The sequence below is a fragment of the Haliotis rubra genome, unplaced genomic scaffold (assembly GCF_003918875.1).
Source record: "Haliotis rubra isolate DU_JTF1 unplaced genomic scaffold, ASM391887v1 Scf792, whole genome shotgun sequence".
Classification (NCBI taxonomy): Eukaryota; Metazoa; Mollusca; class Gastropoda; order Lepetellida; family Haliotidae; genus Haliotis; species Haliotis rubra.
The window spans coordinates 6,173-132,805 of record NW_025767515.1 but is presented as its reverse complement, the minus strand read 5'-3'; the positions used below and the strand labels follow the sequence as shown (position 1 = coordinate 132,805).

At 41.0% G+C, this 126,633-nt stretch overlaps 5 protein-coding genes across 7 annotated transcripts; 2 read left to right on the top strand and 3 right to left on the bottom strand.

The window, feature by feature from the left end:
- Nucleotides 1-15,358: 15,358 nt before the first annotated feature.
- Nucleotides 15,359-32,902, bottom strand: LOC124261262 (sugar transporter SWEET1-like). 2 transcript variants are annotated; one of them, XM_046695572.1, is made up of 7 exons: nucleotides 32,705-32,791; nucleotides 31,887-31,956; nucleotides 26,002-26,079; nucleotides 25,395-25,518; nucleotides 21,823-21,984; nucleotides 18,096-18,215; nucleotides 15,359-16,153 (listed from the first exon to the last, which is right to left on the bottom strand). In XM_046695572.1, the coding sequence occupies exons 3-7, from the start codon at nucleotides 26,061-26,063 to the stop codon at nucleotides 16,064-16,066; spliced, it is 558 nt and encodes a 185-aa protein (XP_046551528.1). In that variant the 5' UTR covers nucleotides 26,064-26,079; nucleotides 31,887-31,956; nucleotides 32,705-32,791; the 3' UTR covers nucleotides 15,359-16,063. The 2 variants fall into 2 exon arrangements, with proteins under 2 accessions (XP_046551528.1, XP_046551527.1); XM_046695571.1 differs by lacking the exon at nucleotides 31,887-31,956 and having other exon boundaries at nucleotides 32,705-32,902.
- Nucleotides 32,903-33,220: 318 nt separating this feature from the next.
- Nucleotides 33,221-43,909, top strand: LOC124261254 (DNA-directed RNA polymerase II subunit GRINL1A-like). The gene is made up of 6 exons (XM_046695559.1): nucleotides 33,221-33,298; nucleotides 34,577-34,692; nucleotides 40,460-40,918; nucleotides 41,428-41,686; nucleotides 42,354-42,442; nucleotides 42,709-43,909. Exons 2-6 carry the CDS (start codon nucleotides 34,577-34,579, stop codon nucleotides 42,776-42,778), a joined length of 993 nt encoding a protein of 330 aa, XP_046551515.1. The 5' UTR covers nucleotides 33,221-33,298; the 3' UTR covers nucleotides 42,779-43,909.
- Nucleotides 43,910-45,056: 1,147 nt separating this feature from the next.
- On the bottom strand, nucleotides 45,057-47,304 carry LOC124261253. The gene is made up of 2 exons (XM_046695558.1): nucleotides 46,446-47,304; nucleotides 45,057-45,920 (listed from the first exon to the last, which is right to left on the bottom strand). Exons 1-2 carry the CDS (start codon nucleotides 47,231-47,233, stop codon nucleotides 45,674-45,676), a joined length of 1,035 nt encoding a protein of 344 aa, XP_046551514.1. The 5' UTR covers nucleotides 47,234-47,304; the 3' UTR covers nucleotides 45,057-45,673.
- Nucleotides 47,305-50,678: 3,374 nt separating this feature from the next.
- On the bottom strand, nucleotides 50,679-54,076 carry LOC124261255 (phosphopantothenoylcysteine decarboxylase-like). 2 transcript variants are annotated; one of them, XM_046695560.1, is made up of 5 exons: nucleotides 53,930-54,076; nucleotides 53,659-53,754; nucleotides 52,923-53,051; nucleotides 52,084-52,252; nucleotides 50,679-51,169 (listed from the first exon to the last, which is right to left on the bottom strand). In XM_046695560.1, the coding sequence occupies exons 1-5, from the start codon at nucleotides 54,023-54,025 to the stop codon at nucleotides 51,066-51,068; spliced, it is 594 nt and encodes a 197-aa protein (XP_046551516.1). In that variant the 5' UTR covers nucleotides 54,026-54,076; the 3' UTR covers nucleotides 50,679-51,065. The 2 variants fall into 2 exon arrangements, with proteins under 2 accessions (XP_046551516.1, XP_046551517.1); XM_046695561.1 differs by lacking the exon at nucleotides 53,659-53,754.
- A 425-nt stretch (nucleotides 54,077-54,501) lies between these two features.
- Nucleotides 54,502-108,536, top strand: LOC124261267 (neuroblastoma-amplified sequence-like). The gene is given in 54 exon segments (XM_046695581.1): nucleotides 54,502-54,597; nucleotides 56,504-56,567; nucleotides 58,298-58,340; nucleotides 66,161-66,241; nucleotides 66,822-66,869; nucleotides 67,731-67,908; nucleotides 68,237-68,322; nucleotides 68,613-68,910; nucleotides 69,159-69,230; nucleotides 69,485-69,613; nucleotides 69,770-69,833; nucleotides 70,205-70,254; nucleotides 71,892-72,035; nucleotides 73,526-73,695; nucleotides 74,142-74,190; nucleotides 74,192-74,212; nucleotides 74,696-74,821; nucleotides 75,615-75,766; nucleotides 76,054-76,191; nucleotides 76,478-76,556; nucleotides 76,932-77,036; nucleotides 77,440-77,504; nucleotides 77,597-77,668; nucleotides 78,605-78,682; nucleotides 78,915-78,989; nucleotides 79,109-79,238; nucleotides 79,460-79,594; nucleotides 79,989-80,162; nucleotides 80,737-80,810; nucleotides 81,094-81,153; nucleotides 81,318-81,382; nucleotides 87,009-87,532; nucleotides 89,019-89,114; nucleotides 89,434-89,555; nucleotides 90,121-90,208; nucleotides 90,441-90,743; nucleotides 90,957-91,086; nucleotides 91,616-91,692; nucleotides 92,313-92,613; nucleotides 92,911-92,977; nucleotides 93,396-93,506; nucleotides 94,481-94,725; nucleotides 96,284-96,402; nucleotides 96,534-96,629; nucleotides 97,100-97,213; nucleotides 97,387-97,647; nucleotides 97,782-97,924; nucleotides 98,207-98,302; nucleotides 98,815-98,923; nucleotides 99,250-99,336; nucleotides 100,188-100,330; nucleotides 102,922-103,051; nucleotides 103,885-104,013; nucleotides 104,483-108,536. Coding segments are annotated over 54 exon segments (6,900 nt in total). The 3' UTR covers nucleotides 104,771-108,536.
- The last annotated feature ends 18,097 nt before the right edge of the window (nucleotides 108,537-126,633 follow it).

The following is a 126,633-nucleotide window of genomic DNA, read 5'->3' as shown; positions in this document are numbered from 1 at the left end:
TGTGTGTCTATTTTTCTCTTAAATTCAGAGACCGCTACGTATCAGTCCTTTTACCCACTTTCCTTATATTTGTCTTAATACTAGACTCTATGTGTAAACGTTTTGCCGTGCATGGCGAAATACAACGGCTGAGTTGCATCAGGAATTCCACATGAGTCGATGTCTAGAGTGAGTGAGTGAGTAAGCGTGTTTACGCGGCCTCCGCAGTATGCTTGCTATGTAGCTATTAGGCCCTGACGTCTGGGAGATGCAGGTAGTCACATTCTATTGTATGTGAAGTATTTTTGAACATTTGTTTTTATATTTTTCCAGACGCCAACTAATGCTATTGAAAGCATTTTTAAATAAAACCCATAGCAACATATAAAAGTTGAGGCTCACAATGATGCACAGCGTCCTCTTGGTGATTTACAATGTAGATTATGAAAGTCCTTCACAGAAACGACGTCACCGTCATTTGCAATACACTTGACGGTTCTTCTTCAAGTTTGTCAAGCTGTGGAAATCTGACGGTGCCAATTCCGATGAGTAAACAGGACGTACAATGAGTAGTACTAGCCATGCATTCCATGGCCTCAAGAGGTCTGTGCACTCGCGCACTGCTCACTGTTGGCACACTACATTTAGTGAGGTTTCCACGACGATTAACCTTGATCTTCTAACGCAGTTTCTAGAAGACATTAGTATAATAATGGTCCTTATTGATCTCATTGCTATCAGATCGATTAGACATTGCCTTTATCAGATTCAAAAGGCTCACCCCAGCTACAAGTATAGTTAAAGAAAACACCTGGATCTACTTCACAAAACGGTCTAACTTCTCACGAGAGATGATGAGCGTTTCTGGAACTTGAGTCAGAAGCCTTGGAACCATCTAGCGGAAACCTTTGTCGTGTTCAGCTAATACCTTCTAATGTTCTGCCTACTGCCTATGTGATCATCCATTATCCAATCACGCATTTTATCAACATTTTCTGTAGTGGTATCAGTTGAAGTTCTTCCTGACTTGAACCATCTTCGAGGCCCAGTCTTAACCTCTTGAACTCCGCTTATGATCCTTCAACGTGGACACAATGTCTGCGTGGATAGCTGATGGAGTCAGCCCTTCCAGCTGGAAATATTTCATGACAACTTGCTATCCAGTTGTGTCCATTTTCATCAGCAGAGACCGCCTAGTCACGTTCATGTCTGCAGAAATACCGTGATGCCTGTGGGTGTGTATATAACTCCCATGCAGCCTGTAAGCATGGAGAGTATTGTACTGTACTAAGAGTAACGGGTGCACTATACCCGTGACTGTAACCTTGTACTACTGAAACTAAAATCTGTAAACATCATGTAACACTCCATATACATGCTTAGTTCGACCATTTTCCACATATTTGGGAATATGTAGCATGATATGGGACAATACGATCAAGTGAAACACTGTACTGTGTACGATCTAGGAGGCCACTTGCACTGTACATTGTACTACTGAGGTAAAATCTGTTTAACATGTAACACTCCATATACATGCTTGAGTTCGACCATTTTACATATTTGGGAATATGTCAGCATGATATGGGACAATATGATCAAGGAAACACTGTACTTGTGTACTATGGAGGCCACTTGTACTGTACTGTACTGTACTGTACTGTACTACTGAGGTAAAATCTGTTAACATGTAACACTCGTATACATGCTTAGTGTCGACCATTTTACATATTTGGGAATATGCATGATATGGGACAATACGATCAAGGAAACACTGTACTTGTGTACTAGGAGGCCACTTGTACTGTACTGTACTACTGAGGTAAAATCTGTAAACATGTAACACTCCATATACATGCTTAGTTCGACCATTTTACATATTTGGGAATATGTAGCATGATATGGGACAATATGATCAAGGAAACACTGTACTTGTGTACTAGGAGGCCACTTGTACTGTACTGTACTGTACTGTACTGTACTACTGAGGTAAAATCTGTTAACATGTAACACTCGTATACATGCTTAGTGTGACCATTTTACATATTTGGGAATAGCATGTTATGGGACAATATGATCAAGGAAACACTGTACTTGTGTACTATGAGGCCACTTGTACTGTACTGTACTACTGAGGTAAAATCTGTAAACATGTAACACTCGATATACATGCTTAGTTTGACCATTTTACATATTTGGGAATAGCATGTTATGGGACAATATGATTAAGGAAACACTGTACTTGTGTACTAGGAGGCCACTTGTACTGTACTGTACTACTGAGGTAAAATCTGTTAACATGTAACACTCGTATACATGCTTAGTGTGACCATTTTACATATTTGGGAATAGCATGTTATGGGACAATATGATCAAGGAAACACTGTACTTGTGTACTAGGAGGCCACTTGTACTGTACTGTACTACTGAGGTAAAATCTGTAAACATGTAACACTCATATACATGCTTAGTTTGACCATTTTACATATTTATGTACTATGAGGTTACCTGTATTGTACTGTACTGTACTACTGAGATAAAGTCTGTAAACATGTAATACTTCACGTACATGCTTAGTTAGACCATTTTGCATATTTGTGAACAGCATGATGTTACAGTGAGTGACAAAGGAAACACTGTACTTGTGTACAATGAAACTATTTGTACTGTACTGTGTACTACCGAGGTAAAATCTGTAAACATGTAACACTTCATATACATGCTTAGTTTTTGACCGTTTTTTACATATATGTGAACAGCATGTTATTTGACAATGAGATCAAAGAAACACTGTACTTGCATACTAAGAAGCTACCTGTACTGTACTACTGAGGTAAAGTCTGTAAACATAATTCTGGGAATAAAAACATGAAAAAAATAAAAATAATAATGGTCCTTAATAGATTGATATTTTTATATTCTTGTCTTAACAGCAAACTGTTAGAAATAGAAATATTAGATTGGGTTACGAAATTCCTCATTCATCGGTTTCAGATTACCAGGTTTACGACCTTGTTTTACGGTTGTATCACAGACACCATTCGTAGTTCAGAACGTTCCAGCGACCCTTCAAATCTTGTGTATACAACTTGTCGTAATTACATAAGAATATATGTATTGTAATTCAGTCACTTTGCCTACATATACTTCATGTGCACCGAGTGTAATACCAGGTCTGTCTGTATATTTAACCAAGAATTCTTCGACGCTGCCAATAAACAAAACTGTAGAGGATGTGGAATAGTGAGTGAGTGAGTATGGCTTAACGCCGCTTTTAGCAACATTCCAACAATATCAGGGCGGGGGACAGCAGAAATGGGCTTCACACGGTGTACCCATGTGGGGAATCGAACCCGGGTCTTTATTGGCGTCACGAGCGAACTCTTTAACCACTAAGCTACCCCACCCCCAAGGAGGTGGAATATGCTGCGGGGTGAGCAGCGATGTTGGTCAAAGGTTGCCTCACTGTAGTTTGTCTTTGGTAATTGTTGAAGTCTATTCATGTATTATGCGCGTATTTAACAAGCAAGAACAAAACTATCTTCTGAACTATACTTGTTTGTTTAAATTTGCCTGTGTATGTTTTATGTGTTAAATATAGCGAGGATGTTTTAATCATTTGCGAGAGGTTTACCTATATATGAAGAACCAATTTTTAATATCGGTTCATATATAGAAAGCTATGACATTTAACCCTCAAGCACTATACAGATAAAAGTACAAACTGGGAGTAAATTAATCCATGTATTGGCGAGAGCTTTTAGCTCCATTATGTACAGGCTGAAGAGGCTGGTTGGCGCCTATAAAAACATTAATGTACAAGGACACGGCAATATGACACAGATTACACCGATTCGTGAATGTCACAGGGTACATGTCAGTGTGTCAGCGGCAGTGTGTCGGCAGGTAATCAATACACCATCCTTTCTCAGGTCTACATCATCAACACAGGCGGTCAGTACTATCCCGCGCTCCTACATTAATATTCAATTTGATTGATTTGTAATAATCAGTCATTGATTTTTGATCAGTAGGTGTGATTAATTAGAAATAATCAGTTTGAGTATATTGGAAATGTTACCGGTTTCAACGATGCAGCAGTTCGTTTGCAACTGACGAGGTATCAGCGTGGTAATTTACAATTCATTAATAACCGGTACCAGAAACAGATAAATCTTTGATCCAGTTACTCAACAAAGGTAGGTAATGAGATCCTATGCACTTGAAAGACCCACTAATGTAGGCAACTGTGTCGGAACCCTGTATGTGGTGAACTTAAGTAAATGAAAATAAATAAACATGAAAAAAAGCTGTTTTATCCCCCAAAAGAACTTATTATCCAACAAACATAAGCTGACGGACTAAAGAAACGTTACCACTTTGAAACTGAAATTATTCAGCTGCAATCAGCTGCAATCACCATCACATGAAAACACATCGCCCCAACGCAAAAATGAGTTTTTCTCTTGGAAATAAGGCATGCAAGGTATGCTTTTTAACCATTTTGTCCAAATATGGTTTGCATGTTTTTCACGCAAAAAATAAATGCGAAACAGATATTAAACCAATGCAAACGGGTTGTCAGACATCCATTCTGTGAAAAAATCACCAAAAGAATGGCTCGATTAACTTTGCGACAACGAGAACGGGCGATCGGAAGGATCGAAATGGGAGCCTCCCACACCTACGTTGCAAGAACCCTTGACTGTCTACGCGTCACCGTCACCGGACTCATGCAGCGATACCGTCAGACCAGAGACCATATAATAGATTATATAATATTATATGGTCTCTGGTCAGACAGGACTGACCTCAGACAGTCCACACCTCCAGGGGGGACCAGTATCTGCGCACGCTGCATCTAAGAAACCGCTTCCTGACGGTGACGTCATCAGCGGCGCCTGACTTGGGTCACCGTGCTAGCAGATCATACACTGTAGCCAGACGACTGAGGTCCTATGGAATCCGGGCTTACCACTATGGTTCAATCACAACTTCAAAAACTCTACATATTTTATAAAGAATTGGGCAGAGAAAGGGATTATGAATATTAGGGATATATGTGATGAGAATGGATTACTATCAATAGAATCTTTAAAAGAAAATTATCATATCAAAGGCACTTTTTTAGATTTCAGATATTTACTGAACATATTACCTGAATTTTGGAAATATACTTTAAAGCACTGTCTCTCTATGCCAGTCAGTAATTTGAATGTTAACCAATGCCAGATACATTTAGTAAAAGCATCCAAAGGCTGCAGAACTTTTTACGATAAACTTATTTGTAATGATAAATATCCAAACATTTGTAATAAATGGCAGCTTTTATTTCCTGAAACTGACTTTGATTGGAAAAATATATTTACTGTATATAGAAAGGGGTTGCAAGATACAAAGCTTATAGACTTTCAATATAGATTTCTACAAGGTATTATTTACACAAAAAAGGAATTGGTCAAAATGAAAAAACTTGACAATAGTTTGTGTTGTTTGTGCAAGGATGTAAATGAGAGTGTGTGTCATGTGTACTGGGAATGTCAGGAGACTCAAACATTTTGGATAAACCTACAAATTTGGCTTAACAATTATTACCCACATCCATTGAAATTATCAAAAAACATGATTTGGTTTGGTACTCAACATGAAAATAGATTACTAAATCACATCATTATTGCTGCAAAGAGACATATTCACTTATGCAGTATTAAAAATATGCTTCCAAATCTAACTTTCTATATAAAAACTCTAAAAGAAATATTCTTTGTGGAAAAACATATATCAGCAAAAAATAATAAAATAAATAATTTCCATCATAAATGGAGCCTTCTCTCCCCAGTACTTAGATGATTCAAACTGTATTGACTTGTACCTGACATTATCTGTACATTATCTATTTAATGAATTATGCATGTTTATAAATATATTAATACAAAAATATCTCACCTGTACATCTGTACATTATCTATTTAATGATTTATGCATGTTGATAAATATATTAATACAAAAATATCTCACCTAGCTGTACATCTGCACAATATCTATCTAATGAATTATGCATGTTTATAAATATATTAATACAAAAATATATCACCTGTACATCATGTAGCCATATTACTTTAAGCCGTACGCATCACGGCTTGGTATATCTGCAATATTGTAATCTTGGGAACCAATAAAAAAAAACAAAAAAACAAAACAAACAAACTTTGCGACAACGAGAACGGGCGGTCGGAATGATCGAAATGGGAGCCTCCCACACCTACGTTGCAAGAACCCTTGACTGTCTACGCGTCACCGTCACCGGACTCACCGTCAGACAGGACTGACCTCAGACAGTCCACACCTCCAGGGGGACCAGTATCTGCGCACGCTGCATCTAAGAAACCGCTTCCTGACGTCATCAGCGGCGCCTGACTTGGGTCACCGTGCTAGCAGATCATACACTGTAGCCAGACGACTGAGGTCCTATGGAATCCGGGCTTACAGACCTTTCCGGGAACAGCAGTTGACAACCGAACATCGTCGACGGAGACTTAGATGACCCCGGACGGTTCGACGTTGACAGCGACGTGACTGGCAGAGGGTGCTATTCTCGGATGAAAGCCGCTTCTCTCTGTTCATTTTGTTTTATGGATCTATCTTTTGCAGTTATTTCATAATAGGAATTTTTATCTTTGGTAGCGTTTCTTTAGCCCATCAGTTTAGTATATGGTACTGCCTAGCGTCTGCGATTTTGTAGAAAACGTCAGGATCCACTATATAAAAGCAGTCAAGAAATGCGATGTTATTTATGTTATAACTGTTTGTGATTGTTTCCATCAGAGGAGAAAAAATGTTTTGAATTAATACTCCCCGAAAACAAATGATATTCTCTCTGTAGTAAGTTCTGTGTGGTGTTATACCATCAGGGGATTACTTAAAGGCCAAAATTGCGCTGAATTTGGAAGAAATTCAATTTCTACATCAGTAGATTATAGATATTACAAGAAAAGCGTTGTTTTGCTGACAGATACCTGCATCATACCTGGGACAATTCACAATGGCTCTAGTACACACACTGGTTGCAAAATCAGTGCAACTTCATGATGTATCGTTTTCCCTCGATTATTCGCCAGGTAGGTTTTATTTCAAGGTCATTTTACTCATTATTATCTTTGCGATTAAAGGTCGAGGTAAAGGGTACATGAGGGAAAAACCCACCAGGGCGTCCAATAGAGGAAATACTGTATGTATGGTTCTCACTTGACTGGGCGCCAGCGATAGGGCGTTCCAAAATCAGGTTTATAAGCAGACAAAAATCGTCTATATTCATATTTAGTTGCAAATATTGTGATCAACTTGTATCAACAAGTATATAGTATGGAACTTGTTTTCTCAAATGATGTTGATATTATTACAAGTTGATCTCAGACATTTCAACTGCACATGTCAAAGTTAGATTAAGGAAATACTAACACTCAATAAATACTAATATTATTTAGAATGATCCGATGTATTTTCACTGATGTTGATCACATGACCAGGCCAGGAGTTATCGTTCATATCTTATCATCCAGAAAACGAATCAGGTTCGACACGTGCGTGTGTAGACTGAGGTGAGTGTTTTATATTAACACGAAATATATAGCTGTTAATGAGTTGTTTGATTTAAAACTCTGCAAGCAACTTTCCTGCTGCTTTTAGGATGGTCTGTTAGGAATCGTGTCTGGGCTAGACAATCCAGTGATAGACATCACGAGCAAAACTCTATGCAATTAAACCAGTCAGCGAACTCGATCACCTGACCCATTCTGTCGCCTCTTACGACAGGTTGGTAGGTACCTGGTTGTACTTACCTGGCAAATCGTATACTTACCAAAGTGATACAGCGTTCAACTCGGCGTCCACAATCTAACGTCTAACGCCCTTTGTCAACACAACACCTTATTATATCGTATAATATCGGTGTTTTCTCAAACTATGGATACCCCTCAGTGGTGTATACACAGCAAATGTAACATTGTAACATTGAATGAGACATGTAATCGAAAAGGTTGACCTGCGTTCTTCTGGAACAACAGCTGGTGTGATATTCCATGCAAGATGGTGAGGATATCTTTGGTGGCATTTGGTGCTGTATGAAAGTGGAAAGTAAATGTTCCTGTCAAGTAGATCGCGTTCCATGTTACGTACATATTCGGACATCGATATAAATAGGCTTCTTCTTGAGAAAGCGTTTATTTGAAATAAACAGTGAGGCAACAATTATTTATGTCATTTTACATTCGGCTTTCATATGTTGTGGCACACATGTTAAGCCCCACATCATGAAACGAATCTATCTCCGCCATGAGATGACAGTTCAGGCACCATGGCGGAGGGAGACATGGAACCAGCTGGTTACCCATTGTTGGTATGCCAAAAATATCGTATATTGAACTTCCATAATTTCAGAAATATTTCATTGTTTGGTGTACTATTGATTTGCTGATTTTCGGTTTAGGTTTATATACGGGTCTGCTTTGAACTTCAACCACGCGGAAAGGGAGGGGAATACCTTAGTTTACTTCTCTTGGTATCCCGCTGACAGCAGGCTGGCATGATGTTTGCTCCACACAGATGTGCTTCACGGGTTCCTTCAAGACCACAGAGACACACTATAGACATGTGTCATCAGATCAAGCAAGCTTTTCGACAAATGTCTGGGATTTTCTTACGTTGTCAACTGTTGGAAGTTCCCATGAAGGAAAATCAAATTATAGGTGAAGTCGGCAGTGTAAACCACCTGTTTATCTGCTCAGTCGTCCGTGAGCCTACTAAAGCGTTTGCGCAGAAGGCCCTCTCCGATTCCCAAACCCTGTGCGTGCGAGGCCCAGTTCTTGTGGTGCCTGTGGTCACGCTGGAACATTCCAAGAAGCGGCGTAAAACCACACTCATTCAGTCAAGCAGAGGTTTATGTTATCGATGAACCAAATAAAGTATATAATATATGGCTACCAGGGTAACACGGCGCATTAGTTAATAGTTTAGTGTAATCACGGAGTTGAAAGCATGTCGTTAGGTCTTGTCTGAATACCAATCTGATGTCAGTAAACAGGTGATCCTGTAAATTACCTATTCATGTCACTCTGTACGGTATGTATCCCATACTAACCAGTTGTATGCACACGGGTTGTATAACTGACGACAGTACATCATGAAGCGATTGCATGTACAATAAGCTGATTCCAGGACCAGCTTCCAGATCTCGTGTGTTGAGTCACCCACGGCAGCAGATTATGCAATTGCTGCAGGTACCAATCGAACCGATTCTAGTCACCAGAGCGTGTGTGTTCAATAACTCATGACAATAGATTTTGCATTTGTTGGATCTACAAATCACGCTGTTTTCAGGACAAGCCATCAGAGCTTGTGGAATTTTTTAGCTCTGTTTTCGAGATTGGCAGAGTTATTCCCATTAGGTTAAGATCCTGGTTTATTCATGACCGGGAGATAACGATCCCGATACACCTATACATGTAGTAGTAGCAGTAGTAGGGAACTGGGGCATGTCCGTCAAACAACATCTGATCACACCCTGTTGCCACTGTGGTGTTAATTCAAGGAGAGCAACACATGTGATGGACCTGTTTGGGAATGCCTCCATGATTCTGCTGCATGGTTTGACGCAGGTGATTGGTCAGGTCACAGGGCATCAGGGTCAATCAGTGCACATTGTGGTCAGATGAGTGCACCAGCACTCAGTACACTTAATGGCAGTTCCGCACAACATGTTGAATGTAGATCACTTGAAGATTTAGCTATTCCTTTCAGTAGATGAGTTATCCTATTCCTCCCAACAAGAGGTTTGGTATTAGTACCTATGATTTGACCTATGATCAACATGTCTAAGGAGAAAGTCTACTGTAGATGGTGGATAGGGGCTGACTTCACCATTGATCGATTGGGTTCTATGTTGCTCTACTGTAGGTAGATGGTGGATAGGGGCTGACTTCACCATTGATCGATTGGGTTCTATGTTGCTCTACTGTAGGTAGATGGTGGATAGGGGCTCACTTCACCATTGATCGATTGGGTTCTATGTTGCTCTACTGTAGGTAGATGGTGGATAGGGGCTGACTTCACCATTGATCGATTGGGTTCTATGTTGCTCTACTGTAGGTAGATTGTGGATAGGGGCTCACTTCACCATTGATCGATTGGGTTCTATGTTGCTCTACTGTAGGTAGATGGTGGATAGGGGCTGACTTCACCATTGATCGATTGGGTTCTATGTTGCTCTACTGTAGGTAGATGGTGGATAGGGCTCACTTCACCATTGATCGATTGGGTTATATGTTGCTCTACTGTAGGTAGATTGTGGATAGGGGCTGACTTCACCATTGATCGATTGGGTTCTATGTTGCTCTACTGTAGGTAGATGGTGGATAGGGGCTCACTTCACCATTGATCGATTGGGTTATATGTTGCTTTACTGTAGGTAGATTGTGGATAGGGGCTCACTTCACCATTGATCGATTGGGTTCTATGTTGCTCTACTGTAGGTAGATTGTGGATAGGGGCTGACTTCACCATTGATCGATTGGGTTCTATGTTGCTCTACTGTAGGTAGATGGTGGATAGGGGCTGACTTCACCATTGATCGATTGGGTTCTATGTTGCTCTACTGTAGGTAGATGGTGGATAGGGGCTCACTTCACCATTGATCGATTGGGTTCTATGTTGCTCTACTGTAGGTAGATGGTGGATAGGGGCTGACTTCACCATTGATCGATTGGGTTCTATGTTGCTCTACTGTAGGTAGATGGTGGATAGGGGCTGACTTCACCATTGATCGATTGGGTTCTATGTTGCTCTACTGTAGGTAGATGGTGGATAGGGCTGACTTCACCATTGATCGATTGGGTTCTATGTTGCTCTACTGTAGGTAGATGGTGGATAGGGGCTGACTTCACCATTGATCGATTGGGTTCTATGTTGCTCTACTGTAGGTAGATGGTGGATAGGGGCTCACTTCACCATTGATCGATTGGGTTCTATGTTGCTCTACTGTAGGTAGATGGTGGATAGGGGCCCACTTCACCATCAGTCTACTTGGTTCTTAGGAGAAGGTCTACTGCAGGGAGATGCAAGATAGGGGCCCACTTCACCATTGGTCGATTGGATTCTAAGGAGAAGGTCTACTTTAGGTAGATGCTAGACAGAAGTCCACTTCACCATTGGTCTACTGGGTTCTAAGGACATGGTCTGCTGCAGGTAGATGCTGGATAGGGGCTCAATTCACCATTGGTGGACAGGGTTCTATGTTGCTCTACTGTAGGTAGATGGTGGATAGGGCTCACTTCACCATTGATCGATTGGGTTCTATGTTGCTCTACTGTAGGTAGATGGTGGATAGGGAGCTCACTTCACCATTGATCGATTGGGTTATATGTTGCTCTACTGTAGGTAGATTGTGGATAGGGGCTGACTTCACCATTGATCGATTGGGTTCTATGTTGCTCTACTGTAGGTAGATGGTGGATAGGGGCTCACTTCACCATTGATCGATTGGGTTATATGTTGCTTTACTGTAGGTAGATTGTGGATAGGGGCTCACTTCACCATTGATCGATTGGGTTCTATGTTGCTCTACTGTAGGTAGATTGTGGATAGGGGGCTGACTTCACCATTGATCGATTGGGTTCTATGTTGCTCTACTGTAGGTAGATGGTGGATAGGGGCTGACTTCACCATTGATCGATTGGGTTCTATGTTGCTCTACTGTAGGTAGATGGTGGATAGGGCTGACTTCACCATTGATCGATTGGGTTCTATGTTGCTCTACTGTAGGTAGATGGTGGATAGGGGCTGACTTCACAATTGATCGATTGGGTTCTATGTTGCTCTACTGTAGGTAGATGGTGGATAGGGCTGACTTCACCATTGATCGATTGGGTTCTATGTTGCTCTACTGTAGGTAGATGGTGGATAGGGCTGACTTCACCATTGATCGATTGGGTTCTATGTTGCTCTACTGTAGGTAGATGGTGGATAGGGCTGACTTCACCATTGATCGATTGGGTTCTATGTTGCTCTACTGTAGGTAGATGGTGGATAGGGAGCTCACTTCACCATTGATCGATTGGGTTCTATGTTGCTCTACTGTAGGTAGATGGTGGATAGGGGCCCACTTCACCATCAGTCTACTTGGTTCTTAGGAGAAGGTCTACTGCAGGGAGATGCAAGATAGGGGCCCACTTCACCATTGGTCGATTGGATTCTAAGGAGAAGGTCTACTTTAGGTAGATGCTAGACAGAAGTCCACTTCACCATTGGTCTACTGGGTTCTAAGGACATGGTCTGCTGCAGGTAGATGCTGGATAGGGGCTCAATTCACCATTGGTGGACAGGGTTCTATGTTGCTCTACTGTAGGTAGATGGTGGATAGGGGCTCACTTCACCATTGATCGATTGGGTTCTATGTTGCTCTACTGTAGGTAGATGGTGGATAGGGGCTCACTTCACCATTGATCGATTGGGTTATATGTTGCTCTACTGTAGGTAGATTGTGGATAGGGGCTGACTTCACCATTGATCGATTGGGTTCTATGTTGCTCTACTGTAGGTAGATGGTGGATAGGGGCTCACTTCACCATTGATCGATTGGGTTATATGTTGCTTTACTGTAGGTAGATTGTGGATAGGGGCTCACTTCACCATTGATCGATTGGGTTCTATGTTGCTCTACTGTAGGTAGATTGGTGGATAGGGGCTGACTTCACCATTGATCGATTGGGTTCTATGTTGCTCTACTGTAGGTAGATGGTGGATAGGGGGCTGACTTCACCATTGATCGATTGGGTTCTATGTTGCTCTACTGTAGGTAGATGGTGGATAGGGCTGACTTCACCATTGATCGATTGGGTTCTATGTTGCTCTACTGTAGGTAGATGGTGGATAGGGGCTGACTTCACAATTGATCGATTGGGTTCTATGTTGCTCTACTGTAGGTAGATGGTGGATAGGGCTGACTTCACCATTGATCGATTGGGTTCTATGTTGCTCTACTGTAGGTAGATGGTGGATAGGGGCTCACTTCACCATTGATCGATTGGGTTCTATGTTGCTCTACTGTAGGTAGATGGTGGATAGGGGCTGACTTCACCATTGATCGATTGGGTTCTATGTTGCTTTACTGTAGGTAGATGGTGGATAGGGGCTCACTTCACCATTGATCGATTGGGTTCTATGTTGCTCTACTGTAGGTAGATGGTGGATAGGGGCCCACTTCACCATCAGTCTACTTGGTTCTTAGGAGAAGGTCTACTGCAGGGAGATGCAAGATAGGGGCCCACTTCACCATTGGTCGATTGGATTCTAAGGAGAAGGTCTACTTTAGGTAGATGCTAGACAGAAGTCCACTTCACCATTGGTCTACTGGGTTCTAAGGACATGGTCTGCTGCAGGTAGATGCTGGATAGGGGCTCAATTCACCATTGGTGGACAGGGCTCTAGGTAGGTCTACTGTAGGTAGATGCTAGATACGTCCCACTTCTCCACTGGTCGATTGGGTTGAAAGGAGAAGGTCTACTGTAGGTAGACGCTAGAAAGGGGCCAATTTCACCATTGGTCGATTGGGTTCTAGGTTGGTCTACTGTAGGTAGATGCTGGATAGGGCCCACTTGGCTATTGTCCAAAAGGTCGAATTGTTTATGCTTACAATAAAAGCTTAATAAGATATACAACAAAATTACACTTTGACATGAACATATAAATATCAAAGAAATAAAAACTGCTTCAAGTGTTTAATACAAAATAAATGGATTCTCTGAGTAACAAATGTCAGACATACTGGTACAATTCTGTTTGAACATGCGTGATTCAGACACATATACACCACACACTGGAATCTGAGGCACTGTGTCAGAGGTTTACTAAAATAACAAGTATAAGAACATATGTTACAAGTTTTTTTATGGCGGTGTGATTTATTGTTAAAAATTCTAGTTTGTTTTACATTGTTCTGTTTCTGTCAATAACTGACTTTAGAGCTAGTAGCACTGCTATAGTATTTTATACTGCTATTGTAATCGTACTGTTACTAAATTTTGTATTGGCACTCCATTGTTTACTGACATTGAAAAACTTTAGTAATTTGTACTGACTAGTAAATCTGGTAAATTCTCTAATAAAATTGTTAATTTATAACATTGCTTTGTTATTTGTTGGTTTCACACTGATTTCTTTTGCATATAGATTTCAGGCTTGACATATTGTTTCAATCTGCAAGTCATGTAACAAACTTCATATGACACTTTGGCACAAATATAGATGGAGGTAACAGCAATAATGTTTGGTTAAATAATATTTGTTCTTGCAACAAAACAAACAAATATATTGATCATTTTCAAAGAATACACAACAATAACAAAGACTATCACATTAATGTGGCCCTAGTATTGAAATATGACAGACTGACAAAACTATTTCCCCAATGAAGGGATAAACCTCTCACCTGACAAGAAACAGGTGCCCTCTCCTTAACACAGATCTAAAACACTGTCATCAACCTGGGAACATCCAGCTACAACAATCTGTGTATATATGAGGATTTCTAAGATGCCTAAGATTATCAGACAATAAAGGTATAGTTTTTTGATGACGTAACAATTGAATGGCGTTATCCCGTCACTGCGTCATTCTAGTGTGCCCCCTCGTAATCGAACCATTTTACATTATGTCACAATGTAAGCGACGTCACGATGCATGTCAGTTGTCATCGCCTCATATGGCCTCCTACAGTAAACTACTCCGTTGCATCCCGTTTCTTGGTTTGCAGTTGCTTCACGCAGCTAACATCACTGGTGGAAACATTACGTTTATGTTTTACGACAGTTAAAATGTGTCAATTCGACTCACAAGTTTTCAGCGACACGGTAACGCTCGCAATGTTTACATTCCCACAATGCAATCGTGGAATTTCACTAGACTACTCAGCTTCGTCTGGATGAACTGATCTAAACTTACGCTGGTAGTAGAAATGCGACGTTCATATTGCCCCATATGGTTTACGTTAATGACAGATGTAATTAAAATAATTCAGAGAAGATATTTAATCCGAATGTAAACCGTCATCAAACTGTTATCATTTGTTTTTTCCTGGTAACGTTCGTCTTAAGGTAGGGGGGGCATACACATCAATAGAACAGCGAGCCAGTTAGCCCTGTGCGAGGATTCTTAATTTAGGTCACCCACACCATCGTTTGTGTTCTGCCTTAAATTAATTATCGTCATTATCCTTAGAAAGTATTAAATTTGGCATCTTAGAAAAGAAATACAGTTCGCTCTACCACTATGTATAGTGTAATAAAGCACACTTTCGCCCTGAACTATTATAACGTTAAAGCACTCGGATGCAAGCGTCCTCGTACTTTAACTATAATAGTTCAGGGGGAAAGTGTGTTTTATTACACTATACATGGTGGTAGAGCGAACTCTATTTCTTAAATAAAGAGAGACATAATGAGGTAAAACCAGTCACAACTATCATATCAATAAAGTTGTTAATACATATGTCTGCTTGGATATTTTATCACCGATTGCTGTTATATTCGAATTCTTGGGTTAACCAAAGACATCTAAAACAAATATGGAATTAAAATATCGAACACATATATGTGTATAAAAAACAATATTTGATTACCAGTGTATAAAAAAAGATTTCATCGAAAAGATTGATGAAACTTGAAAGTGTTAAAAATGGAAAAACAGACAGTTAAAACCAACTTCAATATTCATGGATCATCCTGGGTTATTTTAAAATTCACTAGAGTATTGATGAATGTATCTACAAATCTCATTCTTTCATAAAGAGTCTCATATACCTCACTGGTAAATGAACATCTGTAGCAAGTCGGTGTGAGCAGTAATCAGTGCAAACGTACATCGCCATGCATTTCATACTCAGACACGCATTCACGTTCTGTCCACACTTAATGATGCACCATACCATATGGGTATTCATACATACATTATGAAATGGTTTAAACTTTGTTGCATGGATAGCCACATATTATGCACTTCTGTATTATGCAGAAGATGGAGGGTGATGGGGAGGCTGTTACTCCACCTTGGCCTTGCCTCCACCTCGGTATGCTATCAACAAGACGAGGCGGGTGACGTTGATAATTACCCCGGGGATGTTGGGCGCCTGAAACACATCGCAACATGTCAGACACGGTACATGAAGCCACACTATGATGATACACCCAGCTACATCATAATGAGACACCCAGCTACACCATAATGAGACTCTCAGCTACACCATGATGACACACTCAGCTACATCATGAGACACCCAGCTACACCATGATGAGACACCCAGCTACACCATGATTACAAACCCAGCTACACCATGAGACACCCAGCTACACCATGATGAGACACTCAGCTGCACCATGATGAGACACCCAGCTACACCATGATGAGACACCCAGCTACAATATGACGAGACACTCAGCTACACCATGATGAGACACCCAAGCCACCATGAGACACCCAGCTACACCATGAGACACCCAGCTACACCATGATGAGACACCCAGCTACACCATGATGAGACACCCAACTACACCATGAGACACCCAGCTACACCATGAGACACCCAGCTACACCATGATGAGACACCCAGCTACACCATGACGAAACACCCACCTACACCACCATGAGACACCCAGCTACACCATGATGAGACACAGAGCTACACCATGATGAGACGCCCAGCTACACCATGATGAGACACCCAGCTACATCATAATGAGACGCTCAGCTACACCATGATGAGACACTCAGCTACTTCATAATGAGACACCCAGCTACACCATGAGACAACCAGCTACACCATGACGAGACACCCAGCTACACCATGATGAGACACCCAGCTACACCATGATGAGACACCTAGCTACAACATGAGACACCCAGCTACACCATGATGAGACACCTAGCTACACCATGATGCAACACCCAGCTACACCATGATTAGACACCCAGCTATACCATGAGACACCCAGCTACACCATGACGAGACAACCAGCTACACCATGATGAGACACCCAGCTACACCATGACGAGACACCCAGCTATACCATGATGAGACACCCAGCCACACCATGATGAGACAACCAGCTACACCATGATTAGACACCTAGCTACACCATGACTAGACACCCAGCTACACCATGACGAGACACCCAGCTATACCATGATGAGACACCCAGCTACACCATGATGAGACAACCAGCTACACCATGACGAGACACCCAGCTACACCATGACGAGACACCCAGCTATACCATGATGAGACACCCAGCTAAACCATGATGAGACACCCAGCTACACCATGATGAGACGCTCAGCTACACCATGATGAGACAACCAGCTACACCATGATGAGACACCCAGCTACACCATGATGAGACGCCTCAGCTACACCATGACAAGAGCTACCCATGATATAGCTACACCATGATGAGACACCCAGCTACACCATGAGCTACACCATGATGAGACACCCAGCTACACCATGAGACGCTCAGCTACACCATGATGAGACGCCAGCTACCATGATGAGACAACCAGCTACACCATGATGAGACAACCAGCTACACCATGATGAGACGCTCAGCTACACCATGATGAGACGCTCAGCTACACCATGATGAGACGCTCAGCTACACCATGATGAGACAACCAGCTACACCATGATGAGACAACCAGCTACACCATGATGAGACGCTCAGCTACACCATGATGAGATGCTCAGCTACACCATGATGAGACGCTCAGCTACACCATGATGAGATGCTCAGCTACACCATGATGAGACGCTCAGCTACACCATGATGAGACACCCATCTGGCTTCATCATCATGAGACATCAGGCTATCATCATGAGACATCAGGCTATCATCATGAGACATCAGGCTATCATCATGAGACATCAGGCTATCATCATGAGACATCAGGCTATCATCATGCTGACTTTAGGTGATGTGTCTGGTTCAGACTTGACTATTTACATATACTTACTCCACTTAATTTCAACCTTTCTTTGGACTACAAACATCTCCCTGTCCCTTGCAAGTACTCACATAGATGTTGAAGTCATTCAGCAGATACCCATAGAGGAGCCAGACGAAGGAGCACATGAGGCCCCCCATCAGCACTGAGACAGACACACCTTCTGAGCTCTTTCTCCTCACAACTTCCACCTGAAACAACACATTATTCATCATACATACATACATACATACATAATAACATTTGTATAGCGCCGATATCCAGCTCAGCTCAGCTGCTCAAAGGCGCTTTGCTTTTCCCTTGTTCACTGGATGTCAATCTCAACAGCACATCGTATTGTCAATCTCAACTCCCTGGGGAGCATAAAACTCTTGCAGCCACTAGGTGCACCGAGTTATTGTGGCATTCCCATCCTTACGAGGTACCCATTCACAGCTTGGTGGACTGGGACACATAGTCACAGTACTTTGTCCAAGTTTACTGCACGTTGCTGTACCCGCAACTTGGTGTTTGCACATATTCATGTGGCCACCATCTGGTCATATACCAACGGATTCGTGGGTTCTTTTAAGTGCACAGGGTTGTGTACTGTACACTAGGGGTTGTGACAACACTGAAAGAGTCTGCACACAAAGTTGACTCCAAGGTTTTTACACCCCGTCACAGGTGGGCTCGATCCCGTCACCTCAAGCTTGCTAGATCACTAGCCTGGCGCTTTAGCCAGTTCGCCCACCATGCCCCCTCATCAAGCAGACATCGCAGACCGTTCAAGTCAAGTCTTCGTTTTCTGTAGACGGTCATGTTTTCAAGTTATTAGATCATCTGCCTGGAGACCACCCCTATGGACTAGTGGATCTGAGAACATCTGCCTAGAGACCGCTTCTGTGATCTACAGATAGATCTCCTGCCTGGAGACTAGGTCTAGTGGATAGAACATCTGTCTGGAGATGATCATCTACCTGCAGACCACCTAGATAGTTTAAACATGGACCATCTCCATGCAGAACACTTCCATTGTCTACTTTAGTTGATGAAAATGTTTGTTCACCATTGGCTGCATCATAGCAAGAGACTTTGAAAGATGATTGTTGTCACCCTGCCTGGTGCTTGGCATTAAGGGGATGAATAAGGGCTGGCTGGCTGGGAGCCAGTATAATGTACCCCAGTTGGGTAATTCTTCTACAAACTGTTGTAAATGTAGTTTATATCCCAGTAGTCTGTCATACAGACCCAGAAACAAATATACCCAATGCAGCCCAAGTAAGTCTATAATGTGTGGCAAGTCTACATTACCGCAGTTTCTGAAAATGAAGAAAGTCTCTGGGCTACTTTTTAATGTATTTATAATTTTAATTTAAGAACTTCTATTTTCTGTAAAATATGTTCATTTCAGAAACTAGCCATTAGTCTAATATCCCAGCTAAATTCAGTCAATCAAAAATATCAGTGAAGACCATAACCTTTCCCCTAAAAACAAAGATTATTTGTATTGTGTACAACCTGCTGAATACCCTTCTACCTATAACGCCTGTTAAACCCTCATCAGGTTCTAGTGGATACAACATCGACTCGGAGAGCTGATGGTCAATGGTTCAATACCGTCATGTAATACAACATGGCGTCTGATGCTTGGAATTAAGGGGACGAAACAGGGACTGGACAGCTATGATTCCATGTTAAACAGAGGCCTGGTATCTCAGTGGGAGAACACCCCACTGGAGAACATCCCACCCCACCCCTGGAGAACTGTAGTCCTCACTAAAGTACTGTCGGAAATAGAAATAAACTGTTTTTTCGCATTGATATCTACAATTTATGTAGTTGATATGTGTAAGTGTGAAATATCTGTTAAACTAAGTTTGGCCTAACTACAGTCTAAATGACTTTACTGAGGAGAGATTAGTGCAATGCGGGGTTTTTCTAAGCCAAAGGGACTTATTTGGAACAGACCATGTCTTTACGCAAATTAGTGTGCGATGATATTATATTACAAAGGACAATTTTTATATGTCCATTTTGAAATTAAACTTAGCTTTATCATAAACGATAGCTGACGTAAAAAATAAAAACTATAAAACTGAAACTATGAAGGATGCAGCTACTATGGAGTCTCACTATCACTATAAGAAGAAACAGGTAGGAGGGGTCGTCTCAAAAGCAAATACAGGATGGGTGTCGCAGACGGTGGTTGGGGTCAGCATTGGGGATAGAGATACAAGCTGAGATAAGAAATTCCTTTAGGGGAATTAAACTGGGAAGCAAACGGCATGTCATGCGATGGAGTCTCACTATCACTATAAGAAGAAACAGGTAGGAGGGGTCGTCTCAAAAGCAAATACAGGATGGGTGTCGCAGACGGTGGTTGGGGTCAGCATTGGGGATAGAGATACAAGCTGAGATAAGAAATTCCTTTAGGGGAATTAAACTGGGAAGCAAACGGCATGTCATGCGATGGAGTCTCACTATCACTATAAGAAGAAACAGGTAGGAGGGGTCGTCTCAAAAGCAAATCCAGGATGGGTGTCGCAGACGGTGGTTGGGGTCAGCATTGGGGATAGAGATACAAGCTGAGATAAGAAATTCCTTTAGGGGAATTAAACTGGGAAGCAAACGGCATGTCATGCGATGGAGTCTCACTATCACTATAAGAAGAAACAGGTAGGAGGGGTCGTCTCAAAAGCAAATCCAGGATGGGTGTCGCAGATGGTGGTTGGGGTCAGCATTGGGGATAGAGATACAAGATGAGATAAGAAATTCCTTTAGGGGAATTAAACTGGGAAGCAAACGGCATGTCATGCGATGGAGTCTCACTATCACTATACAAAGAAACAGGTAGGAGGGGTCATCTCAAAAGCAAATCCAAGACGGGTGTCGCAGACGGTGGTTGGGGTCGGGATGGGGGATAGAGATACAAGCTGAGATAAGAAATTCCTTTAGGGGAATTATACTGGGAAGCAAACGGCATGTGATAACAATTTACAAATAATATCCAGTCCTGTCGATCTTTGGGTGGTCATGCCACCTATATATTTTGAGACATTTAATACGATGGCTGATTTAAGCTTTTCCATGGGTATCATACCCTTTTACATATGTCAACATAAACGTTACGAAAGAAAGACACGTTAGATATTAATCAATAGATGAGACATATTCAACACACATGAAAAAGCATAAAATATCTTTGACTGACTGACTGACTGAGTTTGGTTTTACGCTGCTTTTAGCAATATTCCAGCAACATCACGGCGGGGAACACCAGAAATGGGCTTCACACATTGTACCCATGTGGGGATTCTAACCCGGGTCTTCGGCGTGACGAGCCAACGCTTTAACCACTTGGCTACCCCACCGCCCAAATATCTTTGAGATGACCCCTTGTGCTTGTAGGTAGGACGTGCATTTCATGCCAGGTGAGTCGACGGTCCGTCGTCATACCTAGCTGTGCGACCTAATTGCCATCTATAGTCCGATCTATTGTTTTGAGCAGGTATTCGTATTTTCTAAGTTTTGCCCGATTTTATGAGTAAACATGCTTTTCTGGATATCGTATTACGCATCCCACTGAACGCCAGTTAGGCCGATGTGGGTTATTTCAATATATGCCTTTTGTAAATTTGTCAATTTTAGGGATACAGAGTAACAGCCTAAAAACAGTTTTTTTCTATTTCCGACAGTACTTCAATACAAGCAGCTTCACACACACTTATTTGTATGTATGTTGCTACATAAGGCAGCAACCATTAGAGCAACATCACGTCAGTTCCCTAGAATCATTGACTCATTCTCCCAACTCACTATGTCCCACGCTGGTACAATCACCAGCACATTGGTCCACACGAACAGCATGCTGCCCAGCCAGGCCACCATCTCGTCATGTCGCTGTACAATGTAGACAAGATATACCACGTGGGACAGGAACAGGGCAAACATTCCTGTTACCTTGGATACAGCATCACTCTGGAATATAAACGAATCAAATGTCAGTTAGCATGAACGTGTTTAGCACAACAGTTAAGATTCTTCATTCATACCTCTGATGATAGTTTTAGCCGATCATTCTCAAGGTATATGGATCTTCAAATCTGTACATAATTCAGATAGAACATTCCTATGCTTTTCTAAACATGTGTCCTGTGTAAAAGCAAGAATAACTTTTTTCTTCCAGTTCCACGACCCCCTTACTACATTCAACTACCCCCTGACCTCATTCAACTACCCCCTAACCTTATTCAACTACTCCCTAACCTTATTCAACTACTCTCTAACCTCATTCAACTACCCCTTAACCTTGTTCAACTACCTGCTAACCTCATTCAACTACTCCCTAACCTTATTCAACTACTCCCTAACCTTATTCAACTACTCCCTAACCTTATTCAACTACTCCCTAACCTCATTCAACTACCCCTTAACCTTGTTCAACTACCCCTAACCTTATTCAACTACACCCTAACCTTATTCAACTACTCCCTAACCTTATTCAACTACTCCCTAACCTCATTCAACTACCCCTTAACCTTGTTCAACTACCTGCTAACCTCCTTAACTACTCCCTAACCTTATTCAACTACTCCTTAACCTTATTCAACTACCAACTACTCCCAAACCTTATTCAACTACTCCCTAACCTTATTCAACTACCCCTTAACCTCATTCAACTACCCCTTAACCTTGTTCAACTACCCGCTAACCTCATACAACTCTCCTTTACCCTTGTTCAACTACCCCTTATTCTCATTCAACTACCCCTTAACCTTGTTCAACTACTCCCTAACCTCATTCAACTACCCTCTAACCTCATTCAACTTCCCGCTAACCTCATTCAACTACCCCTTAACCTTGTTCAACTACCCTTTAACCTTGTTCAACTACCCCTTAACCTCATTCAACTACCCCTTAACCTCATTCAACCTCATTCAACTACCCTTAACCTCATTCAACTACCCTAACCTCATTCAACTACCCTTAACTCTCTCAACTAACTACCTTAAACCTTGTTCAACTACCCTTTAACCTTGTTCAACTACCTTTAACCTCATTCAACTACCCTTAACCTCATTCAACTACCCTTAACCTTGTTCAACTACTCCCTAACCTCATTCAACTACCCCCTAACCTCATTCAACTTCCTGCTAACCTCATTCAACTACCCCTTACCCTTGTTCAACTACCCTTTAATCTTGTTCAACTACCCCTTAACCTCATTCAACTACTCCCTGACCTCATTCAACTACTCCCTAACCTCATTCAACTACCCCTTAACCTCATTCAACTACCCTTAACCTTGTTCAACTATCCCTTAACCTTGTTCAACTACCCCTTAACCTTGTTCAACTACCCCTTAACCTTGTTCAACTACCCCTTAACCTTGTTCATCTACCCGCTAACCTCATTCAACTACCCTTAACCTTGTTCAACTACCCCTTAACCTCGTTCAACTACCCCTTAACCTCATTCAACTACCCCTTAACCTCATTCAACTACCCCTTAACCTTTGTTCAACTACCCGCTAACCTCATACAACTCTCCTTTAACCTTGTTCAACTACCCCTTATTCTCATGTTCAACTACCCCTTAACCTTGTTCAACTACTCCCTAACCTCATTCAACTACCCCCTAACCTCAACTTCAACTATCCCGCTAACCTCATTCAACTACCCCTTACCCTTGTTCAACTACCCTTTAACCTTGTTCAACTACCCCTTAACCTCATTCAACTATTCCCTGACCTCATTCAACTACTCCCTAACCTCATTCAACTACCCCTTAACCTCATTCAACTACCCTTAACCTTGTTCAACTACCCCCTTAACCTTGTTCAACTACCCTTAACCTTGTTCAACTACCCCTTAACCTTGTTCATCTGCCCGCTAACCTCATTCAACTACCCTTAACCTTGTTCAACTACCCCTTAACCTCGTTCAACTACCCCTTAACCTCGTTCAACTACCCCTTAACCTCATTCAACTACCCCTTAACCTCATTCAACTACCCCTTAACCTCGTTCAACTACCCTGTAACCTTGTTCAACTACCCTCTAACCTTGTTCAACTACCCTGTAACCTTATTCAACTACCCCTTAACCTCATTCAACTTCCCCTTAACCTTGTTCAACTACCTGCTAACCTCATTAAGCTACCCCTTAACCTCATTAAACCACCCCTAACCTCATTCAACTACCCTCTAATCTTGTTCATCTACCCTCTAATCTTGTTCAACTACCTACTCACCTCATTCAACTACCCTCTAACCTTGTTCAACCACCCCTAACCTCATTCAACTACCCTCTAATCTTGTTCAACTACCCTCTAACCTTGTTCAACTACCTACTAACCTCATTCAACTACCCTCTAACCTTGTTCAACCACCCTAACCTCATTCAACTACCCTCTAATCTTGTTCAACTACCCTCTAACCTTGTTCAACTACCTACTAACCTCATTCAACTACCCCTTAACCTTGTTCAACTACCCCTTAACCTCATTCAACTACCCCTTAACCTTGTTCAACTACCCCTTAACCTCATTCAACTACCCCTAACCTCATTCAACTACCCCTTAACCTCATTCAACTACCCCTTAACCTTGTTCAACTACCCCTTAACCTTGTTCAACTAACCCCTAACCTTGTTCAACTACCCCCTAACCTCATTCAACTACCCTCTAACCTTGTTCAACTACCTACTAACCTCATTCAACTACCCTGTAATCTTGTTCAACTACCCTCTAACCTTGTTCAACTACCCCTTAACCTTGTTCAACTAACCCCTAACCTTGTTCAACTACCCCCTGACCTCATTCAACTACCCTCTAACCTTGTTCAACTACCCCTTAACCTCATTCAACTACCCCCTGACCTCATTCAACTACCCCCTAACCTAGTCACCCTTAATGAGCTGGTCAGCCTTGAACTGGACTGATGCATGTCATTCTATCCCGACTGCATTGATTAATGTTCGTGAAATCCCAGTCTAGTTTACTTATTCCAGGCGTGTCCACTGACAGGACTCAAAAGGTCTTAAATTGGATGCCAGAAGAAATTAAGTGGTACAACCTAGGTTGGCAGCCTCACTGTGCAGAAGTACTAGTTAATACTAGTTCGACAACAAACATGGACAATCAAACATCACAAAATGTTTGCTAATGTCATAATGTGTTTATTGCAAACTTTTGGCTAAAAATAATAACATTCCATGTAAGGCTGTGTAATGATTTATGTATTTGATTTATGAGACAGTAACCTCTGAATCTAACATATACACATTTTCACTCTACAGCAGAGAAACAACAATTTGATTGTGTAAAAGATCTGTACAACAATTTACAACAAACATGTGGCAAGAGACCACTGTCATAGGAAGGCAGTACCTTGACTTGTGCCACCAAGATGTATACAAATATGTAGATGCCCCACAATGCCGTGCCTAAAATGTTGAGCATCTTCAGCATGCCATTGTCGATGAGCACGCCATAGTAGAGTCCGATCATGCTACTGCAACACAATACATCACAGGGGATACAGCTGGGGGCACAACACAACTGTCACGGGAAATACATCCCAGTGGTCACAAATCTTGATACATATGTTGAAACAACAATACTAGATTATCAGAAGGAGTGTTTAGTTGTCAACCTCCATTATCTCTGACCATTTGGCCACCAAAGAAAGCCTTTGCTTCACCAGGGACCTAACCCACCTGCTAAATAGGTCCGACTGAATAGACCTTTTCTTCCATGCACCCTTTAATCAGCCTGTCTGTCATGTCTCTGACATTGCTCCGCCAACACTCAACTTGTTTTATTAAACTGTGTATTTCATGGTCCTGTAATATGTTTAAAGAGTGTAAAAAAATAAAATGCTGAATATGATTTGCATGTTAGAAAAAAAAGACATATAAGAATATAGCAAACTATGCACTGTATGTAGGTGGAGTACGAAATGAATGGATTCTCATGTTGAGACCGATTGACTTACTTCATAAGGCAGATGAGGAAGAAGAAGAATGGTATATTCTTAGTCTCCTGAGTCTTGTACATAGATACACATGGTGGTCTGAAACCAAGAGAATGGTCAGTCAGAACATGTCCAGTAAACGTGTTTGGGACCAGTTCAAAGTTATACTGGAAGTTATATCTTAATCCCAGTGTTTCCGCTGACTTCATTATTTATCGGACACTGTGTCTGGTGACCTAAACTTTTACCGGTCATGAATGAAATTTGCCGGTCATATCCTATTACCATACTGTAAGTACTCATTTTAAAGTTATTTTTAGCCTGGATATTTCCAAAGCATAACAGTTTTTGTGACCATGAAAGCACAGCCAAGACTGTCATTTCGCTTACCCATGATGTTTTTATTTTCATACATGATTATTCACCGGACACGGTATACTGCTGGCTTTCAATTTACCGGTCCCCAACAAATTTTACCGGCGATTTTCAGGTATATACCGGATAACGGAAACACTGTTAATCCCCTATGTTTTTGGGTGGGTGGAGTGGTAGAGGCATAAAATAGATCCACTTATTTTTTCACATCATTTACTAAAATAAGAACAAAACTTCCATCGCATTTCACAGATCCTAAAGTTACCACCAGATTCTTATCTAAACTGTGAACATTTCAATTTCATTTGTCATTTTTCATAACAGTATGTCTTTGAGCCATACAAGGATTCATTGCATTCTAAGAATTAAGTTTTTGGGGGGTATGTCTCAAAACTTGAGGTAATATGTTTTTCATCCTACACTGAGCTTTTGAACTGTTCTCTTAATGGTTCACCTACCGAACACTTGAACTCACGGCTTTCTTCATAATCATAATCGTGTATTACATATTTTATTGAAATCAATGGACTCTGTAACTATAATAATGAATACTACTGATTTCAAAACCCTGGAAATCAATACTTTGTCAGTGTGCTTATATCTTGTTATACATACCCACTCATATCATCCTGAACATTGTTGAGACATTGGGTCAACAAGATATATCAATATTTTAATACTGAAGTCCTTGATAAGATAATCAATACAAGGCCAGCATCCTCAACATCTGGTGGACATCTCCTTGATCTATACAGCACAATGTCTAGGGCTCCATCAATACTAAAGCACTTTCTCTGTCCTGTCCAACATTCTGTTGTCACCAGGACAGTTACTGAGCGTCTACACAAATAGCACATGTTGTGGAAACCATGTTGTCAAGGTGGACAGATTGGCTGCTGGGCATGCATGTGTGAATAGTTCCAGTAGATAATGATTCCATGTAGCTCTGCACATTTCTCTGCTACTGATTGATAAAGCATCATGTAGAGATTACTGTATAAGTGATTGAGTAACACAATGTAATACAAGATTGTTGTGTGTGCACACATCAGTATTAATGTATCATGTTTAAATATATTTAAACTGGGATGAATTGTTTGCAATACACTGATAAGACCTTTTGTTTCAACAGCATTGCTATGTCATGGTCCTCTGTGATAAAGTACACATGGACCAGATGGTAAAGAAGTGAATGAAAACATGTGTCAATCTAAGGACTTAAATCTTATCATCCACAAATTATTACTTAAAAGATAACATTGAAAGAAAAAAAAGTAAATGGCAACATTTATCATTCTCTGCAAATGAATTCTTATTGTCCATTATTTATTACGTAAAACACTGTTTCAGAATAAAAAGTGAATGGATATATCCCCTTCTACATGAAACAGTCAGTTTTTAAGTCCCACAAAAGTATCTAAGACAAATTCTTTCAACAGAAAGAGGACAATTCTATTGTTAAAATCAAAATAGTCAATTTATTTATTGGAAGCATTCACCTTATTAAATAAATCTCATACTGTTAATTTCCAAGTTTTACAGTTTTATGATGTTTCTGTAAAATCAAATATTCCAATCAAAATTTACATTTAACCTTTCAGCAAGTAGAAATCCTTACAACATTCAGTCATTCATATTGACGTCATTCAGTTCTCCATGTCAGGCAATCAATATCATCGCTGATCAGCTGCCCTGTTGCAGAAATGGAACCCTTTCTGTGATCTTAAGTGAGATTCAATGTTCTCTCCTGAGGTACTGTGCATGTCACACTCACATCACATATTTGTATATACACTACAGCAATACAGCATTATTGATTAGGAGCACGGGACACATCACTTGATAGCCTATCAACACTGTCCCTCACACCGTCAGCCAGATAAAGGTGGCCTTGCACAATGTGTTATACTATCAATTAATCCTGGAACAATCGGCCTTATTGATTATTTGTGATAATGACAATAAAGAAAGGACTATCACATACATCTGTCTATAATGGCACCAGCAGTCAATATGTCAATGTACAACAATATCAAAACAATACATCACTTTCATATTGAACATAGGTGTCTTGGTATTGTCCTAAATATCTACAAGTACATGCACTGTTATTTCTCCAATGCTAAGCTTACATAGTAAGGTAACAGTAGGCAACTCTCTCATGTACCTGTGATAATTGACGACATTGATCTTACATTTTCAAAAAGTTTTATTAAGGTTTCTACAGGAAATGGATCAATTGATCAATAATCCATTACTGAATGTATCAAGGTGGTGTTTCATGGCAAGAAGAACCAGCAGTGTCAGTGGTGAAATCACATTATTGATATTGCTGGGATGGAGGTCTGGGAGGATGTTTTATAATGCAAGTCCCACTCTATGTTTATTGTTACAGTGGAATGAATGCTGAAAATGTTCAATATGTTTCGTTAAGGGTGACTAGGCTTTGCCTGACCAGCTGTCCTGGCAAGTTGATTCACATCCTCAGTTTTAACTTGGCTAACAAGGAATACCTTGATAAGACTATCTGCATTTCACACAAGACAGTCTTGTCCACTTCTTCACCCAAGCTGCCAAATGTCCAGACAGTGGAACATGCACTACCTTTAAATGACTGTGGACCATGCACTACCTTTAAATGACTGTGGAACATGCACTACCTTTAAATGACTGTGGAGCATGCACTACCTTTAAATGACTGTGAAACATGCACTACCTTTAAATGACTGTGGAACATGCACTACCTTTAAATGACTGTGGAACATGCACTTCCTTTAAATGACTGTGGAACATGCACTACCTTTAAATGACTGTGGAACATGCACTACCTTTAAATGACTGTGGAACATGCACTACCTTTAAATGACTGTGGAACATGCACTACCTTTAAATGACTGTGGAACATGCACTACCTTTAAATGACTGTGGAACATACACTACCTGTAAATGACTGTGGAACATGCACTACCTTTAAATGACTGTGAAACATGCACTACCTTTAAATGACTGTGGAACATGCACTACCTTTAAATGACTGTGGAACATGCACTACCTTTAAATGACTGTGGAACATGCACTACCTTTAAATGACTGTGGAACATGACTGTGGAAATGCACTGTGACTGAGGAACACATGCACTACCTTTAAATGATGCACTACCTTTAAATGACTGTGGAACATGCACTACCCTTAAATGACTGGGGAACATGCACTACCTTTAAATGACTGTGGAACATGCACTACCTTTAAATGACTGGGGAACACATACTACCTTCAAATGACCGTGAACATGCACTACCTTCAAATGGTTATGATATACACACTACCTTTCAGTGATTGTGAATATTGCAGTACATCTACATGACTGTGGAACACAGGTATACTTATTTAAATGACTACTTTTAATGAGGATCTGTGTTACACGGGATTGTTTATGTAAATATAAGATTTGTGTTGTTTCACACAAAAGGGATGATGTTCAGATTTTGCAGTGTATTTGCCAGCCAAACACTTCCTCAATTTTAACTGAACTTGTTTCTTGCTAGCCTGTTATTTCATTTATCTGTTTGATAAGACACTAAGTATGCCCTGTGCTTATTACTGTAAACTACTTGTCATCTCATAACAACAGTTTCTGTTGCACTTTGTGAACACAGGTTATTCCTGTGCCAGGGTGATGTATACTTAACTATATAACCCACATTAACCAATAGGTACATTTTCAGTCAATTATGTAAGGAGCTCAAGAGATGATCTATGTATTAAAAGGTTAATCTGCCATGTTATTATCTAAGATAAAAACATGTTTTCGACCTTCACATTTCACAATCAGTAATATATTTCGAGTTATTAAATCAACTTTTTAATGTTTAGTTTCATTTTGCACATAAGAACTTTCATAAGGATAAAGTAAGCAGTATACCTCTCTCTGAATTGACAGCTGCAGCAACACACCAGACACATAATCAGCATTCTTGTCGTGATTTTACAATATACAGGGTATTGGTTTAAACAAGTGTGCAAGAACAATCCATCAGCTCTGTACATTTCATCAGTGAGGATCTCACCACTCCAAGCTGTATCTTCACAGGTATCTAAACACTTACCAAACATTAACAAAGGAAATGTTACCAGAGACAAGAGGCCATATATTTTTCCGTATAAATAACAATTTTGAAATCTAAGGACCAAGTTCACTTGCCAAACTTTTCTACAAAGGGCACCTAAATTCTGGCTTCCATTGGTACTCATCCTAATATTATTTATATTTCTAAAATATTTCTTTCGTCCATATCACAGATCAAGTTGACTTTCTGGAGTACAAGTCTCCATGAAGAATTATGATACCCAAACAGCATAGCATGCAGAAACAGGCACCTAGAGTACCTTTTCTCAGATAATAGCCACTGCTCCTCTTTCCACTACAGAGATGTGTATGAACTCTACTGTGGTGAACAATGCACAGATGTGCAACATCTGACTGATTGTGACACAGATATCTGTTACCTATTATTCAAAATGAAACTCATTTGAGCCAACACACAAGGTTATGCCAATTGGAAATAACACAAACAGCATATAAGCAGAAGACTTAGTCATCAGTTATAAACCACAATAAACGAGACCCTGAGTTGAACTTAGTATAAATATATTGGATACATAAAGAAACCCATCAAAAGCCCATGTGAATGATAACGTGTGAGCAAATACTCAATGCCTACATTAAATATGAACCCCAACGTATTCGTAAATTGTAAATATGATTATCTACGTGATGTAGAGTTGTCGGTGTCAGACTTCCATTCTTGTTGATGGTGCCTAAGTGGGTTACATCACTGGCTTTGCATGCTGGTGATTTGGTGACACACTCTAAGAGTGTGGATTCAAATCCAGGATGGGACTCAATCTTTAAAATTCAAAAACTTAAGATTTTGTAAAATAGAAAGTGTATACCCAAGAAAATGCTGAAAGTATTGTAAAGAGGCCTGTTGTACAGCATCTTAACACATCAGGCAATTTAATCTGTGTTGCAAAATCAAAGACTGGTTTATAGATTTAGTATTTATCAAATCCAGCATCCTGGACCAATTTGTTTACTGAAAGAAGAGATGACAAACAAGAGTTGAATTTATGCCCTTTTACACATGTAAATACATGGCATGGAAGAGATACCTGTATACAGCATCACAGAGCAATTTTATCAGCTTTGTGCTGACCTCATCCTTAACTAGGCCAATTGTATTTGCCAAGTGATACATTCCTCTTGAAAACTACAACTATACTGGCCTGTTTTCAAGAGGAATAACAGCAATTGTGGATGTGCTTTATTTGGTGAAACATCCAGACCAATCATAACCCAAATGAAAGGGTATCATTAGAATTCAGTGTATCTAAACTTGACTCTAAATCATCCTTACCAGACAATATCTAATAGACAATCCCGACCACAGCATATTGTGGGACAAAGCCCAAGCTTTAAAAACCAACCTGAAAGACTTCAAAATCTGGAAACTCAAAGAAGCTATCTCACCTGATCCAATCAACTATAAAACCATTTCCTCACAATCCATACTCTGTTCTTCACTTGCTTGATAATGGTGCTGGAATACAAACCAAAATGTCGCTCCTATTTAAATAAAGTTGTTCACCCGTGTATTGTTCTCCTTCCTTAGTGTTCCAACTTTTACATACTTTTCATACACTGAGTCAAAATGGCTGAAAACAACCTAAAACAAACATTGATGACTATATGTACAACAATATACTATGTGCACCAAATATATATATAGTGTCATCAAAAATGAAACATAGTCCTTGCAAAGTTCAGCTTGACGATCTCTATGTGCTTTGCACTACATCTAAATATCCACATGGCTGATACTGAATATTGATTGTGATTGATATCAGATACTTGTATTGTTTTATCATGGATGATTAACAAAGTCCATGGTTTGATACATTTCTAGACAGATTTAGTCTAACCACAGTGTCATTGTCATGTATGAACAAATATACCAAGACAATGACTGGAGAATTTAATCATTGCTTTCCCATTGGATGTCATAACTGTAGCTGAGTGTGCATAACTAAATATAACAAATTACCACACTTTCAAACAGGTTCACTCTTAAATCTACAGACATAAATGTTTACATCCCTTAAGAAGGCCAGTAACTAGGACTCTTATATAAACATTATTGTCAGGCTGGTAGAACCTTCAGAGAGGTTTTTGGGTCAATATAAAACCCATACCCTATAGTAAACAGTATTACCCCATGCATAATGCCTTGGGTAACGGTTAACAGGAGATTACTTAGGCATAAACTTCATAAAAAGTTTCAAACTTACATTCCTGACATCATCATGAGAATGGTGAAGATGATTGTCGACCACTCCACTATATGAAAAAAATCCATTTTGTTGTAAGTTGTAGAAAGCAAGGCGCGACTTGGGTTACAACAGCTACGTTGTCAACTCTACAACTTCTTGTTTGACAGATGTGGGACGGATAGAGACTATTTATAGCGGACTGGGACATCGTCTACACAGATCAACGCAAAGGCCGGTGGGCGTATCAAAGGAGAACCAGTCACCAGCAGCTGATATTCATATACCATTTCAGTACTGGATGTAGGGGTGCACTTGAAATATTATTTTTACATTGAAAGAAAACCCCGTGCACGAGTGTTGCTTGTTACTTGTTCTTAGAATATTCAAGACGATGTTGTTCTTTTATGTTCCATTTAAATATTTGAGTCTTACCATTAAAAACATCTCCATGAAAACAACCCACCTATCCCCTGCAATGGAATGGAATAGTTCAACCGGTAGATGGCGTAGTTTCCAGAAGGCTATATAACGAGCACAGTTGCGGTACTCCAGAGTAAGATATGGCTTTGTAAATTGTCTGAACACAAGGCGATAAGTAGCAAAGTGGGAAAGGTAGATACAACTTTTCTTCGCCTAGCTGTGCGTGAGACAGTCATGCTTGTCATTTCAACACACATTAATTTTACTAGCAACTTTAAAACTTGTCTAACGGCTATTATTGCAAGACGTCACCCGTTTTCGTTAGGATGACAGGCGAAAATTCGCTTCAAAGACCTTTAAGTTGTGGAATAAAACGAGAAGTTGAGATATATATGTACTGTAGAGGTGCAAATAAAACAATATACATACTACTTAAGCTGTCCTTGATAGACGTCTGCTGTAGATACCATACATTGTACGAGATATATTCACTTCTGTATACTGCATTTCCAACAAACGTAGGAATATGATTAAAAAAAGATGATTGAGATTAACTCAGGTTAATTCATGTGAAATATAAGTTGAAACAGGTCTTGGTAAACACACACACACATATATATTATAATATAAATATAGATTTATCTATGAAAGAAAAAATCCACAAAATAATCACACCACACAATTTTCCCTCATATGCATTTCAGCTTTATCTTCATGGAGTGATTACAGATTATACTGTGACTAACTTAAAGATGATATCACAATGTAACATTCACAAACACTGACACAGCATTGCCATGATGTCACATTAGTAGCTTACAATGACAATGGCAAATACAATATTAAAATACATGTTTCTATTCAATGATAGATAAAAATATTTAATAAATAAGTTTTCCTAAGCTTTATGCTGCATTGTATCAGCTGTATTAATTTTGAAGGAAGGAAATATCTTGAATTTTATTTCCATTCCTGTTGTGCATTTATCAATGTGAGCAATTAAGGGTATGCAACCTGTCTTGGAGCCCTGTTGTTTATGGATGGGCATTCTGTTTGTCTAATATATTCCTCACGACACCCTTGGCATATTATAACATAAATAATATTTTTAGCAGAGCAGTCCAGGTTAGAGTGTACATGGAACAGTTCATTCCTGTTTTTGAATTTTAAACATGGATGTGAGTGCGTGCATGCTTACGTGCTCTGGTGTGTGTGACTGGCTCTTTGTGTCTGTGTGAATGTTTTTTCACAAAGTATTCAATATTACCCTCAGTAAAATATGTGTTGGGTTGTCAGTCAGTACAGTCTCTTGAAAATAAGATTATTTATTCTGTCATCCTGCTTTATCAGAAGACTTATGAAACATCTAAAGCATGTAGTTTAGAATTGGACTTAGAGTTGTTAAGAGATGTAAAATAATTGGACTGTCTGTCACATCTCTGCTTCATAGTAATGTCAATGTGTCTACAGATGGGGTCCATGTCGATACCCTCGGAGAAGCAGGGGCAGCTAGGGGACCTGACCAAGAAGACTCTGCCAGAACTCAGGGAGCTGCTTGACAGACAGGACAAGCTGCTGAAGAAAGAGTAGGTTTGCTCAATCCTAGCAAGATAGAATAATCACATAGTTGCTTGCAAAACAGACCCTTGATTACATCATACTTTTATATATATTTAGGATTACACTTTCTCAGTAAAAGTAAAGATTCTTCTACTTTCTTTTTGTTGAGTCCAATCCAGGATTTTAATTAAACCACACCCTGATGAAACTCAACCCTCCAAAAGTGAGAAAAATATAATTCCAAATATACATGTTGCATTTGACCACTTTCTAACAGGTATTGTGTATTCATAGCTTTGGGATGATTCATATCCCTGTTATGAATGACCATGTAATGACCATTTATGTACCTCAATCATTACATTAGGACAATCAAGCTGAAAGCCAGAACTGTAGCCAGGGATTGTTATAGGTTGTCAAACTAAGTGCCTTTGTGAATAGAAAATGACATTTAGAAAGTGGTTAAATGTAACATATGTTACACATTCTCAGTAAAGTACAGATTCTAGTACTTTTGTTGGGTTGAGTCCCATAGTGGATTCGAACCCACACCCTCAAATCAGGCACCTAATTGCGAGCACATTTTTAAGTGCCTTTGACAGGCAAACAGGGAAGAATATTGTGATAGTATTTCAAACTGGACTGTTTTAATGTTCTTTTACTTAGTAAATTCTGCGAAATTAAGAAATATTAGATTTAAATTGAAATTTTTACAGTCATGTGGCTGACCTTTAGCTGAATATTGGCCTCTGAGCAGGTCCAGATAAATCCCTAGTGACAATACTACTCAACACGTTACAGGGATTTTCCAGGTATTTCTTTGTTAACAGATCTGTCCTGTTCATAATGTTTGTATGGTATTGATGGTCATGATGTCATAGTTACATGTGATTATGATGATCAGCTGTGACAGCTGGGTGGGTAATGCTGACTGTCTTTGTATTGGGTTAAGCATGACTAGCATGCATGCTCTGTTTCAGATGAGAATATAACAGATGATGCATAGTTATAAGTTTTATGTGTGTTTTGAATTTCAGTACCTTTACACAGGCCTGCTATGAAGGTTACCGAGTGTAAAAATGTCAAGTCTTGTTGAAATGTTTCTGATGGTACCAATTTGAAGGCAGTCATACAATAAAACATTAACTGTGATAGACATTGCTTTGCTGTTGAAGTGAGTTAGAGTTTAACTGAAAGCATGTCTGTATTCGCATATATGTAGACATAACTACAATCAGAAATATGTGTTCCAAATATATATAGCATATTTGTACCATGCATATATCCATAGTGGGGTAGCCTAGTGGTTAAAGCGTTGGCTTGTCACGCTAAAGACCCGGGTTCGATTTCCCACATGGGTACAATATGTGAAGCCCATTTCTGGTGTCCCCTGAGGTGATATTGCTGGAATATTGCTAAAAGCGGCGTAAAACCATCACTCACTCACTCACTCATATATCCATACCTGAGCATGCTCAAAGCACACAATCACAATATGACTATTATTACCTCAGATAACCCAAGCTGCCTGTGAAGCGCTAGAAGGTTATGGTCACATGACTTATCCCACTGGGTACCCATTTTCTGCAGGATGAACAGAGGCAATTTTGATCAAACTCAATTGTTTAAGATGAGACCGCATGTATCACATGTGTTTTGTTGAGGGGCAGGACTGAAGTCTTAGAATCTCTCAGGAGTCAAGCTGCCAAACACAGTCACCCATCCAAGGCCTCTCCGCGCTCAACGTTGCTTACCTTCAACTGATTCGTGACCTGAGCTCTAGACACAGGACCACACAAATGAAATTTAAACATTATAAACAAAGCAAACTTGTACCACAAAAAACTCCAAATATGTAAGTTGTATCAGTTCTAACAATTCAATCTTAACTACATTACCACCTAGGTTTTCCTTTGGAGACTTTCATCTATGATTTGAAAGTAAAATGATTTATCAGACCATAACAAATCTTATGCATTACTGTTGCCAAATGATGGCACAAGTGTTCTTCATCAGCACAGTACAACAATGTGTCCAGTTAGTCCCGTCCAGTTGAATGACACCTATATCAAGTATACATCTACAAGAACTCCCTGTGCTGGGGATCAGGTGTTATGTGTCATTACCAACGAGCAATCATTGAAAAAAAAGGTTTGCATCATTTTTTTAGATTTTCCTGTTCAGGTTGTTATTGCAGATAAATATAAAGAAAAAACATGGTTCTCTGTTATTTTTTGTTTTACTTAGAAACTGCGCAAATTGCATTCCCAATCCAAATTTCACATCCAATGTAACATGATGCAACTTGCAACAGTGAAGTGATGACTAATATATCATGAACATAAACTTCCTGGAGTCTTCAAGAAATATTCAGTCATGACATTTCAGTAAGGGAAGCGATTTTTCAAAGAATTAAACACGTTTGCAGACACTGACAACTTCTAAGATATGATCCAGCGTGAAGTGTTTCAAACACTAAAACAGTAGTTCCAAAATCGTTTGTGTTCGATTATGAGAAAATGTGATCGGTTGCTTGGTTGTTTGGTTACTGCGACCAATCTTCAATTAATCGGAACACCACTAGCTTGTGGCAAGGAATGTAACAAGTGACTTTATTGGGTAGTGTGGTGAGGCATGCTGACTGGGTGGATTGTGTGTCATCAGACCCTGGGGGCTCATGTCAACCACAGGGTTACTTACATAGACAATGGTTCATGAGACGTTTGGTTGCTACATGGCTGGAAATCTGCTCATTGAGACATAAAACTACAGACATGCAAAGAATCATTCTCTTCCCACAGAGGTTACTTGTCATATCTTCCTATGAACCTCTGTTCTATTACGTCCCTTTCATGGTGCGAGTGTTCAGGATTCGTGATTGGTTGCAATCAGATTTAGTTAAATAATAATAAATAATAAAATGCAGATTTCTTCATGCGCCTTTTCCACGTCAGCAGATATGCTCAAGGCGCAACAATGACAGATTAAAAGAGTCTCCCACATTTATACAGCAATATGTACACGTCCAAAATAGAGTTCCTAATAATACATTGAAAACAGGTATGTTTTGAGTCCTGACTTGAATGTGGCAATACTATCAGAAACTTTCAGATTGTATGGGAGTGAATTCCACAAGGTTGGGGCTGCATATGAAAAAGTCCGGTTTCCAAAAGTTTTAAGCTTGAAGTTTGGCACGAACAGAAACTCTTGATTGGATGATCGAAGGCAGCGCTTGTTTGAGTAAGGAGTAAGCAGGTCAGAGAGATATGGGGGAGCAAGTCCGTGACGGGCCATGTAGGTCAAGCAGAGGATTTTGTAGTCGCTTCTTGCCTTGATGGGGAGCCAGTGCAACTGTTTAAGAACAGGTGTGATGTGGCCATGTTTGGGAATGCGACTGATAATAAGTGCGGCCGTGTTCTGCACCTTCTGTAACTTATCCAATAGCCAATAGTTGTTCAACTTAATCAACGACGTTGTTTCAAATGTGATCATTCGCAAGGCCTCAGTAATTTACGTATGCTTCGGGAAAACTAGAACCTCTTCCCCTGCTCAATGCGCAAAGATTTCTTCTATACAGAACTCAAGTCATGTAATGTCGGATCAATGGCGTCTCCATCGCTCTCATTGACAACGGACATTCTAGCCATTAAATGTCTTGTGTGTCACATCAACACAAGTCCCCGGCAGAGGAGGGATACTTGTGGCCCCATTTTTGCTTGCATTAGTCAAGCTGGATCTAATCTGATGTAACGTGTTCTGATGGGATAGAAAGAAGGGAGTTAATTTATGTTGCGATTTTTTGCCGCTAGGGGATTTTACGAGAACTGGGAAATATGGCAGTATCAGAACAGAGGTTCATAGGAAGATATGACAAGTAACCTCTGTGGGAAGAGAATGGCAAAGAATATATTTATTGGTTTTGAATGTTATGGGATTATTATTCCACTATTGTACAGAGCTGTAAATTATAGACAGTATGCAATAGTATGTTTCATACTGAATTAGTTTCACCACAGAGGATACATGTCATCCTTGCAACTGGTGGAAATATGATTGCCATTTTAATTAGGCCAAGCTGTTATCATCATTGTGCTGTCATTGTGTAGGGTATGCACTGTTTGTATAGATTGTAAATAATCTCACATACCGAACACTGAGGAATGGTCGGGAATACTTCATTAAACTGGTAGTGTTCTCTGTATGCAGAGCTATCTCTTTATTCTGAGGTAATTTGAAATTCATAAAGACTTGCTAAAATTCTGTTGGATATTCGGATTGTCAAGGCGATATTTCATATCACCAACGTGGTTGTTTCCCATTTCCACGTGTTTGCACTTTTTTATGTGCACCTATGAAAATCAGCTAGGGTCAACAACTTTGTCATGTTCAAATGAATATGCTTGCTGAAAATCCCTTTAGAACACATTTTAGCTTTATCTGAGTATTTTCTGTTGTAAGTACAAGACATTCAATTGTTTCGTTATCTTTGTTAAGATTTTGCTGATTATTTAATTATGCAGATCCTGAAGGTCAAAAAGGGCCCTTCACCTTCCTCGTCCCTTTTACTGATATCTTAACAGAATATTTGATAAACCAACACTGTTATCATGGTGGATATTTTATAACCAGAGTTGGCATAGTGAATGTTTGAAAATATCCTGTCAACAAAGTGGATACTTGATAAACATTGTTATCCCCTGCAACGCTGTTGCGGGGGGTATTAAAATGGACTCTGTCCGTCCATCCTTGCACATTTGTGTTTTCCGGAGCAGAACTCTAAAATCGTTCAATATTTCTTCACCAAACTTGGCACATACATAGATCTGGTGGTGTACTGGTGCCTTTTGGTAGTTTTGGAATTCTGAATATAATATTTTTGGCATTTCCATGGCAACAAGTTTGACTAAAACTGAAATTGGTGGTAGAGCTCTTTTCCGGAGCTGAACTCTAAAACCGTTTAATGTTTCTTCACCAAACTTGGCACATACATACATCTAGTGGTGTACTGGTGCTTTTTGGTAGTTTTGGATTTCTGAATAAAATATTTTTGGCATATCCATGGCAACAAGTTTGACTTAGACTGAAATTGGTGGTAGTGCTCCTTTCTGGAGCAGAACTTTAAGAACCTTTCAATACTCTCCTTCCACTTTTCTATATACACATCTAAACATTTGACATAATCATAACTCGTAGACATAATCATGAAGAGTATTTTGCCATTGCGGGGGATATTGATGACTTTGTCTTCTTGTTGACATTGTGATTATGGGATAAACAAACACTGTTGACATGGTGACAATTTGATAAATATTGTCAACAAAGTGAATACATTGTTGACATTGTGATTGTGTGTTAACCACTGTTGCCATGGGGACCATTTTATTAACACTGTTGACATAGTGTATATTGATAAACAAACACTGTCAATTTAGTGTTTATTTGATAAGCAAACAAATTCAAAGTTATATAAAATGCAAACAAATGTCTGGGTTCCAATGTTTATTTTGCTGTAGATTCATGCATAAGAGGCGACTAATGGGATCGGGTGGTCATGCTCGCTGACTTGGTTGACACATGTAATCGGTTCCCAATTGGACAGATCAATGCTCATGCTGTTGATCACTGGATTGTCTGGTCCAGACTTGATTATTTACAGACCTCTTCCATATAACTCGAATATTGTTGAGTATGGCGTAAAACTAAACTCACTCACTCACTGTAGATTCGTGTGTTCATGTGAAAAAGGTTTGGTTCCAGTGATTTTTTCTCACAAATATTATGTTTGATCTACAGGAAATTTCTTCAAACTTTACCTGACAAGGGAGTCAAAGTGAAAATGTTTGCCGAAACTTTGAGAACACTCATTACTCAGAGGGAAGAAGTGGATCAGGCAGCTTCAAAGTTAGAAGGTGTGAAAATATCAGATCTTGTACAGAAACAAACCACAAACACACATAGCGACAAGAAAGTGCAAACTTTTGGGACGAATCAAGTGCATCAAAAGGGAGACATCTCCAAAACTGAAGCTGATTTGTGTGAAGTGTTGGTCACAAGGAAGAACATTGAATTGACGGGAGATAATTCCAGTGCTATGGATGTTAGTGAGAGACTGAGTGAGGTGTTGGAGAGAGTGACTATATCTACTGATCAGCCTGTATCTGGCAGAGAGGATGTATACGTCAACAGTTATGAACGTGTCATCAAAAAGGCAAATGAACAAACTCCACACAAGAAAACTTTCAAACCAAACAGGTAAATCTGTATTCAGATAATGAATTATACCTCAGATGAAAAATTATGTAAATTGTCTTTGTTCAGGTAAAGTTATGTAAATTCTTTGTTTAGGTTCTCATTTATTCCTCCTATGTAATGATACTGGTTCAGATGTTGAGTCATGTCTCTGATGTACAGTTCAGTAAATTATCCTTTTGTCTGTTGAAAAGTTATCTGAATGATGGACCTGATTTTTGTATAAGGCCTTTAAACATTACCTGATACACGAGACATGTTAGATATTATTGTGAATAATTTTGTCAGACATGACTGTATTTGTATTATCTTCAAGTTTAATATTTTGAAAGGGATTGTTCAGGCATATATTTCAGATTCTGTTTGTATATGCTGTAAGCATGTCATGTGGTATTGATGTACTTGTCATTGTTTCATACTGTGAAGTACACATCATACAGACAAAATAATTTGTTAAAAAAGATATTTTGTGTCAATATTTGAAGAGCTAATTTGGTCACCCTTACCTTCAGCACTTTGAAAATATCAAAGGTTGAAGATTTACCAGAAGTGTACAAGTTCAGATCAAAACAGGGCAACGTAAAGGACAGTCCTACACCAGGAGGGTTAGCTAGGACTGAGAGGAAGACGGAGAGTGCAATGGACTCCTCAAATCCCAAGCCCAAGGAAGAGTCTGCAGTGGTACTGCCCGACTACAAGCATGACAAGAGTGTGCTGATATCCGTGGAGGAGTCCCTGCAACTCGTCACACAGCAGAGGGAGCAGCATGGGGTAGGGCGGCTCACAGGGGGTTGAAGCATGGGATTGGTGGGCACACAGGGTAGGTAGGTGGGGTCACACAGGGTAGGTAGGTGGGGTCACACAGGGTAGGTAGGTGGGGGCACACAAGGGGTAAAGGCTACACACACAGGGTAGGATGATAGGGGTGGGGGAAACATTGCATTATGGGGACATCCACAGAATAGGAGTGATGCACATAGGGGTGGAATGGGATACACAGGATATGGAGACAGACACCCATGGGGATTGTGGGACACACCTGCACAGGTTATTGGGACACATGTACAGGTTACCACTTTGTTAAGTCTGATACAATTCACCTATACATGTCTGCAACTGATGCTCATGTGATGAGGCATCTACTGATATTTATGTTAGAGCAGAGACCATATATGGTCTCTGGTTAGAGGCATTCTACTGATATTATGTTAGAGGCATTCTACTGATATTTATGTTAGAGGCATTCTACTGATATTTATGTTAGAGGCATTCTACTGATATTTATGTTAGAGGCATTCTACTGATATTTATGTTAGAGGCATTCTACTAATGGTTATATTGGAGCAGATACCATATATGGTCTCTGATTGGAGGCAGTCTACTGTTTATGTACAGAGGCATACAACTGATGTTTATGAATAATGTTCCTGTCCTCCAGGAGCTGATGATGAGGCAGGCAACGGAGAGGCTGGCAGGCCGACTCCACATCCGCCTGGATGACTACAACCCAGAGGGAACCAACATGAAGTATCCTTTCTATCAGTGCCCAGTCCTTTGTCCTGGTAGGATTAGACCCCCAGCAACATATTTGGGTTATAAGAGGGCAAGGTGTTGCTTAACGGATTGGCTGACCAGACTCATATGGTTCACTGCATGTTTTCATAACAGACAGCAGATATTCTAGACTTAACTTTGCACTTAACTTAAGAATAAACTTCTATATTTTGAATGAAAGTAATATATTTCAGTTGTCAAGTATATTTTAGCAAATAGCATTTCCTCAACACTGCCAGTTACCGTGTACCAGCCACTGACACAGACAGTGATGATGAACCAGAAATCGATGGGTACAATGAGGACTGAAAGATGGACAGATCTGAAAGTGTAAACAACATTTGCACCTGGACAAGCTGGTCATCATGCAACAGTCACAATGCGTACTTTGTATTGAGAGGCTTGTTAGTAACAATGTTGTGTCGGGAGGGACGTTATTGACAAACGTCTCTGCATCATCCAGAGTTTTTGCAACCCCCTGGGCACATGAAACGTCATTTGGAGGTCGTGTCAGGTGAATTTTCGACTCAGCAAATCTGTATGGAGGTTTGAGAGTGAAGGAAGCATATATAATCTGTATATATATTGAACTATAAACAAATGTTCGGCATGTATGTAAGTACGGCCTCACAACTATGTTGTTGTGGATATTTTAAATGCTTTGTTTCTGAACATGATGGCATGTACACTCAAGAGGGAATGCCATCAAAGGAGTTGCTGTGTCCACTGTGGCTTTTCATTTTTTATTACTTTGGGATTTATGGTAGTTAAGTATTGAAGCCGAAATACTTTAGAAAGCTGACAATTTGATAGGCTCAAGAATCCACATCGTTCATTTATACGACTGAAAAACAGCAAAGTATGAGCCAGATCTTCGTATAACTATAGGTAATATTGTCTTGGCATATAGGATGCAGTGATATCTTCACCTCGGGTTGTCCTGACTGGATCGTTGAGGAAGGTGTCATCAGATCTACATGTGGAGAACCACATGGAAACAGACTTGTATTTATGTGTGATGAGGATGTCATTGTATTACCAGGAGTTTCATGGGTGACACAACCCAAAATACAGAACTGGTTGCTTATTGTCACTTGATGATGCTCACTGTGATTCTGGTCCTGCTTCATCTTCTCATAAGCATCGCCATAGTGATCAGAAACCCATCCTAAAAGCAGGGACCATTATAAGATTCCAACTAAGTCATAAGCATGTGTTTGTCAGTTGCTTTGTAATAGTAAAGATTCCATGGTTCACAGGCACAAAGCTATAAAAGCACTGCAGTCCCATGATCTATAGGCTTGTGATTAATGTAGCACTCAGATTGATTTGTAAAGTGTTTGAGACAAAAGGTGAACATATCTTTCCCCAGGATACCACAGTCCGAGGGACAAGTGCTACTATATTTTGAACACAAATAAAGCAGTATGTTTTTATGTTGGTCACGTTGTTTTGTTGTTGATTTGACACTTTACAATCCTGTGGTATGGCATGATTTTACTCTACAACCGTGTAGGTGGTTAAATTTCTTTCAACTACTGGACATTTGATGACAAGACCAAGCACCTGATGTACAGCTGTCTTTACACATATGCACCCATGAAGACCCGGGTTAGAATTGGTCTTCAGCAACACATTCTCGCTGCTAATGCGACTAATGAGATTGGGTGGTCAGACTCGCTGACTTGGTTGATCATGTCATCATATCCCAATGCTCATGGTGTTGATCACTGGATTGTCTGGTCCAGATTCGATTATTTACAGACCTCCGCCATATAGCTGGAATATTCGATTATTTACAGACCTCTGCCATATAGCTGGAATATTCGATTATTTACAGACCTCCGCCATATAGCTGGAATATTCGATTATTTACAGACCTCTGCCATATAGCTGGAATATTCAATTATTTACAGACCTCCGCCATATAGCTGGAATATTCGATTATTTACAGACCTCTGCCATATAGCTGGAATATTGCTGAGTGCAGCTTTAAACATCAAACAAACTTTGTACACATGTGGCATGTAGTAGTTAAACTATTCTTCCTACTGAGATGTTTACTGATGGAGATTCCCCGTGAGTAAGTATGGGAAAGTATGTTTGCTGCTTCTACAAGTATTAAATCACAGGTGGTGTGGAGGATGCATGGAGGGGAATGGGCTGCAGGAACTGATAGCTGAAACCGATGGTAAATTGTTCAAGAAGGGTATGAGTATGATTAATCCCACTGCAGGCGAATAGTCTGGTTTTAACCCTGTTACATTAACGTAATGTTCACAACTGAAAATTCTGGTTTCCCCACCGTGATATTGCTGGAATATTGCTAAAAGCAGCTTCAAACCATACTCACTCACTCACAACTGAAAAAGTGTTTGAAACAGACGTAAAATATTTACCAATCCAAATGCTGACACCAATCAACATTCTTGTGTGATTGGTCAGTTTCCTGTTGTATCATACAAATTGTTATGGTATGAACTTTACTTTCACTTATAAACACAGAAACAGTAACTATCTTATGGGATTCCCGACCCTTTACATCTGATAATCTAACAGGGAAAAAGATAAAGGACAACAGATTCAATATGGTTTCATATTTTATATAAAAATATTATGTTGATGTTTGAACCATTACATTGATAAAGTGCTATTTAAAATATTGCAAGAAGTTTAAATCTAGTGGGCAAACATTGTCACTGGCACTCTTAACTAGAATGTGCTTTTCATGTATGCGCTCTGCTGGTGCTTAACTGCTTCGTGTAGTTGAGTAGTACATATTTTGCGGTAATATTCTTTTCGGGAATTGTAAATGTTGAAATACAAACATGCCCAAAAAGGTATATGACTGATTCAGGAAAAATGTCTCATACTGGGCATTCGTGTTACAATTACTGTTCAATTCTTTCTTTCACCGATTTAAACATTTAGCAGTATGGAACAAACATAAGGAAAAGGACAACAATGAAATAAAGAAAAACAATACAAAATTAACCAGTAACGTGTAGCAACATAGACTGAATCTATTAACTTAATGATATATTTTCAAATACAAATATGTTGCAATACACCTGAACCATTTTCTTAAAAAGTGGTGAGAGTATTTTTGAATTTACCGTAATCGCTGTGCTTTTGGTTTGTGTGCGTGTTTTAGAACATTCACTGTTATTCAGTTTCAATTACATCAATTAGATAGCACATTGCCTAGTTGTTGGTGTTGAAGTTTCGCCAGTGTAATTCTGAATTGCTGTCCTCGGAGAAGGCAGCTTCTACTTCCACGTCCATCTCCCCACATTGCTCTTGCCAGGGACTTCCGGGGGGTGTTATCGGGGGGTCGTACCTCGACTCCTCTACTATGAAATGCAGTGACACCTGGTCGTCCATCAGATCCCCTCGTGACGTGTCTGAATTTGGCGCGGAATCATGGCATTGCTCATTGATCAAGCGGGTGCTGAAAATAATAACGTAAATATTCTCTATAGTGTTAAGATTGTTTTTTCCTTTTGGTCTCTATGGTCTATGGCCATACTAAAGAATAAGAGATCTTTACAGCGTTTGGGGTCAATTCCAACAGTCTTTTAACTAGCCAAAAATCACAATGTGTATGGACTAAGAAACACAACTCAATTGGCTGGCCCCTTCAGAAACATCTATATCAAGCTTACCCCCAGAAAACCAGCAGGGGTCCAGCTACTCAAGATCGAATATGTAACACTTTAAATAGAAATAGGCACACAAATTACAAACAGACACGCTTTATGATTAACTTTGTTTGGTTCCTAAGAAAATATTGCGGTTGATATCACAAGAGTTTCAACAACGGTCACTTAATAGGGGTGTGTGTGTGTGTGTTAATGAGATTCCACCACAGGTCGGACAATGCCCAGGCATAAATCCATCATGAAGAGAAATTAATGTGAGGTATATATGTTTCGTATTTCTTAAAAATGCGTTCACAAACTACAGAAGGTGTCACCTTCCATCCGACGAAGCTGGCGAGTGGTCACCGTCCAGCTTGTTGGAGGACGTGTTATCAGACATGGCTTGAAAGTCTGGCCATGGTGACTTCTGCTGGACTTCATCCGATGAGCTGCCATAAACTGTCTCAGTTGAGGCGGTACGGAGGAGGCCAATTGCATCGCCATCCATCCTGTTAACACATCTTGTAATTCCCACATCCCTGTCCAGACTGCGTGACAGCGTAGCAAGATTAGATTCGGTTTTCTTTGCAGGGGAGGACGGGGCAGACGACATAAATTCTCCTCTCTTCCGTTTACGGCCGCATCCAGCATCTCTCAACTTTTCACAGAGCTGGTCAGGAACTTTCATACTACAATTTAGAAATATTGGGTTTGTAGTGGTGACCTTGTTCCTAAGGGTTACCCTTTTGTCAACGTTGGTACGGGGAACGCCGTTGCAGTTGCAGTTCTTCTGTAACTGGCTTGTTATGTACGCTCTGTCGGATGACTTGTGAAGCCACACACGGGAATCTTTCTTGAAGCGCCTTCCACTCTTGCCAATGACAGAGAAGACTTGGTCGTATGTGAGCTCGCCATCGTCACTGTATTTCTGCTGTGATCGTCTGTTCCTGTTCTTGTGCAGCCAGTACCGAGAGTCCTTTTTGAATTCTTTCTGCGGTGGCGCAGGGCTATGAGCAACTCGTTTATAAAGCTGATCACATCTCTGGCAGAATTCCTCGAATGCTTCAGACATGGCCACTTCACAGTCCTCATCAATATGGATGTCTGGAATAGTTCCGGCCATCAGGGCAGCTCTGGGTGGTGGAGTAGACGGAGAAGGTACACCTATGTCATCACAACCCCAGAACTGGGCTGAACACTACCACAATGGGGTGACGTCACAGACGAAAAACATGCTGTCATCATGACGTAAGAAGTATTGTGACGTCACACTTTCGCGTGATCATTTATGGTGCACGTTGTCACCAGCCGGTACTCCGCTTACTGTTGTTAACTAGCGCGTATGGACAACAGGGGCCATATTTTGCGGCCAGGAATCCATTCGAATGATTTACAAGACAACATGGTACATATCTGTCATATAATGTAGAGACCACACTCGCAGAAGTATTTTCTTGACTAGTTGTTATAGTAAGCTGAACTTTATAAGTTCCGTTCCAAACTTTTATTTACATGTTCAGGGAGTAAATAGTATGGGAGTAGAGCCGATCAGCTTGGAAGGGATGGGGAGGGTGCCCAGAGATGCAGCTCAATGAAACTTAGTACACTGTGGTGCTGATAGAGCTACAAATCATAACCAGCCTAGACTAATCTTGGACCCGAAGCCTTGATATCATAGCATCCTGGCACCACCAAGAAACATAACTGCTTGCAGTGCTTTGGCCACCGTGTATCCTTTAAGTTGATGTCAGAGAATGTAAGGAGAAGCCTCGGTGTATTCAGAAAGGCTTTGTCGCTTTTTTGTCTTTGATCATTTTTCAATTTGAGTTTTCTCTTCAAATGTCTGTCGCACATTTCGTACACAGCAGCGAAGTGTTATCACACATAGGTACAATAATACATTGAAGACACTCGTCATGCCATTCAATCACCTTCATCCGACAACATATCAGCGACATTTGTCCTGACATACGGAAATCTATTTTAATCGGGGAAAAAAACAACAAGCTTCGGATAAATTACAAATTAAATATGAAACGATATCAAACAGCATATCGGCTGAATTATCTGCTTGTCAGTAAACACCTGATATTATCGTCTAGAAAATCTTGTATTTGAGTTTGGATGGGTTTATATTTGAAAATGGATTTATATTTGTCGTTTTTCCGGAGTTGTGGGTGTAAGTTAACGATGTTCATTTGGTCCAGAATTTCGGAATATGGCTACCCAAAGATTGACTTACTAATCTATTCATCCCGAGGTCAACAGCTGGTAGTCATTGACAAGCACATATGTAATCTGAGCACGGATGAAAGCGAATTATTTTTTGGTTTACATATTGTGCAGGAGTCCGTTTTACTGATTAGTGAAATTGTACGTCTTTCTTAACCCACACTCTCTCTCTAAATTCAAGTATATATCGAGGGTGTGCCTATTAATTTAAAAAGGAGACGTGCGATTTTATTATTTCACTCTTAACTTTGGATATTTGCTCATGTAGGAAGCTGGTGTATGTTACAACATTTTAAGCACTTTAGTGTTGCTTTGTCACAGGAATACCGAATTTTGAAATAAATTAACACCCCTCCGACTTCATCATTGTCATGTTCCGTGGTCTGTTAAAGAATCAGACAATTCTCACAAATTATAATAGTAATACGTCAGATAACACATACCTTTACACTTTCCATTCGCCATTGTAATCGCCTAACTATAGTCCGTTTGGCTCAAAATCGGACCGTCCGTTCCTGGCTCAAATAAACTGTATCGGATAGCGTTAAACAACTGGCATACATTCCTCACAGAGTTGGTCTGATGTTTTTATTATGATCAGTGTTTCAATGAGTACTATATGGTTAGAAGTTTTCGAGTTAGATTGCAATTCATCGGTCCGATTTTGAGCCAAACGGACTATGGTAATTGTACTGACATTCTCATGAGTCTAGTTATTTAACAGGACTCCCTTCTTTGCTAATTTGTTTTGCCAGCTATGCAGCAAATAATTATAAGGATAGTGCTGCTGCTTTAAGCACTCTCTCTGTAACCAGATCAGTATAGCTCTCTGTTGTTCCGTGAACCCTCTATAAAGGGAAACAGCCTGCTGTATTTGCAGATGAGTGAACTTTGCGCTCCAGAAGCTCTTTCAACAAACCACAGACAAAGCTACAGAGACTGAAGTAATGTATATGTTGATTTAGGAGAGGAAGTGCAGTAAAGTGGAATAATACAATATTTAATATGTTTGTGTGAATGCTGATAACATGGACGATAGCTGCCTGGCGTCATACCATCACGTTATTCAACCAAGAGGAATGCATTGCCTGTGTCTAGCAACTAATCCTGAAAGAGGCCGTTGTTGAAATATGGTGTATAGCTGTGTATGGGAATATAGTCAGTCCAACAGGCATCCTCTTAATTTCAATAATCGTTAATCTGAGATTCCTTAACCCTGGGGGCCGCTTCCGTGGTGTAGTGGTTAGAACGTCCGCCCGGAGAGCGGAAGGTCGCGGGTTCGATCCCCGACCGCGTCATACCAAAAGACGTTAAAGTATGGTACTTGTTGGTCTCTGCCTGGCGCACGGCATTAATGGGTACAACAAGGACTGGTCGGCTCGAATATATACTTTAATTTTACACTAGGAGTCAGTATACTGTGTCTGAGGCTGGGGTATTCATGCTTCACTGCGGCATGGTATCTCAGTGGGCTAGCACTATAAAACCAGCTTAAGTCTGGGCTAGTACAAGCAGCCGTACATACACATACACACGCATGCACGTCGTCATATGAGCGAAATATTCTCAAGCACGACGTTAAACCCAATTTCACCTCACCTCACCTCCATGGTAGCTACTCCATCCCGCCTCCGTGGTGTAGTGGTTATAGTTTCCCGACCGCGTATACCAAAAGACGTACTTCGGCATGGTATCTCAGTGAGCTAGCACTATAAAACCAGCTTAAGTCTGGGCTAGTACAAGCAGCCGCACATACACACACACACGTTAAAGCACGACGTTAAACCCATTTTTAAAGTCAGCTATCGTTTGTAATGAAGCTAAGTCTAGTTTCAAAATAGGCATTTAAAAGTGTCCTTTGAAATACAACATCATCGCACACTAATTTGCATAAAGCCATGGTCTGTTCTAAATAAGTCTCTTCGAACTCAGAAAAAAACCTGCATTGCTCATATCAGCACTAATCTCTCTCCAGTAAAGTCCTTTTGTTACGTTTCCTATCTCCCTACCACTGAGACTGTAGTTATGCTGAACTTAGTTAAACAGATATTTCACACTTTCATACATTAACTACATAAAATTGTACATATAAATGTGAATTTTTTTTATATTTCCGACAGTGCTTTAGTGCCTACATGGGCTATGAGGCGTCACACAGACATTGTAAATTCTTGAATGATGGTTTCTTCAGGATAAAGTTATCTTTTATAAGTTAGTGAGATGTTTTATAGCTGTTCATGTGATAAGAAACAAAACCACAAATGTTTCTTAAGTGTCGGAAAACCCATCATAATACCAGGATACAAATAACGTCAAATAATACTCAAAGCATAAAATTAAAAAAGAAGAAATAGACTTTATTTCCAAAGTAACAATATTGCAAAACTAAAACAACAGTATCCCACCACAGGTGCACATCAAACAGATACTCTTAGACTCCTAGTATCTGTATAATATACTCTGATTACATGCCTGATGGTGCGAGACCAATATACGTTCAAACAGCATGTGAGATGTACCATACCAAGTATCTAGTGATACACATGTGTAGAGAGTGTGTTCCGCACTATGGTATCTCTGGAACACTTGCTAAATGGATGTAAAACCCCAATGACTCACTCATTCATAAGATATATGATACCCCAACCAGCATAATTGTATTCTTTATAGATAGGGAATCCCTGATACCAGGAACTGATGTAAAGATGGCGGTATTTTGGTCATCATTTTGATTCATGTTGACTTGATGAGGGGTGTTGTTGCTGAGGCAGTAGAGCTGCCATAACTTGTGCTGCAATTGTCTCCACCTCTGCCATTGCTCCAAACCCTGAAACACACAGACCTAAACTGCACAACAGTCTAACAACAACTGGCATTTTCATGATAGCAGATATACATGCATGAAAAAACATTTTGGTTAACATTTTCCAACTAAAAGCCTACACTACAGCTGATCTGTCAACACTAACAGCCTACTCTACAGCTGATCTGTCAACAGTGCATAACCTTCCCAACCACCTTCCCCTCACCCACCAATGCATGCTGACCTTCTGTCTCAGGTTTACATTAGTGATCCGCTGTGATGTTGCTGGAATATTGCTAAAAGCGGCGTAAAACCAAACTCAGTCAGTCACTTACAGCCTACTCTACAGCTGATCTGTCAACATGGTGCACTAACAGCCTACTCTACAGCTCATCTGTCAACACGGTGCACTAACAGCCTACTCTACAGCTGATCTGTCAACATGGTGCACTAACAGCCTACTCTACAGCTGATCTGTCAACACGGTGCACTAACAGCCTACTCTACAGCTGATCTGTCAACACGGTGCACTAACAGCCTACTCTACAGCTGATCTGTCAACATGGTGCACTAACAGGTTACACTACAGCTGATCTGTCAACAGTGCATAACCTTCCCAACCACCTTCCCCACACCCACCAAAGTATGCTGACCTTCTGTCTCAGGTTTACATTAGTTATCAGTTTTATGTAATTATTTAAAAAAAAAGAAGATATTTAATTGTTTAGTAATATTGGTAAAAGGAATACTTCTTCAAGGGTTAAAAATATTAAACAATTGATTGGCTTGATGCCCTGAAATACCTCTGTTGCATGTCTCCCATAAATGTTTCTGGCTTCTCTTTCTGAGAAAATATTTATTTCTTCAACAATTGTCAAATAAGTGGCCCAGTATATGTTCTTTGTCCCCATTTCACCTTCCCAAATTATCAACTCAACCTGTATCTCCACATGCCAGTGTCTTCTTGATGCAGGGGATCTCCCTATAGCCCAGGCCCCTCAGTGTTGAGAGGTGTTGAGCTGTCAGTGGGTGCTCCCACATGTGGGTATTCATTGCAGGAGCAAACAGTAGAGGGCTCTTCATGTCCCATGCCCGGACAATGCATGTCTAACAGTAGAAACACTTCCATCATTATAATACAAGAGATTATTATTGTGTTGCTCAAAGTGGGAACAGATAACAGCAAACCAACACACGTCATGAATCCACCAATACCACCAGATACAAGTATTGTATGATATATAGGATAATATTTTAATTATCAACATATATCATCTGATCATATTTATTATATATGCAATTACTCAATACCAACATCTTATCACATGAGAAATATTCTGCTGACATTATAGATATAAGTTCAAAATTTAAGTTTTTTCAAGTCTTTGTTATTAGTTTGTATAACATGTTTGTACATATTCAACATGACAGCCTGTAAATACGTGAGACACACCAGTTATTGATGTTAGGAGCATGAACCATGCCTTTGTGTACAATGACGCATCAACCAAATCAATGAATCTTATTATCTTATTTATCAAATCAATTCTTGTGACAAACACACATGTTTCTGATGATTGTACATGTGATAAGAAACACAAGAACAATTTTTTTAGTGAGTGCTTGACATTGGTGCTTTCGATTCTGACCCAGTGAAAGAAAACTGTTGCTTATTAAAACATGCCAGGGTGTGTAAACAACTGGATATTGTGCCGCTTGATGGAGTAGACTCTTTGTTTCTCACTTGTTCCTACATAACAAGTAACAATCAACTTACCAACAAATTGTCACAAATGCCATTTGAGATCTTTGCCATGGTGTTTGCATCTAGAGGTGCAATGACCATTAAGTCGGCCCATCTCCTCAGTTCAATGTGGAGAACTGGGTCTCCAATTCTTTTCCAACTCTGGAAACATTGAAACAATACAAGACAGCTGATCCACTGAAACTGTGGCAATATCAAACAGAGTATTATTATTAGATACTTGATTTACACATATGCAAGAAACATAGTAAGTTTGGACTTTGATTATAATGATCCTACAAGTTTCTAGTTAGACCACAGTAAAAACAAAATGTCATCATTTTTGTCAAGTGAGTTTTGTTTTATGCCGCTTTTAGCAATATTCCAGCAATTTCACAGTGGGGGCCACCAGAAAAGGGCTTCATATACTAGTATTGAACCATAGTGGGGGATTGAACCCTGGTCTTTGGTGTGATGAGCGAACGTTTTAACCACTAGGCTACCCCTCCTCCTCTTTTGTCAAGTGAGGATAACCTGTTTTTAAGAGAAATTCTTTCTATTTCTTTCTGGCATCTGTCAATATTTCACCAACTGATAGAATCAGAGATCATTAATTAATATTGACTAGTTATAACTTAATAAGAAAAGCAATCTGTTTGTGTGTAATTATCACCTATATATATTCATATTTCCTTATAAAGTTTAATGCTGCAACCTTGCAACCAACATTCAGCTCCAAAAATGTTCTAATGTTTTTAGGGTCATATACCTCCCATTCCTCAGCATCTGTATGAACTTTAACAGTCAGTTCTCCTGGGTTGAAGAAATGTTGAGCATTTTGTGTTGTCACTAACTTGACTTCAATCTGGAGAGAGCAAAAAATCACGCTTATTTAGTGTAACAACAGGTTCTAATACCATGGAATTTGCAACAATTCATATATTGTAAAAACAACAGAACAACCATCTGATTTTACCAGAGACAACAGTAATAATATCATGGATAAATCTGGCTTAAATTACAAACGATGAAACAAATACCTTCGCATCTGAATTTGTTATGTGTTCTATCAGTTTTGGTATTTTGATAGACGCTACGCTGCCCGTACAGGCAACCAAAACGTTGCTTTCTCCCATCCAGATCAAATCACATTGACGAGGGAATCCCACTTCTGATGAGAAGTGAAATGTGTACCGTGTTTGGGATTTCCCCGGATTGGCTCATTTGTCATAGGGGGGATTTTATACTTATATCAACAGAATATAGGTATCATAATCCACAAAACATAAAGGAAATAAGGGATATACTTTACTGTGTAATTCCTATAGCTTTCCTCTTTTACTTATTCTTTGAATAAATCAAATATGCGTCATATACTTTGTATTTACAACCTGTTTCCTCCACATAATTAATAGTACACGCCACAGCTTTAGCCTCTAACCGACGTCGCTGTTCGCTTATGTCATGATCAGAAGTTTGTCCAAGATCATAATGTTCAACATTACTTTTATTAAGATAAATGAAAATACAATTTACATGAATTCTGACTTGGAATAGATATTGACGACGTATTGTGCAATTTATACATGAAACACTTTATGAGGGTTTAAACATGGCGGCAGAAGTAGACGACGTGGATGTAGCAGAAGAGAATATTTTATATGATTTGTCTGTTCAGACTGAATGGCGCCTTGACAACGAACTATTTGTACGTTCAACATTCCATTACATTCATGCAATAGGATTCTAAATCCAATGAAACCGTTTTTTACAATAACATCCTCACAAAATGCCACACTAGCCCATTCGTGTTCTCACAGTGTCCAGATCACCTCTCCCAAACACAACTTCTTGGATTTTGAAACTTCTGTCTATTATATCTAACTTAATTTCGCAGGTTTAAGAATTCAATATGGAGAGAAAAGAATGTCCAGTGACTACGAACTGGCGCTGATTCTGTTGTATTGTTTGTCATTGCCACCTGTTGTAACTATAGGTTTTACTCTTGTTAAGCATCACACTACTTATAATCATTTCAGTCTGCTATCTGATAACAGTTGTTATGATTATCTGAGGGTGTACTAACCTGTGGTGATAATGTTCACAAAGTTGAACTGATCTGATATCAGTACATCCCACATTGTTGGCAGTTTGCCTATCACTCTAATTGTTTCAAGTGCCAAGCTTCAGCAGTCACATGTATCAGCCTTCCTTCCTTCCTCATCCAAGCCAAAGGTCAACCATTACATATTGTAAGAGCATGAACTGACCTCTTAAATGTGATAATAGCTTACTACGACTCTGGCAAGTAGCCACACGTGTTGCCATCACCAAGCATGGGCGTACAGTGGAATTTTAAAATGAGCTTTCATGAGAGTGATTTTTTCATGTCTAGTACAGATATTTGTGAAAATGATGAGCTCAAAGTATGTGAAATCAATTCATTCACTGTCATCTGTTATAACTGGATTGCCAGGAATTCGCTTTTCTAAGGTAAAGCACCAGGTGTTTATTTTTGTTTTATCACTTTTGTTGCTCTAGCTTCTTTTTACTTATCATCTGTATGGTTCTAACTCACCAAATTCAAATGCTGTATATAAATTTTTAGAGCACAGGGATACACATTGTTGTTGCATTCATGAGTGCCTGTCATCATACCTTCAAGGTGTGGGATGTTCCAGAACATTCAGTTCTTTGTTTGCCTGGTCCAGAGTGGTTATTTGCAGATTGTCATGAAATAACTGTAATATCTGGCTGCTGTGTTAAACAACTAGCAAACAAACATAAGCTTGATGAAAACATTATTCAATGCCAATTTACAGTTGATATAATATTATTCAATGCCATTTTAGTACTTTGTACAGGCAACATATCATTATTCCTCACAATTTTAAGTTCATGTAATGTTATTCCACTCCATTTTACAGTTAATATAACATTGTTCAATGCCATTTTACAGTTACTGACCATTGCTGAGTTGGGAATTATTGCTCTCTTCTTGCATATTCGTCAGATTCCAGGGAGAAATCTTTTGAACGGACTGTGTATTTTTGAAGAGACAAGATGTATCATTTTGGCAGTAGCACATTCATTTTCAGGTTCATAATTTCTCGCTAGATGATTTTCCTAGCATGTATTCATTTCATCTGCCACCAGATGAATCTCAAACATCAGTATGTAATATTGTTAGTATATATTATCATTATATCAATATTAGCAATTGCTGGATGTACAAATCTGCAAGTTCTGGTTGTTAAGTCGGTGTGTGCTTTGTGAACAATGATAATTCTATTGGAGTATTTCTATTTATCAAAAGCTTCTTAACTGTTCTTATATTCTTTGATTTCAGAGGTCTTTCCCCCTCCAAATCTCCTGCTTATAATACCGCACATGAAACATACATATATACATGATATGTTCTATATCATATATGCACAATTGTACTGTCTTTTTTTTTCCAGCCCATTTTTTTAGCACCAAGTATATAATTTACCAGTGCTAACCTTTTTGACTTTTTTGACTAATTGACTAAGTAAGATGATGACACAGATGGGATGTGGTATTGAGTTGTGTTACTAACCTTGATGACCTTTTGTTCACTGTTACATTTCCAGACCAGAAGTCCAAGGGACAAAGACAAGGTTTCTATTGTTGGACGGTTAGCATCAGCATCTCTAAGTGAGTTGGATTGTTTACAAGTATTAACTTTCATGCATTAAGGAGATAGTCATCAAGAATTTTCCCATTTGTTGTTTGATAATCGCAGAAAAATTGATAGAACATTAATGGAAAATATTTTTAGTCAGCAGTGACAACAGAAGCTTATGAAACTAATGCCACAGTTAACATGATAACAGACTTGGGATCATGATGTAAGTAGTTTGTGGCAGAGAAAGTCGGTTACCAAATGTTTGTTGATAGGGGCAACTAAGATGGGTCATGTGACCTCAGTGTTTGCAGCATACCAGTATGTGTAACACTTGACCAACTTACAACTGTGATCTGGCTGGTCTTAAAGAGGCACTATGCTTCATGGTCTGCTTCCCTTCAAACATCTCAGTCTACACTTAGTATTTATTGCTACATGTACAAAATGGCTATTTCACTGTATCAGTAGGGTAACCGTTAACTGCTTTATATCTTAGTATTGATGATTGATTGATTCAAGCTGGTGTTGAAATAACTTGCATAAACATTTTACTAGGACTGACGAGAGTCCGTTCATTAGTGGTACTTGATAGATGAGATCTGACTCACACAGGCTAATGTTATATCAGGCCAAGGAGTATTGTGCTTACATGTTGGTTGTTTCTCCTAGATGGTGATTACTCAGACTGAACATGGCTTGTCTGTACACTACAGTTCTGACTAGTAGGGGAGCAGTGGGGTAGCCTAGTGGTTAGAGCGTTCACTCTGAAGACATGGGTTCAATTCCCCATGTGGGTACAATGTGTGAAGCCCATTTCTGGTGTCCCCTGGCATGATGTTGCTGGAATATCGGCAAAAGCGGTTTAAAACTAAACTCACTCACTTACTCTGTGTTGTAGGATGTTGTGGAAAGTAACTTTAAAAAACATGTTTGGTGTGTTGTGACAGTCTATGACTTGTTGGAACTACCAATCTAGTGGCTAACTTTAACTTGATGGTACTCAATGCATTCATTATATCTGACTGAAGATTAAGTGTTGTTTCGCATTGGTTTGGACTAGAGAGTGAATTTACAGACTGACATGACTTTACTATTTAGTATGATAGGATTCTCTGGAGAAATAACTTGAAAAAACATTTCTTGTGGTCTTGGCTAGGGAAGCAGTTTGTTTCATTATTCACATGTTAGTCAGTCTGTGGTATTAACTGTTGCTGATGGATTAACAATGCAGTAAACCTTTAGTACAGACAAACACCACTGTGTCCAACTTTGATTTGTTGAACTTACAGTTATCTTGAAGTAAAAGCATGGTCCCTGCATATTCCTAATTTAGTCATCCTTTGGCGTTGGATAACACGAAGTATCTTCATAGGTCCCTTCAACTTCAACCCAACATTGTTGACCTTACAAACTGAATATACCATGGTAAGGGCGTAGCATTTCTTCAGGCAATAACAACATGGTCTAATACCATGAATAGTGATATGCTGCTTGAAACAGTGGATATCATAACTTTGGTTGTGATGATTCCCAGGATTTTTGGGATAAGGATATTTTTAGTGTTATGTAATCATCAGGATTATAGATTATCAGGATTATCTATCTATATGCTGGAAAATACAGAAATGAAATTATGGAACCGTATGTTTTACTGTGTGTGTATAATCCTTATGTATTGTATATTTATGGCCATTAATAGTATTGTCTGTGTATATTTTTTTTTGTATTACTCAGTGGCTCTATTTTGCATGTTTTCTAGGATCTGTGTGGACGTTTCTACGGACTGTTGGGGTTCCTTTGCAGTAAGTTGTTATAGTATTTATTATGCTGTACATTCTATATCTACATATATCATGTTTATGACACATTGTTACTGTTGTCATGGTTATGTGCATGTATAATACTGTAGTCATTGTAATATGAAGCATAAGTCGCTGTTAACAGCGATGAAAGTATCTCTAAGTATGATTCATGTACACCTATCTTCACAGTTGTTTGTATGGTATAATTGACTTTCTATGGTCACTTTATCAGTGGAAGTTATATTTTTTATAACGTCATCAATGTGATATATGTAATGACATGAGGTGGAAGGAAACGCCTGCAAATAATTATGATAATGGAAGACAGATTCTGTTACATTCTAACTATATTCTACACGACTTTTGATGATGACAATCAGAACTGTCAGCCTATACAGATCTTCATGATACATGTTATGGGAATCAGTTTTGTGTATGATGGATAGATCCAAATATCCCTTGAAAGTGTGATAGTAAAGATTGGTTCGACTGAAATGATGGTACATGGGTTATAAGGGTTATCCAAGCATTATGATTCACTTTGTACAACATGGTGTACGGGGAGCTATCTATACTCTGTATCTACCGGGTATAACAAAACCACAAGTGTAGCCATTTGCCATGGTAACCAGATACTGGGTTACATGCAGCTACAGGAGTTTCTATTTTTACATTCCTCATCTGTTGATGTAGAATCAACAAAAACAAATTGGCATAATGCCCAAATTAATCTGGCAGTCTGCAGCAGAAACTTCTTCTGCCTCATACCAAACAGAAAACTGTGTCTTGAGGACATACTTTATGTGGGACCTCTGTATACTGGAGTGGACATGATATTATGGAATATTATAAACATTTCTCCTGGACACTGATAGTTGAACTCAGTGTCTGAAAGCAGTTTAAGTACCTGGTCAACAGTTTGATTGTTTTTACCCCCAAACCTAGAAAGGTTATACCAACTAAATTCCACCTGTCCATCTGTCTGTCCAAAGACATTTTTGTTCAACTAATAACTGGAAAACTCTTGTTTGGATTGTTTTCACATTTGGGGACCACCTTCTTTGTCTACTGGTAGAGGTGTATTTTGATATTATATTGTTTTCAAGAATTACAGCAATTTACAAATATGAACTTAGAAATGTTTGTTCAATTAATAACTTTTTCAAATTAATGTTTTGAAGTTTGGAAAAGGCCTCTTTGTCTAAAGAATGGGGCTTTGCAAAGTTTGGTTTTGAGTTTCTAGTTTTTGCATCATATTGTAAACTTTGAAAAATATGAAAACTTTAATTGAGGTTGGTAGGGACACTTTCATTGAGCTTGGCAAAAATACTCTCACTGAGCTTGGTTGGATCACTTTCACTGAGGTTGGTAGGAACACTTTTACTGAGGTTGGTAGGAACACTTTTACTGAGGTTGGCAATAACACTTTCATTGAGCTTGGCAGGAACACTTTCATTAAGTTTAGTAGGAACACTTTCATGGAACTTGGCAGGAACACTTTCACTGAGGTCGGTAGGAACACTTTCATTGAGCTTGGCAAGAACTTTCATTGAGCTTGGCATGAACACTTTCATTGAGCTTAGTAGGAACACTTTCATTGAGCTTGGTAGGAACACTTTCACTGAGGTCGGTAGGAACACTTTCATTGAGCTTGGTAGGACCACTTTCACTGAGGTTGGTAGGAACACTTTCATTGAGCTTGGTAGGACCGCTTTCACTGAGGTCGGTAGGAACAATTTCATTGAGCTTGTCAAAAACACTTTGATTGATCTTGGTTGGAACACTTTTACTGAGGTTGGTAAGACCACTTTCATTGAGCTTGGCAAAAACACTTTCATTGAGCTTGGCAGGAACACTTTCACTGAGGTAGGTAGGAACACTTTCATTGAGCTTGGTAGGACCACTTTCACTGAGGTCGGTAGGAACACTTTCATTGAGCTTGGTAGGACCACTTTCACTGAGGTCGGTAGGAACAATTTCATTGAGCTTGTCAAAAACACTTTGATTGATCTTGGTTGGAACACTTTTACTGAGGTTGGTAAGACCACTTTCATTGAGCTTGGCAAAAACACTTTCATTGAGCTTGGTTGGAACACTTTCATTGAGCTTGGCAGGAATACTTTCATAGTGCTTGGTAAGACCACTTTCATTGAGCTTGGTTGGAACACTTTCATTGAGCTTGGTTGGAACACTTTCATTGAGCTTGGAAAGACCACTTTCATTGAGCTTGGTTGGAACACTTTTAGTGAGGTTGGTAGAAACACTTTCATTGAGCTTGGTTGGAACACTTTCATTGAGCTTGGTTGGAACACTTTCATAGTGCTTAATAGCAGCAACACTTTTACTGAGGTTGGCAAGAACACTTTCACTGAGCTTAGTAGGAATACTTTCACTGAGGTTGGTAGGACCACTTACTGAGGTTGGTAGCACCACTTTTACTGAGGTTGGTAGGAACACTTTCATTGAGCTTGGTTGGAACACTTTTACTGAGGTTGGTTGGAACACTTTCATTGAGCTTGGTTGGAACACTTTCATTGAGCTTAGCAGGAACACTTTCATAGTGCTTGGTAAGACCACTTTCATTGAGCTTGGTTGGAACACTTTCATTGAGCTTGGTTGGAACACTTTCATTGAGCTTGGTTGGGACACTTTCATTGAGCTTGGTTGGAACACTTTCATTGAGCTTGGTAAGACCACTTTCATTGAGCTTGGTTGGAACACTTTTAGTGAGGTTGGTAGGAACACTTTCATTGAGCTTGGTAAGACCACTTTCATTGAGCTTGGTTGGAACACTTTCACTGAGGTCGGTAGGAACACTTTCATTGAGCTTGGTAGGACCACTTTCATTAAGTTTAGTAGGAACACTTTCATGGAACTTGGCAGGAACACTTTCACTGAGGTCGGTAGGAACACTTTCATTGAGCTTGGCAAGAACTTTCATTGAGCTTGGCATGAACACTTTCATTAAGTTTAGTAGGAACACTTTCATGGAACTTGGCAGGAACACTTTCACTGAGGTCGGTAGGAACACTTTCATTGAGCTTGGTAGGACCACTTTCACTGAGGTCGATAGGAACACTTTCATTGAGCTTGGTAGGACCACTTTCACTGAGGTCGGTAGGAACACTTTCATTGAACTTGGCAAAAACACTTTGATTGATCTTGGTTGGAACACTTTTACTGAGGTTGGTAAGACCACTTTCATTGAGCTTGGCAAAAACACTTTCATTGAGCTTGGCAGGAATACTTTCATAGTGCTTAATAGCAGCAACACTTTTACTGAGGTTGGCAAGAACACTTTCACTGAGCTTAGTAGGAATACTTTCACTGAGGTTGGTAGGACCACTTACTGAGGTTGGTAGCACCACTTTTACTGAGGTTGGTAGGAACACTTTCATTGAGCTTGGTTGGAACACTTTTACTGAGGTTGGTTGGAACACTTTCATTGAGCTTGGTTGGAACACTTTCATTGAGCTTGGCAGGAACACTTTCATAGTGCTTGGCAAGACCACTTTCATTGAGCTTGGTTGGAACACTTTCATTGAGCTTGGTTGGAACACTTTCATTGAGCTTGGAAAGACCACTTTCATTGAGCTTGGTTGGAACACTTTTAGTGAGGTTGGTAGAAACACTTTCATTGAGCTTGGTAGGAACACTTTCATTGAGCTTGGTTGGAACACTTTCATTGAGCTTGGTAAGACCACTTTCATTGAGCTTGGTTGGAACACTTTTAGTGAGGTTGGTAGGAACACTTTCATTGAGCTTGGTAGGAACACTTTCGAGCTTGGTTGGAACACTTTCATTGAGCTTGGTTGGGACACTTTCATTGAGCTTGGTTGGAACACTTTCATTGAGCTTGGTAAGACCACTTTCATTGAGCTTGGTTGGAACACTTTTAGTGAGGTTGGTAGGAACACTTTCATTGAGCTTGGTAAGACCACTTTCATTGAGCTTGGTTGGAACACTTTCACTGAGGTCGGTAGGAACACTTTCATTGAGCTTGGTAGGACCACTTTCACTGAGGTCGGTAGGAACACTTTCATTGAGCTTGGTAGGACCACTTTCACTGAGGTCGGTAGGAACAATTTCATTGAGCTTGTCAAAAACACTTTGATTGATCTTGGTTGGAACACTTTTACTGAGGTTGGCAGGAACACTTTCATAGTGCTTGGCAAGACCACTTTCATTGAGCTTGGTTGGAACACTTTCATTGAGCTTGGTTGGAACACTTTCATTGAGCTTGGAAAGACCACTTTCATTGAGCTTGGTTGGAACACTTTTAGTGAGGTTGGTAGGAACACTTTCATTGAGCTTGGTAGGAACACTTTCATTGAGCTTGGTTGGAACACTTTCATTGAGCTTGGTAAGACCACTTTCATTGAGCTTTGGTTGGAACACTTTTAGTGAGGTTGGTAGGAACACTTTCATTGAGGTCTCAGAGGAACACTTCTCGAGCTTGGCTGGAACACTCTCATTGAGCTTGGCTGGGACACTTTCATTGAGCTTGGTTGGAACACTTTCATTGAGCTTGGTAAGACCACTTTCATTGAGCTTGGTTGGAACACTTTTAGTGAGGTTGGTAGGAACACTTTCATTGAGGTTGGTAGGAACACTTTCAGCTTGGTTGGAACACTTTCATTGAGCTTGGTTGGGACACTTTCATTGAGCTTGGTTGAACACTTTCATTGAGCTTGGTAAGACCACTTTCATTGAGCTTGGTTGGAACACTTTTAGTGAGGTTGATAGGAACACTTTCATTGAGCTTGGTAAGACCACTTTCATTGAGCTTGGTAGGACCACTTTCACTGAGGTCGTAGGAACACTTCTACTTGAGCTTGGTTGGGACACTTTCACTGAGGTCGGTAGGAACAATTTCATTGAGCTTGTCAAAAAACACTTTGATTGATCTTGGTTGGAACACTTTTACTGAGGTTGGTAAGACCACTTTCATTGAGCTTGGCAAAACACTTTCATTGAGCTTGGCAGGAACACTTTCAAAGTGCTTAATAGCAGCAACACTTTTACTGAGGTTGGCAAGAACACTTTCACTGAGCTTAGTAGGAACACTTTCACTGAGCTTAGTAGGAATACTTTCACTGAGGTTGGTAGGACCATTTACTGAGGTTGGTAGCACCACTTTTACTGAGGTTGGTAGGAACACTTTCATTGAGCTTGGTTGGAACACTTTTACTGAGGTTGGTTGGAACACTTTCATTGAGCTTGGTTGGAACACTTTCATTGAGCTTGGCAGGAACACTTTCATAGTGCTTGGCAAGACCACTTTCATTGAGCTTGGTTGGAACACTTTCATTGAGCTTGGTTGGAACACTTTCATTGAGCTTGGTAAGACCACTTTCATTGAGCTTGGTTGGAACACTTTTAGTGAGGTTGGTAGGAACACTTTCATTGAGCTTTGTAGGAACACTTTCATTGAGCTTGGTTGGAACACTTTCATTGAGCTTGGTAAGACCACTTTCATTGAGCTTGGTTGGAACACTTTTACTGAGGTTGGTAGGAACACTTTCATTGAGCTTGGTAAGACCACTTTCATTGAGCTTGGTTGGAACACTTTTACTGAGGTTGGTTGGGACACTTTCATTGAGCTTGGTTGGAACACTTTTAGTGAGGCTCTGTAGGAACACTTTCATTGAGCTTGGTTGGAACACTTTTAGTGAGGTTGGTAGGAACACTTTCATTGAGCTTGGTTGGAACACTTTCATTGAGCTTGGTTGGAACACTTTCATTGAGCTTGGTAAGACCACTTTCATTGAGCTTGGTTGGGACACTTTTAGTGAAGTTGGTAGGAACACTTTTAGTGAGGTCGGTAGGAACACTTTCATTGAGCTTGGTTGGAACACTTTTAGTGAGGTTGGTAGGAACACTTTCATTGAGCTTGGTTGGAACACTTTCATTGAGCTTGGTAAGACCACTTTCATTGAGCTTGGTTGGGACACTTTCATTGAGCTTGGTTGGAACACTTTCATTGAGCTTGGTAAGACCACTTTCATTGAGCTTGGTTGGAACACTTTTAGTGAGGTTGGTAGGAACACTTTCATTGAGGTTGGTAGGAACACTTTCGAGCTTGGTTGGAACACTTTCATTGAGCTTGGTTGGGACACTTTCATTGAGCTTGGTTGGAACACTTTCATTGAGCTTGGTAAGACCACTTTCATTGAGCTTGGTTGGAACACTTTTAGTGAGGTTGATAGGAACACTTTCATTGAGCTTGGTAAGACCACTTTCATTGAGCTTGGTAGGACCACTTTCACTGAGGTCGGTAGGAACACTTTCATTGAGCTTGGTTGGGACACTTTCACTGAGGTCGGTAGGAACAATTTCATTGAGCTTGTCAAAAACACTTTGATTGATCTTGGTTGGAACACTTTTACTGAGGTTGGTAAGACCACTTTCATTGAGCTTGGCAAAAACACTTTCATTGAGCTTGGCAGGAACACTTTCAAAGTGCTTAATAGCAGCAACACTTTTACTGAGGTTGGCAAGAACACTTTCACTGAGCTTAGTAGGAACACTTTCACTGAGCTTAGTAGGAATACTTTCACTGAGGTTGGTAGGACCATTTACTGAGGTTGGTAGCACCACTTTTACTGAGGTTGGTAGGAACACTTTCATTGAGCTTGGTTGGAACACTTTTACTGAGCTTGGTTGGAACACTTTCATTGAGCTTGGTTGGAACACTTTCATTGAGCTTGGCAGGAACACTTTCATAGTGCTTGGCAAGACCACTTTCATTGAGCTTGGTTGGAACACTTTCATTGAGCTTGGTTGGAACACTTTCATTGAGCTTGGTAAGACCACTTTCATTGAGCTTGGTTGGAACACTTTTAGTGAGGTTGGTAGGAACACTTTCATTGAGCTTTGTAGGAACACTTTCATTGAGCTTGGTTGGAACACTTTCATTGAGCTTGGTAAGACCACTTTCATTGAGCTTGGTTGGAACACTTTTACTGAGGTTGGTAGGAACACTTTCATTGAGCTTGGTAAGACCACTTTCATTGAGCTTGGTTGGAACACTTTTACTGAGGTTGGTTGGGACACTTTCATTGAGCTTGGTTGGAACACTTTTAGTGAGGTCGGTAGGAACACTTTCATTGAGCTTGGTTGGAACACTTTTAGTGAGGTTGGTAGGAACACTTTCATTGAGCTTGGTTGGAACACTTTCATTGAGCTTGGTTGGAACACTTTCATTGAGCTTGGTAAGACCACTTTCATTGAGCTTGGTTGGGACACTTTTAGTGAAGTTGGTAGGAACACTTTTAGTGAGGTCGGTAGGAACACTTTCATTGAGCTTGGTTGGAACACTTTTAGTGAGGTTGGTAGGAACACTTTCATTGAGCTTGGTTGGAACACTTTCATTGAGCTTGGTAAGACCACTTTCATTGAGCTTGGTTGGAACACTTTTAGTGAAGTTGGTAGGAACACTTTCATTGAGCTTGGTTGGAACACTTTCATTGAGCTTGGTTGGAACACTTTTAGTGAGGTTGGTAGGAACACTTTCATTGAGCTTGGTAAGACTACTTTTAGTGAGGTCGGTAGGAACACTTTCATTGAGCTTGGTTGGGACACTTTCATTGAGCTTGGTTGGGACACTTTCATTGAGCTTGGTTGGAACACTTTCATTGAGCTTGGTAGGAACACTTCAATTGTGCTTGGTAGGAACGAAACAACCAAGCATATATAGGAGTTGTCAGGGAGAATAGGAAGAAATCAGATTGGCTTAACATTAGTGAATGAAACTTCTGGGAATTCCCATCCTATTTTAAGTGGGAAATATGTTCTATTTGATGATCTTCCTCTTCCAGGACAGCCACTCCATGTTTGTTGCCAGAAGCTTTGGTGAAGCTAGTCAACAGTCAGATAAACTGGCACATTGCTGTCGGAGGGTAGGTCACCATGGAAACATACAGATCATCATGACCTTTTGCAACTTTGGTTGGGGATAGTTTCAAGATGTAGAATCAAGCGTTTAATAACGACAATTACATTAAATCAATAAAGAATGCTGTTTGGAAACAATCTGCATCAGAACCTAATTATGAGTCAGAAAAATGAAAAATATTATAGTCATTAACCAGTGAAATAAAGTTCAAAGTTAATGATAAAACAACTGTTGAAGATGTAAATTATTATGTATACAATTGTTTGATATCTCTTCTAAAGGCTGGTTTGTAGTGTATTGGTGTCCTTAGTCACATCCCCCATGCTTGTAGTTTATCAGTGGGCATGAGCAGTCGAGTCATTTAAGGCTTTGCTTTATGCTGTGCAGTGTTGTGACCTTTGGGACAAATCCAGAATTCACTCTAATTATGTTTGTTGGCATCACTTTAAACTTTCCTGTCATATCAAGCTGACTCCAAACTCACTTGTTGACTCACTCTATATTATTACTTTATTATATTTTTACCTGGGAGTGTCACTTGATCTCCACTTGTTACATGTGTTGCCTGAATATATCTGTTCCAGGGAAGGAAAGGTGGTTGCCATCCTCCAGGAGCAGTGTGTGGATATCAGGTAGGTTGGGATGTACCAACTTGCTCAAGTCGTCACACAAAGATGAACACTAACAAAAATTGGCATGACACCATGATGAACACTGACAAACATTGACATGACACCATGATGAACACTGACACACATTGACATGACACCATGATGAACTGACAAACATTGACATGACACCATGAACACTGACAAACATTGACATGACACCATGATGAACACTGACATTGACACCATGGTGAACACTGACAACATTGACATGACACCATGATAAACACAGACAAACATTGACATGACACTATGATGGACACTGACATGACACCATGGTGAACACTGACAAACATTGACATGACACTATGATGGACACTGACATGACACCATGATGAACACTGACAAACATTGACATGACACTATGATGGACACTGACATGACACCATGATGAACACTGACAAACATTGACATGACACTATGATGAACACTGACAAACATTGACATGACACTATGATGGACACTGACAAACATTGACATGACACCATGATGACCAAACACTGACATGAATCTGTGACATGACACAATGATGAACACTTGACATGGCTAATGTACATGTGGTTTTCATTCAGTGATTATTCTCATGATGTGAACATGCATTAGTAATATTGTCTTTTGCGAATCAAAACTGAAACTAAAATGATTTTAGTATTGGTATCGTTTTTTGGGGATATAGTATTAGGCTCCATCCGTCCATCCGCTGATTTAGCTCTCTGATATTGTTAGCTTTATGTGATGTTAATGTGACAAAATATGCTTTAAAGGATGAGTCCAAAACAATGTTTCAGCCTCATTAGTAGTCATGACAACAACCTCTGTTGTCAGATCACACCGAGATGGATATGAGTCCACAGTGGGGCGTGGCTCCTTCCAGCGTGACCCGTGCCCCCAGTGGCGCTGTGTGGTATGGAGCCCGGACAACACCATGCTGGCCTGCTCGCGGAGCTGTGGAGCCGTTGATGTGTTTGATATCATGGGGTCACTGCTTTTCACCATCCCTGGGGTGAGAATCTCTAGACACACCTTCACGTGTACCCTTATATCTTTTGTAGGGAGTATTTTTAGAGACAAATTTTCTATTTACTCACTAGGAAAGACAGTAGAATAATTTAAATCAATGAAGATGAATCAACTGAAACAATCTGGCACAATATTCCTCATTTCATCTTGAAATGTAGTTCATTCCAATAAAATTGAGTGAAAACCATGTCTCACATTTACTAGAAGGAGACTGTTGCATGAAGTTTAATCCCGAGTAATCTAAATAACCATCATGAAGGACATGCTGCAGTGAAACATCTGTAAAATGATCGGTGCCTATGTCCTTACAGGAAACGACAGAGAACACCCCCCATGACCTGAGCTGTGCCGTGGCTGCCCTCATCTTCACGGATCACCAACACCCAGACAACAAATGGTAACATATCCAACATTAGACACAGATGATAAAATACCATTATCACACTGTTTTGATGGTGGTGTGTGGAGTTTGTGAGACAGGCATAGAGGACAGGGAAGCCAAGACTCCTCACCTGATCATAGGCTGTGGTGACTCTGGGGACCTATAATCTTACCCAGAATGCCCACTGGTATCGCTTCAAGTGATCGTTAGTTAAAGTTTGATGTTTGCAGGTACTACCTATATCCTGTGTCCAGATGTCAGGTGGAGACAACTCTGTCCATGTAGACTATACTGTTCTCTTCCAGGTCAGCAGAACTACTGGTCATCAACTACCATGGTCGTCTGAAGAGCTACTATGTCAGCCGAGACAAGGGCTATAAATCTCGCCACAGCTTCGTCTTCAGTGGACATTACCCTCTTGGCATCAGCTCAGCCGTCTATCTCTCCGAACATAAGATGTTGTTGGTTGGTGGGTGTGGCCAGGGCGGGGAGCCGTCGTCAGCGGCAACTGAGGCAACCAGTGAGGGAATCACAGCGTGGCGGTTGCTGTCAGACATACCTCATTACAAACTGATCACGGACTATGATACAGGGATGACACAGGTACGAGCAGCGAGTGTAGGTGAAGTAGAGACGGTTTACTCTTTGTTACGCTTAATTGGCTAAACAGTCTAATCCAAATTGTGAAAAATTATTTATACAGTCTCCCCTTAAATAAGCTTTGCCCCTTTTGTTAAAAGTAGCTTGTGATTGTAAGAATCAACCTATCGTTTGTCTGCAGTGTGTGGAATAGAATATTGCTAACCTGTCCAGGTTTTGTTCATTGCTACCATTTTGACAACTTATTTCAGGCCAACAAGGGAATGTCAATACTGAGCATGCTGCGTGTGCCTCAACTGTCCGCCTGGAAGGGAGGGTTTGTGGTGAGACATTGTCTGTCTGTGTCCTGTATCCAGGCTTGGATGCAGTACAGCAAGTGATGTGGATGACGAACGAACTCATTAACTGTGTAGCAGTCATTGTAACATAAAGAACAGTTACTTGTCCGACAACACTAATGATAAAATGAATGAATCACTGCACTATAAATCACAGCAAATATGATCATAGATACCCATTGTTTTTAACACTGATTAACATGAACAGATATGGAGATGTGTCAGTTTCTGCTTTCCAGGATGGCGTGTACAAGATGTGCGTGTCGCCTGCGGGGGACACACTGGTTGCGCTGCACCTGTCGGGCAAGCTGTCCGTGTGGCACCTGCCATCTCTCCGCCACAAGGTCGCCTGGACACTGGAGGACCAGGTCAGATACTGGGGATGTGGAACAGTCCTACTTATGAAAGGAATATCAGTCATGAATACCTTGATTTGACTTCTGAACATTGAATGTCTTTGTGAACAATGAAATAGTTGTGTGTTGTGATGGTTTTGTGAATTGAATATTGACATTTCATTGCAGCCTGGGTATGATGAGGTCTGCCCCAAACTTGCTGAAAATCCTCAAAAGAGGAAAAGAATTAAAGGTATGACACATTTTAATGGCTGTATCTCTCTGCACATGACTATCAATATGTTAAACACATGTCCTGAATGCTTATTGGTGGATGTCTGACTGTGTGAACAGTGACATGGCTAGACTAGTTTACTCTGGCATGGAAACCAAATGTCATGTAACCATGTATTGTAAGAATTAGCTATATTCCTGTACCAAGTCCCTTATTAGGTATTAGTGAAGACACTGAAGCATTTAACAAATGTTATTGGCATTGTGTCAGATTAGTATGATTAACATTGTGGATGTGTCAACCCTGAGACACAGACAATAATCTGACATCTGATGGAAAAACTGTTCAATGTTAGATCCCCCTGCTCACAACTGTACTCTCTGATACAGATCTGATACCTCACAAGAAACTACTTGATGTCAACTTCTGGTCAAATGAGGTAAGAATCTGTCTGTTACCTTTGTGCTACATGAAAGTCAGATATGATGATGTACTTTCAATCCATTCCTCTGAGACCCGTGAAGATACAGGTTAGAATATGTCTTCAGCAACCCATCCCTGTCATAAGAGGCCACTTGAGGGATCGGGTGGTCAGGCTCACTGACGTGGTTGACACATGTCATTGTATCCAGATTACGTAGATCAATGCTCATGATGTTGATCACTGGATTGTCTGGTCCAGACAGATTATTTACATATGGCTGTTATGTTGTTACAGTTATGTTGTTACAGTTATAATTATGTTGTTACAGTTATGTTGCTACAGTTATAGTTATGTTGTTAGTTATGTTGTTACAGTTATGTTGTTGCAGTTATAGTTATGTTACAGTTATGTTGTTGCAGTTATAGTTATGTTGTTACAGTTATGTTGTTGCAGTTATAGTTATGTTGTTACAGTTATGTTGTTACAGTTATGTTGTTGCAGTTATAGTTATGTTGTTACAGTTATGTTGTTGCAGTTATGTTATGCAGTTACATGTTGTTGTTATGTTGTTTACAGTTATGTTGTTGCAGTTATAGTTATGTTGTTACAGTTATGTTGTTGCAGTTATAGTTATGTTGTTACAGTTATGTTGTTTCAGTTATAGTTATGTTTACAGTTATGTTGTTGCAGTTATAGTTATGTTGTTACAGTTATGTTGTTGCAGTTATAGTTATGTTGTTGCAGTTATGTTGTTATGTTATAGTTATGTTGTTACAGTTATGTTGTTGCAGTTATAGTTATGTTGTTACAGTTATGTTGTTGCAGTTATAGTTATGTTGTTACAGTTATGTTGTTTCAGTTATGTTGTTTCAGTTATAGTTATGTTGTTTCAGTTATGTTGCTTCAGTTATAGTTATGTTGTTTCAGTTATGTTGTTGCAGTTATAGTTATGTTGTTTCAGTTATGTTGCTTCAGTTATAGTTATGTTGTTTCAGTTATGTTGTTGCAGTTATAGTTATGTTGTTTCAGTTATGTTGCTGCAGTTATAGTTATGTTGTTTCAGTTATGTTGTTACAGTTATGTTGTTGCAGTTATAGTTATGTTGTTACAGTTATGTTTTTACAGTTATGTTGTTGCAGTTATAGTTATGTTGTTACAGTTATGTTGCTACAGTTATGTTGTTACAGTCATAATTATGTTGTTACAGTTATGTTGCTACAGTTGTGCTGTTACAGTTATGTTGCTACAGTTATGTTGTCACAGTTATGTTGCTACAGTTATGTTGTTACAGTTATAGTTGCTACAGTTATGTTGTTACAGTTATAGTTATGTTGTTACAGTTATGTTGCTACAGTTGTGCTGTTACAGTTATGTTGCTACAGTTATAGTTATGTTGTTACAGTTATGTTGTTGAAGTTATTTTGTTACAGTTATAGTTATGTTGTTACAGTTATGTTGCTACAGTTATGTTGCTACAGTTATAGTTATGTTGTTACAATTATGTTGTTGAAGTTATTTTGTTACAGTTATGTTGTTACAGTTATAATTATGTTGTTACAGTTATGTTGTTGCAGTTATAGTTATGTTGCTACAGTTATTTTGTTACAGTTATGAAACTAGGATAGATACAATCTGATTCTGTTGTTGTGAAGGCGCTGATCTTGGCGAGATGTACTGGCGCTGTCATGGTGTGTGCAGTGAACACCTTACACAACTACCTGGGCAAGTCCCCTGAGTGGTTCGAGCCGTCCCCCCGTGTCAGTGAGAGTTACCAGGGAGGATTCCTCGGCATCGAGGTAAGGAGCCGGAGTGCTCTCTGACTCTCCCAGTCATGTAATTAGTTCAAGTAAAGTTGAGGCCATAGTGAGGGAGGATAACAAAATAAGGAGTGAGACATCCCATTGTCACAATAGAGAATACTACACGAGGTCTCATTACATACGAATTATACAAAACGAGTGTCCTTCCTATGGTATCTGACCGAGCGAAAGCGATCTCAGAAACCATAGGAAGGCCACGAGTTTTGTATAATTCGTATGTTATGAGACCGTATGTGGTATTTTATTTATTACCCACGTCTTACATGCTTTTAATTGACGAAATATTGTATTTTTGTAATTTTTATGGTTTCAAACCGAAACCAGTTTCATAAAGAGGTTGCGGAAGAATGTTGTTCTGTAGTACACTTTTTGCATGACGTCACACTGTAATGATGTCACTACGCCTTGCTCGTCTGCCCCTTGGTAACCGACGTCACGATGCATGTCAGTTGTCATCGCCTCATACAGCCTCCTCCATTAAACTACTCCGTAGCACCCCGTTTCTTAGTTTGCAATTGCTTCACTTGGCTAACATCACTGGTTGAAACTTTGCTTTTATGTTTTTCGACGCATACAATGTCTCAGTTCAACTCACAATTAAACAGTGATACGGCAACGTTCGCTATGTTTATATTCCCACAATGCATATAAGTTGTAGAATGAATGAATTCACGGGTTTGTTATAAATGAAAAAGTAGTTCTGTCACATCATGACCTAATTGAGAGGTCATCGGTTATCCAATCAAATCGTTAGAATCTCAGGTCTAGTCGTTACGACACAGGTGAACGCGATACAACACTTGTGTGACGTACGAGATTAGTATGCAACTACCCATGCGTTGACCACGTGGGCAATAAAAGAAGTTATTCTTCAATATATTGTCATCCTTCCTTAGTGCTCCAATGTTCACTTAACAGTGGTTTAGGCAGGATGGTTTCAACGTATGACATTTTATCAAACCAGTAGTATTTCCAGAACAACTTCGTTTCTGAAAAACAGGGACTTCCTGTCATCCTATCCTAGCTTCAGGATGTCTATAACACTTCATTACTGTGTAGCCATGGAATATTAATGTTACCATGGAAATCCAAGATAAGAAATAACTCTCCTATTCTCCCATGTTTTGGTTGCTGGACAGGTGGTTCTGTGGGTTACCACAGATTCCACAAGAAAAAGGCATTAGCATTTCTCGTTCAAAAGTTCCTTAATGTACATTTGAATGTTACATTTGTGTGAACAGGTGAGCCCAGTCTTAAATGATGTTGCAGAAAGCCATGGATTGAAAGTAATCAAGAATGTCTACAAGCCTGAATATTGATAACGTAATGTTTGTAGCTGTACAAGCCCCTAGTATACCTAAACAAAACTGGTCTGACAGGCCAATGCCTGGCAGATGCCAACCTCCATCCCTGTAATCATGACTGGAGAATATATAAACCTGTCAACCCTGCTCTGTTGTACCTAGTGTGAGCATCGCTTCCCGAGGAAGAAGTTGATCGCTGATGAAGGTGACGAAGGTGATGACAGTGACGATGAAGATTCCACCTGGTATAACAGGTCAACCCGCGTCACAAAGCAGGTGCTGTACTACCTCACCGACAGCGAGAGGTTTCAGCCACCAAGGAAGAAGCCCAAGTCAGTTAACTTCATGATTTTAAGTTTTTGAATGTGGCACGACTTTGGTGTGCCACTAGTTGGTGAACCATTAGCTATGAAGATATTAGTTGTAATCTAACTCATTGGATGTATTTTAATTGAGATGGAAATCATGAAATTAGTTGTCACGAGTACTATCTCATTCATCCCCTCAGGGGATTAAGCCCTGACAAGCATTCATTGTGTGGAATCGGACAGAGGACACCAGATATTTCATCCGAACAGGAAAGTTGTAACAGATCCTCAACCTCTAATGCATCATTTCCATAAAGCCTGTATTTTCAACAGAAGTGCTCTTCACTGATATCAAGATAATATTACCACCAATTTACCACTAAGGTCTTCTTTTTGTCCTGTGGCATCATCACTTGGGCATTTAAATACTTTTTATTAAAATTATTTGAGTGACCTGTTTCTTGTTTCAGGTTGGTCACTCGCATTTACAAACTGATCTGTTTGAAATCTACGACCCCTCGAGGAACTGTATGCTCACAAGGTATAACAACATCAGCCAAGTACCGCAACATGTTCATAACAATATCATTATTGCTGTAACAAAACTCCCTAGTCACAGTGACTACTGAGGTTGATTATATAGGGAATTGTCTGTACAGTCTAGTCGATATTCTAATTAGTAGTAGATGTCTAATATTGGTTTAGAAATGCATATCTTTTCAATGAGTCCACATTTTCCCCTGCCTGTCCAAGCATGGCTGGGTACTTAAAGTGGGATGTATTCAGAGATATAATCTGTAGTCAAAGACTTAACGACAATGTCTTTGTGGACTGTGACCTGAAAAAAACCCTATCTCTTTGTCCTTAACTCACAATCATGCTGACATATGCAGATATAGAACTAAGGTAATGAACACCCTTATGTTGTGATATGAGATGCAGTAGTATGTTATCCCATTTACGTTGATGACTTGATGTATCCTACTCATGTGTCAGTGCTGAGGAACTATTCATGTGTGTCCAGATTGATGCGGAGGAATATGGTGAAGCTCTGGCGCTGGCGAGGACGTATGGGTTGGACTGTGACCTGGTGTATCAGAGGCAGTGGAGGAAGTCCCCGGTGTCCGTCGCTTCCATACAGGATTATCTGGTAAGTGGTGCAGCAGTTTGTGCTCACATAACATGCAAAGTGTTTCTACCTTCACCTAACTCACAGGATGCCATGAACACAGAGGCCTGTACTGACGAATGGTTAGAACTGATCCCCAGTGACCTATGTTGGTCAGAAGAAATAACCAGATGGATGTGAATATCAGGCTCAGTGATTTGTTTGGAAGCATGTCAACATATCCAACAACATATGATCAGTGCTCATAATATGAACAATTGATTGTATAACCCAGACTGTATTATTTACAGGGATCGGTTGTAACCCATGCTTGTCGTACATGGCGACTAACGGGATCGGGTGGTCAGGCTCGTTGGCTTGGTTGACACATCTCATCGGTTCCCAATTACGCAGATTGATGCTCGTGCTATTGATCACTGGATTGTCTTGTCCAGACTCGATTATTTACAGACAGCCACGATATAGCTGGAATATTGCTGAGTGTGGCGTAACACTAAACTCACTCACTCACTACAGGGATAGGTTGTAGTTTGAATTTTGCTGAGTGTATTAACAGTCAACACATACCATTACCATAGAATGTGTTGCTGAAAAACCATGATGCATGTCTGACGACTACTGTCATTTGCCTGACTAATTTCAGTGAACCTCAGATGATTTTGAACTTGATTAATGTTATCCCAGTGGCTATAACTATTCATGTCATGAATCTATTCCTTGACTGAGATGCCTGGTTGAAGGATACTGTCTCATTCCTTGAATTCAAAGAAGAAGAAAAACGTATTCATGTAATAGATGTTATACAATATTTCAGAGTAAAATTAGCAAGAGGTCGTGGGTGTTGCATGAGTGCTTGGAGCGAGTCCCAGACAACATTGATGCCATGTGGGAGCTCCTGCAATATGGGCTGCGCGGCACTGACCTTCCCGCTCTCATCACCATCGGCAACGGGGAGGATGGCGGCAGGTAGTGTCAGTCTAATACCATTTAATTAAGATATTTACAGGTAGCCATAAAGCTTCATGGAATGGAGGATTATATGTCCTCCATTGATGAATCAAGTGTTGAGTGCCAGGGAGTTAATTCTATATCAAATTTGTAATTTCACAAACAATGTTTGACATAATGGTATGATTATCATCCATTATTTCAAGTGACCAACTTTTGGATGAACATTAGTGATTATTCATGAGGAACACATTATGACTACTCATGTTGTTCTGTTAATGTATGGGAGATAACTCTATTGTTAGGTTCATCCTGTGTGACCCCGAGGAAGGCTTGTACGACGACATGAGTTTTGATGAATTTAACCCTGATGATCAGAGACAGAAGGAGGAAATGAGGCTCCAGAGGATGAAGGAGATGCTGGACCAGGTCCACTTTGACAGGTGAATCTTGTTAGTTGTCAGACGCCTTGTTAGTCATACGAGGATCCAAACATCCAAAACTAATGTTTCATAAGGCCACACTTGTTGTAGATGCTTTGTTTGGTTTATATTTTCTTAATCAATATATCAACATAAAGAAGGCAGTTTTAGAAAAGTCATTACCTGTGAACCATTTGTTTTATTTTCAAAGCCTCAGCTATCCTAAAAGCTAAATATGATGGCACAAACCTTTCAAGGATGAGTCTGTTTGACAATGTTAAGTAAGGATAAGTTGTGTTGCATACAGCATGAACCTGGAACAGAAGGAACTGTGCAGGGCCAGGGTGAAACTTCTCCAGTACATCGACAGACTGAGAACATACGAGGTGAGTTGGCTTCATGGTTAGAGTTAAAGGATGTACTTGTTGACTGTGATCCAAATAGGCAATTTGTCAGTTCAGAGACAGTTGTAAAATAGATCAAATCTGGTGAACTCACAAACATACAGTTTTCATGGAGTTGGAGATATCATATATAATGAGTATGTGTGCTTTTAAATATACAACCCAAATGAAATTAAGGACATCCACTGCCTTCCTATACCAGCAGTTACTGTGTCATGGTATGACAGATTAACTTCAGTAATATGAAAACAATCTGGGCTTCTCTTACTTCGTTTGTGTAGTATACATTTTCATAGAATCCTGACCAAATAAAGTGATTGAACTTGACCATTATGTTAACATGTGCCTGTGTTGCAGCATGTCATGGGAGGTAGAAGTGCTGCAGCTGAACGGTTCAACTCCAAGTTCTTCAAAGAATTCAGATCCCAAAATATAGTGGAAACTGCTGTTAATTATGCACAGGTAAATCAAATGTTTTATCATAGCATGTAGGACCAGTGCCTGTGCTTTGCTGCATGGGGCATCTTCATAATTGGAAGGAAACTACTAGAACCGAATAGAGTCACAACTAGCTCCTAGCCAAAGAGATATTCCCAGAGTCCCGTAGTGTTCCCTCTTATACGAAGATATTTACATGGAGAAAGTTGCCTGGTTAACATGTGCCCCTAGCTTATCAGAACTCACAACATTTATAATTCATCTAAGCTACAAGAATTCTGAGAATATTCAGGGAAATGTGAAATATGTTTCTACAACTTGCAGTGTACCATGTACTCTTAATGTTATTTTGTAGCGCCTTGAGCAGGCTTTATGTCTGGATTGTGCGCATTACAAATGCACTTTATTATTATTCCATGTGTTTCAGATGTCCAACTGTGAGGCCCTGGAGGCAATGTTCACCTACCATGGGGCGTCCACCCTCAAACACAGGTACGTCACAACTTGTCCCCAGACAATTACTGCCACTGCTATTGGTTGTTGTAGTAGGACTTTTTATGAGGTTGTCATGTTTCTGATTACAGACTTGTAATCCTGTCGCACTTCCCGGAGACGACGACGCCAGTGGAGTACAAGACCCTGCTGCCAGAGATGGCGTAAGTAGCTCAGGTGTTTACATTGTCAGCAGGTGAAACGTTCGCAGGAAACTGTAGTGTAATGGAATATGTTGAGAGGCAGTGTATAGTATCAGTGTTTGCCCCAAGTGACAACATGGGTCTGGTTCTCTGACCTGGCTGATTCCATGTTATCGGACCCTGATGGAGTAGCATTTGCTCGTTATGTCTACCTAGTATCCGTTCTTTCTTTTTCAAGTGGCATTTTAGGAAGACAAACAGGTTTTATGGATAGACAGCTTCTTCATTGCAATAGATGCGACATAACCTGCAGTCTCCTGGTGTACACATTGTCCAGGTTGTAATATCTGGTGCCCTTACTGGTGACACCAGCGTTCAAAATGTTGTCCGGAATATTGCCCGAAGTTGACTGAAAACCACGCAGACCCACAGTTCTGTTTTCTGCAGGTCCTTATAGCAGACAGCTTTTCCACCCCCAATAACTAAGAGTATTATTTCCATGTTAAAATATAGGGCCTGATCAGGACCCAAAACTTTTTATGGTTTCTGGGTCCTTAGGGTCTGCAGCTTATCAGGGTTAAGGGCAAACACTGGGTGACACATGTAATACATTCATCATTACTAGTTCCCAAGTGACAATGTGCTGTTTCTGATGAAATGTGACAGTTACGTCTCCTGTCTTATTACTACTGTTGACCTTTCAGTATGCTAATACATAAGTGTGAACAGAATCAGTTAAGGTGTGACCGGCCTGGCAAGTGATATCCCTTAAACAATATGACGTCCATGGGCTAACTGAGCTGTATGTGCTTTTACAAGAGTTAGACTTGCCAAGCAGACAGTTAAGACATTGTCAATACCCATGTAGTATCCTGCTATCAGATGGTAGGAAACAATTGATATAAACATGACATGTGATGTAACCTGACTGGGGTGATTGATGCGTGTGCTTTACAGGAACACAGAGGATGCACAGAAGTGGGAGCAGATCAGCTGGCGTGGCGAGCCAGACTGGAGCGAGGGAGATGAGTGCAGGTAAGGACCTCTCCTCAATATCATACACAGATTGTACAGTAGAGCACCTGCTCCTTGTGTCAGGACAGGTATAATATCTGATAGGTCTGTAAGAGTTTTACAGCTGTCAATTCTGTGGTCTACATGTTTCTGACAGTTTCAGCCATGCAGGTGTTTTGCATGGAGTCTTTTATCGATTAGTTTAATACTAGCTGAAGAAACAAACTTCTTGTCATTTCACCATCTTTTGCAGAGCTGCCATTGACCCGTCACCGGTTGACTTGGGAGTATTCCTATATGAAGACAAACCTGAGCTGGAGAAATACAGGTAACATGACATGTCACATGTTTATGTAATGCAGAGAAAGGTAGTTGAATAAATGGGATATTGCTGTCAGCTGTAATTACCCTGTATCCATGGTGATGACCTGGTAACATGATTTGCAGAACTGATGAGCCAAGCAAGTCCCTGCTGTGTGACTGGTACATTGACCGTGCCTGTGAAATAGAGCGCATGTCACGGCTGGTGGACAATGCACTTGACCTTGTCAAACTGGCCATACAGAACAGGGTTGAGGTAAGTGTTCTTCTTCATCATCATCATCATCATCATCATCATCATCATCATTGCTTGGAATTTTGGCATACAGATTCTTGTACCGTTGTCAAGCAAGAGTGAGCAAGCTTGGAAGTTTGGCATGCAATGATACATTATGGAGGTGTTCATCGTAAACTTACCTGAGTGATCTTGTATTTCGCACAACCACATTACTGAGTGACGTGACATGCTACTTGCAGGGACTGTATGACTTGCTTGACGATCTTCTTACTATGGAGATGTTGGTGTACGAGTGTGGCGTGGATGACAACCTCACTTTCAAGGATCTGCAGCAAATGGCCGACTACGACAAACTAGAGCTGATCATGTCCAAGGTAAGGTTAGACATACAGAGATTAAACTGGGGATGAACTGACCATATGGCTGAATTTTACTCAGGAATATTCAACTGCTTCAGAGAGTGATTGAGTAGGTTTTTGTTGTGAATATTAGATGCTGATGTTATCCTCCACTGGTTTCAGGCTGCATCAACATGGCAGAGTTGCTCTTGACTGGCATAATTACCATTATACCTTGAAAGTTTGACAACACAATTGTTTACAGACTCCATGGGAGATCCCAAACTTCTATAGGGGAGGCACCTTGCGATTGTTTGTTTCTGTTTATTGGATTTTGAGAATGAGGGAAGATTTTCATTGGTTATAAATCCCTCTAACCTGTGTTGATAGTTTTTGAGGTCCATCTTATGCTTGTTTCTCATGTTTGCAGTCTTCAGAAGAGATGTATGTGAAGAACCTGCGTCGTTGGATGGTGCCGTTCCTGAAGCAGTGTGAACGTCGTGAAGCTGGCTCGTACAACACTCTGCTGCACGACTACATCATTACCAAGGCCAAGACAGACCTGTCCCTCGTGGTCAAGATCTTCGAAACATCCAAGGCAGGGGTGAGGCAGCTACAGGCACAGAAATGTTTTTGTCTACAAGGAACTTCCATTCTTCACCAATTAGATCTAGAAGTACCTGTCTTGTATTCTGTGTCATTTTGTTGTTTAATGGTGGTCAGAAATTTCATTGAAACGATTCAAGTACGCTCTTCTGAATTCAAATAGATTACTTATTGATGCATCAAGTGTCCAAAGAAAGCCTGCATGCTCTATCTACCACTGTTCATATGTCTGTTGAAATATATTCCAGCCTCCCATACTGATTGTGACTTTTGATCAGACAAATACATATCACTGTGTATATTATGGATAAACCTGTGAAGGTCCGTGTTAGAATAGGTCTTCAGCAACCCATTTGGTAAGAAGCAACTAACGGGATCGTGTGGTTGAACCAACAAATACTATGGATAACTGCCTGATGTGCACTGCAGATGTTTACCAATCAAGTGAAATCCGCTAGCATGTGTAAGGTGTCTAGAATTACAATCTTGTTGAATCAGGGATCTATACCCAGTACAAGTAGTCCCTATGCCTCATTAATGACTTGGCCACTAATTGTGTGATTCTGTTTCAGGTGAGTCAGCCTGTTATTCAGAAGCCCAAGGATCTCATGTCTCTGGCCCTTGAAGCTGTCTATGTTTGTGAGAGGTGAACAAATTATTATCGTCTTTGAATAAACTTATCTGTTTTAGCTTAGTGTTACACAAAATAACTTGATACATTTAGCTACTGCCATGTGTAGCAAACTATTGATTATAGTTTCATGTAAATGTCACACATTGCAATTGTCATCACTTGTGACTAAGTACAGGTGACAAGGAGCATGACTCTCAGCATGGCTTCGTCCTGTGGACTACAGTTAATATTATGTTTAAGAATAAATTCAAATTTCGTATATTTTGTAAATTGTTTCCCACAATTAATATTGTAGAGACGACCAACTGAATCTGGCCTTTGACATCACCCAGTGTCTTCCCCAGAAGGATTCACAGTAAGTAAAGACATTGCAGTGTTTTTGTCTGTCTATCTGTTTGTCTGTGTATCTCTCTGTCTGTCTTTGTAGCTCTCTGTCTGTCATAATATCTGTTTTTCACTTTATAGCAACTGTTGGGAGATTGATATCCTGCTCTATGCTCTCATGTATCTCTGTTTCAGGAGAGATCCTGCCGACATGATCAAACTGCACAAACAAGTTGACAGACTGGAGAACCATCTTCAGTAGGTAGTCCTTATTTCCTGTAGGGAGCATATATTTTATATATAGGGAGCACCTGTTGTATATAAACAGCAGCTGTTATATATAAAGGGAACAACTGTTGTATATGAGGAGAGCACCAGTTATCTCACATGTGACCATTACGCAGATCTGCAGACAATTCATTAACGAAATTGAACAGCAGCCTTGTTACAGCGGTATAACTCATAATCGCCAACGATTTCTGAGAAGAAATATGTACAACAAGTTCAACTTTAATTCTACAATTATGATGATACATTCATGTTTACAGTCTACAAGCTGACAACTTGCAAGTTTTATTGAACCTTTATATAAGGAAGTCGGAATTATCTTCAAGACTAAAGTTACTTTCATGACAGCCAGGAAAATAACCTACCCAGCATTAATATTACAGAGCCAGGTATTTCATCGCTTACCATTAACCCTCAAACACGCGTGGTCACTCGGGTAACTTCGGAAGCTACGGTGAAGACTGGCGATTGTTCTAATATCAACGACGGCACTATATTATACAAAGGTTCCTTTTCCTGCTACACCGGTGACATCACAGCGGGTACTCTACAGAATCAAAATGCCATGTTCTGATTGGACCGGCTGATGGACAACGCCTCTACGCAGAGATCGATCATAGTTTACAGTTCAAGACTTAGGTTGCAAGTGACAACAATATATCAGTGAACGAGCAAGCCTCCTTACAGTCCAGCTAATCTGAACCTTCATGATTGGGCTGCCTTTTTTTGAGGTTAGAGACCTCCCCTGTCAAGTAAGGACGAGGCACGGCAGTCAGGCGATTTTACATAAAGTTCAACGATGGCAGTCACACCTGGTTGTGCACCTACATCGTCAAAGACTTCGCATAGCGAATTTACCTAGACGACCGGGATACAAGTGGATCCAAATCCACAGCCGTCTCAGACTACAGTTGAATTTCATCATCAAGCTACTAACACAACTAGATGGTTAGTAAACCTACCTAAGTTGGACCTAGAACCTTCCATGAAGATCTGCTAATTCTAGGTTTTTGATTTGTAACGGCAGAAATCGTGATAATTGTACCGAGGACCATGGATCAAGATCCAACAGTCATTTCCACAAGCCTTACTCTCTCGCTACCACTCTTACAGTGGCAGAGCCTGTTGGGGTTCACGCACTTCAGCTCAAGACATGACAGGCAGAGGCAGACTACAATTACATCCGTTACAAGTCATCATCAATTCGCATCTAGACGAATCTCTACCGCTCAATTACGGTTCAGGTCAAACCTCATTACTATGGTGGACCAAGAGATCGAATGTTTGAATAGGCGTCCTCGCTAATAGAGCTGGAATCGATAACACTTCTCTTCAGTAGATGTGTCACTACAAGGTTGGGGAGCCCATCTTGCCAACAGGACGACATCAGGGCTATGAGCAATCAAGAGAGCAAATTACACATAAATCTGCTAGAGATGCAAGCAGTGTTAACGCTTTAATGCACTGGAGCAACTTACTACAGTATACCCAGTGGATGATTCACACAGTCAATTCGACAGTGGCGCTTTTATGTGAACAAACTAAGCTCAACCAGGTCCCCGAACCTATCGACTCTATGTTTTCAATTGTTCGATTTAATCGACAATCTCAACATACATGTCAGAGCATATCACATTCCAGGAGCAAAGAATGTGATAGCAGGCGCTCTCTCTCGCCACACATACCATCGCCGGGACAGAATGAATGCTCCATACAGAGATATTCATTCAAATTATCAAAGAAATAGGAACTCCACTAATAGACCTATTTGCCACTCGATTCAACAAACAACTGACACATTCGTATACGCCAGTTCCAGACCCACTAGCATTGGCAACAGGCGCACTAAGCATATCGTGGAAGGACTCAACGGCGTGCGGCTTTTCCGCCACCAGCGTTAATCTCACAAGTTTACTCAAAAATCAGTCAAGCGCCAGAGCCTCCATCTGAATTTGGTCGCGGCCTACTGACCAGCGAGAACGTGGTTTCCAACTCTTATTCAAGAAATCGGACAACCAATACTACATCTTACAGAGTGCTCGAATCTGTTAATACATCCGCCATCGGAAAGCCAGAAATATTCCAACTTCCGCATTATGGATTGTATCAAAGCGTGTCTGAATAACAGGTTATTCAGCCAGAACGGCAAAGCAGTCTAGCTTGCCCTGCGTATCAACTTGCAACTTATCACGATGACAAATGGCACAGTTTTGTCAATTATGCTGCAAAGAAAGGATTTACAGCTAGATATGCTACTCATCCTCAAGTGGCTGACTACTTATGTTATCTACGTCAGACTAAGATTTTAAAAGGCTCAACTTGTCCACCTATCTTGCAGCAATAGCTCTGTCATAACTGAGAATGGGCGTCAAGTTAACCTTAACCCAGTTACTTTAAGCCTTGCTCACGAGGCTTTCCGATTGGAGGATTAAAACAGAAGTTTCAAGCTCCAACTTGGGATCTGAATATAGTGCTCCAACACCTCACAAGTGAGGTTTATGAACAAGCTTTGATGATATACTTGGACCCCATGATACGATGAATCTATCACGATGGCCAGTAAGAGCACTGAAAATATATCTCCACCGAGCCAAACAGGAGGGAAAAATTCAAGAGATTTATTTCCTCTATCAACAAGCTCACATGAGACTGAAGTCTCGCGTGCTACTATCTCCTTTGGATCAGAACTGTCATACTACGTGCCTACAAGACTGCAGGACTTCGACCCTCCAAGAGCTTCTAATCCTCATGATATTAGAGCTAACTTCTACACTTGATCTACAAGGCAAGTGCTATTGAAATACCATAATGGAGGTTATTTCTGGAGATCCGATATGGTGTTTGCCAACCACTATCTGAGAGATATCACCACGAGGAGGACGTCTCAGGTATCCACCAATTCGGTCCCATGGTCCTCGCACAACAGTTGACAGTTCCTCGGAGAAGATAAGTCAATCTTACAGGTTTCTACTTATCTTATAACAGTACTAAATAGCTACATGCTATATATATTTTTGCTTAAGTTCTTTATTATCTTAAGCTCAGTACTATGGTTATTATATCATACAATATATAAGCTAACAACTCTACGGAGTTTGTTATTATATATTTAGCTTAAGTTAATCACATCTTAAGCTCAGTACTATGGTTACATTATAAATGTATTAGCTAACAAACTCTACAGAGTTTTTGCTATTATATATGTAGCTTAAGTTAATTATATCTTAAGCACAGTACTACACTCATATCATAAAAATATATTAGCTAACAAACTCTGGAGTTTTTGCTATTATATATGTAGCTTAAGTTTATTCATATCTTAAGCTCAGTACTATGTTTATATCATATAAGTATATTAGCTAACAAACTCTAAAGAGTTTTTGCTATTATATATTTAGCTTAAGTTTCATCATATCTTAAGCATTATGGTTACATTATAACATGTATGCTTAAGTTTATTCATATCTTAAGCTCAGTACTATGTTTATATCATATAAGTATATTAGCTAACAAACTCTAAAGAGTTTTTGCTATTATATATTTAGCTTAAGTTTCATCATATCTTAAGCATTATGGTTACATTATAAAATGTATTAGCTAACAAACTCTACGGAGTTTTGCTATTATATACATAGCTTAAGTTTAACCATATCTTAAGCTCAGTACTATGTTTATATCATATAAAGTATATTAGCTAACAAACTCTAAAGAGTTTTGCTATTATATATTTAGCTTAAGTTTCATCATATCTTAAGCATTATGGTTACATTATAACATGTATGCTTAAGTTTATTCATATCTTAAGCTCAGTACTATGTTTATATCATATAAGTATATTAGCTAACAAACTCTAAAGAGTTTTTGCTATTATATATTTAGCTTAAGTTTCATCATATCTTAAGCATTATGGTTACATTATAAAATGTATTAGCTAACAAACTCTACGGAGTTTTGCTATTATATACATAGCTTAAGTTTAATCATATCTTAAGCTCAGTACTATGTTTATATCATATAAGTATATTAGCTAACAAACTCTAAAGAGTTTTTTGCTATTATATATTTAGCTTAAGTTTCATCATATCTTAAGCATTATGGTTACATTATAAAATGTATTAGCTAACAAACTCTACGGAGTTTTGCTATTATATATATAGCTTAAGTTTAATCATATCTTAAGCTCAGTACTATGTTTATATCATAAAAGTATATTAGCTAATAAACTCTAAGGAGTTTTTGCTATTTTATATTTAGCTTAAGTTTAATCATATCTTAAGCTCAGTACTATGTTTATATCATAAAAGTATTTTAGCTAATAAACTCTAAGGATTTTATGCTATCATATTAACAAGCTTAAGTCTATTAGTCTTAAGCATTGTATTAATGTTATATATACTTTTATCATAATAAGTAAATTGTAATAACCTTTATATGGCAGCTGATAAGTTAGCAGCAGGAATTCATCAGTTCAGTGCCTTTATGAAGTTCCCATAGGGTTATTACAATCATCACAGTTCAAATCACTAATTATTAAAATCCAAAGTATTATATATTCCCACCTCCTTTTCCGTTCAGATTCTACAAGCAATAAGCATGAGTCAGGATAAGGAAAAATATGTAATTTTAGAGTAAAATTGATATTTTATACTTATCCTGACTCATGAGGTAAGCTCCTCCCATCCTCCCCATCCTCGCTCAGCTCAGCTTGTGGAAGGGAGGTAACTTCGTGGTGAGTTCTAATTAGTGATTTTTATTGAAGGGAACTTCAATAGGGAAATACACGTGTTCCACTATGTTCAAGAAAGAAGAAGACAAGCAATAAGCATGAGTCAGGATAAGTATAAAATATCAATTTTACTCTAAAAATTACATTTTTTCAGAAGAAGCCCTCCTTGGGGTACATATAAACATTAAAATGTCCATTTTAAAACCTACGACAGTTGTATAACTATATTTTGATAAAAATATTTACAAAACAAAAAACACGTTTTTGTCTTGTGAGACCACCCCTACAGGGCCCCTCAGGGCCCCCTACAGTCAAGAGCAGGTAACTCTAGCCGTCAACCTTGCACCTCACTTTTCATGTATTCGTTCACTGAGGAGGACGTCTGTGTGTTTCATTGCGAAGTATAGAATTTCTACCTACCGAAGTGAGTGAGAAAGAGTCAACTACTGTTTTTATGGTTCCTTTTCTTCCGCACAGGCGCTAGATGGAATTTATAGGTTGATTTTTTCATTCATAAATTGTTGTAACTTTGCCATGTGGCAGACAAGATGGTGGACCATGTGGCTTACATTCGTCTCTTGTTTGTGTGGCGCTTTGCCTTCACAAGGCTTGGATGGCTGTATATATATGTTTATCATATGCTAGGCTTGCCTTATCGATTTTGCTTTCAGTGAATTTACAGTAAGTCTGGGTTGGTAATTTCGCTTGTACGTTTGTACATGGATGAGGACAGGGGTCGGGAGCAGGCTAAGGGCAAGAAGCGGGCCAAGACGGTGGAAAAAAACCCTTCTTCCCCTACCCCCTCTACATCTGCACAATCCAATTCTGCATCTGCACCTATAACGTTCACAGATTTGTCCTCAAATTTGCAGCAGCAGATGACTTCAGTTCGGTCACTTATCTCGGACGCAGGGCGCAATGTCCGGCCTCTGGCAGGAGATCGGTATCCATTCGGGGGTTAGTGGGGTCATCTGCCGGAGGCACCCCTACCTCGGGCTTAGGCTCCGAGATGGATTCTGCCTCCGGGAGTGTGCTTAATCCGAGCCTCGGCTCTGGTGACGGCCTCTCCACCGGTGCAGTTGTGTCTGACCCGGAGCCTTGGCCCGTGCAGTCCAGCTCACCGCGCCCGTGCCGGGCCACGCACCGCTGGCATCCAGCTGTGTGTCCAAGCTCGGTGCCTTCCAGCTTCCGGGATATCCTATTTCGCAGGCTCTTCCCGGGGCCTTGGCGACTAGGTTCGGCCTTGAGCCTAGGGTCGGTCGAGCCAGGCACCTCAGCTCTCCTTGATCCGTTGCCGTTGTTCGTGGACCCTTCTTCCGTGACTTCGGAGGTGACTCTCGACACCGAGAGCTCACTCCTGGAGGAGCGGGAGGAGGAAGCCATGGATGAGGACAGGGTTGGGAGGAGTCGGGGAAGCTAGCTTCTAGCTTGGTTCGGCCCTGTGGCAGGTACGCGATCGTATCGCTACTGTTTTGCTGCAGGTGGTCGTCCCTTTGGACAGCCCCGCCCCCGCGGAGTTTCGCCTCCCCGGCAAAGCGTCCGCGCCGTGTCGGGTTGCTGAGACCCATTTGCGCATTTTACCTTTGCTCGTTAGCGAGGTAATCAATCCTCTCCTGTCGGGTAGCCGGTCACGGTTTGATCTCCCTGAGCTAAACTGTCGCTACTTGATGGGAGAGGAGGCTTTGTTTGACCCCCCGGTGATTGACGAGTGCATTTAATATTTATGCCTTGATCGCCCTAGGGGGGTCATTTGGCCACAGCCAGGCGTTGGCTCAGCAGGGCTGGCGATTGCCTCCCTTTACCTTGAGTAACCAGGTGTTGAAGTCAGTATATTGCTCCTTTGAGGAGCAATACCGCAACACCGTGCAGCAGCTTAAGGTTACTGTCCACTTGGCATACCTCTCTGCCCTGCAGAGGCAGCTAGTGGATCATGGGGGCGTGGACGATGCCCCGCCGCCGCCACGCTTTACTGAAGCAGCTCATGGAGGTCCACTCGGTTGAGTGCGGTTATGGGCCTCCGTCGGCTATGGCTGTCAATCGCCTGGTACTCACCGGCTACGCAGCAGGCACTGTTGTTTCTGCCCTTCAGGATGGGTTCAACCCTATACCCAGGGGCTTTGACAGTAGTCTGGGAGGCCGCAGAGGCGGTTAGCCAATTTAAGGACTCCAAGCCCTTACTTAAACAACCCCTCACCGCTCGTGCCCGGCCTTCCGTCTTTGCCAGTGCATATCCTTCCTCTTAGGGGGAGGAGGCGCCTAAGTGGACCTTCACTTAATTTTCAAAGACACTTTGAAGATTTCAGCATGCTAAATTGCATGTTAACATAGTCAGCAAGATATCGCAAAAATCATTCACTGGATCATTTTCATATTTGACACCAAGCTTCATCTAATGAAGGCGCAGGGCCCAGTCAATTTCGGGGACCTTCACATAATTTTCAAGGTCACTGCAAAACTTCTAAGATTTCAACACGTTAACCTGAATTCACTGGATTTTCTTCATAGACTTTTAAGACTTCCCTTGAATGTTTTTCAATAAGCAATTACTTTAGTACCACTTTTGCATATTTCACACATTATGGCATTCATGTCATGGTCAACGTCAGTCTTGAAAATACTTGTGTGTTTGAACAACTAAAAAGCAAGATATCAAGAGAGGTTGACTGGTCATGTTTTTGTTGACATTTAACTTCATCTTAAACTTTCATGACTTTTTAAGTTTGATATGATCATTTGCGGCGGGGGATAATGTCACCTTAGTGACAATGCTTGTTCTATTATTGGTTGTCATTAACATTGTGGGAAATGTATTTTATTGATGGGCTTAATTTGGATGTGAGAGAAAGGCGAGAAAGTTCACCTGAACCTCTGCGACGTTTCAGTTGCTGAGACTCGGCCACTTGCTGCGAATCCCAGGAGACACTCGAGCTGAGAGGGATGGGAAAGTGTGGAAGCTGATTGGTGAAGCTGCTGTCAAGGTAAGTTGTTGCATGTACACCCATATGCTGCAGTTTAAACTTTCTTCCTGGATGTCTTGATTGTTTAAAAAACGTTTGCCCGGGTTCGATTTCCCCACATGGGTACAAAGCGTGAAGCCCATTTCTGTTGTTCCTTGCCATGATATTGCTGGAATATTGCTAAAAGCAGTGAAAACCATACTCACTCACTCTTGTTTAAGCTGGACAGTTTGAGATTTATGTCAAAGACTTGAATTTCATGTTATTTGGAAACCTCAAGACTATGTTCCAGACTATTTGTTGTGTGTTACAGACATGAAACTATAAGTTCATGTTACAGGCTCGAGACTACGAATTTGCCGAAGACTGTTGTAACCAGCTGATGTCTGTTGGGAGCCCAGAGGCGTGGACGCTGTGTGTTGACCTGGCAGAGCAGGAGGACTTCAGCAACATCAAGGCCAAGTAGGCATACAACATGTAGTCTATATGGGGTGTGAAGGCATCTGTGTTCTGATGTATTGAAAGGCTGTGTACTGGCGATTAGGTGCCTGACTCTAGGAGTGTGGGTTCACATCCCAGACTCGATCTAACAAAAGTACTAGAATTTGTACTTACTGATTAAGTGTAATCCCAAATATAACTTATTGCATTTGACCTCTTTCTAAATGGCATTGTGTATTTATGGATAAGCATCTGGCATGGTTAGTTTTCACCTGTAAGAGGATCAGTTTGAAATGATAATTTGGCCTAGGAAGTTTCTGGGTTGAATATGGTCCCCAGCTTGAAGTGGAATGGGCTGTTAGGCTGTGTGACATGGACAATTGCAGCTGATCTTGTCTTGCTGGCATGGATTGTTGCTCATTTAAGTCACTAGTTTAGACAAGGCCACTCATATATTTACAGGCCATCATAATGTCGCCAAGATACTGCTGTAACCAAAATTCACTCAACTTCCTGTAGGAGTAGTTTGTTTGGCATGGTAGATTTGTTGTACAAACTGTCTCATACTTTAAATATCCCATTTCAGAGTAAACCTGCTGTCCTTTGCTATGACGTTTTGTACTGCGGATATGATCGAACCAATTCTTCAGGCAAAGTGTCTGCTAGAAACTCAGGTATGTAACATGGATGTGACTCATGAATATCTTTTGAAGGTGGACAAGTCTGAGAATAGATGCCATAGAACTGATGGCATAGAAAACGGCAATATGTATTAAAAAATTCATTTACATTTTATAGGCAGTGACCTGTGCCTATTGGTTTCTGATGTTACCTGCGGGGTATACTTATTTCATTGAAGTGTGGGAAGTAGTAGTGTCAGACAAATGATAGACTCAACTCTTTCAGCTTCTGATTGAGAGAGTGAGCACAGACATGTCTGAGGAGGCAGTCGCTGTGACTAGCAGCCCGTTCTCTGCCAAGGCCGCCATCAAGCAGACTCAGCACATCCTCTCCTCCACATCAAAGACAACGAAGGCGATGTTGTCAACTGTGACGGACGGCAGCTGGTGGAAGGGAGCGATTCACACCTTAAAACAGCCCACACAGAGGCAGACATCGATGGACTATGATGACGGCAATGTCATCTTCACCAGACAGGGATGTCACCCCTTCTATGAGAGCATCATCGAAGACTGCTACTCCAATGTGGTGAGTTCAGCTTTGTGTGAGTTGTTGTATTCTGTTCCCTATGTCAGTGAAATTGTATCATAGTACATTCAGTCTTAGTGGTTGAAGCGTTGGCTTGTCAGTGTTTGCTTGTACAATGTATGAAGCCCAATTCTGGTGTCCCCCACTGTGATATTGCTTGAATATTGCTAAAAGTGGTGTAAAACCATACTCAATCACTCACATTGTTTGCAGAGCTCCATCAACTATCAGACAGGGGAGACAATCATGTCCCCTGAAGTGGAAATGAGTGAAAAGGTGTTGCGGGCAGCCAAACTGGAGGAGATGCTGACTGAGGGGGAGAAGTCCCAGCCAGCAACAGAAGGTATGTATTGACAGTAGCATAGTGTCTTGATGGTGTTTGTAGAAAGCAGGCTGATGTTGGGAGGTGCAATTTAATCCTTTATCCAGAAGCTTTGATAATTCAAGTATGATCATGAGGGCGAACAAACCACACTTGAGAGTAGTGTTCAATTGATCGTGGTAGTGGATTTCTGGACTAGCAGACTCTATACTTACCTTGATACACCTTGAAACATGAGTGTACTTATCATCAGTGCCGTATCAAACAGGGCAATTGGTGGCAAAGTTTACTGTGCAGTGTTGCCTCCCTTTGTTGCTAGGATCCACTGACTATTGGTTCAAATCCCAAGTTTTCGTTTGCATTGACCCTTGGTTTGTCAGCACCTCATGCTGATCTATATTACTTTGGACTTTCCTTCACCTATATCACTTTGCTGTTACGCAGTCATCATAACTGAAATAGGACTGAAACCCTTATTCAGTTTTATTAAGTTTCTCTGCACTTGAAATCATTGTCAGTTGCAAGTACCATGTGATCTGTTTTGTTTCAGTACTACTTGAGCTCGCCAAGTCTTCCCTGGCCAGGGACAGCTCATTGGGCCTGGCCTATCTTTTAGCACTGACAAAGGTATGTTGATAAGTAGGGAACCAAGATGGCTGTTTCTCAGGCTGGTCTTAATTGTCCCCAGCTGCAATGCGGAACGGGGACTATGTATTCAGCAGTGTCCGTCCATCCGTCCGTACATCCCGATTCTTGTTAACATGATATCTCATGAACTCTTGTACCAAATGTTTTCAAATTTGGTGACAGCCTACATTGGGGGATTATGCAAACACCAGTTGATTTTGGTGACCTTGACCTTATTTTCAAACACTTGTTCAGCCAGTGTTTACCTTGTACTTGACTGCTACATCACTTGTCTCCTGATGATAAAGCAGTTGTCCTGATATTTGTTGCCTCCTTGTGATTATATTCATGCACCCTGTGAAGATCTGGGTCAGAACTGATCTCAAGCAACCTGTGTTTGACTTACAGGACTTGATGGTCAGGCTTGATGACTTAGTTGGTGCATGTCATTGGTTCCCAATCACACAGATGTTATAAATCACTGGATTGTCTTGTTCTGAATCAGTTATTTACAGATAGCCCCCATGTGGCTGGGATATTGCAGAGAGCAGTATCAAAGACAAACCTCCAAAAACAACAAATAATATATTCATGCCCCCAACTCTTTGCTTCCACCATAGGCCTCAGATGCTGAAAAGTGTTTTGAGGAATTCCCCAGCACAGATGTGTCGATCCAACTTGCGCTGTATTACTACGCACTCCAAATCTACACCAGTCTGAAGCCTAGTACTAAGCCCTTGCCGTTTGCCTTGTACCGACAAGACCCCACCAAAGTCATCCGCAAGGTCATCAATCATGTGACCAACAGACCCAACAGTGATTGGCCGGAGGAGGTGGTTGAACTGATCCCGAAGCTGGAGAAGTACCGAGAGATGCTGGAGGATTACAACCAGGCCGTCACCTTGAAGAAGCTGGGCCGAGGTGAGAGGTCACAGCCAAGGCTGCGGCCATACAATTTGTCCTAATCTGATCTTAATACGATATATTACCAGTGTCTGCTGTGGATAGGACTAAATAGAGGTCTTAATGAAGAGCACCTGATAGGGGACTAAAATAAAGAGTGGACTACCCCAAAAATATTAAGCAAATGACTGACTTGAGTATAGTTGACATGTCATGGATGAGGAGTTCTGACAATATTTGTTGTTTCTTTACTGATATAAACTTCAGTTGATGAGTGTTGTCTTGTTTGGATTTTATGTTTGAAATATTTTTCAGGTGTGGACATTGTCAGATTTGCAGACGACTTAGAATACAAACAAGAGACAATCCTTGGACTTGCCATGTGAGTTTCTTTGCTATATTTATGGGTTTGTCTCAAACAAGCTACTAAAACCATCTATTCATTTACGGTATGTTAACCCATTTATTTAATTTCGACCCAACTGGGGTATTTCCTATTTTATGTACCAGGTAATAGTAAATAATACTTGACCAAGTCTCACATTGTTGACACTCATGTTTTATTTGAAATAAAGTATTGATTGAATGAGTTTCTATGTATTTAATTTTGTAACCAGATACTCAAGAAGTTTCAAGCCCTTCTTTTAGCGATGATGCCCCTAGAAATATAAACATTGACGCAAAATATGGGTTAAAGAGTGAAATGTGTAGCCCCAGTTGGTAAGATATTGCCTGCCCTGTATGATTCAGTATGAGGTTGTTGAGACACATTGTACTTACTTGTGATGTACTCCATGCAGGAGTGTGGATGACGATGTCTACAAGATTGCCGTGTCGCTGGCCGAGCGGTACGACCTGTCTGTGTGGGAGGTGTACATGTCACATCTGGAGTTTGTCTTCACGGACAGCGGGTCAGTACAACCTTGATATACTGCTGCTGTCATACAGTTGTCCGAACATCAACAGAACATTGATAGTTTCCTGTATCAGTTTGTACTGGCAGACATAGACACATATTACTAACACTTGTAATACATTATGAAAGGTTTGAAAATCAGGAGATATTTATCAATTTACAATACATGTTACTGCATATTGGAAGAAATCTAAAATCAAAGTTAGATGAGGACATGAATTCCTTGAGACCATCTTGTCTAGCTGTCGAAGTCTATAGCTGACAATTGAGTACAGAGGTTTCCTTTGTAACCATTACGATGATAAGGGACCTTAAGAAAGACCCCCATTAAAAACTATTACAATGTTAGGAAATGTACAACAAGCTACACAGCTCTGTCCCTACATCTCGGACCCTCAAGGGGGTTTGAAGTATTGTAAAATTATTGTCCTCCTGAGAGGGTATGTAAGACCCCAAAAACGTAGTATTCTCGTTGTTTTAATTTTGGCTAACATTTCTTACGGTCGCCAGCAGCAGAAGGGATGGTGTAAATGCAATGGATTGGTGGTTTCGATGTATCCCAGCAGTGCAGATCTTTGCTCATGATATCAGTCTCTGCATTGTCTAGCCTAGAGTCAGTTATTTACATGATGGTTGCATAAAGCTTGAATATCTCAGGACTTGTATTTCAGTGACATCATTTCAAATGTCAATATTATGCATGATGTGGAATAATATGTGCAGGTGAAACCAGAGAGTCATCAGCAGGTGCAAGTTCTTGCTTGAGTCTGCTTGTTGTACTTCCAGCCTCAGGCTCTGCTCCATCTTACTGTCTGTCTTGAAAGGTTCCAATATCTACAAAAGTCTGATGTTTTCAGCCATTATCCTTGGTGATATCCATGGATGATATTTGTTTGTTTTTATGGTATTGTTTCTCTCTGGATTGTTTTTGAGAAGGACTAACAGTTACCATGGCTACTGTGTCCCCAGTCTCACCACGGAGAAGGTGGAGGAACGAGTGACAAGGCTGAAGATTCTTCCAGAACTCACCGCACAACCACTCAAGTTCTGTGAGCGGATGTACAAGTATGTCTTCCCCACCATTGAGGGGATGGACCACGACCGTCTTATGTACTTCTTCCAGCTTCTAGATGGCCATGACACTGGCCAGATACAGGGGCAGACACCTGATGCTCATGTCAAGCTGCTCAAGAAAATCAAGCCTGTTGCACCAGGTGTGTGTTCTGATGGGGAGAAGTGTGTTGTACAGATGTGTGTTTGGGAGAATTCTGTTGTACAGATGTGTGTTTGGGAGAATTCTGTTGTACAGATGTGTGTTTGGGGAATTCTGTTGTACAGATGTGTGTTTGGGAGAATTCTGTTGTACAGATGTGTGTTTGGGAGAATTCTGTTGTACAGATGTGTGTTTGGGAGAATTCTGTTATACAGATGTGTGTTTGGGGAATTCTGTTGTACAGATGTGTGTTTGGGAGAATTCTGTTGTACAGATGTGTGTTTGGGAGAATTCTGTTGTACAGATGTGTGTTTGGGAGAATTCTGTTGTACAGATGTGTGTTTGGGAGAATTCTGTTGTACAGATGTGTGTTTGGGAGAATTCTGTTGTACAGATGTGTGTTTGGGAGAATTCTGTTGTACAGATGTGTGTTTGGGAGAATTCTGTTGTACAGATGTGTGTTTGGGAGAATTCTGTTATACAGATGTGTGTTTGGGAGAATTCTGTTGTACAGATGTGTGTTTGGGAGAATTCTGTTGTACAGATGTGTGTTTGGGGAATTCTGTTGTACAGATGTGTGTTTGGGAGAAATTCTGTTGTACAGATGTGTGTTTGGGAGAATTCTGTTGTACAGATGTGTGTTTGGGAGAATTCTGTTGTACAGATGTGTGTTTGGGAGAATTCTGTTGTACAGATGTGTGTTTGGGAGAATTCTGTTGTACAGATGTGTGTTTGGGAGAATTCTGTTGTACAGATGTGTGTTTGGGAGAATTCTGTTGTACAGATGTGTGTTTGGGGAATTCTGTTATACAGATGTGTGTTTGGGGAATTCTGTTGTACAGATGTGTGTTTGGGAGAATTCTGTTGTACAGATGTGTGTTTTGGGGAGAATTCTGTTGTACAGATGTGTGTGTTTGGGAGAATTCTGTTGTACAGATGTGTGTTTGGGGAATTCTGTTATACAGATGTGTGTTTGGGGAATTCTGTTGTACAGATGTGTGTTTGGGAGAATTCTGTTGTACAGATGTGTGTTTGGGAGAATTCTGTTGTACAGATGTGTGTTTGGGAGAATTCTGTTGTACAGATGTGTGTTTGGGAGAATTCTGTTGTACAGATGTGTGTTTGGGAGAATTCTGTTGTACAGATGTGTGTTTGGGAGAATTCTGTTGTACAGATGTGTGTTTGGGAGAATTCTGTTGTACAGATGTGTGTTTGGGGAATTCTGTTATACAGATGTGTGTTTGGGAGAATTCTGTTGTACAGATGTGTGTTTGGGAGAATTCTGTTGTACAGATGTGTGTTTGGGAGAATTCTGTTGTACAGATGTGTGTTTGGGAGAATTCTGTTATACATTAGTTGTGTGTTTAGGAGAAGTGTGCTCAGGGCAAGTGTGTTGTACAATAGTTGTGTGTTCAGGAGAAGCGTGTTGTATAGATGTTTAGGGAAAGTCGGTTGGTAAATTTGTTTTCAGGGGAATGAAATTGGCCAAAGTATGTGTACACTGTAATAGAAGTGAAACTTGTCAGTATCCATATAAACATGTCGATGTCTGTGTGCAGGCTTAGACTACCACAAGCTGATGGATGGCAAGACTGCACCTCTGGGGGTACTGCAGCCAGTTCTTGATGGCGGAAACATCAATACTCTCGCCAAACTTGCAACCAAGATACCTGATGGGGTGAGACTTTGTGGACTTAAATATTTAAAAGATATGAAAGTAATGATATTGATAGCACTGAGAATGAATTTGAGAAACAGAAAGCGCATGGTTGCTCCCTGATAATGACATTGTTACCTTGCTGGTTGTAGAGCGGTGGGTTCCTGCATTCAAGTGTAGTGTATTCTGCCTGGGCTGTCACTAACTTCTGGAAGTCGGACCAGACCAGGAAACAACCTGATACACCAGTAAGTTGACTCAGTCTAACTTTGTTCTTGTTAGACACTTTTCATTATGCAGTGTTTTGGTTCAATTGCTGTAGATTTATCCCAAGCAAAAGGCAATGATTCAAAATGATGTCTTGGTTTGCAAAAAAACATTGTATTTGTAGTTCCCCTGAACTGAAAGTCCATATGAGCTTTTGGCATTGCACATTGCCAGTTGCTCATCCGTCCATTGTAAACCTTTCAACAGTTCTGCGATCATATGGACTGACATGGTGAAAGACTTCATATAAGTTTCCTCAGCATTAGCTGAATTCCATTCCAACACTGAGTTATACAAAGCTGCTGACTAAGCTCTGTTGGAGAGGTAAGGGATGCTTATGCCTTTCATCAGATGAGAATAATTGAGGAATAGGAAAAGAGTGAGTTGTAAGTTGATCATTAGCAGTACTATGATCTGCTCTAACAGCTAAACCTGTGTCCCGTGTTTCCAGTCAGGTTGGATCCACAGGTACGAGAGCTGTGGAGAATTCCTACAGAAACTCCTCCCCCAGGACATCGTCAACTTCATCGACAGCATCGCTTTCAGCAGTGACAGTCGCAGGCTGGTGTGTAGAAATATATGCATACATTTGTGGACCTTTTGCCATTTTTATTTTAAATTGTTATAAAACAATATTGATGTAAATAATCACCTTATAGTTCTTGTGTCTAGCTAAGTCCTGTTCTTTTTGTGCCCTATTTTTGTGTGAAGGGTATAAATATTCCTTCATGTCTACAGTTGGAAATCAGCTGTCGTCAGGAGATAGTGAAGCGGGCACTGCGGTTCTGTCGCCAACAAGGAGGTGGGGGTGGGAAGAAGAAGAAGCAAGAGGATTCTGGGAAGATGAGCTGGGATGAGGCTGCCAGTCAATTACAGCAGAGGGTCACTCATCTTGAGAATGTCAACAGTGACACCATCCGGTCATTCAGCCAGGCTGAGAAGCCACAGTATCTGAAGTATGCCGAGATGTACGACAAGAGTTGCGGCAACGACAAGATGGTGAGGCTGCAGGAACTATTGATGACTGCATTTGCAGAGAAACAAATCTCACAATTGTCGAGAAACTCAGTTTATAATTGTGATTATAAAATCCTTGAAAATAAGTTAACAATACCTTTTCTCTGTTACTTCAGATACAGCAGCTTCTGGTTACCATAGTTACTGATGGAGAGATCCCAGACCTTGTAGATGATGTGATACAGGTGGCGCCACGAGGAGCTTGGACGGTTCGCACAGCAGTACAGGAGTCTGTCAGACTCGTGGCACAGAAGCTGAGGTACGTTTCACTACAGCATATACTTACTGTAGGTGAAAAATGAGAAATGCTTTATGTACAACTCCACTGATTAACTTTCTAGCAAGTTCCACACAGTTACTGTCCACTTGTAATGTCCTGCATATATCATGATGTAATCTGCCTTGCAAATGATGATGAAATTAGGATCTCTGTTTCACGTATTGCACAATATCTATAACTGCAGTGGCCTCCAACCATAGACTGTTGTCCTTATAGGATAGGTAATTTCAGAGTAATACCTTGTTATTGTTTGTTTTCCAGATGCCCTGACAGTCCTTGTGAGATATTAGGAGACCGTGAGGTGTTGGATGTCTTGGAGAAGCTGGTTGTGAATGTTAAGGAGCACGAAGAGGCAGGGTAGGCACTATGTTCTGGAGGGAATTCTTAATGCCAGTGTTGAGAGTGTTAGAGAAGCTGATTGTGCACGAAGAGGACTGGTGGCTACTATGTTCTGGAGGGGATTCCTTAATGCCAGTGTTGAGGGTGTTAGAGAAGCTGATTGTGCACGAAGAGGCAGTCTAGGTTCTTTGTTCTGGGTTGGAATTGGATACCTTGATGTCATCGTTGAGGGAGTGGGATAAGCTATTGTGAATATAAAGGAGCATAAAGAGGCAGGGTGGTTCTTTGTTCTGGGTGGGTGGCGCAAGGTGTTGGTGAAATTTGTTAGGGATGCACAGTAGGGTGAGGAAACAAGGTGGGTATTTGGTCTGGCTGGGGTGGGGATATTTTGACACCTATGTCAGTGGTGTTAGAATCAATGGTTGTGCATGTTCAGATAGCTAGCTTAATACTGGGTCAAGCCATGCTGCCGAATTCTGTGACTGACCTGGCCAAATCTCCGTAATTTATGACTGGCTTTGTTGTTTCAGGGGTGACCTGGTTGTGTCTGAGGATGTCATGTCTCTTCTCCGTCCATTTTGCTCAGACAGCAGTGTGGCTGTAAAACCCCGCCTTGATGTCCTGCACATCCTTGAGAAGGTTTGTGATTTGTTTTCTGCGTGAAGATAAGCTCGGACAGAATGTGTTACAGCAGAAAAGGGGTTAGATTAGGCGCCAAGCACACCTTTGATGGCCATTAGAGACAATTATATTGGATCTGATGGTCTTGCTCTACCACTGCTCATGTTTCAGTCATTGGTTTCACTGGTTTTGACTCCATTGTTTAGGACTGTCGTCTGAACTGGTAGAAATATTACTCTCTGTAGCATGGCGCATTCCCTCTGAAATGAAGAACATCTTTCGAACTTGTGTTTGAGACTGTTAGTTGTTTCAGTGTCTGATGTTAACATTATTGTATATTTCAGAGTTTCAATCTGTCCCAGCAGGACACAGCTCTGCTAACTTTCTACAGGACAGAAGCTCTGGTGTCGTCCTCGTGGAAGGGGCAAGAGGTAGGAATAGGAATTTTGGATCTGAAAGATGTAGAGATTTTAGCAGAAGTAGGGTAAGAGGAGGGCTGGGAGCAAGCTAGAGGTTGGGGCAGAAGTAGGGTAAGAGGAGGGCTGGGAGCATGCTAGAGGATGGGGCAGAAGTAGGGTAAGAGGAGGGCTGGGAGCATGCTAGAGGTTGGGGCAGAAGTAGGGTAAGAGGAGGGCTGGGAGCAAGCTAGAGGTTGGGGCAGAAGTAGGGTAAGAGGAGGGCTGGGAGCAAGCTAGAGGTTGGGGCAGAAGTAGGGTAAGAGGAGGGCTGGGAGCATGCTAGAGGTTGGGGCAGAAGTGGGGTAAGAGGAGGGCTGGGAGCATGTTAGAGGATGGGGCAGAAGTAGGGTAAGAGGAGGGCTGGGAGCATGCTAGAGGTTGGGGCAGAAGGAGGTGTAAGAGGAGGGCTGGGAGCAAGCTAGAGGATGGGGCAGAAGTAGGGTAAGAGGAGGGCTGGGAGCATGCTAGAGGATGGGGCAGAAGTAGGGTAAGAGGAGGGCTGGGAGCAAGCTAGAGGATGGGGCAGAAGTGGTTCAGGAATGGAGCAGGAGATGTTAGGGGAGCAGAAGACAGGATGAGGGTGGGTGAGAATTGGGAAGATGGAGGGGCAAGGGATTGATAAGAAGATGGGTTTCAGTGAATAAATGATTCCTGTAATTGCATGCTAAATCAAGTGGCAAAGTAAACTGATGGTGTTCATAATGCTGAAAGAGTTGGAGCAGGAGTTAGGTAGGGGGAATGGGGCAGGAGATAGGAATGGGGAGGGAGGGGTGAGTCTGCAGATGTGGCAGAAGGGTGATGTTGATGCTATTCCTGTGTTGCAGTTGTCTGAGGCTGACATCCAGACTGCTGACAGCAGACAGAATCTGTTCTGCCGTCTTCTGGAAACAAGCTCAAACAAAGAGCAGTTCATGTCTCTGTGTCGTCTGCTCAAGCTCTGGCCCCCATTGCCACAAGGAGGAGACAGGTAAGGGAGAATAACCCTATTTGGAGACTTGGAGAATGAACACATTTTTTCTTATCCTGACTCATGATCGTTTGCTTATCTCCCTTTCCCTTGCGAATGGTAGTGGAATACTTGAATCCCTTGAAGTTCCTGAAGCAGACATAAAAATACACTCACCCATGAGTTACCTCCCTATTCCCGCGTAAACAGTCATGTGACCAGCCTTACTTGTCACTCTCTCCCTTTTCTGGACTTTTTTCTGGAGTCCCGTATACGGCATTATATCCTTTTCATTTAGATCCTATTCTTAAAAAATTACGCTGTGTATGGATTTGGCTATAATTACTTTGATTTCTATGTAAAAATATTGTAACAATTATTTGTATTTGTGTCATAATTTCATCGTAATGTAACTTGTTTACATTTCATGAAATCTTGCAGTGTTTGCAGGCACAGGTTATCCGTGGCTGATCCTCACCCCCAATGCCCTTTGTGCATCAAACCATGTTCTTCCAGCTTGCACTGTACTTATTGTGTTGATTTATCAAATCTACAATTTAATCAATATTTGTCTTATATCTATAGACGTGCCATGGATCGGGTGAGGAAGTCATCACAGAAGTCCAACAATCAAGTTACCAGATTGGCCGAACCTACTCATACATCTGCGCACCAAGCAAGTCCACGGGAACCCAGTACTGTTCCAGCTACACGTGTGGACCGTATCAAAACATGTTTGAAGAAGAGAGGATGCTCCGCCATGGCAGCCAAGGCAGTAACCTTAGCGTTAAGCAGATCCACTCGTAACCTGTATGATGATAAGTGGCTGAAGTTTGAGACTTATGCAAGGCGGAAAGGCTTCATTGCTATGAAAGCTACTCATCCTCAAGTGGCGGAATACCTATGTCATCTTATACATACTAGACATCTGAAAGGTTCGACATTATCTAGATACCTCGCTGCCATCAGTACAGTGATCACCATCAATACAGGCATCAAGTTGATGAAAGTACCAGAATTACTTGCTCTGCTGCGATCTTTTAAACTGGAGGACCAGCAAAAGAAATTCAGAGCTCCAGCCTGGGATCTGAATGTAATTCTACGTCATCTCACAAGTGATGCCTACGAACCTCTAGATCAGACTACCTTCGAGCTGCTAACACAGAAGACTCTGTTCCTGCTTGCGCTAGCCACGGCAGCTCGAATATCAGAGATACATGTGCAGGACTTAGATGGGACTTCATTGCCAAGAACCAACTACCGGGACAACCAGATAGACAGTTCCACGTACCAGCGCTATCCACAATCCTCGGACTAGAGGATATGGAGGACCTATCCTTGTGTCCGGTCAGAGCCCTGAAGATATATCTTCAAAAGACTAAAACAAGGAGACAAAAATTCAAACGCCTGTTCATCCCATTATCTACAGAGACGTCAGCAGAAGTCTCAAGAACGACAATATCGTTCTGGATGAGAGCCGTCATATTCAGAGCCTATAAAGCAGCAGGACTAGAACCTCCTAGAGCTTCCAACCCACACGAAGTCAGAGCACTGGCGTCAACATAAGCTCTGCACAGAAATTGCTCTATATCAGCAATTATGGAGGGCTGCTTTTGGAAGTCGGATACGGTGTTTGCCAACCACTACCTCTGAGACATAGCCACCGAAGACATCTCAGGCATTCACCAATTTGGGTTGGAAAATCTCACCCTTTATCACGTTGACTTGTTGATCACATTTACTAAGGAAAAGTGTTAGTTTGCAAGTCCATGCGCACAGTCTAGGACAGACTAGCATGAGTGATTAAAGACCCTGTACGGGTAAAGATCTTACCTGTACATGAAGGGGTCGCAACTCATTTATGATAAAGATCTTATCATAAGCTATGGGTTGTTATAGATATCTAGTAATAAGAAGATACTAGTATATCTGAAGCCACATGAATCAACATGATTCAACTTGTGTGAGATTGAAGTAAGACAAGAAAGTGGTCCCCCCGATTCATAACAGAAGTTGGAAGAATAGGATCCCGGAAATGCCGTTTCGCAGTTCCCATGGGGGGGATACAGGACGTATTTAAGGACAGCTGATGAATCCAGGAAGTGGCCTGACCCACCACCAATCTGAAGGATTCTATAAGCAAAAGATCATGAGTCAGGATAAGAAAAAATATGTAATTTTTCAAGTAAAATTGATATTTTATACTTATCCTGACTCATGAGGTCAAGCCCTCCCAACCTCCCTGCGGGAAACACTTCGGATTTCACAGCAGATCCAAGTGCATGGGTAGAAAAGTAACAAGTAAGGCTGGTCACATGACTGTTTACGTGGGAAAATGGAAGTAACTCGTGGGTGAGTGTATTTTTACGTCCGCTTCGGGAACTTCAAGGGATTCAAGTATTCCACTACCATTCGCAAGGGAAAGGGAGATAAGCAAAAGATCATGAGTCAGGATAAATATAAAATATCAATTGTACTTGAAAACTTACATTTTTGTGGTACAATTTCAAATTTGACTGTCACTGGCTACTCTTCCAGGGATGCAGACTAAACCAGTAATGTTAAATTCAGCGTATTTTTACAAGTACATGATGTGTCTCTGTCATTCCCAGTGTCACTCCCCGTGACAACACGTGGGTGCAGGTGTTTACCGCCATGGTCAGATCCCTGGGCTCGGGGGGAGCAACACTAGTCAACACCATCATTGCAGACTTGTGTGAAGGAAACCCCATTAATCTAGAGGTGAGCAATTCAACTAGTGGTTCAGTTAGACCATCTGTTCATGGAAGGGAGTTATTTTTTTTCAAACCACAGAACTGGTAACGTAACTGTTATTTACACTATGGCTTCTCTGTCTCTGACATTCCACAATGAACTGTGAGCAGCATTTGGCAGAGATGAAATTTCTTTCATAAGTAACATGTTACATTTCCTTGTATGACTACAAACATTTTCGGAGACACGTAGGCCTCCATGCATGTACACATACGGAGACACGTAGGCCTCCATGCATGTACACATACGGAGACACGTAGGCCTCCATGCATGTACACATACGGAGACACGTAGGCCTCTATGCATGTACACATACGGAGACACGTAGGCCTCCTATGCATGTACACATACAGGGGACCGTGTGGGCCTCCCTGCATGTACACATACGGAGACACGTAGGCCTCTATGCATGTACACATACGGGGACACGTAGGCCTCCATGCATGTACACATACGGAGACACGTAGGCCTCCATGCATGTACACATACGGGGACACGTAGGCCTCCATGCATGTACACATACGGAGACACGTAGGCCTTCGTGCATGTACACATACGGGGACACGTAGGCCTCCATGTATGTACACATACGGAGACACGTAGGCCTTCATGCATGTACACATACGGAGACACGTAGGCCTCCATGCATGTACACATACGGAGACACGTAGGCCTCCATGCATGTACACATACGGAGACACGTAGGCCTTCATGCATGTACATCAATGCACTCACAGATAAAATCAAAATAACAAACACTACACTTGTACAGGGAGTGAATCGTATGGTTTTCCATGCAGTGTACCCGTGCAGTGTTTGACATGATGGTGGAACACACACAGGAGACGGAGGCAGTCAAGTTCATTCTCCGCTCCGGTCACATCACGCTCTTCCCTGCTGCCATGGAAACACTTGCTGGTCAATCAGAGGTAAGCCTATCTTCTATAGTTGCTACTGCATCTGAGGGTTAAATCTGCTACATGTTGACAGCGAGGGAAGTATTTATAGTGAATATTAGCATTGTTTATTACACCTTATAGACCTCTTATGGATGTGTAGCCATATGGCTAACTGACATGTGTATGATGAAATGAGTGGTGGTGAGTTGTGATGTCTTGTTCACGAGTATTGCACATATTTAGCAACGTGCATTGGGGGTGTGTCTGTGGACTAATGCCATTGTTTAAGTGCTGGCCCATATTCAATGCCCCATAGTTAACCTGCATTCCCTGCTCATGGTATTCTGACTCCGAGTCAGCCAGTTCTTGTATTATCTTGTAACTGGAGAGCAGAAGGTAGGGTTCAACAAGTATCATCTTGTAACGTGTATTGGTATCACACTGTCAGCCACTGTACACACTAGCCCATGGAACCAATACTATCATCTTCTTGTTGCAGGCTGTTAAGGATGAGGATTTGCTCAACATCATCTTGCAGCTTCGGCTAGTCACATCCGTTGTCAAGACAACACACTACACTACTCTCATTGAATACCTCCTGGAGAAACAGGGCTCAGATAATCGTCCTGATTGGTTGGAGCCATTGGTGGTAGCCAATCAGCTGTCGGAGGCCGGTTTTAAAGCTGAGGCGGGTTCCGTGTTACTTCAAGCACGATCAAGCCACCCTGGGCTGCACACATTCGGCACAGCTCTCAGCATGATCGGCAAATGGTTTAAACAATCTTGATGATGTCTTTAGTGTGGTGGAAGTTGTGGTGTTTATTTAATATTTTGACTTCCATGGTGCTTTCTACCAAGTGTTAATTGCTTTGGACATGGGTGTTAAATATTTCACCAACCTTTGATTTAATATTTGCTTTGGAAGTTCAAAATATTAAAATACACCTGGAATTGCAAACCTTGTTTGTTATGTTTTTTGCTTCAGCAGGTTTCTCAATAATGAGTAAACAATGTATAACATAGAAGTAGATGTTCCTCCCCAACTGCCCTGTACCAAGCACCCACCTCACGTGTAGCTGACCTGCACTACCTGGACAGGTGTGCTCCTTCTTCCTTTACTTAATGAAACATACTACATACAAACTACTACCAAACATTCGTCTTCCATGTCAATTGACAGTTAATCTAATCATAAGACTTTATCAATTTTTTCTAAAAAAATAAAGTATGATGAACATTTGGTATGAAAATCTAATGATTTGTTGTGAGGTGATGATGATCAGTTGCTTTTTCCAGTACGTTCTGTATCAAGTATATCAAGTAGAACAAGTCAGTACCAGTATTATAGACGGATGCTTTTGAAAAGTTGTATGTAAATGCAAGCTTCATAGTAAATCCCTCACCACAAGTTCAAGAACACCCCATTCTTTCATACTGTGGTTAATCTCTCCGGTAATCAGGAGTTTATAAACTTCTTTTAAGTAATATGAATGATCAAACAAAACCATTTATCATTCTGTTTAAAAAACGAGTTCTACAAAGATTACATTTCGCCAAAATTCATATGAAAACTGTCCATGGTTCATGTTTTGGAATTATCTAGATCTTCTTCATGCCCATAGGTCATACTGTAAGAATGGATGGTATATATGGATATGTACTGTCTAGCAGTACCAGTGAAATTACCCTACCCTAGCAACAGGTTGAAAGCTACGCCCAGTGGGAAGGTTTGTCTACAGTTGTTGGGCATGTTGGAGGAATATGTTGTATTACATGCTTATAGATTATCTGTTAATAATCTAATACAAATCAGGTCTTAGTTCTTGTTACCATGGATACAAGATCTGAGGACCTCTCATTAGGTCACACCAACTGTGTGTATGTTTGTTCTATGTAGACTTCATGTACATAGTCACAGCTTACCTTTGATCCTTATATCCTTTGATCATATGCTTGTTCTATTTAAACACCATTTGCGATCATCTTTAACCGACTAATTATATAAACAATATCAGGGGCGTTTTTTTTTAACTAGTCGGTAACTCTCTACTTAGTTTGTGTAGTGAAAATGTGGCTTTGCCGGCAATTCCCCTTCAAAATGAAATTTGGCTTTGCTGGCAAAATGAATTTTTAAAATGTGGCTTTCCCGGGCGGACAACACTGTGACCAACCACTGAAATGACGTTTAAGAAGTTGACATTAGCCTGCTGGAAAGCCTACCCTTCCTAAGTGTGGTCACTTCCTGAAATCTGGGTTAGCTATGCTTTGAAAGGTCATTCTTACATGACCCGTAATTTGATGTCCTCAAATCTTTGTTGAAAGTTAGCAAAATCTAAGGTCTGGTTTTAACAAGACTGCTGTTAAGATTGTGTAAAACACTACTAAGATAAATCGTGATGAGAGTGATGACCACATAAAGGCTGTGCTGCGGGATGTGTGTCAGGTATATGAGGTGAGATTGCAAGTGTACATAGGATGACAGATGCAGGTTGGTCAGTGGGAAAGGGTATTTCTTGAACGTATTTGTAGTGAGAGCTGAAAGATTTGTACATCCAGAAGACTATCTTAGTGCTAAGACAGCACTGCCTGAGCTTACTGGTAGTTTACTTGGTGGATTGATTGAGTGGTTTGATTGAGTGGTTTGATTCACTAAGACATATTTACATGTGCTACTCAAAACAAGTTACAAAACACCTGACATTTTCATATGGCCTTAGTAACTCTGTTGTGCCAAGAAAAGGTCAACGCCACCCACAAGTAGAAGGGTTCGTGTTTCCTTGAATAGTTAAGAACACCCACAATTAGAAGTCTGTGTCTCTTGCTATACATGAAAACATGAGAAAGTTGGGTGTTGTGTAACTTCTTTTGATTAGTATACCAGAGAGAAGTGACTTGATGTATATGGTGCCAAATGTTCCTACCCAATCAGTTGAAGGTGATATATGTATATATGGTTGCTATAGACTGAGAATGGTTGTAGAGTGTTGAAGAAGTGTTATCCGCCATTATGATCATACAGTCATACCTCATTTTGTTAAGCATGTTGAAGCTGTCAGTCTGTATTTATTTATTAACTTCTGAATCTCTGTTGCTCAGGTGATATTTGTTACACGTGTGAAACTTTAAGTGTTTTGTTGGCGGCTGAAGCAGTGTGTCCCGCTGATGCAGCAGCGTGTGGGTGTACAGGGGACACTAAAAGCTTCATCTGATGAACATATCCACATTTCCTTTGCCTCTGTACTCATCAATGTTTAGCTCAAAACTCAGACAAATTTAGGAAAAACCTTATTCTGATGTCAACAGTTCAAATGATGTTAAAGCAATCCTGCTGCTGTTTGTGGTATCAGAACACCTGGTGTTATGTAGCCCTCTCTAAGCAGACCTTATAAAGCTGGAGAACATTGATCTATTCTCCCACAGTTGATTCTGCACCTCCACAAGTAGTGCTGTGCAGGGGACATAACTCTTGCATTCATTTTACTCCATTTCCCTGTTCACAGACTTCACTTAGCCTGTATGGTACATTCAGGATTTCATCAATCTTTATGTCGGTTTGTTAATTTTATCAGTTTGATATTTATGAACACAGTGCTTTGATATATTGTCCTGAAATTACAGAATCGTGTGTGTATGCGTGGACTAAACCCTGCCATTTGTCATTTCTCCAGGAATAGTGTAGGCTTAAGAAGTTCCAACTATTTATGATGCAGAGGTTGGTGGAGCCACAGCATGGTCAGGGGTCATGCAGTTTGTGTCAGTCACACACACAGACCTCAGTTGTTTATGATATGTGGATAGGTTGGACCCCAGTAAATGAATATTGTTTTATGCCATGGTACGCAATATTCCATCTGTATTCAGGACAAGACACACCAGAGTGTTGGGGTGCAGCCACAGACAGGTCACACACTGTATCTTAATACTTGATGCCTGGTATGACGAGTATGGGTAAGGGGCTGTAGTCATCTTGGAATACACTGGAGCTTTATTGCTTTGTTAGGTAGATACATTGATTATCAAGACAGTAAAGGCTTTTCATTACACAATAAACAAACCTTTCCATAACCATTGTTTTCATTTTTAAAAGGACAGTGGCATTTTTGTGTTGATAAGGAAAGTTAAAAAACTAACAAATGGTTTCAAACTAATATTTTTGATTGATTTAGATAAATAACCTGTGTGAATATTAGATCTTGTTTAATGCAGTTCATGTACACACCTCTATGCAAACTGTTCTAGTAGGTATCAAGATTTGGGCTTCAAGTTTAATATGGGCATTACACAGGCATACTTTTATGAATTTAAATACCTATTCAGTGTATTAATTCAAGTTGTGGATTATCTGATAACAGAAATAATTTAAGAGAAATGTCAAGAAGTGTAACTGTTGATCTGTTTTGGGAGTTGGAAGATTTAGTAACTAGTATATCACATTAGATATATATATATATATATATATATATGTTTATTCTATACTGCTGGTGACTCAAGCCAGTGTACCTAAAGTCTCTGTATCAAAACAGAAGTTACACAAATAAAGTGCTTTAAATATTTGCATGACCTATGTTTCTCCATATATTTTGTTAATGAATATGGAATAAGTCACACTGACAGATCCTGGTTACTGTGTTGTGGTACAAGAGGAATCCTAGTTTCCGGATGCTTTCTGGAGAGTGTGTGAAGCCTGAGGCCATGTAAAATCTTGTACTCCCCTTTTTGTGGATTCCGTTTTCAATTTTAAAGAACTGTCCCAGAGATGAGACCTTCATGAATGGTAGGAGATTGCGCATTGAATTTTTTCCTGGGTTTGGTTCCGAATTACGTGGGCCATACAGGCTGATCACGACCATCCACCCCAAACAGCTAGACGCCGAGTTGCCGTTCGAAGTATCGGCCATCGGCAATTATCTCCATTTTGTCCATCCATTCACCACTGTAATAGATGCAAGCCTTTACTTCACTACCGCCATCACCTCGCCGTTCAGCTATTTGTATCATAACGGTTTACTGTTTGGTAATAACAGTATACGCAATATTTCATAAGTACGAAAAAAACCTTATCGGATCATTTCTATTTCCCGAGAAACCTAGGCAGTAAGTCTATATCATGTGCACACAGAAAATTCCAATTTCCTAAATGGGTTTTTGGGTAACCGCGTTCCCTGTCGTTGTATCGGCACTCTCCGTTTTTGTGGTCTCAAATCTTAATACCCCCAGGGTTCCTGTATCTACTCACATCTAATGTCGCTGTTAAGGATGGAGTTTTGTCGGTTTTGATAAAAAAACATCGTCTTGAAGAGCTTCAGGACTCGCCCCATCCTCAAGTCCTATCACTTCTCAGCAGGCGAGGCGCAAGTCTAATGGCCATGAGAGATGTTATGTCGTAACGAGATGGCCCGATGATTGCCGAATGAGGCGGCGCGTGGAGGCTTCAAAAAGACGTCAGCGTCTCAGCTGTTTTATATGCCGTGGTGAGGCTCAATATTTATGTTTCTGTAGGAATATATATTTGTATGTTGATCTGAGAGAGGGAGACTCAGGTTGGAGTGACGTATCACAGGAATGGCCCAGATTAATTACCTCCTGCCTGGATAAGACTAAGCCGGCATGTTAGTTTATTCCTTCCTGCGTTGATAGAATGTACTTACTGAGTGTACAAACAATCACAAAATTACGAACTATTTCCTTTAAAGTAAGGAATATATACATGTTGCTTACATATCATTAAAATACACGTTCAGCTGAACGAGTGCGGCGTTACGTGGCCTTTAGGTAGTATTCCACATCGCGGCGATGGATTCACAGATGCTGCTGGGAATCACGGACCTTTGGCGTGAAGAGCGAGGGCATTATCCACTGGGCTACCATAGCAGGTCGGACAGTCGTAGACTAGAGTTGCTTCTCTTCGTTTAAGGACAGTTGCTCGAGCGGACACTGATGAATTGCTGAAAAGAGCACCTGGAACAATATTTGAAGGCAATATTTGTAGTTTACGCCAGTGTCTACAGATGGGTTCAGTTGGAATTATACTGAGAGATAATTGTCACTGCCGGACTGACACATCACTGACCTGACGTAATTTATGTATTAATGCGCAAATTCAAGCCAAACTTGCAGTGTTCAGGTACTGTCTGTGAGAGATGAGAACCAGTGTATTGTTACGTCATCCAGGCCGTATTGTTGACGTAAAGTCGGAAGGACGTCACACAAGAATGACGTCACAACTGAAGACGTTTCCACGATTGTTCTTTTCTGAAACGGCGATCGTGAAAATGCGTTTTTATAAGGAGAGCATGAAAACTTATATAAAATAATGGGAAATCGTCCAATACTGACCTCCACAGGACGAATAAAACGATCTCTTCCAGGAGATATCGCTACATAATGAAATTGCATCACAAATTTCTCTTCAGCCGAAGTTGGTTGTACATTTCACACCAAAGTCAGTGCTTATAATGCGTCCAAACTGAAACAGTTGGAAGAAATATATTGCATGATAAATAAAATGCCTTTTAGTGTCCTTTGATAACCAGTTCCATGAACATCTGAAGAATAATGACAATTATTATGGATATACAATTTCTTTTATTCTGTGGAGGCGACGTCTAAAAGAAGTTGTATATCCATAATAATTGTCATTATTCTTCATCAACTCAACTTCTAAAATGCCCATCAAAGAAATGAACATCTGATCTTGATATATGTTCTCGGTACCGATAAACAGAGATCTGACGTCCCATTACGGGTCACGTCAGAATGACCTCTCACCCGACCAATCAGAGTGTTGCTTACCAGATCCTTAAAAGTGACGGTCTGAATGTGTTTTGTAATGATGCAACCTCGCAAATGATATTGAGAACGACAGTTATTGGCTGAACGACTGATTCCGTCAAAATCATCGTCTATCTCTCGCTTAATGGGATGAAATCTGAAACGGAAAAGACTTTCCACAGTCGATGAGAAGTACTGCCGTACATTATAGGCAATCTGCTCGACATTCCACATTTGTCTTGTGTTCAGTTTTCAAATTTTGAATCCATATTTTTCAAATCCTAGCTTGGAAACAGTACCGTATAGCTCGCGAAAACTGCTTTCGGAATGGCTTATGTAGACTTCGTGTTCTGTTGATTGTTCGGTCGAAGTTTGCAACGGTTGTTCTGGCGTGACACGGAACGAGATGTCCTCAGATCTCCGGTTAGTAGTAGCGACAACTAATCGCTGATTTAACCCGAAATCCCACTGGGAGACAAGTAGTTAGGGTGTTATGTTAGGTGTTGTACTCACATACCGGGTATCAAAATCGTGGCGAGGCTAGGATTCGAACCCACGACCACCGCGACTCTGTGTCACAGCTGCATGTTTCTTACCAGTGGTTCCCCGCCTTTCTCCGTCGGCAGCAATAAACACATATGTTACGGAGGGCTATAACGTTCAGCATAGTTGCAGTTATACACGTTGTCTATATTGTCGCCGTCTGTACTGTATCCAGTCGATCTTAACTGGTTGTGGGGTAGCCTAATGGATAAAGCGTCCGCTCGTCACGCTGAAGGGCCGGCTTCGATGTCCCACATGGGTGCAATGTGTGAAGCCCACTACTGATGTCTCCGCCGCGATATTGCTGGAATATTGCTAAAGGCGGCGTAAAACCATACTCACTCATTCAAATAACTGGTTGTCCACGCGCCATTCAAGAACTAGCCGCAATTCGACGCCATAGTGGCCACCCGATTCCCGTATATTCGAAGGATCAGTGACAAGAAAAGAAAGGCAATGTTCAAGGGTCGTTAGTAAGAAGCTGTTGACTTGATGCCGGGACAAGTTCAGAATATCTGACTTGAGTTTGCACCCAGCTGTACACCCGCTACAGGTACTTCAGTTACAAAAATACTCGGAGTGTAGTCTATCTCGTGTAGGTCGCTACAACATGGCGTTCTTTGCTCTTCGTTTTAAACAGGCTGTGAGCCTTTTCTCATATATCTTGCGGTTGTTTGATGGATGTAAAAGCTTCGCTTAAACTGTCTCGACAAATAATTCCTGTTTAACGATAGTGATATATTGATCGCCGATGAGTCTGGGCGATGTGGAACTACTGATGACATCGCAGATAGAAGCGGAGCACATTGGGGGTGACGTCTTAAATTTGGCGTGAGTCACTCGAGCCCACTTTTTAGCATGTTTCAAGAAGCGCAGCATGCCAGGCCCAGTTTAGAATTTCGTTATGTTGCTACAAACCACGTCTCCATGTATGAACAGCTCAAGGTGAGTTGTCAGCTCAGTGGGGTGCTGTGTTTCGAGATACATATCGTATTTTATTAGCCAAACACTATCACTTGTGATGCCATGGTCCAGACACTTTCCTTGTGTGGCGGTCTCCCACGACCACCAACGTCATGCCGTTGATACTGACGTCGACTGTAGATGCCTCTTTCCTGACAAAATGTAACGTACAACTGTGATCAGCGAGCGAGTAAGGCTTTCCTTTGATCAGTATTTCCGTCATAACCACGACGTCCTTGGTGTAAAACCACAGCAGGAAATCGCCCAGCGACTGTTATGAATAAAATAATATGTCGCCTATAACCCCATCCACCCACAAACCTGAATGTATATAAATACTTTAATCTATGTGAAACCAGGCCACACTCCTACTGATACATAGTTCCCCAAAACAGTCACGTGTGAAGTTGAATTATAATAATTTGAAGAAGCCACAAGCCTCATATCTTCAGAGCTGAAAAGCTGACGAGAACAAGCTGCAAGAATAGGGTTTAATGACTTCATGAATTATATGCTCTGTGGTCTCGGTGGGGTCAGTGTCTCAAAGGATGGTGGGATAATTGTCATCTCCACAATGCTGTGACTAATCACATCTTTCTGAAAAGGCAATTATCCAGCGTATCCGTGTAAATTATAGGGACCCCTAACGTCAAGGGAGCAGCAACATGGCAACGTGCATTACAAAGGGAAACTGACCAACGCCGCCGCATCTCGTTTTGCAGAGTTACGGCCCTTGATTGATTGAAACATATTTTATTCAATTAAGAAACGGATTGGGCACAAGTTATCCAACTTAAATAAGCCCTATCCACATAGTTACAAGTGTATATTACAAAAAAGTTCAACAAGAGGCAAACAAAGGGTATAGATATGTACAGACAGAGTTATTTAAATCGTTTAGTGTTATGGATGTAGATATGTACACTTTTAAAAATATTCTGATTTTAGTTCAGAACGGCCCTTAGTTGTCATGACCAGTTCTGAAGCAACATTCCCACCTTCCTCGATTATGCCCCTTGAGCTTCATAACGCAGAGGCCAGTGTTTTCTAGATCTCCAGATCAGAACCCGATAGGGCATCTGCGGGATGAACTCGATAGACGTGTACGTCGACATACTCCGCAGACACTTGCACTACCGGCCAACGCGTTGAAAGGAGGAGAAAGGAGGAGAATCCCCGAGGGCAGAATCGGTAGACTTATTCAACTTGTACCAAACAGGTGTAGAGCAGTGATCACAGGGGCGTGTCACGCTAACAGCGTTAGAAAGACATATAGGTATATAGACCCTACCCTAGTACTATATAAAAGGATCCTTTTATATAGTACTAGGGTAGGGTCTATATACCTATATGTCTTTCTAACGCTGTTTCTAAGCGTGACACGCCCCTGTGGCAGTGATAACAGCACACGGTGGTCAGACAAGGTGCTCCTCGTTCACGGGAGTGTCTGGTGACAGGACAATCAGTATTGCCATTTTGTCTGCAGGGACTTTCTCCATGCTAAGTTCCATCCGTGTATCAGTCAAATTAAATGTGATTGAACAAAGTTAGCATATCTTTACCTTGTTTTTCTTAGGAGTGTACCAGGAAACGGAAAATAAATCTAATATGACATTATTCTTCACTGTAAATCGTCCCTCTTAGCAAAACCGTTCTTATGTATTTCCGCTGCATAAAACGCCGGTCCCGGCGTCGTAAGCCTATGTTAAGATATGGGAGTTGCGTACGTCTTAACATTAAGGTCACTTTGTGGAGCGGCGTCCTGTACGTCGCTGGAGGGATTGGAACCGTTTGGCTACACAAGAAGTGAGGGGGTTAGTGGGAGCTGGGGGGCTTGCAGAGACAAAACAGAATACATTATTCCATTCGTAGAGAAATATATACATATTTACTTTACATCGGCGATAAAACAAGTTTGACGTGTGATGATATATACAAAGCAGAACAAGGTTAAGTACTTATCATTAATGCATATATCAAAGTTGGCCATTTGTAGTTGGTTTACATGATGTTGGCGGGCTAATGCCATTTGTTCCATGTGTTTATTTGATAGCACGCCGCGCAGAAGCTTGAGGGAATGGAGATGCGTTTGTTCAGCGTCTAAAGACGCCAGATTGTCATTTTTTAAACACAGCATGTATTTTTCGCGACATTCTCTCTGTAGGAGAGACGCTGTTTATACACACTGTCACTCTAAAGAGACAAACATGTACACAGAAACACATGTACACTCTCGCGGGACGCATATTCACTGAATTTTGTTTCGCAATGCTTTTTGTCCTTTGCACACATAACCATATATCACTGACGGCTTTGTCTGCTGAAAGGAAGATCATGACCAGAACTAACCTTAAGTATATATACGGCGAAAAGCCAAACTGGATACAAAAGTCAAGATATTAATAGATAAAGACATATTTTCCATCCGTACATTAAATACTGAGACAGAAAACACTGATGCTTGTGTTATGATATATAAGAATAAGACTATATATAAAATAAGACTATATATATATATATATATATATATATATCAATAACACTAAATCAATAAAATATGTGTCTGTCTGTCTGTCTGTGTGTGTGTGTGCGCGATTGAGTCATATTTTTCCGAATTCATTGATATCAGTTGAATAAGATCGTTCCGGTCTGTTACATCAAGATCCATGCCCAGTGGTGGACATTTACTATCAACTATGCATGTCTAAATGTGGCGCAAACATCCACTCTGCAACCCTTTCAAACTGCCGGACACCGAGGATATACCATATACAGTGATATACGCCGCACTCACCAATATTCCAGCTATATAGCGGCGGTCTGTAAATAACCGAGTCTGGACAAGACAGTCCAGTGATCAACAGCATGAGCATCGATCTGCGCGATGACATGTGTCCACCAAGCCAGCGAGCCTGACCACCCGATCCCGTTAGTCGCCTCTTACGACAAGCATGGGTTACTGAAGATTCATCCTAATCCGGACCTTCACGGGTCATACCATATACAAGTAGGGGGACAAAACTCTACATGCTGTAGGCGAGCACATACACCCTACCAAAGATGTACCGATTCCTATTTCTTTTACTTAGTAGTAACATGATGTATTCCCTGCTCACGTGTGCGCAAATATATTTGGATCACATTGGAGGGGCATTTTCTTCTAAACACCAGGGCCTTGCTTCATTTACACTGGAAGAATATATGTCCTCTGTGTCTTACATTCTTACCGAGTGTAAACAATTAGTGGCAAAGTCCATGGAATCTTCACAATTTCAACAGAATGCACGGGCAGTTTGTCAGTAGGACACGTGTTCAATTAGATGTCAATTTGTTAGCGTTGTGATCCCGGGCCAGCCACGCCTGCTTGCATTTGTCAAGTAGAATTTATAGCTTTGCTTATTTTCCCTGCTTTTCTTACTTGTAGAGCGGCAGACGGTTTCTTCAGGAGTTCTGATGAAGGTCCGCGATTGTGCAGCGACATATTTCACGTAGTTGTTTTTATTTGAGTTTACAATTTCCATAAATCTTCCTCAATTAACAACATCACTACAACCAGGGACTTGTCACAGAGAAAAAGAAAACGAATGTCAACATTTGTCGCTTGCAAATATAAATTTACTGGAAAAGGGTAATAGCAATATAATAAGAACGCAAGGCCCTTTAACATATTCGGGTTTAACATTTCCAACATAAATAAAATATTTACCGTAGAAACAAGTAGACAAATACATTTAAAACTAATTTGGCATGTGACAGAAATGAATTCAAAATGTCTTCACTGCCAATCACTTTTAATCAGAACGTTTAGAACTATTACGCGTATAAATAACCGCAGCCTCCTTTTGTACTGCTTGTTGTGTCTTTGGATATTTGTTAAAAGATGATATAAAACCCAGATTTTATTAGTAATGATAAGATATATGGATGAACAGCTTCTTTATATTACATGAGTAGCGGCGTTTCGGTGTGGTGGATTCCAACATCTTGTTTAACTGGTAACGTTGGTAGGATCTGCAACTATACAGTATATATACATCAATCTGTTCATCAGAATCCCATCATTACCTAGTACTCCAACTATTAAATGCCTGATTATTTGAGTTTATATGTAAACCTTGCTGGGCGCCGTTAATGGCCACATGACGTCATCACGTCACGTGTAATGTTCAGAAACCTTTAGTTTTCAAGTTCGGCCCAAGCGGCCAGGATAACGAAGACTATGAAGACAGTAAATTACTTGCGGTAGGTATGTGAGCTTTTACTGAATCTCGTTTCTTTCCAGGTGCCCCTGTATCAACGTGCTTGTATAGTAGGAAGGCATCTCCAGGTGCCCCTGTATCAACGTGCTTGTATAGTAGGAAGACATCTCCAGGTGCCCCTGTATCAACGTGCTTGTATAGTAGGAAGACATCTCCAGGTGCCCCTGTATCAACGTGCTTGTATAGTAGGAAGACATCTCCAGGTGCCCCTGTATCAACGTGCTTGTATAGTAGGAAGACATCTCCAGGTGCCCTGTATCAACGTGCTTGTATAGTAGGGAAGGCATCTCCAGGTGCCCCTGTATCGACGTGCTTGTATAGTAGGAAGACATCTCCAGGTGCCCCTGTATCAACGTGCTTGTATAGTAGGAAGACATCTCCAGGTGCCCCTGTATCAACGTGCTTGTATAGTAGGAAGGCATCTCCAGGTGCCCTGTATCAACCTGCTTGTATAGTAGGAAGACATCTCCAGGTGCCCCTGTATCAACGTGCTTGTATAGTAGGAAGACATCTCCAGGTGCCCCGTGCTGTATCAACGTGCTTGTATAGTAGGAAGGCATCTCCAGGTGCCCTGTATCGACGTGCTTGTATAGTAGGAAGGCATCTCCAGGTGCCCCTGTATCAACGTGCTTGTATAGTAGGAAGGCATCTCCAGGTGCCCCTGTATCAACGTGCTTGTATAGTAGGAAGGCATCTCCAGGTGCCCCTGTATCAACGTGCTTGTATAGTAGGAAGGCATCTCCAGGTGCCCCACGTGTATCAACGTGCTTGTATAGTAGGAAGACATCTCCAGGTGCCAACGTGTATCAACGACGTGCTTGTATAGTAGGAAGGCATCTCCAGGTGCCCCTGTATCAACGTGCTTGTATAGTAGGAAGGCATCTCCAGTTGTGGTATTGCTGGAATGTTGCTGAAAGCGCAGTAAAGCCTCACTCACTCACTCACTCACTCACTCACTCACTCACAGTCAGTCAACGCATGCCAACGAGCATCGATCAGAGGACCGTTCCGTGGAGATCCGGCGTCCCTACATGCCCCTGGATGTAATCCAGGACGTTGATCGGGTCGTCACGATGGCGACAGGGTGTGGCTAATACTGAGCGCGAATTTGTGAATCCGTGAAAGCCACCAAATGCTCCGCTCTACACATTTGCAGGCTGCCGTGTTGAATTGGGATATTGATGGCTGTAATCCCCAATCTAATGTTAACTTGTAAACGTTTCACAAAAATAATCTCATATGCACAACATACTGACTGTATAAAGACTGTGCATGCCTGTGTACCTTCTACAGAGATATTTTTTTTACAAAAGATCCCATTTAATATCGCGAGACGCGATATATTCTCGTACGGCATCACGAGACGATACGTGAAGCAGTCTCCTCGCAGATGTCAGCACTCCTCAGCGAGAATATACCGTTATCTGACGTAAGATCTGGAGAATGTCAGATTTTGAGGGAGAGAGAAAACAAATATTCCCAACTTGTTAACACCCCGGCGTCGTTTACTTCTTAATGAGAGTCTTAAAACGCCATTAATCTCTTCATTTTTGCTATTGGGAATCTGACAAGTAATGGCTTAAATGTTCACACATTGTTACAAAATAGCAACCTAATCGCATTTTGTCTGTCATTTCCATTTAGACTTAAGAATATTTTCGTTTCGTTATTTCGGCTTCGCGGACAGTGAAAAATAGCAAAAGTTTCGACGTTTTTAAAAAAAAAAAGTGCTATAATTCTAAAAGATATCGTCGTATGTTCTCTGACTGGTAACACGTGGCTGAGCTCTATCTTCCGGATCGTGATATACATGTGAGGGCTTTAGAACCACTCAAAAAAGTTTGTGACCGGAAGCGAGTTAGAGTGAGTTGGGTGAGAGAGTTTAGTTTTACGCCGCACTCAGCAATATTCCAGCTATATGGCGGCGGTCAGTAAATAATCGAGTCTGGACAAGACAATCCAGTGATCAACAGCATGAGCATCGATCTGCGCAAATGGGAACTGATGACATGTGTCAACCAAGCCAGAGAGCCTGACCACCCGATCCCGTTAGTCGCCTCTTATGACAAGCATGGGTTGCTGAAGCTTCATTCTAACCCGGACCTTCACGGGTCCGAAATATAGCGAAGTCACTCATACATCCAGTACCCAATCATCGGCCAACAGTACCTTTGTTCCAGGTATATCACGACGGTCAGAAAATGATCTTGTCCTAATCAGTCAATCCAGTGACTGACATGAGGCACACTGAACGACGCAACTGATATGCATCAACCAAGTCAGCGAGTCTGACAACCCTATCTCGCTAGTCGCCTCTGAGGACAAGAATGGGTTGCTAGAAAACAACTCGAACGCGAATCTTCACTGGTACATCTGTATCTGATAACAGTTTTCAGGTACTGTAGAACATATTTCCGCATGCGCACGTGCACGCACACACACCAGATAGAACGAGTAAGGGAAAAACTCTCAACCTCGAAAACCCTCATAGGTTTGTGGCGTACAACGCCTTGGACGTCATCACTCGTGCCCTCGACATCGTCAAATTAAAACTAAAGATTTTCAGAAAGAAAACAAAAATAACACACAAACTATAGATATATTGCTTAGTTGTGGAGCAGGAGAACGGCAATACACCTGTATCAAGTAATGTTTGTGAACAGGTCCCATCTCTCTGGTATGTAATCTTGTTAGACGGTAGACAGCCATGTTGATTTTCAGAGTAAACACGTGACCATTAACGCTATTATATCTATTGATGTGAACTGTGTAAGGAGCATATACTGTATGTCGGAAGGAAACCTTGCAGACTTGTTAAACCCTTTAAAGAAACTTAAAGAATTTTATCCGGCATCGAACCTGTCAACAAGCAGCCAGTGACATTTATGTACCGCGTATATTTCCACTTAATCCTCAGAAACTAAGGCACATTACAAATTCCGCGCAAAGAAAAAAATATACTTGAAACCTGGATTTGAAGAAAACATTACAAACTTTATCAAAACGTACCAGACATAAAACAGGCACCCGAATACCGCAAACCTAACGTCCAAAGTAACCATGATACTCACGGGTATCAAGTACATCACAATATGATAACTGTTTCTTGTATAATTGGTAACCACTATCAGCCATGAGCGATACTTTACAGGTTACACACCACCAAATGTTTTCCCATAGACTTCTATAGTAACCTTATAATTTTTAAAAAAATAGACAGGCTATCAACAGCCATTCCATGTACACATGGGTACACTCTGGCCTTTAAACTACCATAAAACACAATATCTGGCCAACTTGTCCGGCTCGTTTTGCGAGCACAGGAAGCGGAACACATCAACCCCAGTTCCGCACCAAATGTCACCTACTGGAAAATATCTGTACACACAATTAGCATAAGTGATGGTGATAACAATGACAGCACTAAATACTTAAAATTGTGGTCAGTTTTAATTACTGGTTGGGTGTGCATGTCTCTGTCTCTCTTGACTTGTTTACATACGGACCGGCTCAGCGGGCAAGCGATACTGATTTAGTGTAGTGGAACCTATAGTGTATGGCAGTTTATATCCTCCGCTTGTCTCGAATTACGGACATAGGACTACGAGATAAAGCGACTGCAATGTACTGCATGTGATTTAAAGAACTATGTGGCATTTGTTTACAACAATAAATACATGTATGTTGTTTGTTCATATTATCCGAAACGTGATACCCGTATTCTAACTAAATAAAAGGAATCATAAGAAGCTCGTCCTGGTCAAACTGAGTGACAAATGCCACTTTGCTGGTACCCGTTCGCCATAGTTTAATACTGCTTGCAGTGTATGTGTTGTAAACACCGATCATTAGTGCGTCGTTTACCGATAGCATCTGATAACAAACATCCACCACGCCATTAGAACACGCCATAGCTACATCTGTGTTCCATTATTATATAAATCATAGCATTAAGCAACATTCTAGTGAAACTAGATTTCAAATGATATTATCGAAATCAGAGATACAATCACCCTCTGTACCATCAGAACAACCCGGTATCGTGTGTATTTCTCCATAAATTACCCCATTAGTCAATGTCGCGTTTAAAAGAGTGTTCAGGTTTGTGGTCACTTTGTTGATAGCAAGAAATACTTAATCCATCTGCTATACCTGGAGCCATTAACGAGTCGTTATCACCCAACCTTTACAGGTAATCCCAGGTGAGAAAGATGCGCCGGGTAGTTAGTCATGCCTGAACGCGTTGGCAACGACAGCACGTGAGTCAGCAGGACAATAGAGAACTGACATCGTTGACAACACAGGGGAGGACGTGGAACAGATGTGGATGTGAAATATATATAACTTGATAAGTGTAAGGCAGCCTGCCCGTGCTGGGTTTTGGACCCACGTTTCATATAGTCAGATAATTGTGGGTGTGGTGACCAGTAACATATAAACCCTTGTCTAATGCCCCGCCAGGAACTGACCAGTGAGGGCCTTCAATGTGAGTGAGTGAGTGAGTGAGTGAGTGAGTGAGTTTAGTTTTTAGCAATATTCCAGCAATATCACGGCGGGGGACACCAGAAATGGGCTTCACACATTCAAACTATATGGGGATTAGCACCCAGGTCTTCGGCGTGGCGAGTGAACGCTTTAACCACAAGGCTACCCCACCGTCCCAACCTTCAATGTAAGGAACGGGTCACTTATTAATATAATCCAACCCATACCCTAGAAATAGAGTGTTTCTGCTGCTGGTCTCCAGAATAGATACCACAGATTCAACCCAATATCTCAAGAACAGATACCACAGACTCCACGCACTGTCTCCAGAACAGATACCACAGATTCAACCCAATATCTCCAGAACAGATACCACAGATTCCACCCACTGTCTCCAGAACAGATACCACAGATTCAACCCAATATCTCCAGAACAGATACCACAGATTCCACCCACTGTCTCCAGAATAGATACAACAGATTCAACCCAATATCTCAAGAACAGATACCACAGATTCCACCCACTGTCTCCAGAATAGATACAACAGATTCAACCCAATATCTCCTGAACAGATACCACAGGTTCAACCCAATATTTCCAGAACAGATACCACAGATTCCACCCACTGTCTCCAGAACAGATACCACAGATTCCACCCACTGTCTCCAGAATAGATACCACAGATTCAACCCAATATTTCCAGAATAGATACCACAGACTCAACGCACTGTCTCCTGAATAGATACCACAGATTCAACCCACTGTTATTCATAATCGTTAATTGAAGTTTTGATTTCAAGCTTTTACTCCGATGGATTTTGGAATGAAATCAATAGTGTAATAGAAGCTTTCCTACCCTGTTTTTAAGTTAAATGCTTCATGTGTCAAATACAGATGGGGGTATCTACCTTGCCCGTGAATGAACAGAGGTTCTACAACTGACCACTTCCAGCAATAATAGTGTATAACATGCCATGAAGCACGATATTATGTAAAGACCTTGCGGTGTCCCACCAATCCAGTGTCTATACCTTGAGGTGTTCCACCAATCCAATGTCTTTACCTTCAGGTGTTCCTCCAATCCAATATCTATACCTCCAGGTGTTCCTCCAATCCAATATCTATACCTCCAGGTGTTCCCACCAATCCAATTACTATACCTTCAGATGTTCCGCCAATCGAATGCCTATATATTCAGGTGTTCCACCAGTCGGGTGACGATTTTCAGAAATAAACATGGTGAAATACGAAACTTTGTTAGACTTGAGAATGATGACCTTGAATATCAAACTTGACGCAGCATCCCCAGTGGTAGATTTAGGGACTGTACAGGCCGACTTTACGACTCTTAACAATTCCAAGGGTATCGAATAGCAGAAACGTTGACATACCGTTAATCCCACCATCTGTCACGTCCGCCATGTTATTATCTGGGGAATCTGGGGTCTAGGTGGATACAATGTGTTCCGTGCTAACTACACACTTCTATGTGGAACGCCTCCCTGCCTTTCACTATGAGTTGGTGAGCTGGGCATCATATTGCGATTTGATCCATACTGATAATGTATGTTATCTGTCGCAGTGTGATGGTTACAGTTGTTGGACAAAAGCCATCCGTCGGTCATCCTGACAACAGAAATACGGGACGTTATTGTTTTGAAAATGTTATTGTTGGATGTCAACCCATTGCGGTGTAATTTTATGTAGGTGTTGTGTGAGAAAAAACACTTTATTTCGACGTATCGGTATATCGTTTTCTCATGGGCCCAGAGACTCGACCGTCGTCAATGTTTGGATATTACTGCATACTGTATGGACTGTTACACAACCAAACCAAACCTTCCTTATAACTCCCTCTGAGGTGGTATGGTCTGCCTGCACATGAAGTCGGCTTCACGCTCTGACACCAGGTGTCCGATGCAACCTGAAGTGAAGGTGCTGTTAGGTTGCTGTATAACGTCAACATTAGAACACGGTTAGTCTTGCTGACTAAAATTATACGCTGAAACAGGTCCTTTGGGCAAAAAGGGCACGTAGGGGTGAAAATTATGTAAATAGATGATTGAAAATCCTATCCTGCTCCATCGGTAATGTAGACTAATGTCCCAACCTAACGTACACTTGTGAAACGGGTTTGTGTACCTCTATTCCTGTCTGAAAAAGGATGCTAAGTGTCCTAATGTTCAGTGGAAGAGGAAAGGCAGCCCTGTCAGAATTTAACATATGCCATTGTTTACATCCCAGCTGACTCCACACGTGTTCTGGTGACCCTAGATGAAGGTGTTCCGGTGACCCTAGATGAAGGTGTTCTGGTGACCCTAGACCACTGTTGCGGCCATACCATTACTAAGTCCGAACCAGGGACCTCCAGATGCGGTCGCCTTGTCCACATGATCAGAGAGGAAGGCCCCGTCAGCAAGCTGACATCCCTAGTCCTGCTAGACTACTTACTCACGGGACTCTGTACAGGACGCCAGAAGGTGTTCTCCATGAGTGAGCAGAGTCCTGTTGTTACCTGTAATCTGTACAGGACGTCAGAAGGTGTTCTTCATGAGTGAGCAGAGTCCTGTTGTTACCTGTAATCTGTACAGGACGTCAGAAGGTGTTCTTCATGAGTGAGCAGAGTCCTGTTGTTACCTGTAATCTGTACAGGACGTCAGAAGGTGTTCTCCATGAGTGAGCAGTCCTGTTGTTACCTGTAATCTGTACAGGACGTCAGAAGGTGAGAGTGAGCAGTGTCCTGTTGTTACCTGTAATCTGTACAGGACGTCAGAAGGTGTTCTGTTGTTACATGAGTGAGCAAGGTGACCTCCATGGTGAGTCCTGTTGTTACCTGTAATCTGTACAGGATGAGTGAGCAGAGTCCTGTTGTTACCTGAATCTGTACAGGACGTCAAGGTGTTCTCCATGAGTGAGCAGAGTCCTGTTGTTACCTGTAATCTGTACAGGACGTCAGAAGGTGTTCTTCATGAGTGAGCAGAGTCCTGTTGTTACCTGTAATCTGTACAGGACGCCAGAAGGTGTTCTCCATGTGTGAGCAGAGTGAGTAATCTGTACAGGACGTCCTGTTGTTACCTGTAATCTGTACAGGACGTCAGAAGGTGTTCTCCATGAGTGAGCAGAGTCCTGTTGTTACCTGTAATCTGTACAGGACGTCAGAAGGTGTTCTCCATGAGTGAGCAGAGTCCTGTTGTTACCTGTAATCTGTACAGGACGCCAGAAGGTGTTTGTACTCCATGAGGACGAGCAGAGTCCTGTTGTTACCTGTAATCTGTACAGGACGTCAGAAGGTGTTCTCCATGAGTGAGCAGAGTCCTGTTGTTACCTGTAATCTGTACAGGACGTCAGAAGGTGTTCTCCATGAGTTAGCAGAGTCCTGTTGTTACCTGTAATCTGTACAGGACGTCAGAAGGTGTTCTCCATGAGTGAGCAGAGTCCTGTTGTTACCTGTAATCTGTACAGGACGTCAGAAGGTGATCTCCATGAGTGAGCAGAGTCCTGTTGTTACCTGTAATCTGTACAGGACGTCAGAAGGTGTTCTCCATGAGTGAGCAGAGTCCTGTTGTTACCTATAATCTGTGCAGGACGTCAGAAGGTGTTCTCCATGAGTGAGCAGAGTCCTGTTGTTACCTGTAATCTGTACAGGACGCCAGAAGGTGTTCTCCATGAGTGAGCAGAGTCCTGTTGTTACCTGAAATCTGTACAGGACGTCAGAAGGTGTTCTTCATGAGTGAGCAGAGTCCTGTTGTTACCTGTAATCTGTACAGGACGTCAGAAGGTGACCTCCATGAGTGAGCAGAGTCCTGTTGTTACCTGTAATCTGTACAGGACGTCAGAAGGTGTTCTTACATGAGTCTGTAGCAGGACGTCCTGTTGTTACCTGTAATCTGTTGTTACCTGTAATCAGAAGGACGTCAGAAGGTGACCTCCATGAGTGAGCAGAGTCCTGTTGTTACCTGTAATCTGTACAGGACGTCAGAAGGTGTTCTCCATGAGTGAGCAGAGTCCTGTTGTTACCTGTAATCTGTACAGGACGTCAGAAGGTGACCTCCATGCAGTGAGCAGTGTCCTGTTGTTACCATGAGTGAGCAGAGTCCTGTTGTTACCTGTAATCTGTACAGGACGTCAGAAGGTGACCTCCATGAGTGAGCAGAGTCCTGTTGTTACCTGTAATCTGTACAGGACGTCAGAAGGTGTTCTCCATGAGTGAGCAGAGTCCTGTTGTTACCTGTAATCTGTACAGGACGTCAGAAGGTGTTCTCCATGAGTGAGCAGAGTCCTGTTGTTACCTGTAATCTGTACAGGACGTCAGAAGGTGTTCTCCATGAGTGAGCAGAGTCCTGTTGTTACCTGTAATCTGTACAGGACGTCAGAAGGTGTTCTCCATGAGTGAGCAGAGTCCTGTTGTTACCTGTAATCTGTACAGGACGCCAGAAGGTTGTTACCTCCATGAGTGAGCAGGTGTCTCCATGTTGTTACCTGTAATCTGTACAGGACGCCAGAAGGTGTTCTCCATGAGTGAGCAGAGTCCTGTTGTTACCTGTAATCTGTACAGGACGTCAGAAGGTGTTCTCCATGAGTGAGCAGAGTCCTGTTGTGTTCTGTACAGTTGTTCTCCTGAGTGAGCATCTGTTGTTACCTGTAATCTGTCACAGGACGTCAGAAGGTGTTCTCCATGAGTGAGCAGAGTCCCTGTTGTTACCTGTAATCTGTTGTTGAGTGAGCAGTCCTGTTGTTACCTGTAATCTGTACAGGACGTCAGAAGGTGTTCTCCATGAGTGAGCAGAGTCCTGTTGTTACCTGTAATCTGTACAGGACGTCAGAAGGTGACCTCCATGAGTGAGCAGAGTCCTGTTGTTACCTGTAATCTGTACAGGACGTCAGAAGGTGTTCTCCATGAGTGAGCAGTAGAGTTGTCATGAGTGAAGAGCAGAGTCCTGTTGTTACCTGTAAATCTGTACAGGACGTCAGAGGTGTTCTCCATGAGGTGAGCTCCTGTTGTGAGTGAGCAGGACGTCCTGTGTTCTCCATGACCTGTAATCCTGTCTGTAGGACGTCAGAAGGTGTTCTCCATGAGTGAGCAGAGTCCTGTTGTTACCTGTAATCTGTACAGGACGTCAGAAGGTGTTCTCCATGAGTGAGCAGAGTCCTGTTGTTACCTGTAATCTGTACAGGACGTCAGAAGGTGACCTCCATGAGTGAGCAGTGTCCTGTTGTTACCTGTAATCTGTACAGGACGTCAGAAGACGTCAGAATCTTCATGTTCTCCTGTTGTTACCTGAATCTGTGGACGTCAGAGTCCTGTTGTTACCTGTAATCTGTACAGGACGTCAGAAGGTGTTCTCCATGAGTGAGCAGAGTCCTGTTGTTACCTGTAATCTGTACAGGACGTCAGAAGGTGTTCTCCATGAGTGAGCAGAGTCCTGTTGTTACCTGTAATCTGTACAGGACGTCAGAAGGTGTTCTCCATGAGTGAGCAGAGTCCTGTTGTTACCTGTAATCTGTACAGGACGTCAGAAGGTGACCTCCATGAGTGAGCAGAGTCCTGTTGTTACCTGTAATCTGTACAGGACGTCAGAAGGTGTTCTCCATGAGTGAGCAGAGTCCTGTTGTTACCTGTAATCTGTG

Bases quoted from the DNA above. Each gene is read 5' to 3' on its own strand.
- LOC124261262 (XM_046695571.1), bottom strand. From the start codon at position 32,772: ATGGATTTTTTTCATATAGTGGAGTGGTCGACAATCATCTTCACCATT. The intron at 25,519-26,001 runs GTAAGTCAATCG...ATTGTGTTGCAG, and splicing joins TTCCTCATCTGCCTTATGAA to TAGCATGATCGGACTCTACT. The intron at 18,216-21,822 runs GTGAGTTGGGAG...GTGTTGTTTCAG, and splicing joins TTGTACCAGCGTGGGACATA to GTGGAAGTTGTGAGGAGAAA.
- LOC124261254 (XM_046695559.1), top strand. From the start codon at position 34,577: ATGGGGTCCATGTCGATACCCTCGGAGAAGCAGGGGCAGCTAGGGGAC. The intron at 34,693-40,459 runs GTAGGTTTGCTC...TTTGATCTACAG, and splicing joins GACAAGCTGCTGAAGAAAGA to GAAATTTCTTCAAACTTTAC. The intron at 40,919-41,427 runs GTAAATCTGTAT...CCTTACCTTCAG, and splicing joins AAAACTTTCAAACCAAACAG to CACTTTGAAAATATCAAAGG.
- LOC124261253 (XM_046695558.1), bottom strand. From the start codon at position 47,233: ATGGCCGGAACTATTCCAGACATCCATATTGATGAGGACTGTGAAGTG. The intron at 45,921-46,445 runs GTGACACCTTCT...TATTATTTTCAG, and splicing joins CCAGCTTCGTCGGATGGAAG to CACCCGCTTGATCAATGAGC.
- LOC124261255 (XM_046695560.1), bottom strand. From the start codon at position 54,025: ATGGGAGAAAGCAACGTTTTGGTTGCCTGTACGGGCAGCGTAGCGTCT. The intron at 52,253-52,922 runs GTAAGTTGATTG...TTCTACTGTTAG, and splicing joins GCATTTGTGACAATTTGTTG to ACATGCATTGTCCGGGCATG. The intron at 51,170-52,083 runs GTTGAGTTGATA...TGTGTGTTTCAG, and splicing joins ACTGGCATGTGGAGATACAG to GGTTTGGAGCAATGGCAGAG.